Source organism: Cyprinodon tularosa, unplaced genomic scaffold, assembly GCF_016077235.1.
Source record: "Cyprinodon tularosa strain WSP-4 unplaced genomic scaffold, ASM1607723v1 ctg12, whole genome shotgun sequence".
Classification (NCBI taxonomy): domain Eukaryota; kingdom Metazoa; phylum Chordata; class Actinopteri; order Cyprinodontiformes; family Cyprinodontidae; genus Cyprinodon; species Cyprinodon tularosa.
This window is the reverse complement of record NW_024038003.1, coordinates 519,943-654,730: the sequence shown is the minus strand read 5'-3', so window position 1 is coordinate 654,730 and position 134,788 is coordinate 519,943. Positions and strand designations below refer to the sequence as shown.

The following is a 134,788-nucleotide window of genomic DNA, read 5'->3' as shown; positions in this document are numbered from 1 at the left end:
ATATATATATATATATATATATATATATATATATATATATATATATATATATATATATATATATATATATATATATATAATAGAAAATTTGCTGCAGATTTTCTTTGATAAAGGTGGTATTTTTGAATCCACCAGAATACATAACCATTTATGAATCAAACCAGTACGCCCAGCTGGAAGAAATATACGTAATGAAATGGAAAACCAATAATCAATATTTTAACAGTGTTTTATCAGCCAATTAATAAATCAAATGCTGTTGATTCTTCTCCATTTCACATTGTTTTGAGTTTGCTACTCACCTTGTAAGTAGAATGAAACTAGAGCAATTGATAATCACCATCAGAGTTTTATGATAGCAGCCTTCATAACTTGTGGTGGTTTGTGGGTAAATAGCATCTGCACATATCCAGTAATAGCTATGTTTTCACAAATAGAATAAATATCTAATTAATGCCCAAGAATCATTTTAAATTGTTTCTGGGCATTGTAGAACAACCTTCCCCAGGTTTAAATAATATAAGGTCTTTCTTTAGATGTTGAAGGGGAGTTGGTCAAGGAAATTCATACTCCCTGAACAATACCAAAGAAGCACTTAGAGCGACACTTGAAGCTGCAAATCTAACTATAAAATAATTAGCTGCTTGCAATGTTTTTCCATTAATGTTGTTTTACAAAGCTTACTTTACAGGGAGGCCCTTGGCCCCATAGACTATTTCATGTCATCTGTTCTGGGACAGACTATGCTTTGTCTTCAATTATTGATATGTCCATAATGCCATGCCAGCCTGGGCGGAAAGCCATATTTCCTATTAATAAACTGCCACTGTCGAAAAATCAGCAGTAAAGTTGTTTGTAAAAAGACATTTTAATAATTGCAGATCTTGTTCTGTGGCCTTAATGACAACCTCCAGGGTCAGGTTAGTTAGACTCATTTTAGTTTGATCGATGGTCATAACCATGTATATCTTTGAAATGAAAAAGAGATATAAACAGATGATAGTAAAAATTAAGAATGTGGTAGAAAATCAATTAAATTATATGTGAGATAATCTCAAATATAATCTCCTGTGATTTATAACATGATATTTGTGGTGAGCTTTTGCCAAAAAGGAAAACTAACCCGTTGCCTTTCTGTTTTTACTAATAGTTAGTTTTTCTTTTTCATCCCAATAACACATAACCTCACATGTATAACAATCATCCACTGGCATCCGAAGCTCTTTAGCTAGCTAATGATACTAGATACAAATGTTTGCATCCTCCCAACATCTCCTAGATTTCTGTTTTTTTGCAGCCGACTCACAAACATCTGCACATCTGCACTTGACATGATGAGTCTCTTCATTTTGAATATTTACCTGCAGGCTGGCAGTTGCTCCTCATGCTGCTAACTGGCAGTTTTTCTTCCACGCAGACCAATGCAACCTTTTGGCCCAGCACTGACATTTTCCTACAAATAGAAAAAAAAACAATAAAGAAAACAGCCGTTAATAAACCACACCTTCTCGAGAAGAGTATAAACTGATTATTTGCGGAAAATAGATTCATGTATTTGAGTTGACCTTGACACAATGGCAGTCTGTTAAACATGTTTTATATTTGTATCCATTTCTCATTACTTTTTTATGTCATTGTAAGCCTATATAGGAATTCTTCTATCATGGATAAAATACATCTTGTTGGACTACAATTCAATAAAAATGAAAGCTTCTATAAAGAAAGATAGTGACCTAAAGAATATTTTTACTAGTCAGCATAATAAAATGTATGACAGCATATGACTCTGATGAACACATATCCCATTAGCATAACATAACCAAACCTCACCAATTTCTATTTACTCTGCCTGACATCAAAACCATAGATCCACATGCAACAAAAAAAATCCCAGATCTGAGCACTCTTGTTCAACAGTGCACATCAAATATTGTCAGTCATGGTCTAAATGGAGCATGCTGGGACTTCAGGGATATTCAGTCATCACTGCGGCTTGCCAATTCTACCCTAAGAATAGATCAAACCCTGCAGCCGATGTCATATTTAGTTATTATTGCGCAGGCGAGTGCAAACATCATTTAATCACAATGAAACAAATTTGGGCAGATTTACCATGTGAACCCTTAGCTGAAAGCTTGTTAACAAAAACAGGTGAGTAAAACCTAATTTTCTTGTAAGAATCTATGTATACAAGGCAGGCTATAGCATGGCTTTGTGGTATCAGAGTCCCAAATGTGTTTTATACATTTTTTTAATGAGTGGATGTTAGGTAATTGTTTTTTATGTTGGATAGCTGACCAACAACTATTTGGGGAATAATGACGCCGCAGCTCCGCCTCTGACCTAATTCTCAATCCAAAGCACGCTAAATGTAACAAAAGAAAGCCATGAGCACATGCAAAACACACCATCTTTATATCTGGTGTGTTTTAGTGCCTGATTTAAAAAAAAAACACACAGGGCGTCCTGGCATAATTACTGGTAAATACTGTGTTTTTTTTTTACACACATGAAGATATCTTTAGATATGTTATAATGCTTATATAAACACAAATATTAGTGCAAAAAAAGGTAATTTTTATCCAGAAGTTGATGTTAACAGTCAAATTCATTTCTCTCTAGTCCAAGGACCCAAACCTTCTTAAACACAGCCCTGATGCTCTATGAACAGGATATATTTCTGGAAAAGATGATCATTTCATTACAATCCAAACCAGGATCTACTGAGCTTCATCCAGCACCTGCTGTTCTTACACCGGCATCCAGTGAGGAGTCATAGTTATTTTACTTAAAGCCAGAAGCATCAGTTATTATGCTTCTCCAATGTCTGTACAAATACAACCAGTAGTATTACTGTTGTCTCTGTGGTTATTAAAACAGATACTTGAGGTAGAGATGATCAGTACATAATTTAAACCATATTTTCAATATTTATATTTGCATAATCAGAACCCTAAAGATAAATGTTGTAGAGAAACCTTTAAGAATTCGAGGTATGACTTGGAATGGCTTATGTTCTATTTAACGTGGTAGATGGAATGTATATGGAATGTATATATGGGAAGAATATCTAACCCATCTTAGAGATGAGTCAGGCCTGAAGAGACACGTAAGATCTGCTCAGAGAGATGCTTGGTGATTAGCATTACAGTCTCATGCCACTGGAGTTTCAAGTATCGTAGCACTTCTTTAGAAAATGAGCTATTCACTATATAGAAAATGTTATTTTCCAACCTTTATTTAAGAGGTAGCCATATTATATTAAGGAAAATAGGTTGTTGGAAAGAAACACTTTTATAATTTGGACCTCTAGCCACCTATTAGTTATATCTTATTTTGTTTGTTTGATTACAAAACACACAAAACTAAAGCATTCCAAGTACTGGGACTTCTTAAACATGTCAAGTAGAGATAATAGTAACTAAACTGTCTATATACTGAGATAACCAATGTATCTGTGGCACATGTGGGTTTCCCTTAGGCTGGGTGATTACTCAGTGGGTCATAATGCATAAAGGGCATCTTGAAGGGACCCACATCACTTGACTAAGCCTTACTCCATACATCAGATTACCTGGACAGCCTTTAGCTCCAGAACATGATTAGGCATCAGACGCATATGGATGATGCTTGTGAAATTGGGACTAAAGCCTTCCATAAAAGAACTACAACATACATGGTCGCCCAAACGTAGGAAACGGCTGAAGGCCTATATTCTAAAGCATACTTTTTCCTTTACCTCCTTCCTTACTACCGGAACTATTCGGATAGCACTAAGCATGGTCACACATGTTTGTTTTCACAGAAATGCAATATGTGGATATCAACCGTTCTCCTCGTTCGGATAGTTTGACTAAACCAAACTGACATTATGGAGTTAACTCCCTCATTGTTTATCTTCTTTCTCTTTCTCTTATAATGCACAAACATGCTGGCATCATCACTGTAGAAATAACTGAACATCTTGGAGAGGAAATATGAGATTTAACTGACCCTAATTATTCAAAATAAAGGCCTAAGATTTAAACAGGAATATGACTTAAGACTATAAATACAACTGAACCACTTGCCTTTGCTTCCACCTCAAAAGAGTGACCAAACACTAGGCTTACTCCAAAATTTCAACTACTGGATGAGAATTTTGGGCCTAATGTAAGATCTGAAGTCCAAGATTGTAGCAAGGTTGTGCATGATCAGTTCTACAGTTTGCATGCAATCTGCATTAGGCAGGTAAGTAAATCCACAGACAGTCCCACCTGAGCACCATTGTGTTTTAATGTCCTATGTGCCATAGATCTGAAATACTGCTAAAGGGTTAAGAATAGATACCAATGTTTTAAGTCTATATGCAATTGCAGTCCAACATGTATCCACAGCACCCATCAAAGAGAGCGCGTGTCTGATTCTGCTGCCAACACAATCACGTGAGTTCTAGATCGACCAATCACATCGTCCCCTTTAACTATTTCTGTTGCACACCCCAATATATCACCGGTATAACACCCATATAGTTATGAGAACTACAGACAGTCAGCTTTATGGTTGTTTCCAAGGTGCAATTCAACCTTATTTCCCAAAGTTGGTCAGATTGGATGGATGCAAACAGGCCGATGCATCGACTCATTCACGCACTCATCGCCCACGCGCGCAGGTAGCTCCATTTCAGGTTTTTTTTTTTTTTTTTTATGCAAAGAGGATGTTTAAAATCATCCCGGTGGTGGTTAGATCCCAGCTCCTTCCATCACTCCTCCTTCTCCTCCGTTCAGCACCGCTCCTGCTGCTTCCTCCTGGCTGCTGTCCGCCCCAGCATCCTCCTCCTCCTGTATCCTCCTTCATGTCGAGCGGAGAGGACCGTCAGCTTCGAAGTCATCGGCGTCAGCTCGTACTTTCGGTTCTCTAGCTTTATGAAATTAAAACTCATACAGCTAGATAACCAAAGACACAATCTGACCCGCTGTCTCTTAAAGGGGCCGCCCAGCATCAGAGAGAGAGGGGGAGAGCCGAGGTTCTTCTGCACAGAGAGCCCCCTCTCTGTCTCTCTCTCTTTCACACACAGAGGGAGCGAGATTCCCATCAGAATCATATATATATTTATACAGATATATATGTAGCCTATATAAATACTGATTCATGCTTTATAGATATTAAGGCCAAACAAAGAGTTTAGTTTGAGAAAAAATAAAAACACTTCATGAAGACTTCCACTCGCAGATCAACTCTATAAATAATAAGCCTTAAAAGTCTTCCCAACATGAAACTTCTGCTCAGACCTGCAGATCTGTGTTGCCTAAAGGTCTGAGAACCGAGCATAAACATGACAGGCTCTGCAGTAACATTTAGGTTTCTTTCCATATTCTTTAGCATCAAATCTGACCTGAATCAGCCGGTTTTATAAATGCTATAACTCAGCTTTGCATGTCTGGAAACACACAAAAAGACACAATCCAAGATAAAATAATGTGTTACACATATAAAATAGTTCTCTTAAAACAAGAATAAGAAGTATCCATATCAGTTCCACTTTATAAAAGCTTACTTACTTGCTCAATCACAACTCCCTTTATTTATGTTGTCCAGGAATCCCAGTTCCTCCTTTGGAAACCTGATCTAAATAACCTCTAGTTCTCTATTACATCCAGTGAAGTAATGACTAATAATGCAGCTTAAAGGGTGTTCTGTAATATTCTGCGGAGAAAGTAGCAACATCCTGCTCCTCACTCTGCCAGTGTGCTGAGTGAGGGCGCACAGGGAGAGCTGAGGGGATAAACTCCGCCTCGAATGGAGAGAGAGAGAGAGGGGTGGGGGGTGCAGCGAGAGGCGGGAAGCACAGATTATCAAAGCCAATTTGAAAATGAATGCAGGTGTCTGTCAATCAGGGAGCTGATTCTCCCAATTATCCTCATTATGGGTGCTCTAAGTACAGGGACACCGTGGATTATCACCAAAGTTAGTACTGCCCATGAGCAAATCAGACTGTGAAATCAGAAATGTGATAAAGTCATGCTTTTCTTTTTCATTTTGGGGGCTTACATTGCCAGACAAAATCTAACAGAAAACACTGGACCATAAACCTTTAATCTGTAACGATTCAGGTCAAACTGTAACTATAGGTACTCCAAAATATATCTTAAAATCAAGATATCTACACTAAACTGGACGCTGGAAATGTTTTCACAAGTTGTTTGCATTACATTTTTACAAAAGTAATCATTGATAACAAAAAGGAATTGTGTCAAACAGCATAAGGCTTCACTGCAGGAACCATCTAGAATTGAGTAAAAAAATTAAATTGAGTGTATTTACCCTTAATTTTAGCAGATAAATAAGATGATTTGTCAATGGAATTAGTATTTTTACTCCTAAAACAAGATAACATGCACTTGAAATAAGACAAAGCAATTTTTCTCTTATCATTGGCAAAGTATCTCAATTACCTCCTCAATTCAAGAAAAATGCACTTAATTTAGAAAATGACTCATTCAGATTTCCATTTTTTGCAGTTTTTATATGTAATTGCAGCCCTATTGGTTAGAGCAGCTTAAGTTTAAATATAAGTCATTACTGTTCTCATGCAACACGAAATATATTGTGATCTCTGTTGATATGGATTATTCCCTCGATCCTTTAACTTTTAAATAATTACTTTTCTAATAAATAAACGCATTTAGTTGCTGAAGTAAGGTCTTGCAGCGTTTACTGCCTTACATCCTACTATGATATGTAGGCTTATGATACCTGCAGCTGAAAAGAAAAAGATGTTGGGCGATGATTACAGTGATGGCCTTTGAGCCTCTGTATCTGTCAGGCAAGTGTTTGAAATGTTAAAAGAGGGGAAAATGTGCGCATGTGCGGAACACCAAAGGATCAGGGTTACAGTTTGAATGGTTCAAACAGATAGACGCTCTATGTCTGATGATTAGATCGCTGTATTCCCTCAGACGTGATCTGCTGCTGTCATCCTGCAGATCTTTCTTATGCGTCTTGCGCAGACGCACGCGGGGAGGGGGCAATGAACCCAACTGCACTTATTTTCCTTAAAAAAAAAAATAAAATGTGTAAATTGCACTGTCAGCATTGGTCATAGGCGACCGAAACGTGGGCATGCACTGGTGTGTGTATTTCCTTGAAATCTCTTAACATGATGGTTCATAATTAACTGTAAAAGTAAAAGATTTGGAAAACAATATATGTTTTCACCTGGAGCAATACAGTACATTACTAGTGTGATCTTATTCTACAAATGTGAAAAATGCCAATAAATCCAATGTATTTGTAGGATTTTTTTTTTAAAGTAATAATTTTCGATTTTAAAAGGATTAAAACAATCTAAAATGAATTGATGGAGTTCATTGAATCAACTTTAGATTTGAAAACATTTAACCTGAAGTGCGCAAGTATGATAAAATATTAGGTATGTGTGTGAGAGGGCCGGTGGGGGTGGGGGATAAGTTATGTGTGCGAGATGAATTTTCCCACAAATAAGTGACAGGGAAATGCCCCCCCCCCCCCCCCCCCCCCCCCCCCCCTGAAAAAAAAAAAAAACCTTTCAGTGAGGGGTAAAAGAGCGAGAGAGACAGAGAGAAGAAAGAAGTCAACATCAAGTTCAACAACGCACCCAGAAGAAATTAACATGACAATCAGGTCTGGGATTCTCCAAGATCACCCCCCCTCCCTCCCTCAGCTCAACAGAGTCTGGCGTCAGCCCCGCTACACTTTCCCAGGCTTACAACAATATCTCCCCGCTGAACTCTGCACTGCAGCGCTGCCTGGGGCCTCCTCTTCATCCTCCTCCTCCCTGTCTAATACCGAATCAGCATGGCAGAAAAGGCCCTCATTATACATTAAACAGTTGGTTCAAAACTAATCGGCAGCTGAAAACACACATTATGTACCCCCCTCCACTATATATATATATATATATATATATATATATATATATATATATATATATATATATATATATATATATATATATATATATATATATATATATATATATATATAAATCTACGCGTTGAGTTTTCTTGAATTGAAAAACTCGAATAAATTTTACTACCAAATTTCTCTTATCAACAAAAGATATACCTTTGTTTTGCTGGTGAATTTTACACAGAGGCACAGAGACAACCATACACACGCAAGGAGAATGGCTCCAATTATCCTAACAGTGATTGGTCTGTGGGAGGAAGCCAGAGTACCCAGAGAGAACCCACGGGGAGAACAAGCAAACTCCGTGCAGAAAGACCCTGCAGGAACCCAGGACCGTCTCACTGCAAGGCAACAGTACAAACTGGCAACATTGCAGCCAACAAATAAACAATATGGTATTTTGGACCTAAACATGGTCAAGCAAAGAAAAAGACACAATTACTCCTATAACCAAGGACATATTACTGCATCTGTTAAGTTGGGAACTTATTTGAATTGTTTTGTTAATACTGTCTTTTGATGGATATAGATTTGCAAATGAATTCTAAGTTACACATTAAATAAAATGTGTCATTTTGAGGCAAGGGCACTTACATGGCATTTTGGAGTAAATTTTAAAATGCAAAACCGAGGTAATATTTACAAGACAGAAAAGTCTCTCTTTTCAGTGTAGTTATTTCATAGCTCTAAACCAACCCATTAGAAATGGGAGCCCACCACCTTTGGACCGAACCTTGGTCTTCATAATGCCTATAGGTCCTCGGATGATTAGTAAATATTTCGAAGAAATCTACTTAGATCGCCTTAAGAGATGCTCCTATATACTGTAATACTTCAAAAATAGTACATCGAGAATGATCAGTTTAGGTTTGCTTTGAGACATTTGTGTTTCCCAAAAAATTAAACCTACAAAAATTTGGGAATTAATATTTCTGCGTGTATTTTATTAATTGAAATTGCCAAAGAACCCCGATAATCATGGAGTTTTTGCTGGTTTTACACCTGAGCATATAAGATTAAACAAGCAGAGCTCTTTTCTATCAAAAAAAAGTCCTCAGACCTCTTCAGTTCCTGCCCTTTTCGACAGATCCCTACCATCAAAGATTATATTTGCTCTGAATGGAGAAAAAATACATTTTCTTACCAAATGTAGCGGGTCAGAGAGGAGCTGCGGATGCAGGCAGCATGCGAGAGAGATAGCTGAGAAGAAGCAGGGGAGGATGATGATGATGAGGATGATGATGAGGATGAGGGAAGGAGGAGGGAATACAGACGGCTTATGGCCTATCACATTTGTCAAAGAGGGCCTCGATAATTTTAAGGACAAGAGAGATGCAAAGCGCGCTAAAGTAGGCCTACACATTTTATGGATTTCATCTTGAAATAAAGCGATGAAATGAGGAGAATCTCATATGATCATATGCTGAACTAGGCAGACTATGATATAATACAGAGACTTCTGGCAAAAATAAATAAAATACCACCTTAAAGTTAAAGCATCGCTGTGTTTATAACAAAAAATAATCTTTCATTGACCCTTTACGCAATATAGCAGACTTACTAAACTGAATGGACTTACATTCAGTTCATATGATTGAAAGGAAGAAATTATGAATTTACTCTAATTTAGTATATTGAGCTTCGTACTCTGCAGTCAGGAATAACATTACAATTCTCTAAAACACTGAATAGAAATGTGCAAACAACAATGTTTAAGAAGAAATCGCATTATCAAGGGAAGGACATTCATTTTATATGGGCCTATAGTAAGATATGAGCCTTATAGTAAGAAAACAAACAAAAAAAGTGTAAAAAAAAAAAAAAGTGTAAAAAAAAAAAAAAAAAAAAAAAAGCAACATGTTATTTTCTGGTTAAAGTGTTTGGGAAAAAGCCACATAAAAAAAGTGAATTTAAGAAATCATCATTTTCTGGTTTGGGCGCCACAGGATCCCTCCAATATGGCTTCAATTAATATAATTCATTATGAGCATATTAGAGATTTATTTTAAGCCGATTCATATAAGCACTGCTAAATAATTGTTAAAAGCTCGGTGCCTTAACACACGCAGAGCAGCAACGCTCAGTAAAATGCTGCAAACCACAGAGGGTGAAATAGCGCCACACTTTGGTGAGGAGATGACTGTTTTTGGGACGATGATCAACCAAGAGAGACTAAAAAAAAAACCCACAAAAAACATAACAAACAAACAACAACAACAACAAAAAACAAAACAAAAAACAAAACAAAAAAACAACAAACTTATTAGAGGCACTAACCCAATGTAACCATGGCGACGTCAGATATAGGCTTACATATATTCATATCACTATGTTCAACACAAAACACCTGGCCAAAAAGCAAAAGTAAAAAACAAAAACAAACATCAAAAAGCAAATATAAAAAATTATCTATGGCATAACTTCTAAGGATTGTTTAAATGTGATTTTTTTTTATTTTAACATTACTTAGTCCTTTGCACCGGTTGAGCCTGGGGAGTAAAGATCAAAATGGTTTGTTTTAATAGTACAAATAATAATAATTATTATAATCAATTCTATTACTTGGGATAGAGTTGGTAAATTGCATCTCTCATTATTTACATGAAAATTATGTTTTCTTTATTCAGTATTTAGTCTTATCCACTGTTTGTTCAAATCACTTTGCCTTTAGCAACTTATAGAGTAATTTATGTTTTTCATTAAAAAGCAACACCTTCTGTAATTGCTAATATCAACTCTGTTTTTTTATTGAGCCTCTTCTTTAGTTTTGATTCTTCTGTCATTTTATTCTAGTCTTTATTAAGGAAGCTTGTTTTAGTAAATGCATTTTAAACAAAATCATTTTGTATTAACAGAGCTTGATTATATCACAACTACCGGTAATATCAAATTAATGAGAATTTTTTAAAACAAAAATTTGAGAAGGAGCCCTGATTCTATATTCACTGTGAATTTCATAATTGTCTATGAAAAAATTATTTAAACTTTTTCACTTTTTGTCTGTTTTCCTTCATTTCTAAAGGTTTGTTTGTAAATCGCTGAAATTTCCTTGCACTATTGCAATGATAGTGATGAGAGAACAAATTTTAGTGATGACTGGAATGTTCCCTTTCACACTAAATTGTTAAAAAAGAAAACCATTATGTGTTGTGAGGCACAAGCTTTAATCATATCAGGAAGAGATAGCAACAAACAAAGATGCCTGCATGTGTATTTCTTCATCCTTTTGGAATAGGGTAGATACTTTATTAATTTTAAATTAAAGTATAATCACCAGTGAAGAAATGCAGAGGTGTATCATCTGTTTCTGCTTCCATTTTGGTCTAAAACAAACGTATAAAGCAGATTCATGCAGAGCTTGATGTTATCTTAGCACCCCTGACAGTTGTGTAGGCAGTTTTGCAGAATATAAAAAAACAAAACAAAAACAAAAAACAAACAAGTCAAATCAGAGCATAAAGATAAACAGTTCTAATTTAATTAATTAAATTGCAAGTTTTAATTATCCTTTCTTCTCTGCAGTCTTTTTTTTTAACAATTGTATGGGTGTAAACACACTGAACGATTTAGATAGTAAATCCTAGGTATAATTTCAAAATAAAATATTGTATTAAAACTCAATAGAATGTGCTCTAATATACATCAGCAATCCAGCAGACAGCATGACAAAATGTCACAATCCAAACATAAGGGAACAGAAGAATAATGTTACCTTAAATGAAGTGCAAACAAGTAATTAAAATATCTTTTAGAAATGAAAAAGGTTTATTTTGTATTTTAAAATCAGAAGTGAGAACATAAACGCTGTCAATCTTTAAAATCTAATTAATTATCTAATCAATTATTTTTAAAGAATTTAAGATTTGAACTAGATTTAGAGTAGTTTTCCCTTTAAACAACTGTAAAAAGAAGAATACTTGTGAAGTTTATTGTTTGTAAAGAAATTAATTGCGGAGCTGTGTGTGTGTGTGTATGTGTGTGTGTGTGTGTGTGTAAAAGTTGTGAATAATAAAGCTCTTACCGCATCAGACCTGTTAATTCCTCCTCTGCCTGGTGTGAAAGGGGAGAGCGAGCTCCAGTCCTCGTGCCCTAATTTAAAGCGGGCTGGGTTTTATGCTAATCACGGTTGACACCAGCCCGCGCGCCCTGAATGGAGGGGGGGGTCACCCTTTCGCAGACGTTCCCACGAGCCGCATTCCTCCGGTCAAGTTCAAGCTCAAAGCGCGAGGCGTGCCGCGTGGCTAATTCCGAAAAGGCGCGCACTCCCCGCCGTGGGATAGTTCGCCACCTTGTATTGAGAGGCAGACAGACACACACAGGCCCAGTGTGGGGCTGTCAGGAGCTCCCCGAGCTGACAAATAGAGAAAAGAGGCTTCTGTTGGGCTTCAGCTTTCACTTAACAGTAAATAAATAAATAGAACAAATGATTTAATAACTTTATTTGTTGCAAAAACAACAAATATTTTTTTTCCATTGCTAAAATTCACAAAGAGCATTTTCTTTACAGCTGTATCAATTCAATCACATGAATATCTGCACTTGACAAAATTGGATGATGGAGAAGGAAAATCCTAACTGAGAAATTTACTCCACCTGTTTATTTTCCCCATGTGGTTTTTATCAGGTTTAATGAAGCAGATGTGCAAACTAATGTAGCTTTTGCATGCATGTTAAAGATAATGCAAAAGATCTGTAAACATTACAAAGCATGGTAGGCTACGGAATTACAGACCACACAAGAATTTTAACATTGCAATATTTAATTTATAACAAGAATGTATAACATTGCAATATTTCACTTATAAAGAAGAAATAATACAAACAATCTCTGTTTAAGACAATGTAATACATTTACCATTAAACAATGATTTATAAATATAGGGTAATCCTTATTTTATCTTTGCATTCTATTATTGTCTCAGATGTAATTTATTTATATTTTTCTATCTGACTGATAAAAGCGATATTCAAGACTTTTCCATAAATCATAAACAGTGAGATTCTTTTTTGATACCACAGCTTAGAGTGATCTTACCACACTAAAATCACATTAGTGTATTTATACATTAATAACAAATGACAAATGCCCTGCATGTTTCCATGACCTAATGCAACCTCAGCTAAATCAGCTGTAGCATTCTACCCAACAAACATCCCATTAGATCCTTATTTAAACATTATGTTGCAAATAATATGCACCCATGTATGCCTATGTGCCAGCCATTCTAAAATCTGTAATCAACTAATTAGTGTGTTTTTTATTTTTTTGTATACTTTAGTTAATTTGAGTTACTCTCACTATTATTGACCAAGAAGATAAATTCAAAAGAAAATTGAAAAAGAAAACCCGCTAAATCCTTTTAGTGACTGCTCCTTCAAAGTAAGGATTGGCAAGTTGTTTGTAAAGCACCATTCATACACAAGCAATTCAAAGAGCTTTGTAGCTCAATAAAGACTTACAGGCAGAGATAATTGTCTGTTTATAAAGACAGGCAATACAGCAGAGGAATCACAGACAAACCTTACAATACAAAAAAGAAAAAAGAAAAAAAAGAAAGTAATGGTAAGATGTTTAAAAGCAGCAAAATAAGTAGAAATAAGGTATATTATACAGTGTGCTTTGTTAGAAATGAGAGAAAATCGCTGCACCAGTGTTTATTTCTCCTGGCTAACCGCCAAAAAAACACAATAGTATTAAAATGTTTGGATTTCGCAGGGCTTCTGATGTAAAAAAGTTTTCCCCAGACTTTTTGACTGTGTTTTTAATACACTGAAATATATACCAGAGGACAGCGGCTGGATGTGTGCCGAATCTCAGAATGCTCTGAATCCCCCTTAGACAGCGGGTGCTGAAAGGGTTCCTTAGGGGACTGGTGGCCAGTGATCACAGAAGATCGCCCTTCTTAAATAAAGAAAAAGAACAATTTGCTCTTATATATTTCAAACCAATAATGAAGGATAGTCCTTAAATATAAATATATTAAACCTACAACTGAAATGAAAGAGTTACTTTACAAGTTTATAAAAATTCCCTGAATGGGTTGGGATTTTTATTGTTTTCTTCATTTTACCAGAAAAGCTTAATCGAGATCAAAGCATATCAGATTCAAACAACATAACAGAATTAAACAGACTAGGAAAGAAATACACGAGAAATTCTACAATTACTAAATCAAGCAAAACATCTACAGACAGATCTACCCATATCCGGGTTATCCAACATGTTCTTAAAATGCTGAGTGAAAAAAAGTCATGAAGCTTCAGGTCTTTCTGCAGCTGGTTCCAGGCAAAGAGATGTGTATATGTAAAGCTCTTCCAATTCCACTTCTTCTCCTCAGGACCAAAAATGATAAAAAAGAAAAAAAAAACACCCAAAAATTAACAAACAAAAAAAAAAAAAAAGAAAAAAAAAGAAGAAGAATAAAAACAGCAAAGAGTGTGTAAACTGAAAGTCTTCAGTTGGAGAAGAGCTGAAAGGTGGGAAATAAACCTATGACAGCTTTGTAACTATAGTTCTTAGTGTCTCAGCCTTAAGTGATGACCAACCCACATGTTTATACAACAAAGGATCAGTTAGTGATCAGGAAATTGTGATGAACCTCAATGCACCATGATACACAGCATCCGGAGCATAAAGATTCTGAGAAAGGCATGCATGCACAGGAGGACTTCTCCATAATCTAAAACTAACATGAAGGTGGAAAAAGGGTTGTTTTTTTTTAAAGATGGAATACATTATTTAGTCCTAAAATAAAAACCTGCACCTCAGCTTCGGTCGTTTTACCTGCTGAATATGCAGAGTTAAAAGAGAGATGTAGCATTACAGTGTGAAAATACTGCAAAGCAATGATTGGTCGGCAGGTGCTGTGATTTCAATCGGTTGTTTAGAAAAATGGAACTTTGGTTTTATTGCATTCAGCATGAGTTTTAGACCATAAAACAATTTTTTTTCTGAACAAAGTAAAAAAAAAGTTTATGGATTGGGGTGGCGGCTGTACAGTACCTCACAAAGTCATTGGCATATAAATGAAATGTTGCTTTAGTCACTTTTTGGTGGAAGTTTTTGATAAAAAAGAAGAGGCACTAACTCTGACCCCTGAGACACTCTTTTTATGATATGGAGACGGTCGGATTGGACACACTATGTTTTGTCTGCTAGATAGCCGAGAGTATCAGGAAACAGACCTTTTTTAGTTTGGCTAACAGTGATTGATTCACTTGGTGGAAAGCTTACAAATATCAAAGAAAAATGTTGAACAGTTTAGCTGTTATCAAAAGAATGAATAAAATAATGAAATTGTGGGTGCTTATAAATATGGTGCCAACAACAGTCAATGAATGAAGGCCTATGGCTTCCTAAAGTTGGGAACTGATAATATAATCAGTGATAGTTTTCTTTATAGACTCCTGCTACCTATTGGTTACACAACAAGGAGTGCTCTCAACATGTTATTACAGTTTACACAGTTACCCTTTATTACAGGAAGTTAATGATAATGGAGTTGGTCTGTTTTGTTGATCAGTTCTAAATGCAAGCTCTTACTCTCTTTTCCTTATGCTCTAGCTACATTTCTTCAAATTTAGGTTTGTTTGTGATAAAAAGTCAGCAACAATATGAAAAATAACAATAAAGAGCGAAGAAAGCAACGCAGGTGGGTGAAATAATCAGGAGGAAGCTGAGAAAATTTAAGGTAACAAGCTGAGGAAGAGAGAATACAAAGCAGAGCGGAATTCAGGGAAAAGATCTAACATAATGTAAAACAAAATAAGCGTTAGAAAGAACCTAAACCTGGTCAATAAATGACCAAAAAATTTACAAAAGAGGAACATAAACAACAGGAAACTAAAAAAACTAAATAATTACTTGTTTCTGTAATGGTTCCCTTACTCAGTGTTTTGGAAAGCACTGATGTTTTAATCAATCATTTTCAGTTTTATTAATTGATTGACTTTCATATAACATTCTTAAACCCAATTTCATGAAAAACAAAAACAGAACAGGTTAAATGATAAAAAACAAGTTAATTCATAAAAACAAACACATATTATTAAAACAGTAAAACAAGTACATAGAATTAAAACAACATAAAAAGGTTATTGATTGATTTTGTCAGTGATCTTATAAATTTGTAATATTTAAATGCTGATGAAGCTAATAGCAATAATTGCAATTCTTATAAAGTGCTATATGTTAATTAAGTTTAAATAAAATAAAAATATTGCTCTCTTGTCTCTTTTCCATTTGGACCTGATTTCTTCATTATTGTCATCTTTAGTTGATTACAGGGGATTCCCACATGTAAGTATAAGTGTGTCTAGCCATAGTATAATTGGCTGGCTCTGTCCCAGACAGCCTCTGTCCCACCTCCCCACCGTCCTGCATATGAGGTCCCATAACTGGCTGTCTCGCTGATCCCCTCCAGGGAATAAACTGTTCACCAGCCATTTAGATTCTTCACTTGTGTCTGTGAAGACCATGGTATTTTGCATAGCAAGCATTATATTCTTTCTTTTTGCGTGTGGGAATTTCCAATAGTGCATTTAGCATTTATTTAAAGATGCATCTGCAGTTCACCTCTGTAGATAAGACTCCTATAACTCAGCTGCATGATATACCTTTATTTTGTAGCTGGTTTACAAGGATGTGGCCTTTCAATGGCCTCCTTTAAACAGGCATGGAATGTTAGGTTTGGACAACCTCATAAAGGCATTTTATGTTACCTCCTGAAAGGAACCAATTGATCAGTGTGAAGGGAAACATCTTATTACAGGGGGCAGGGCAGGTCAAAGGTGAACACCATCTTTTGACCCCTGTCCATGCGTTGGAGTGTGCTGCTGACCACTGGGGTGTTGATGAACTCGTAAACGAGTAGACACTGCATTCCCTGACCTTTGAAGTCAGTGGTCCAACAGATAGACGTGTCTTTAGCTTATTAAGGATTAGATGCCCTGTCAAGACAGGGAAAAAGATCAGGATTTTATTTCACAGAATTGTTAAATATAATAGAAAAAAAACGGTCTAATGTGGACATTAACAGCAGCGGAGGGTCTCTCTCATTTAAACAGGAGCTTAACAACAGATTTTCCCCCCCAGAAAATTACAGAAACACGATGCTATTTACTGAATTGATAAAAGAATATTCTTCATTGCTAGACTATGTTTTTGAAGGACACCCTTTAAACTTTCCATTTCTCATCACTTTATAGCCAGAAATGTTTTTGCCAATGCAGTTTTAAATGCAAATAGTTAAACTTGTTGGTTTACCTATTGTTCGGCTCCCTTTACTCTGTTAACAATAGATAAAAAAAAAAACACATTAAAGACAACATTAGTAAAGCAGCAATTGATCAGGGGTAAAGCTAAGTAGAGTTTTAAAGCAGAATTAGGATATGAAAGGGATCCCACACTTTGTTTAGTTTACAGAGCACTGTTCATTCAATCATCTGATATTGGACACATTTAGATATGCAGCCAAAGGACAATGGTATCTCTGGAGGAGATGCAGCTATTCCCCGCTCATTGGAAGAGCCCTTTTGACTAAACAGTCAAGACTACACTTTAGGTTAACCATCCAGCAGGACAAAACATATACACCATAGCTACCTGTAGGGGTCTAGATACAAGCATATGGGTTGGAATGGTCAAGTCAAAGGCCAAATGAAAACCTGCACCAACTCTTAACAATTTTCTTTTTGCTCGACGAGAAGCTTGAGCTATTTAAAAAAAAAAAAACGAACGGACACCTTATTTTTCCAGGCTTTAATTTGTGAATTAGGAAATAAAAAAGAAAACTATTTCTTCTACTCTAAAATTTCTGTTGGTTTATCATACAAAACCCAAATGAAACATAACTGTTGGGAGCTGGAGAAATTCCACCTTTCTCCAGCAGAGTCCGCCGTGGATCCTCTGAGGGAGCCTCCTGCACAGCTGCAGCTCGTCAAGATCATCAGAGGATCCACTACTTAAGCTGTCTTCAGACCTTGCCTCAACGCCGCAGTGTTGTTCCAGTTGGTCAGCGCTTAAGCCTAGATCCTCTGAGTAATTCGATGACTTTTGAATCCAGCTAGGATTCTAACCCCTGTGTCTGTTTTCCAGGAAACCTGTGCCTCCTCTGTGAAAGCTCTGGAAGAGCTAACCTGCCGAGCCGACCCTCTGAGCCAAACCTGAAGATTCACAGAGAACCTCCAAGCAGCTCTGGACTAGAGCTGGGAAACCCAAGGCCAAGGTCTGTTCTAATTAGACGTGAGACGCTGAAGCAGCTAACGGACTCTGCTGATGAACTCTTCTCTAGAACCAACAGTGACTCTCCCAAAGCTAACCTCAAGAACCCTCAAGGTACAATCAGTGAACTTCTGGAAATCAAACCTCTGTTGGCAACGCTAACTGAACTGTCTCTCACGCAGACTCCGGTTAACCAGAATCCAGGCCCCGAACCAGAACCCGTATATTCAGTGTGCTTGTGCATTAATAAAACTGTTAAACTTTCATCCTTGTGTCCGTCAGTGGTGTTCTGCATTCTTGGGTCGCTTTCAGTGAACCCATCATGACAGAACACTGCGGCCAAACTCAAGGCCCAGCAGAACATCTCCGTCAACTATTGGAGGAGGGGGATGCCCAAATCCACAGACAAGTTCAAGCTCTGAGTGAGTTAAACTCCCGCATAGATTTCCAAGATCATGTTGTCCGAAACTTCACCAGTCGTTTGAACAATGCTAACGCTACACCAGTACCACAACCATTTCCGGGTCCAGTTCCACCTCCGAGGTCACCAGCAGTGACGTCATCTGAGTTCCGCCCTAGCCTTCCAGAAAGATTTTCTGGTAACATGAAAGATTGCAAAGGATTTTTATTTCAGTGTCGTTTGATTTTTATGAACTCCCCTGGCAGCTTTCCCACTGACTACAAGAAGATAACCTTTATTCTTTCTCAGCTAACAGGAAGAGCCTGGGAGTGGGCTCAGGCAAGATTTGCCACCGACGATAGCTTAAACTGCTATTACTCTGACTTCATCTCTGAATTTAACCAGGTATTCAACCAAGAAACTGACCAAACTATTGATTCCAGAGCTCTTTTCTACCTAAAACAGGGAGACTCTTCGGTGGCTGAATTTTCCATTAACTTCCGGGTTAAAGCGGCAGCTTCCGGATGGAACCAAAGCGCCCTAAAGGGAGCCTTTTTCATGGCATTAAATGAGCACATAAAAGATGAGCTAGCAACCCTCGACGAACCTGCTACCCTCGAAGATCTTATTCGCCTTTCCATTAGATTGGATAATAGAATTCGTGCCAGAAACAGTTCAAAGAAACAGGTTACACTTTCTTCTGCCTCACATAACGTGACTGTTTGTTCTTCCTCTACAGAGCAGCAGCCCATTCAGAGACCTAAGTCCCAGTCTCTATCGTTGCCTACTCAGGCCTCTCTTTCGGGCAAAAGGGATGTTGAACCCATGCAGGTGGGACACACTAGGCTCACTCCAGAGGAGAGGCAAAGGCGACTTCTAAGCAAACTATGTATCTACTGTGGTGAGAGTGGACACTTCATTGCTTCCTGCCCGGCTAAATCAAAAGCCTGGGCCCGCCAGAGGATCTGAGGAGTCTGGCGGGCCAAATAAACTCTAAGAAATCTCCTCGACTGTTGCTGCCTGCCACACTTTTCTGTGCTAACCAGAGCCTCTCCTTCTCAGCTTTTATCGACTCAGGTTGTGAATGTAACCTTATCGATTCAAACCCCGTCCAGCAACTCCAAATTGAAACCATTCCCCTGACTCAGCCTCTCAGTGTATCCGCTATTGACGGAAGAAGACTCCATCAAGTTACCCACCAAACTCAGCCCCTCGAGCTACTTCTGTCAGGTAACCACCGAGAGACTATAACATTTTTTGTTTTTCCCTCTGCATGTTCCCCGCTGGTGCTCGGTTTTGAATGGTTGGAGAAGCATAATCCTCACATTAACTGGACTAAACGTCACCTGGAATCATGGTCCATCTCATGCCACGAGACATGCCTTCGTTCTGCTGCCCCCTTGGTGGGGTCTCCTAGAGGTGGGGGGGAGATGGACTCTCCTGACCTTTCTTCAGTTCCCTCTGAGTACCATGATCTAGCCCCAGTCTTCAGTAAGGTCAGTGCGACGTCCCTACCTCCACACAGACCATACGATTGCGCCATTGAACTTTTACCTGGTGCTCCTTTACCTAGCAGTAGATTGTATAAAATTTCTAAGCCCGAGAGAGAAACAATGGAAAAATACATCAACGAATCATTAGCTGCTGGAATAATTCGCCCTTCATCTTCTCCATTGGGCCCCGGGTTCTTCTTCGTGGGAAAGAAGGATGGTTCCCTGAGACCTTGTATTGACTACCGAGGTTTGAACCAGATCACTATTAAAAACAAATACCCACTGCCTCTTCTTGCCTCTGCTTTTGAGCCCGTACAGGGAGCTACTGTATTTTCTAAACTGGATTTAAGAAACGCTTATCATCTCCTTAGGATCCGTGAAGGCGACGAATGGAAAACTGCCTTCAAAACACCCTTGGGCCAATTCGAATATCTTGTTATGCCCTTTGGTCTAACCAACGCTCCAGCCTGCTTCCAGGCCCTCGTTAACGATGTTCTAAGAGACTTTCTCAACGTATTTGTTTTCGTGTACATTGATGACATTCTCATTTACTCCAAGGACCTCGAAGAACATAAGAAACATGTCCGTCTTGTTTTACAGAGACTGCTGGAGAACAAACTGTTCGTGAAAGCCGAGAAGTGTGAATTTCATCAACCTTCAGTCACCTTTTTGGGGTTTGTGCTCGAGGGCGGCCAGGTTAAACCATCCGAGGACAAGATTAAGGCAGTTTTAGACTGGCCAGTTCCAGAGAACCGCAAACAACTACAAAGGTTTTTGGGTTTTGCTAACTTCTATCGTCGATTTATCAGAAACTACAGCCAGACCGCCCTTCCATTAACTTCTCTGACCTCTGTCAAACGCAGTTTTCAGTGGACTCCCGAGGCTCAAGCAGCATTTGAAAAATTAAAGTCATTATTTTCCAGAGCACCAGTCCTCATGCAACCTGATCCAGTGAAGCATTTATCCTAGAGGTGGATGCTTCAGATTCCGGTGTTGGAGCAGTCCTAACCCAGAGACTAGACTCAGATCAGAAGATACACCCCTGTGCTTTCTTTTCCCGTAGGCTTTCTTCCTTTGAGCAAAATTATGATGTGGGTGACCGAGAACTTCTGGCCATCAAACTGGCGTTGGAGGAATGGAGGCATTGGCTGGAAGGAGCTGAGCACCCGGTTCTTGTATGGACAGACCACAAGAACCTGGCTTACATCCAGTCAACCAAACAAGCTAATCCCCGCCAATCCAGGTGGTCAATCTTCTTTTCTCGGTTTAACCTAATCATCTCCTACAGACCCGGATCCAAGAACGTGAAGCCCGATTCTCTCTCTCGTCTCTACTCCGTCGATCATCCCGAGACACCTGAACCTGTTCTTCCGGCTATCTGTACAGTGGGAGTAGTCAACTGGGAAATAACTGACCTCATCAACTCAGCCCTGGCCACTGAACCCGATCCAGGTAACGGTCCCCCTAACCGTACCTATGTTCCATCTTCCGTCAGGTCCTGTCTCATCCAGTGGATGCATGCCGCCAAATTCTCTGCTCATCCAGGAGTCAGTAGAACAGTAGCTCTCATCTCCAGACGCTTCTGGTGGCCAACTCTCCACAGGGACGTAAAGGAGTATGTGTTGGCTTGCCCCACATGTGCCCGTAACAAAGCCTCACACCAACCTCCTTCTGGCCTGCTTCAACCACTTCCTGTTCCCTCGCGTCCCTGGTCCCATATCGCCATCGATTTAGTCACCGGTCTCCCTGTCTCTCGAGGTATGTCCACCATATTCACTATTGTTGACCGTTTCTCGAAGTCCTGCCATCTTATTCCCCTCAGAAAACTTCCCACGGCCTTCCAGACAGCCCAGCTTCTCATCAAGCATGTTTTCCGGCTACACGGCATTCCCCAAGAGATCCTCTCGGACAGAGGCCCGCAGTTCATCTCCCAGGTCTGGAAGGCTTTCTGTTCTGCTCTCGGCTGCAAACCCTCTCTCACCTCTGGTTACCATCCCCAATCGAATGGTCAGACTGAGCGTATGAATCAGCAATTGGAATCCACCCTTCGCTGCCTCACGTCGAACAACCCCGTGGACTGGAGCCAATTTCTTCCATGGATAGAATACGCCCATAACTCCCTCAGATCTGCATCCACTGGACAATCCCCTTTTCAGGTCAGTCTCGGCTATCAACCACCTCTTTTTCCCGCAGACGAGAGAGAGATTTCGGTGCAGTCCGTCAACCATCACATCCGCCGTTGCCAAAGGATCTGGAGGGAGACCATCGCCACTCTCAACCAGTCTACAGAATCCACTAAGCGCTTCGCTGACGCCAGGAGACGCCCAGCCCCCGAGTACTCCGAAGGCCAGGAGGTATGGCTGTCCACTCGAGACATCCCCCTCAAGGGGATGTCTCGAAAACTCTCCCCTAGATTCATCGGACCCTACAGGATCACCCGAGTCATCAATCCTTCAGCCGTCCGTCTCCAATTACCTCAGTCCCTCCGGATCCACCCCACCTTCCACGTGTCTCAGATCAAGCCTGTCTCCTCGAGCCCTCTGTGATACGTCCGACTCCCCACCACCCGCCCTGGAGGTTGATGGACATCCGGCCTTCACGGTTCGTCGCATCGTGGACTCCCGTCGACGAGGTCGCGGATGGCAGTACCTCGTCGACTGGGAGGGCTACGGACCGGAGGATCGCCAGTGGGTTCCAGGCTCGTACATCCTCGATCCGGCCCTTATCGAGGAGTACGAGCGTTCTTGCCCATCAACCTCTTCCGGACCGCCAAGGAGCGGTCGTTGAGGGGGGGGTACTGTTGGGAGCTGGAGAAATTCCACCTTTCTCCAGCAGAGTCCGCCGTGGATCCTCTGAGGGAGCCTCCTGCACAGCTGCAGCTCGTCAAGATCATCAGAGGATCCACTACTTAAGCTGTCTTCAGACCTTGCCTCAACGCCGCAGTGTTGTTCCAGTTGGTCAGCGCTTAAGCCTAGATCCTCTGAGTAATTCGATGACTTTTGAATCCAGCTAGGATTCTAACCCCTGTGTCTGTTTTCCAGGAAACCTGTGCCTCCCCTGTGAAAGCTCTGGAAGAGCTAACCTGCCGAGCCGACCCTCTGAGTAGGGTGGCCAGATGTCCGGCTTTAGGGCGGACAGTCCGGATTTTCATTGCACTGTCCGGCGTCCGGCGCTGCACCCAGCCGGACGTGTATTTGTCCTCCTTTACTCCCAGATTCCACATACTCCGTCAGCGCTCCGCCCCGCTCACGTACGGAGTACTTGTCTGTCATGTAAATCAATGAGAGCTGTTCCACATCCTCCGCTCGTCACCGCCCACGTACGTCTTCTCCTTCACCGTCAAAATACGGAGCTGAGCTATTTTTTGCTCCCCTCCGGTCCGTCCAGATCAAGACCCGCTATTCCAAACAGAAAAAAGAATGTAGAGAAGACCCGGTTTGTCAAATTAAATTATAGTAAAAACAGATCGGTATCTAGAAATTAGAGCATAGTTTGTATATATTCCCAAAAACTAAGAGCAATTAATTAAATAATCAGACCAGGAAGAAGTTGTGAGATTCTAGAGTGAATCTCACAATTTTAAAAGAAAATTCTTATTGCAGGAATGGATGAAGAGATGATGAGTTTGGAAGCAGAGAATAAACAGAGTTCATACAAACTATGTATGATCCTAGTTATCCCTGTTACAAAAATCCACAACAGAAAGAAAATATTTGGGCAGAAACTGAACATCTGCTGGATGATGATGGGGATTTTTTTAATATGTCAGATTAAATTAAGCGTTCACAGGTTTTATACAGGAATGAGGAACTCTAATTTAATGCTCTTTTAATGCTATTAGAAATAATTTTAATGCCATCAACAAGTATCATGTACACAAGTTATTAGTTTACATGAAATAAGGAGCTGTAAGCACAGTTCCATGACTCAAGTTTATATATATATATATATATATATATATATATATATATATATATATATATATATATGGATAGATAGAGAACATGGTGAAATCATCTTTACTCTCGACAGGCTGCGGCCATGTCATGAATTCCTCTTTTCCAGCCACTTTTTGCAGTTTGCATCGTCCTATTCTCTAGCTCTTTCTGGAGCTTCTTTTCCAAACAACTGCTTTATGATCAATTGCAGGAGTTCTGTGCAAATTAATCGTGTTAAAAAATTGTCACTTTTTAAACACCACAATGTATTAAATAAATACAAATGCTGGGAACCAATTCTTTTTTACATTTCTTTAATATTTTGTTCTATTCAGCTACACAAGCATCCTCTTTTAGTAATTTATTGATATGCCGCACAATGTCCTCCTTTTTGGTGCTATAGAAATGGCCACCCTACCTCTGAGCCAAACCTGAAGATTCACAGAGAACCTCCAAGCAGCTCTGGACTAGAGCTGGGAAACCCAAGGCCAAGGTCTGTTCTAATTAGACGTGAGACGCTGAAGCAGCTAACGGACTCTGCTGATGAACTCTTCTCTAGAACCAACAGTGACTCTCCCAAAGCTAACCTCAAGAACCCTCAAGGTACAATCAGTGAACTTCTGGAAATCAAACCTCTGTTGGCAACGCTAACTGAACTCTCTCTCACGCAGACTCCGGTGAACCAGAATCCAGGCCCCGAACCAGAACCCGTATATTCAGTGTGCTTGTGCATTAATAAAACTGTTAAACTTTCATCCTTGTGTCCGTCAGTGGTGTTCTGCATTCTTGGGTCGCTTTCAGTGAACCCATCATGACAATAACAAGACATCAAGATATAAGTGATGAGTGTTCTAAAGCATAATAACTGTAAGTTCAGGTAAACATTTTCAGACGTACATGTTTACCAAGGTCTGGTAGTGTTAGTGCTTGGGAAGATGAGATACTATTTGATAGTCAGCCAGCCGTGTCAGTCAGACAGTGCATGGACAAGCTGTCCCACTCACATCTCACTCTACATGCTAAACACACTGCGGTGACCTCAAAGCATGTATTGCATTTTGCAGAAGAGATTTAAGCTTAGTGCAAAGGCGATAGAAAAAAAAGTAAAAAAAAAAGTTATTTTAGAGTAGACAGTTGTCCAGACAGCTCCCATACCGAGATCTTCCAATGAATACACACACAAAACACACACACACCAGAGGGCAGTCATTTTTTACTCAGCCCTATGGACCTCTGACAGGTCTGGGAGAGGGTCTGCCTCCCTGTAAGGGAGACTGGCAGCACTGACACCTCCATATAGCCATGTTAATTATGGGCATCTGTTTGGATGTTCCAGTCTGGGGGCCTTGCAGGGTCCTTGGCTGTTGCCATAGGGACAGCACAGAACCGTTGGAGGTTTGGAGAGCAGACAGAGACCCTGTTATTCTCCAGAGAGGTGGCCAGACATGACCCCCTTACGATTCACCCTTTTGGATTTGGGTGGGAAACAGAGAGGAGCCAGCCAGGAGAGAGACAAATTGTTTCAGGTTCATCTAGCAAATTTTGAGTTTGGGGAAAAAAAAAAAATAAATATATATATATATATATGTCTTTTTTGCTTTTTAGTGTGTGTGTGTATATATATATATATATATATATATATATATATATATATATATATATATATATATATATATACACACACACACACACACACTAAAAAGCAAAAAAGACATTCAAGTTTTTCAAGTTTTTTTTCAGAATCAAATCTCAGTGACTGAGTGAGATGCCTTATTTAGATTAATTTTAATATATAGATTAATGTTTTCAAGGCATTGTTTCTACTAATGATGATTTCCCACTTACAGTTAATGAAAAAAACGTTTAATAATAGAATATTGTAGACAAGTAAAGGAACATTTTCTATGTAGTCTTAATAAAAAATATGTTTAATACCTGCATATCAACTATGACCAACTATGACTATAACTAAAATGGCTAATACGTTTAATTTAAGCCATCTAGCCATTTCACATGTTTTTTTGAAATGTTTAGATAGATAGATAGATAGATAGATAGATAGATAGATAGATAGATAGATAGATAGATAGATAGATAGATAGATAGATAGATAGATAATAGATAGATAGATAGATATATTATGTTGTTTGGTCCCCCCCTCCCTTACGTATTAGTATAATCAGACTGATTAATGGGAGGAGGACTGCAAACTCATTTGAGACATCTGGGACTCGGGATGTCTCACAGTGCAAGAAGACAACGCGAAGGAGTCTGACCCCTAGCGGACACAATTGGTAGGGCAGTCATCATTCTAAGGCTGAGGTTGGGGAGCAGCTGCCCTGCTGAGTGACTTTTGGCAGATGGTAAAGCTTATCTTATGTGGTAAGAAATGTATATTGAATTAGCATGGGAGCAACACAAACAGTTAATGATATATAAAGGGACACATGAAAATAAGTGGATCATAAGTATGTATATCATATGTATGTATACGTATATATATATATATATATATGTATGTATACGTATATATATATATATATATGTATGTATACGTATATATATATATATATATATATATATATATATATATATATATATTTATATATATATATATATATATATTTATATATATATATATATATATATATACACTATATTGCCAAAAGTATTTGCTCACCCATCCAAATTATTGGAATCAGGTGTTCCAATCACTTCCATGGCCACAGGTGTATAAATTCAAGCACCTAGGCATGCAGACTGTTTTTACAAACATTTGTGAAAGAATGGGTCGCTCTCAGGAGCTCAGTGAATTCCAGCGTGGAACTGTGATAGGATGCCACCTGTGCAACAAATCCAGTCGTGAAATTTCCTCGCTCCTAAATATTCCACAGTCAACTGTCAGCTGTATTATAAGAAAATGGAAGTGTTTGGGAACGACAGCAACTCAGCCACGAAGTGGTAGGCCACGTAAACTGACGGAGCGGGGTCAGCGGATGCTGACGCGCATAGTGCGAAGAGGTCGCCAACTTTCTGCAGAGTCAATCACTACAGACCTCCAAACTTCATGTAGCTCAAGAACAGTGCGCAGAGAGCTTCATGGAATGGGTTTCCATGGGCGAGCAGCTGCATCCAAGCCATACATCACCAAGTGCAATGCAAAGCGTCGGATGCGGTGGTGTAAAGCACGCCGCCACTGGACTCTAGAGCAGTGGAGACGCGTTCTCTGGAGTGACGAATCGCGCTTCTCCATCTGGCAATCTGATGGACGGGTCTGGGTTTGGCGGTTGCCAGGAGAACGGTACTTGTCTGACTGCATTGTGCCAAGTGTAAAGTTTGGTGGAGGGGGGATTATGGTGTGGGGTTGTTTTTCAGGAGCTGGGCTTGGCCCCTTAGTTCCAGTGAAAGGAACTCTGAATGCTTCAGCATACCAAGACATTTTGGACAATTCCATGCTCCCAACTTTGTGGGAACAGTTTGGAGCTGGCCCCTTCCTCTTCCAACATGACTGTGCACCAGTGCACAAAGCAAGGTCCATAAAGACATGGATGACAGAGTCTGGTGTGGATGAACTTGACTGGCCTGCACAGAGTCCTGACCTCAACCTGATAGAACACCTTTGGGATGAATTAGAGCGGAGACTGAGAGCCAGGCCTTCTCGTCCAACATCAGTGTGCGACCTCACAAATGCGCTTCTGGAAGAATGGTCAAAAATTCCCATAAACACACTCCTAAACCTTGTGGACAGCCTTCCCAGAAGAGTTGAAGCTGTTCTAGCTGCAAAGGGTGGACCGACGTCATATTGAACCCTATGGATTAGGAACGGGATGTCACTTAAGCTCATATGTGAGTCAAGGCAGGTGAGCAAATACTTTTGGCAATATAGTGTATATATATAGGCTAGTTGTCACACCTAATTCACTGATATGGAATCGAAACATCATATATCAAAAAAATATGTAGTAGTTTCAGGTATATATTTTGTATTCATGTCAGGTTCCTATCTTGTGTCAGTACAGAGATGTAAGCAATCAATTCGACATCGTCACCATGTGACAACTTGCCCCACCAGAGGGTAAGTTGTCACGCTATGTGGGGTAAGATTCACACTGGATTTTGCAACCAGTAAAATAAGGACAAACTGTTGTTCTTATTTAAAGTGGATAAATTACAATAGTTTACTCTTATTATATTTGGAATATGAAATATCATGAAATATTATGCAACGAGCATTACAGAAAAAAATAACTGGTCCTGGAACAAAAGGAGATCCCACTAGTCAGACTCTCCATATCAGTTGAGTTTTAGCATACGTAGACCAAATTGCTAGGGGTGCATTCTTAATGTGCACAGCCTTTGCATATCATCCACTGCAACCATGGTTCCCCTGCATGGCTGCTTCCAAATGGTTCGATAAGGACCAACACGGGGACTAAAAAAGGGTGATCTGAGCAAATTCTGTCTCCAAGAACACTTCCCTGTTGTAAGGCTGAATCCCTGTTGCACGAAAGCCACTCTGAATGTTATGTGGGATTGCAGTGATTGGATAAGTACTTGCCATAAATGCTGAGTGCTTTCCCGGGGTTGTTCTTTTATAACTCCTGACCATCTTTTAATTTTCTCCTTTCTTTTAAACCACACCTTTTTCTATAAACACTAAGTAAAATCTTCATTAGGGTGTGCTTATATAAATTATTATTTGAAAATTATCCTTTTGGGGTAGTGGTCACATGTGACAACTTACCCCAAAATGACTGTGACAAGTTGCCCAACAAATGACCATGTTTGCTAATTCTAGCTCTAACTTAACATTAACTTAAATCAGAACATTGACTGATGTATGACAGAATGTCTTAATATCTATTTTAACAAGTCCACATGTATAACACCTAGGATTTTTATCTGAATTAAACTTGTAATAAAAAATATTGTCAATATTTGTTACTTTTGCTAGTGGAAAATGTTCAATTAGTGGTCATCTAAACCAACTATGTGTTGTCTTCTTCTCACTCAGTCCATAGGACCTGACCATGCAAAGGAAGAAGACTAATATTCTAGTTTTTAGTTGCACCCTCTGGTGGAGAAGATAATTGCAATGTGTCAACTTACCCCTGTGACTTGTCATTGTCTCCTTTCTATCGCTTCTTTCTTTCTTCTTTTCTCTTTTTTTCTTTTTTCCTTTTCTTCTTCTGTTTTTCTGCACTATTTACATTGCAGTGTCCATATAAACTGTAAAACTCCCTGCATAATTATAATAAAGCAATTTATATGCATGAAACAAGTGGAGCAATATGGCAATTGCTATACTGCTACACTTGTGAAAGTAAAATCTGTTGGGCTCTATTTGGCATCAAGACAATCATTTTTATTGCCACATTGCCAGACAGGGCACTGTAAAAAAAACCAAAAAAAAAAAACCTTACCCCTTCGACAACACACACACATATATATATATATATATATATATATATATATATATATATATATATATATATATATATATATATATATATATATATATATATATATATATATATATATATATATATATATATATATATATATATATATATATATATATATATATAAAAATCAACAGAGAGCTAAAGTGCTTTTACCGTTTTTTGGGAGTGTATTCTAGATTAGTCGAGCTGCTTCTCTATATTTGGTTCCAAGTATGCAAAGTAGATTAGAGACAAATGACTTGAGATTTCTGGGTAGCTGTAGCAATGACAGTAAGTCTGTAATATATGTTGTGGCTTTGCTGTTTAATGATTTATGGACTGTTAATCTTGTCTCTCAGAGAGCAGTAGCAAGTGTAAAAACTTTAGTCTTTTTTGGGTGATGTGCTCCACTATCTTAGTTTTGGTGAGTACTCAGGAAAAAGACTTCAACTTCAGCTGTCTGATCGACTTTTCAGGCAGAAATTTAAAGACACCATTACACTAGTCAATTATACATAAGATTATTAATTTATTTGTTATGAGGCATTAGTTCTTAGACGATAGAAGGCTGACATTGATACTGTCTTTATGAACCTCTGAAGGTTCAGGAGTTAAACTCTACATCCTTACACCCAGATTTTTGCATCCGATTGGTTGTTTCTAGTTGTATTAACTAAAGCTGTGTACTTACTGTTGCACTTTTCTTTTGGTCCAAAAATACATTTAATCTTGAATCAGCTGTGCTTGAATGAGTTCTTAGTCACCTGGTCACATCGTAATGTACAGCTCTGTGTCGTCTACGTAATCATGATTATATTTTATTTATGAACATCTGAATGAGGGGGAGCATGTAGATGTCATATAAAAGTGGCCCTAGGATGGAACCTTGGGGGAACACATGTGATTTTGTTTGATTTTGATACTGATGCAAAAAATGACCTGGCCTACACGTTGGATTTAACCCAGTCCTGTCCTGTACCAGAAAGAGCAAACCAGTTTCCCAAGCACTCCAATTAAGTGGTCAACAGTGTAGAATGCTGCGCTAACATCCAATACTAAATAAAAGTGACCCTACTAAAGTTAGCTGTATATGTCACATATTTTGGAAGCTATTGTGAACTAAAAGAGTAAAGCTGCACCTTAAAGATTTTCTCTATGCTACAGTAAAACAAACAAAAAAAACTTCTTAAAAGAAACCCAGTAAAAGGTTGTAGGTTAAATAAAAATTATAAAAACATTTTTATTTGGAAATCATAACCTATAAATAAAAGATTATATGCATATTTTTTCATTTCTTCTTCAGTCATGTCTTGCAGCTCAGCCAATATCCTTTCAGAGGTGGTGTTTTTCTTGATTTTTGTTATATTCTGAATGTGATATTATCTGGCCCATTGTTGTTTACCGCCATTCTTTCGGTTCATAACTGTGAAGCTTCTAAGTCATCCAGGTCATGGTCAAGCTTGAAAAGTTCAGTTTAGTTTCCAGAAAACTTCACGTCCGGTCACCTAAATGGATACATACATATATACAGTCCTATGTTTATATGTATTACTGCTTATTACCTTTTATAACTGCTGCACTTTAAAAGATGAAAAAGTCCTGAGAGCTGTACTGAATGAAATTTCTTTTTGTCTACACTCTGTGTGTACAAAATGACAATAAATTCTGTCTAAGTCTAAGGATCTTTTGAAGCTTTTAAAGCTTCTTTTATCTGATATATCTTTTATAGAAAAACCATTTGAAGCCTTTTCCCTAAACAGTCTAATGCTTTGACATTGCTTTACACAGTTTATTGAAATGCACATTACTTTCATGTGTGTCAGACCACACAGGATTTTGAAATTCAGATTATCCCTGTAAATATACGCTTCATCTTTTTCAGCAAATAGTAAACGTTTATTTCTAGCTTATACATTAATTTTTGTGTTTGAAAATCCATCAGATCAGAGAATTTCAGTGAGCAGGAATGAATGAATAATGTTTTGGTCATGATAGCCAGCTTTAGGAACTATCCTGGTGTCACTTTTCTGCGGCATGCTTGTTGTTGAGTAATCAGTTTATAATTTCAAAAGCATTCAGTACATGTATTAGATTGTTTTGTGGAAAAACACAGGGAATAACACAAAAAATATTATGATGATTAGAATAAGAGAGTACACATTTAATATCTTTGATTTTTACATTTCTCCCTTCTGTGACTTTGATACCTATTATGTCCACCAGGTGGCCCTAAAGCACCACTGTTATTGAACCATGAGTCATGATGTTCCTGAGCCTTCCCTTTCTCCTTCTTGAGTAAATTTCATTAAATAGACAAACCTATTTTTTGCTATCAAGGTTTACTGGCAAAAGTAATCTCTTTTTTCTATTTTACTTTCAGTCTCACTGGTGTTTCAGAGAGCACGTCCAGCATAAAAATGTTCCCATGAAGCCCATTCTCTTCTGTCCTTCAGCATTATAAAACGGAGAATGTGATGTGAATCAGAGGAGCTCCATCACCGTGGACAAACAGTGTCCTTCAGGAATGTTAGCTCTAATATTTGTAAGTACATAAGTGACAGCATGGGGGCGAAAAGTGGCAGAAGTTGCCACATAGGTGACTCAGTGCTGCTAATAGGGGGGAGGCGGTGGGCAACCAGGAAGGCCCAAGGTCCAATTTAGATTCCCTATGCCTCCAAGATTTAAATGAAATCATCCTTTTCATCCACAGTTGTCATTGTTTTTAACTCCTTAAGCCCAGCTGGCCTGGTTCAGGGCCCAACTGACACCTGCTCATGTTTATCTATTTACAGTCACACAGTGTTTCATCCACACTCCTTTCAAATGGGGCTATAAAACTTATAAAACATGTTTCAAATGTATCTTTTCACAAGTACTTTTTGTTTTATAGCTGTGTTAACAACTAAAATGAGATTCAAAATTCCACTTGACATGTGTGATCCGGCGGGAGTAATGCAAGGTATTCATTTTTAGCCACACCCCCAATAGCCTCAAGTTTCATTGGGAACTAAAGGCTCAGACCTTTCCAAGTCAGGGTCAGAGGTACATAAGCTTACTCTGTTATTCTTATTTTCTATTCAGTTTGATGATAATATTGGTAAATTTTAATGAAACAACAGCTAATTCTTATGAGGAAATGCTTTTTTCTTATGCAGAAGATCTCTAATAATGTGAATCAGCATATTTGTCTGGCCAGATTCCCTTTTATTAATGGAACAACACATTTTTGCACTTTTGGTATTGTGCTAAAATCCCATTTCCACCTAGCACACTGCCGACTAAAACCTTTGTGGAACAAACATGCTTCAACTTATTCAGTCCAAATTTGCTTGACTTATAGTCAAGAGGTGGATCTATTAAATCTGGGGGCTCATCCAAAGTTTCATTTGGGGTAACATGGTGTTTTGCAGTGTTTTATTTTGAAAAAAATTTGCCGAGGCTAAATATTTTTCATTTTTTCTTTGTTTAATCACCTATAAATCAGACTTGGTGACATTTAAAATAGTAGTTCCACCTGAAAAGTATTCCTCAATGCCTTTCTGTCATACAAATACAAACAATTCCATTTCCAATTTACAGTTTTAGAGCTGTACTTGCTTTAATTCACAAAATGAAATATCAGGGTGGAATTTGCTCCTAAGACCCTCAGGGCTTAGGCTTTAATGATTTATTATGATTTTGATTCAATTTATGAATATTATTTATCGAACTTGACATTGATTTTTACATTAACATTAAAGACAGCATTATTGAAAAGGTAGCATGAAGTTTTACAATGTTAGCAAGTTTGCCAACACTGTCAGTGAAACATCTGAAAAATGTTGTTTCTTCCAAAAATGTCCAGAGAACATGAATACAGTAAATCGTTTGCTTGAATAGTATCTGTTTATGGCCATAATGAAAGAGCAAAATTAAATTCAATACAAGCTTGGTTTATACTGATCCATTTTAAGTGAAAGAGAGGAAACAACATGACACAATCTCTCTTAATGAAAGGTTTTACTATCTGATATCTCTAGATTGATAAAACTAGTTATGCTAAGAGAAGGCAAATGCATTTTTCTCAAGCCTTGTAGGAAAAAAAGACAAATGATGACCAGAAACTTGACTCCAAATAGGACGCCAATGTTTGTATGAATTAGTTTGCTCACACATATCTCCATTGGTGATCATTAGTCAGTCTTGTTTTCACAGTTTGTTCCTGCTGCCAAGTGAAAGTGGACCAACATACAAAGAAGTTACATCTATTCAGCTGATGTTTTAATCTGTAATCCTAGTGTTGACTTTCATTCTAACAAACACACACCTTCCCCATCACTAGAGTCTCCTGTGGAGTTTTGTACTCTCAGAAAAATATGGTTATATGGTTCCTGCTGAGTTAATGTTCTGACAAGCCAAATGGGGTGCAATTAGGAGAAACCAACAGATGGGCATTTTCATTTGAGGTGGTAAATGTGGGAGTCTGTGAAAAGGAGTGAGAGTTACAGCCATGTTAAGAAAAAAACTAGAGGCAATCAAAATGTTTGACTTTATCAACATATTAGAAAAAGAAAACTTTAACCATTTGTCTTTGTGACAGTTTCTACAGAAAAAATAGGAGTAATTGAGTTCAAACAGAAAACAAAGTTTCAAATCATTTATTCAACCAAAGTATGATTAGATATGTTATGCAAAGAGCCACTTTTGGGATTTTGTTCTGCTTATTTCTACAAAATTCTAGTAAGATTAATGTAAGTATGGTGATACTGAAGTCAACCTCATTTACACTGAAAAAAAAATGCAAAAGTTTTTTTTTGCATTTACTTAATCATATGTAGTTACTTTAACAGAATAGTTTCCTGTTTGCAGGGTAGGAATTAAAACAACTTTCCTTAAAATTCAAAAAATATCCACTGGACTTGAAGAGGTTTCGCCACCTCTCCAGGAAGCTTTCTCGTCTAGACGTTTAACGTCTTCAAATCTTGAAAACCAAGTCCAGTGGATATTTTTTGAATTTTTACGGAATGACGATGACCTGGATGACTGAGAACCTTCATCAGCAATTAAAACAACTGTGTTAAGTGACTAAATATGATTAAGTAAAAACAGAGAACATCTGAGGTCCTTCCTTGGTTCCCAACGAGACGTGACGCCTCATTCTGATTAAAGAGTCAAAAATTCGTTGCGTCACTTGGAGTTAATTCCTCCAACCTTTTCTTCTGTAAACTTTTTTGAGTTTCCAATTAGTAAAGAAAAACTTGACTTTATATTTCAGAATACCAGAGAAAAAGAATTGTATTAAGTCATCCACCGTCTACGTCCGTTTGTACAAAGGCTGTGTGGTAGTCATTGGTTAAAACACAGGACAACCATGCAGGAAATAATGTAACAATCATGTTGAATTTTTAAAGGAAACCAAAGAAACTTAACAGAAGCCAGGATTTCACAAGCAGAAAATTCTAATTTAACAAACGAAGATCTAAGGGCAGAATTTGCAAGGAAACAGTTCTGCCAACTACACTGACTTGTTTATAAAGTAAACATTTTAACAGCTAATGATTCTCTAAAAATTCTACTAAATTTTCCTTATGATTTTTACTTACCGGTAGGTTATATATATATATATATATATATATATATATATATATATATATATATATATATATATATATATATATATATATATATATATATATATATATATATATATATATATATATATATATATATATATATATATAGTTTTTTTTTTTTAAGATTTTGTTATTTCAAGGATTCTTAACTTGATTAATCATCCTATTACTGTAATTAGAGAGGGTGTAATCATTGATTTTGGAAGTGATCCATTCAAATAATTTAGATTAATTTAAAGGTTCAAAATGCTGGTATTAGATTTATATTTAAAGCTACAGTGTGTAATTTTCAGCGACATCTAGCGGTCAGACTGCAGACTGCAGCAACATGAACGTCTCCCCCCCACCGCTTCTCCCCCCCACAGTACGGCGAGCGTTACGGGACAAAATGTCTTCCACGACGTCTGCATCACCTACCTTCTCAAGTGATGAGGTTTGTTTACATAGATAATTTTACAGATAGTATTTCATTAGTCTGTGTAGGGTATAGATTTCATGTAGACTTAAGATAATAAATATACCCGTTATTTTTTCTACGTCGTTGTGACGTTTTGGTGAGCTGCTTTGCATGGTGATATAAACAGACGAAGTAATTGTAGTCATTAGTTTAACAGCGAGATTGTGTTCGCTGGAAGAATATATATTCCCCGTTTACAGAGTCCAAGTCTTGTTTGTGGCACGGGGGTTACAAGGCAAGGAAGAGGGAAAGGAAGAGGGCAGAGAGGCCGGGGTGAGCGTGCAGCTGGGGCCAGGCGAGAGAGGGGAGCCAGCGGGGTGAGAGCAGAGGAGGAAAGGCTTGAAGATCTCCAAAGGAGCCGGAGAGAAGTAACCGAGGTATATATCCAGAAAATTATTTTACAGAAAATTACTGAATCATTACCTGTGAAACGTCAGGGACGTTGCTGAATAAGTATACTGGAGAGTAACAGCATCATCACGCAGCATGTTATTGTTTTAGACAGGTCTGAGCATCCTGTACTCCAAAAACTGCAGTGATATTAGACAATTGTGTGTATAGGATTAATTACCTGTCCAAGAGAAAACTGGCAACTTGAGCGTCACTTTGAAAACCTTTTTCCTCCATCAGTGACTTCCATCGTGTAAATGCCGTGCCAATGTTGATCCGTGTTTTTTGTCGTTCCTTGTCACTCTTGCGTTTATTCTCGTCGTGTTTCCGCTTCTTAGATGACGGGGGTTCGGTGTCCGCCGCTTTTCGTTGTGATACAGAGTAGGCATGATCCTCCATTCGTCTGATGTTTGGCCACACAGTGCCAAACAGTTTGCAAAGTCACTCACGCCTGCCGCCTTGTTCACCTTTCTTGTTACCGAGGCGCAGTATACCTGCTTCTTCTTCTTCTTTGGTTTCAGGCAGACTAAACGCTTCTCAGGCATAATACTGCCATCTACTGTTCAGTACCGTCTCAGTTCATCTCTCTCAACTTGCCGTAGTTATTTTCGAGCGTAATGGGCGATCTCGCAATCGCTAGTTTGTTGCCTCTGCGCTGCCGTAGCGCAAAGATGTCAGCCTCCATGGCTGCGAGACCCGCTCCTATGTAATTATAAATAACGAATTCTAAGGCAACGCAAATGTTATGGTTAAAAGGCTGAGCTCATAGGTGATGATAAATAACATAGTTATGTATAATATATTAAATTTCTGAATTTATATGCCTGTAATTATTACACACTGTAGCTTTAAAATGCCCTCCTTTCATTTTTGTTTTCATGAAGCACAAACTAGGGCTCTCTGTTAGGCCTGTCGGTACTGTACTTGTCATTTCGATAACTATAAGACTGCAATGGGAATAGATGTAACAGATTAACATACAGGTTAAATATGAGTATAAACTCCCACAAGTTAACAGTTTATCACTTTTCTGGTATCCAGCTTAAATTGTTCAAATCCCAAATGGACTCATAGTTCCTTCTGTGAATCATTAATCCCACTGGGACACCCACTGAAAACCTACAAGAGAAAGTACCTAGGAGGCTTTTTTTTTTATCAAAAAGCCCCCACAGACAGAACCCAGGGTGAGGGAGTGGAAGCCAGTAAGCCCTCCAACCTAGAGAACAAGATGTGAGGGACGGACCCTTGCAGGAGATAAACAGACTGACAGTAGCTGACACAGATCAGCTGGATTTAATCCAAAGTGAGGACAACTATTGGGAGTTTAACTGGAAGGTTGTGGGTTCAAATATTCGGATGTGTTCAAATGTACACCCTAAACGCCATTTAAAGCACTATATAGGTGGCACGCCATTTTGCAGGAGTGTCCGAGTCTCTATTGGATGAAAAAGAAGTGCACTCAAAGTTTCCCCACAATGCACCCACAATGATAACTAAATGAGCAGATTTATCCCAGAATGCTTTGTACTGTAAGAGCTCTCCTCGATAAGCATCATGGGATTTATTTTGGGGCTTAGAGAGAACAATGATGGCACGCGTGAGGAACCATAGTTATGTGAATAACGGGGAGCAAAAAACAGTGGTCCTCCGTTTGAACGTTAAGTTAAATGAGTCCACTTTATAGTTCCAGCCCTACATAGTGATTGAAGGGTTAGGGCGCACATTCAGTCATAGCCTTCATCATGATGTGCCCTTGGAAAAGTAAGCTATTGTGTATGATTGATTGGGTAAATGTGGTTGTAGTGTGAAGCGCTTCAAGTGGTCAGTGTAGAAAATCATTATAAATTAGGTCCTTTCCAAGAAGCTCTTGTTTCCAGTTCTAGACCTGGTGGTTTTGGTGCTGAACACGAATTAATAAAAGGCGCTCTGAGACTTTCAGTTCCACCTCCCTTTTCCCTACAAATAAACATCTGCCATCAAAATTCGTTCTTTAATTCTGAACCTTGTTTCTTTTAATAGGCTAAGAAAATCGTGATAAATTTCATACTTTAATGATTCTTAATTTGAATTATTTTTTCAACTATCTGATGCCTATACCTCAATTTTAGCCTTTTGTTTGTAGTTTTTATTATAAAGGCCTGCATATTTTCAGTTTCCATTCTGTGATTTAATGCAGGATTTTTTTAAATGTTTTTGTTACCTTTGATAAGAATAAGTTGGTGTGGTTAAAAAAATGTTTCTCATAACAGTTGCATTTTATTAAGACTTTTACTGTGCCAGCTTGTAACCTAGAGAGATATCTATCATTAGAAATCCTCCTCTAGGGCTTGTTTTAACAGAGATCAGTCAGTGGGTTGGTAGAAAATGAATCTTTCAGACTGACTGCTAAAAGATTAGGAACCATGAGACTGTATTATTTATGTTACCGGTACTTAAAATGGTTTGATGTAGCTCATCAGAACTAATCTCTCTATATTTTTAGACTCTGTAATGCAATTTACTATATTTTAATTCCTAGAGAGATTAAAATGCATTTTTCTGCAAAGACTCATGTTTTGATACAGTAAATGGTCAATGTCCGTCTTCTTCTTCTTTTTTTTTTTAACGTCAGAAGAAAGGGGGTTGATAACAGACAGGCAGGCATGATAAAAGCCTTCCTGAGAGCTGTTTACTCTCTTATGAAATACAGCCCTTGAACACGATGAGAGATGTTCAGAGAAAGAGAAGAGAAAATGGAGCATGTTTCCTGTCAAAAAAAGGAATAAATAAAAACAGGAGATCAGTGTAAAGAAACTGGCTTTAGGCTTCAGTAAGAGATGGAGCTGTTTGAAAATAAAACATAAACACACTATAGTGTCAGAGATGGGGGTCAGCAGAAAGAGACGAGGTCCAGTTAGATTCATCATCTCATTATTCTATCATCAGGTTTTGGTTATATTGTATGCAGTACATGGGTTTAGATAAGAAAGTAAATGTAAAGGAGAAGAAAAACTTTGAAGAGGTTTTAAAAAAAGATTTCTTTTGATTTACATCAGTCTTCTCATCCCAGAATCTGATAAACCTCATATGAAACACTCCAATACATAAGTGGTAACGCTGTCAGAATGGAGGTCCTTTGGATTAAACCACATCTGATCAGCATCCAAAATGTGAATGCTATGTCCTCACTGTTTGGGTCAAATTTTGTCTTCTTTTTGGTACAAAAGCTTTCTTGAACCCATGGAGTTTGGAGGCTAACATACAGTAAGGACTAAATATTGTCGCTGGAGATACTGGTTTCATAAGCTTTAATTTAAAAATAAACCTGGAAAAAAGCCAAGAATTGTTTTATTTTCTCCAATAATTTTTTGTTTTAATTATTTTAATTACGGTATTTAAAATGGCAGAACTTGCACATGACTTTACATTTTTCTCTGTCTTTATTATATTATTTTAAATATCAGATGTGATGATGAGTTACTCTACTTACTTACTACTTGCTTGAGTATTTTCTTGGATGGCTATTTTTACTCTTACTTAGATAAAAGCATGATCAAGTAGTTTACTCTTACATATTTGAGTAAAATTTTTGGATTCTGATCCAGTTCTAAGGGCTCAGATACCGATATCAACATAGGAAATATTGTTCAGTGGATAAAATGAATATGCAAGCACGCTTGTAAGTTGTTGTAAAACAACAGTTAAGAGATTTAGAAAAAGAAATCACTTCAACTAAGTTTTTTTTAGCTTTACTTTGTGATGGAAGTGATAGATACTTGGTCCAAAAACAAAGGATGTTCCAGAATTATTATCATCTTATATTTTGTCCTTACTACCGATTCAAGAGATTTAACCCTTTAGAAAGTTAGCCCTTTCTAACTCCTAGGCAATAACCTCTCAAAAAACAATGCCATGTACAGAGCGTTCAGATAATTATATGGAAATATCGAATCAGTGCTATTTGGCTTATATCTGTTATATGATTGTGTCCAATTTATTCCTTCACCAAAGCTAAGATGTTCTTGCTTTAACCCATAGATATTTTGTTAATGGATGTTTTTCTGCTGTTCTGTCAGACTTTTCTAAAGATACATCATGCTCAACCCAGTACAGCCACAACCTGTTCATCAACTTGCAGCTTGCTCTTGAGAGGAGGTTTGCAGAATGCTAAGCTAACACTAGCAATGGTTACTCTCTATTTTGATATGACTTGATGATTTATCTCATAAGATTTCACAGAGACTGAAGTAAATCATGGAGCTAACTGACAAAAAGGCCTGTACTCCTGCTTGAATAAATTAGTTTCTGCTAATTGAAGCTCCCAATGAAGCCTTTCACCATCGATTTCATAATAAATGTCAGATATATTTAAATTGTTCAGGAATAGTCTGGATCCTCAGCGAAAAAAAATAAAAAATCACAGCCATTAACACGAACTGTTTTCAAACTGTGCCAGAAAATGTTTGGCTTTTACCACACAGCTGCACAGATTTCAGATGCATTTGTGACTGGAGGCCAGACTAGCTCTAAATCACACATTGCAATGTTATTTATTGATTATTTCTCTTTGCACAGCCTCTCTAATTTATGTGTCATCCTGATTCCTGTCTTCCTAAGCTCTGTTATCTAAAGCTCAGAGAATACATTTCCAAAATATGTCGCTTTGAGGACTAAGAAGGCCTTTGAAGAAGGCTAATTTTATATATATATAAAGTGACCCATTTCTTCTTCATATGTAATGAACGATCAGCCTGAAATAAAAAAGTAATGCACGTTACTATATATTCCAACAATTATGAGGGAGTGTGTTAGAAAAATAGTCCCAGAGCATCATAGATCCGCCACCCTGCTCAGCATGGGCATGAGGTGATTTTCAACTTATATATTCTTTCACACCAAATCCACCTGCACATCTTGTTGGAAAAACATTAATGCATAAAGCAAACTTGACATGTTTATTTTGGGATAAACATGATGAGATAAAAAACAAAAAAAAAATTTGTAATAAAATATAAAAAAAATGGTTATGAAGACATAGTTAACTTAAGACTCCATTCATTGCTACAGTATATATGTATGTATTATGATTGTCAGCATGATTCAGACACATTTGTATTTTGTTTGTAGCTATTTCTCTGTTTCTCAAGGTCAGAACAACTCTTTCTTTTCTAAAGAAGTAAATCTTCCTTCTGTTGTCTCCCCTGCTTTGAGGAGTAAGAAAAATCGATTTTCACATCATATTCACACCATAGAGAAACAGGGAGCCATGGGTTATTGATTAAGAATTTATACAAATTTGGATAACTTCAAAAGAGTCAACCAAAAATTGTAAATGTTTTAATTATATTTACATTACAGGAATTATTTGAGGTTACATTAAGGTGGAAATTTTTAAGATAAATTTCTGTCTGTGAGATGTTTGATTTTTCAAAGATTTTCAGAGTGAGATTGTGCCACTGCCATACATTTACTGTGAAGAATTTATGTGGAGACCAGTGCAACGTCAGCCGCCTTTCACTTATAGTTTTAGATTTCATGAAACACAATATAACTCTAATGAATATATCCTAGTTTATAGCAATACAAATTAGAAAGCTGGCATAACAGATTGGTTTTGTTAAGATCTGTATAAAAAAACAATCAATAATATAGTAGACCAAGCGAGAGAGAGAGCGGAAAACTGAGTTTAAAAGAAAGCCCCTGTGGAGGACAAGGACTCAAAGCAGAGCAGAGCTAAGTTCCTCTGAGATTCATAGATTTTCCTTGGGAAAAAAGAATAAAATATATAAAAAAAAGATGTACAAAAAGATGTAGAAATTTGTTGTATCAACAGCAAATTAAATGACAGTAATATGACAAATCTACCAAGAGCTGTGAGTAGGTTGTTATGGTGTTCCTCTCTGCTCCTGCCTGCAGGCTTTGACCGGCATGTGCAGCTCCCACAGCTGTGGCTCAGTAAAGCTCATCAGGAACAGCTTAAAGAGGAGCCAGCTCCCAGAGACACTCGCCAGATTGTTTTTCTCACATTACTGGTAATAAGACTCGTACTTCTTTGTGTTCCCTGCTTCCAGAGGTTCTGATTTGAACCTCTTGTCTTCTGTCACAGAAATCTGCATTCTAGTCACCTGGTTCCTGATTTCTAGTTTGTGTGGCAGTTTCCTCTCTTTACCTCCGTTTTCAGGCGTTCTGCTAGCTGCTCTCTGAGTCCTAATCTCTTCCTACAATTTACTTACTGTACCTGCCTGTCTACACTCTATCTCATCCACGCAAACAGCTCCAACCGGGAAGAAAATAGGGATGAAACATCACTGGACCAACAGCTCTCAAGTTCAGCACCATGGATAGACTCATCCTCACCTGTAATGATACGCTCAAACTGGGCGCGGTGGACGGATTTCAGGGAGTTTACAGCTCTGCATTTCAGATGCACAGTGTTTACACCCTGGACCGCATCATCAAATGGGGGGCAGCTTAAGCTGCATGAAGCTGAGGTGAAGAAAACTCAAGGATTAAGGGATGAAGGGGAGGGAAGACTAAATGGTTATTGCTTGTTTTGTGCAGGTTTATGCGTTTAAAATGGTCATTTGTAAAAAAAAAAAAAAAAAAAAAACTTACTTTTGTTTAAGAGATATTAAATATTTCTTAGGTCACCCAGTGGCCTATTAAGCTCCGAATTGAATCAAAATCATCTAGTCTACTTTTTAGGCTACTGTATTTGTGCTGGTCAAACTGTCGTTTGTGCTGATTTGGTTTTTAAGATTATTTTTAATAACGGCCGATGACATCACCATCCCAGCAGACGTTTGTGACGTTTGTTACTGCATAACATCACATATCATTTTGGTGCTGTTAATGAATACAACATTGGGGGTGTTAACCTTATTTAGTGGCTGGAATGATTGTTTAATATTTAGTAAGTCATCATCATCCAGACCCTTTACTTTGGACTTGTCGTTACCCCTGGCAACCCTGTGTCATTTCCTGTCAAGGTCTCGCTGTCAGCAATTCACAATAAAAGCACAGGTGAAACTTAACATCACAGACTGCTGCTAGATTTTTCTCTATGCACAACTTTTTAATCACCTTGGGAAGACCATCATATTTTTTAAAAGCCCCAAAAGCTCTGAAAAAAGAGTCCACTTTGGTTCATCCAGACGCAGCTCTGATTCGGTCAGATTCTTAGACTTAGACAAACTTTGTCGTCATTTTGTATACACAGAGTTTATACAAAACAAAATTTTGTTACATACAGCTCTCTGACAGGGAATGAGCAGCAGCTTGGCAGTGAAAATGAAAATTTACATTTATAAATTGCTGCAGTGGTCAAAATATAAACAGTATAGGAGACTTGTAGAACATATCAACACGATAAGGATGCTAAAGATCTGCTTTTTTTTTGTTTTCCACATAATAATAGCACCATTTAATTCACTTCTACTTCTAGAAATAGGATAAAGACAAACAGAGGAACACTATTTACATTGATTCTATTTTTCTAGATTTCCACACGGTCCATAAGTAAATTAGTGCAAATATTAATGTCTGGTAAATAATGCTTGAATCTGGCTGTTGATTTTGGATACTATTACATTACAGATAAGATAGTGTAATATTGTCTTTTATAATTGTTAATTATAATTTTTTATTATGATTTATAATTGTTTTTTTAAATGTTCAGTGTCAGTTCCTCTTATAGTTTCAGTGCACATGTAAATACAATACATTTATTTGCCGTCCCTTGACTGTATTATTTTGCATGATACACAGAGAGCATGTTGTTGGGATCTGGAGCTGTACCACCTCTCTCCAGCAGAGTGCGCCGTGGATCCTCCTGAGCTGAGCCTCCAACACACCTGAGGCGCATCTCATCATCAGAGGATCCTCCAGTATATAACCTGCCTTCAGACCTTGCCTCAACGCCGCAGTGTTGATCCTGTTTGGTTAGCACCTGAGCCTAGCTATCACCTGAGAATCTAGTTATCTCTGTTGAGATAAGATTCTAACACCTCCTTGTCTCTGCTTTCAGGAATCCTGTTTCCCTTGGATGCTCTGGATGAGCTTAACCTGCCGAGCCTGCCCTCTGAGCCTAACCTGAAGACTCTTTTCTGGATTCCCCTGCAGCTCTTGGCTAAGAGCTGGAAACCCAAACCAAGGTCTGCCCTCAAGTCAGAAGTAAGACGCTGAAGCGGTTATTGGACTCTGCTGAACTAAACAGTCTCTGGACCCAACAGTTCCTCTCTCAAAGTAAAAACCCAGACTCTTCAAGGTATCCTTCTGAAACTCTCAAACTCAAACTCGTCTGTTCCAGAGCTAACTGAACTGTCATCCTCACAGACTCCAGTGAACCTGTCCCCCGGCCTGAACCAGTTCCAGTGTAATCTTACATGTGCTTGTGCTTCAATAAACTGTTAAACTTTTCATCAGTCTCCGTTGTGTTCTGCATATTGGGCTTTTCTGAACCCATCATGACACATATTAGATAAAAAAAAATAATAGTGGGGTTTAGCTCTGTTTACTTCTGCACAATTCTATATCTTCAAAATAAAACACAGGATAAATCCACATATAACAGACATATTTAGACTGTATTTAGTTAAATAGGCACTGTCTTAGTCGCTGGTAAGTTTGAATGCAAACCTTTTCAGTGGTAAAATAGTCCTGATTCCACATTCAGTCAGAGTATCTACTGTGTGTAGTGCTTATAAGATTTGTATTAATGTAGCAAGAAAAGCTGCTGTTCTCTTTAAACAACATGTGCCCTGATGCTTCCATTAAGCTTCAATAAATGTTTGCATAGGACCAATGACATCAGACCAATGAAACTGAAGACCAATAGTGTCCCTACCAAAGTTGAAATCAAACCTGTGCCCTTGCAGAAAAGTTCAGCTTTTTCAACCTCAGCGATGACCTCTCTGCTCTCTCCATATGGTGCTGCTGTTTGACAGCACCTCAGCTCTATCTAGTAGCACGAGGTGAGGGCAGAGCAGTGAACGCTCTCCCACGTGGAGTTCACCGCTCTCAGCTTCACCGCCCTTCCCCATGCGGTTTGTATTGGAATTCTATGTGGATCTAGAAATCACTACCAGTCTTAATGCACCATAACTTCTTCTCTGCATCAGTGAGTTCCACTAATTAATATCATTTTAACAAACGTCCCACCCATAAACAAGATCTAAAGTCACCTTCCTCTCCTCCAAATGTCATTCTGTAACCTGGTCCTGAAACCTGCAAAATCCTACTCACATCCTTACAATAAAAACCTTTGTGAACATTTGTCAATACTAGCAGACACGCCTTGACATGAGTCTTGCTAAAAATCATAACCCAAAGTAGGAAAAATATCCAAGTAAAAACGTTCTTTTTATGAAAGTACAGAAGATGACAAATGATAAAAGGTGAAATAAAGATAAACGATGAAACACAGAGGAAAGGGTATATCTGTGTGTGTTTGTATGCATCTAAAAGCTATGACAGCCAAGGTTTCTTTATAAGCCTTTTTTTTCTCCCCGTATGCAGTAATGAAGGATGGATGGAAGAAAGCAGAGGACGAGGTGCAGGAGGAAGGCTGACTGTGACACGGATCACAGATGCTGCACGGCAGATCTCTTTAGAGACACACACACACTCATATATACACACCAATATCATGCATGAGAAAGGGCTCATGTGTGAACGCACACACACACATGTTCCCTCACACATGACCTGAATTTTAAAGGCCGAGATAGAAAAATGCCTAATTTAGCATGTTTATAAATATATATATATATTTTTTTTACCTGAATGTGTGCACATTGATTGGAGTGTCACAGAAGATTGGAAGATTTTAAAGCTTCTGTTTGAACTGGTTTTTAAAACATACACAAATTAATTTTTTTAAACAACTGAAAATAAAACTTAACAAAACACTTCCAAGATTTGTTCAAAGAAAAAAAAACACAAACAAAAAAAACTTTAAAAAAAGAAAAGGAAAACTGAAAATAGTATCAGTGTGTCTCGGAATGTGGAGCTCAAGCCTGTGTTATCACTGTGAGACGAATCTATTTCTGATTTGGGAATTCATTGCGCCTTTTGTTCTCTCCTCCTCCTTATCTCTGCTCTCTTGTTTTCTCCTCGTCTGTTTGTGATGTTTTTTCTTTGTTTTCTCATTTCTTTCCCAGATAGTCAAGACCTCCACTTACAATCTGTCTTTGTGAATAATTTATTCTAAGCTAAAAAGAGACATATGTGGAGTTATGGCCTCTATTGTCCTTACTTTCAGTCCCATTTTTAGTATACTTTTATGATTTTATTTTGTATTGAATATCTTTTTGCAAGTGTAGACACCACCTTCACACTCTTGCTCAAATAATATTTTATATTGGCAACAATGTGCAAACTCCTTTGACAGAAACATATCCCGGGCGTGTTGTTCTCATTATTCATAATCACTGAAAGAATTTATTACTGCCTTAGATGAAAACTTCCTCTTTGATCTGAATGCCTCTCTTCACCTTCCCCCAGCTGTCCACCAACTTAGGTCAGCACCAGTTATGACAGCTGAACCATCTCCATGACAACTGGACAGACTGTCTGCTAATGAAGACAGAAATACTACATTCAACATTAATACTTAGAAAGTCTGATAAAGTTACCAAATATAATTTTTTTATTGATACAGATAAGAGGAGAAACTGAAGAAATGTGAGATCTGTGGGTGAATTGAAAGACTTTCTTTAGGAGTCACCATCTTACAAGCCGCTGCTGCTACAGGGATTCTGTGACTGAAATACAAGAGCAGCTAAAGGTTAAGCTGGATTTTGTCCAACAATTCTGGAAAGATAGATCTTTTAACTCAAGGACATAGAAATTGAGGTATATGTCCCGTCTTTCAGACGGAATAATGACCAGAGGTAGCAGCAGAAAAAACATGAGGTCAGGCAACAGAATTACATTTCAAAACCAACACAGCTCACATGTCAATAGAAAGCTCTGATGCTTTTTTATTGCAGTGAGCAGGAACACCAGCAGTAGGGATGGGAATCGAAAACCGGTTCCTGTTCAGAACCGGTTCCGTATTTTCCGATTCCATGGCATCGTTTGGCAGCTCGCTGAACGATTCTTTTTTCGATTCCCGCAGCACCAGAGCCTAGAGCGCCGGCTCTGGGGAGCATGACTTACGTCACGTTTTTTACGTACGTTACGTAAGTTACGCAAGTTACGCAAGTTACGCAATTTGGAAATAACTATTCGAGGAGGAAGACAGCGAGCTGCGGTCACTTTTTGAATCAAAGCCCCGTCTTTCCTTAGCCCAGAGGGTAGATCAGGAAATCCAGCTCTATAAAAGCTTGCCCTCCATCCCCTGCAGGGATAGCGCCACACTGTGGTGGTGGAACAAGCAAGATACGCTGCCCTTGCTATCTGGACTGGCTGAAAACTACCTCTGTGTGCAGGCTTCCTGCACCCCATCTGAGAGGGTGTGCTCCACGGCTGGAGACACCATAAGCCCTGAAAGATCCTGTATCCTTCCAGAAAAAGCAGATATGCTCATCTTTCTGCAAAAGAACTGTTAATTTTCCCTACTAATTTTTTATAATTAGTATTTTTTGTTATTTAAAATAGGTTATTATCCCATCATTTGTTATTAGACATTGTTGGTTATTAAGTTTGTTCTTGTATTCATTTTTCATTTAAACACAGATGTTACTCCAGTTTCACATTTCCTGTGGACATCTTGATCTTGTTGAGTTTGTAAGATTGTGCAATAGTTAAGTAAACAAAGTTGATTCTGATAATCAAACTGTTTGTTCTCCTTTTTCCCCCAAATTGGAATCGAAAAAAGAATCGATAAAGAATCGAATCGTTTAATAGAATCGAAAAGGGAATCGGAATCGTGAAAATCTTTTCAATTCCCAACCCTAACCAGCAGGCTACATTGCGTCATCTTTCATCTGGTGTTGCTGAAGCCTGGTTGCACAGATGAAGCGCCACATTTAGTCACATTAGACCTGCAAGCGTTTTTGCTCTTCGTTAGGATTTTCTATGGTAATCCAACACAAAGCTCGTCATAAATGTGTCTTCAAAACCTCCATGACCAAAATCTAAAATCGTGCCTCTTTGCCTTGGTATACTTAGTGCAATCAGTTTTTTTTTTAGACAACATTAATGAGTGAGCAGCATCATAAAGACCAAGTAACACTAGAAACTGACCGAGACATAAAAAGTCAGGCAAAGAGAGCATTATTTTAAAGAAGCAGTCAAAAGGAAACTTTGACTGAGTGGCAGAGTTTTACAAATCATTGAGCGAAGTGGCAGCATCTTGCTTTGTTTTGCAGGAACACATAAATATGTCTGTGTTAATATGAGCTCAATACAGGGAAATACATGCAACACACTGCAGAAACCTTGAGTTTGACAAAGGTTCACCATCTGGCCTAATAATAACCTTAAACATACAGCCAGAAGAACACTGGAATTGTTTAGATAAAAACATGTTAATATACTTTAATGGACTTATTAAAGTCTGAACCTAAAACTTAACAGAGAATCTTTAAAGCCATAAAACTAAAGTTAACATACAGTAGGCTCTTATTCAGATGTGTATTTGTAAAAAAAAACAGAAAATTCTAGTTTAGAATTAAACGCTTTCATAAAATACGGTATATTGACGTTTGTGGTTAAAACGTGACAAGAATTCTGGAAAAGTTTAAGTGTTGTGCTTTTGCAAGACACTTTAAACCTTTAAGCAGATTTACTGTGTGGGAACAAAGAACCAAACTGATTGACAGGGAGAAGCAAAATAAGCTTATTAACTTAATCAGAAATGGATGCATCCGAACGACAGCCTTAATCCCTAAAAGTGCCGCCACAAATTAAGTCGAAAGCAAACAGAATCTAGTGAATATGCGGCATGACTCTATAAAGACGTATAAATATAGATTGTTACGGTGCCAAGTGCGTCTCTGTGACTTCCTCCGTGGCGGTGCTGCTGCCACACAGATGGGGCTGAGCTTGGCTCGGAAATATTTCAAGCACAGCGTGGTGGCTGACACTAAATCTGCCCCATCAGCAGACATAATAGCAGACTTTATAAAATCCAGTTCATTGGACCTCTCTGCACCCGGAGATATCCTGTTTCCCCTCTTTTTATGTGGCTCTTTTGATCTTTCTGCATTAACAGCATGCTTGGTAAATAACAAGTCAGCTCAGGCGCTTGAACACACCACATCAACCAGCATGAAAAAATCTGCAGAGAGCCTCATTATGCTCCCCTAATTTCTTTAGAGGGTTGCACGTGTTCCAGGGAACAACCACTTCACTCGCTGTGAGAACCTGGAAGAGCTTCCCAGATGAAGCTCTTGTGTCATCATCTTGATCTCACCCACAGTGAGAGCTCTGTGTTAATGACATTTCCCAAAGTCACAGCTCAGGCTCACGTCGAGGCAGAGTGAAACCACCTCACACGCATTGTCCGTGTGTTACAGTATTAATCTCTGTGATCCAATATTTAATCTCATAGATTGAAATGTGATAGTGTGAGTAATGTCAGTTTGAGGAATTCTCCTTCAAAAGTATATAATGTGCTGCAGCTGAGGGTAAAAAAGCAAACAGGAAGCAGCACAGTGCAAACATTTCAAACATTTCAATCCCTCAGTGTTTGTTCCCCTGTGCTGATGACGGCGGGGTGTTTTTACGTCTTCATTGCTTCAGGGAGCCGTTCCCTAAAGTCTTTGCCATTAAACTTTTAGAGCAGAGTTTAGTGCTCCTGTTTATCTTCCTCCTTCTGCTTCAGTCTATTTTGAGGCAATCTGAGATTCAGCAGGAGGTTTAGGTCTCTTTCCACCCCCTCCTGTCTTTTATGCAGAAACTTTCAGAGCACTGCTAAGCCATGTCCACAAGAACCCGTCTGTGTAGATTTTACCCTTTGAATTGGTGTTAATTTGAATTGTGTAAAAACATTCCAATGACTATCAACTTTCAACATATTTCACCTCAATATGATCAGTAACTTGAATTCATATTATTTGGATCCAATGTGATAGACAAACACCAACTAAGGAGCAATTTTCCAGTGGATACAGATCCAAAAAGTATTGTGTTCATTTCTTTCAACTCCCGTAACTCAATACTTTTAGCAAAGTAACTTTGCTGCATAAAAGCTGCCAGATTTGGGAGTAATCTAGAAGCTGAGATTTTAGGCCATTTTCGTTTACAATATATCCTAAGCTCATCCAGATTGGAGTGGTCTGTGAAAATTAATTTTCTGATCCCACTGTATCTTTAGGATTGATCTGTTGCTGGAAGGTGGGCACCCTCCATTTGCTGATTATCTCTGTTTTCCTGCCCCTGCCTTATATTGGTGTCTTAGACCGATTCTCCCTCCTGAGCAGCAGATCTCTGCAGCTCCTCCTGATTTACTTTGTGCCTCTTGGTTGCTTTTCTTAATACTTTTCTCTTTGCCTCTCTCGTCAGTTAAAGCATGTGTGTTTTTGCACTAAAATGTTTTAGTGACAGATCAAGCTCCCCCCTATGATGCTTTAAATGACTATTTTCTCCCTGACCTGTCTAATGAGGCTGTTAACAGTTATTTCCATGCAGAGCATAAAGTACTTATAGGCAGATTGTTTATTTATCCCTTATGCCTGAAGAGAACTGCTTGGACTGTATTTTATTTAATAATATCATCATCAAAAGCTCACACAATTCTGGCTTATATTTGTAGCACAGTTATAAAACATTGCAAGCTGATAAATTTGTGAGGAACTTCAAGCTGCATGAAGGGACTATACCCATGTTGTGTATGGAGAAAACAGTTTAATGCCATAAAAGGCTTATTTTTCCAGACCTTATTATTTTTCTTTCTTATTCTAAGATCCACCAGACAATGCATCATAGTGATTTGTGGGAGAGCTGCTTTTGGCCTAGAGCAAAATACTTGTTAAATGATTCAAGCTAAGCCAAAAAACAACAACGAAAAAATCTAAACTAGCCAAAAAATGTAGTCTTAATTTATTTTAAATTTCTGTATTGTGGAGCCTTTATATTTTAGTCAGTTATCATCAACTAAAGAATAACAGAAATGAGGTGTTTCCATGCTGTGAGGTCTTTAAAACTAGATGCAGTGCCCTTTTTGCTGTGTGATTTCTATTACACATTTACTCAGCCAACACAAAGCCAACCAAATGGGCATTTATCCACATCATTGTGATCTTTTGTCTTCTAATATAAGCCAATTAAGACGCTGCTTATATCATTTTACAATAGAGGACACCAGACTGTAAGGCTACACTCTTTGATAAGAGAAATCAATACTTGTTATATGAAACTCCTACAGGTTCCAGACGCTGCGAGCAGAAGACCTATTCTGGGTTTCAGTTCCACAAGATCAATTTTCCATCTGAACTGTAAAAACTGTTTCCCTTCTAACCTGTTCATTCACAAACTTAATGGAAAAAAGAAATAATATTTTCATATTCATGTCGTGTGTTTTCCTTTTCTTGGTTACACATCCCAACATATTAAGAGTACTTTAACTTACTGTAATTTGATGTTAAAAACCAACATAATAGCACATTACTGTTAAGCAAAAGGACATTGCAAGGTGGAAGGTGCTTTGCTGTAATGGTACGAAAATGAAACTTTTAGGCCAGCATGCTTTGATGTTTGATGGTGAACTGACATCGTTCATCCTGCTGAAAACATCCCAACTATGTTTATTTCTTGATCTTAGAGACAACAGAAGTCTCCAGCTCACATTAACCTTCCAGCAGCAAATGTATTCCAAACATACAGTCAAAAATACTGTGCACAGAGTTACATAGGCCCAGTTTTGCTTAAATCCATTGAAAAAATGTGCAGCAGGATTGGAGAGGTGCTGACTACAGACACGATCCATTCACTCTGAAGGAGCTTGAGTTTGTTTGGCAGTGATGAAAAAATGTCAGTCTACATGTGCAGAGCTGGTAAACACATATCCCGTGATGACTTGCATCTGTAATTGCTGTATAAGAGCGCTTTTCTGCTAACTCTTCTCTGTAAAGTCTGTTTGTTTGTGAACCACATCTAAATTATTTAAACCATCTTCCAGTTTACACTCTTGTGAAGCTGTTAATCTTTCTCAGTTGTCTCAAACTGCCTTGATTTCCTTGTTTGATTTTGTTTCTTTTAAAGCTTATTAGGATCTAACGAGGGGTAAAGTAGGCGTTCCGTAAGCCAACAGAACAGTAAACTTTATAAAAAGTGATTAAAGCACTTTAAGGGATGAATTTTCTGATCTTGGAGCTCAGTTTTGGAAAAATGGTAGCATAGAGATGAAAACATTTAATTAATCATTTCTTGTTAAATATTGAGCTTCACTATATGTTTTACTTATAGGACCAAATAAATATTTACTTTTTGAATGAAGATCAGAAAAGTTCTATTTTTATTCTTGTCATCTGCTTTCTGTTTTTACAATAAAAGTAATTTTTAAAGGCTATAATTTTGAAGTTTGGTACATAATCATTCTGCTTCTGCAGGTTGCTGTTTTTGCTTTTTTATTGACCTAACAAACCCAGACTGAAAGCCGGTTACAATGATGAGATGCCTGATTCCTGCTTCCAATTAAACTTTAATAAACTCTCTGTTTGGAAGCAATCAGTCCTGTTAGAAAAAAATCACCAAGCACATGAATAAATTGGTAGTGGTTATCTATCCATCTTCCATCCATCTTCTTCTGCTTAGTCCTTGTCAGGAGCGCAGTAGTGTTTGTGCCTATCTCCGGCAGTCTATGTGCAAGGAGTGCGGTACAGAGCAACAAGGAGACAAACAACCATTCACACATACTCACACCTGACTGGGAGGAAGTCGGAGTGCCCAGAGAGAACCCACCCATGCACAGGGAGATCATGCATACTCCATGCAAAAAGACCCCAGGCCAGGAATCAAACCCAGAAACTTCTTACTGCAAGGCAACAGTGCTACCCAACGCACCACCGTGCAATAGGGTATATTGTCTTTAAATTTTATCATAATGTTATGTGTTGCAGTTATTGTGATACTCATTGAGGTAGCAATACAATTTATTTCCAAATGTACTTATAGTGCATCCATTTTGAAACAGGCAGAGCAACAAGAATAAGTACGGTATCCTTGTTATCTTGCTACACATCACACAGTAATTGCATCATGCACCAATAATTCAACTAGTGGTGTTTTGTTTTTGCTTTAATTTCAAAGCAGAAATCTCAGCTGTGTTCTGAGTTTTAAGTGGTTGACAAACCTCAACAATTAAAGAGTATTATTATTACAACCATTAGGAAATCTCACTTTGAAACAAGGTAAAAGGAGAATCATGATGTGGGAAAGCTTTTTCTTCAATAGTGAGGCTGTTTAGAGACGCATAGCGGTTGTGCAGAACTGAATATAGGGCAATTCTGGAAGAAAACCAAACTAAGACTGCAAAAAAGGAAAATTTATATTTAAGTGTGAATGCAAATATATAGTTATGCATGTTAAAAAATAATTTACATTAGAGATTTGAATTCCAGCAATAGTAATGCTCTGCAGTCATTTTGCAATTGAGTTTGCAATTCTATTTTTTGCAAGACTTCATTACAAAACACACAACCCAAGCTGTAATGCATCCCTTTAGAATCTATATAGGCATTTCTCCTCACAACCACTGAGATATATCTAAACCTTGAGATTCATTTGGCATTTACCTGGTAATGTTTTACTTTATATGCATTTCTCATTGCTCTCACGAAATGGGAAAGGTAGCTTGTACAATTATCAAGAGGAGAGAACCAGTGTCATTTCTGCCTCACTGTTCAATCAAACTGAGCAGCACAAGGTCAGGAGAGTCAAAAAGCCTTTTTTTTCTTAGTTAACATTAACAATTGAATCCCTCCCTTCTACACTGAAAAAACGATCTAGAAATCAGTAAACATCTCTTAACGTAAGTGTTTTTGTCCTTAATTGGAGTTGGGAAATAAGATAAAAATGTCTCTTTTACCTCCTCAATCCAAGAACAAATGCACTTATTTTGAGAAAAAAATGCTTATCTAGATTTGGATTTTTTTCCAGTCTAAAAAATAAAAACATGTTTAAAAAGTCAATGTTTTTCTCCCTTGTCATAACTGATCATGAGTCTGTTAAAATTCCTAAACCAACTCATATCTCAGTCTCACAGGTGAAAGATACATTATTCAAAACCATCTGAGAAACTGCAGAGCTGATGAATAACAAAGAGAAGCGTTCAGCACTTCTCCTCACTTTATCACTGACAGAAATCAGTGTTGGTAGCCTAACCTGTAGTCAGACAGCCTCACAGTTTTATCCTTAAGATGAATGATGCTGCTGGTTTGCCATGAGCACAGCTGCGGCTCTGAGATTTGGGGAGATTTGGAGATGAATCTGTGACAGCTGTGTTACACTTAAATCTGCTCAGCCTTATCCAAATGTTTCTTATACACACATTATCTAAAAAGAAAAAAGAAATGCAAATGGTGCTTACTTTATGAAATTAACCAAGCAAAGGCGTGTTTCTTGGTGGATATGTGTGAAATAGATAAAAAAGACACATCATTGTCAGAGAGGGGGTTCAGATGATGGTCACTGTAATCTCATGGGGTAAATTCTACTTTTTTGTGTGCAGAAACCAGATCAGCGTTTGGGGTTTATGTAGGAATCGGATTATGGTCTCATAAAGTCCACCCCCCACTCTCCCTCTCCATCACCTATTTGAAAGGGGGCGCTGCGTCTGTCTGCCCCCGCTTGCCTCTTTGTTCGGCCCGATGCTGTCTCTCTCCCTGCCGGTGCGGAGGGGGACGGACGGAGCATCTCTCTCTCTCTCCATCTCTCTGTGTCCATCTCTGTGCGCGTGCGTCTGCTCTGATCTAGAGATATCGGAGTCTGCTGGGATAACCGGTGAATATCGGCTAAGGAAGGGAAAGATGATGATGATGAAAGAGTAAAAAGTGGGAGGGAAAAAAAACCTGGAGCGCTTGTGAACGCACTCAGCACGGTTTTTCCTGCAGCTGCAAAGTGCGCTTTCCAGCCTGATTCGTCGGTTTGTGCAGCCGCCTGGAGGGTTTGGTTAGAGCACCTGCTCTGAGGCGCAAAGCTCTCTCCTTACATTCCTGAGGACTGAACAGTAACGCGCATCATCTCTCATATACGGTAAGAAAAGAGCGATAAATCATCAGCCGCGTGCTTTAAAAAGTATTTTTTTTCAATTATTGGTCAGTGTGTCAGTATTCAAGCCTTCAAATCACCAGAGTCTCCTGTCGCTCAACATCTGCTTTCAGAGCAATGCAAGAAATGTGGAATTCTTACAGATAAAAACAACAGATAATTAAATAAAAATAGGAAAAAAGCAATTAACTAAATAGCTCTAATTTAGTAGCTTTAATATAAAAAAAAATCACTCAAAATAAGTACTGTATCTGTCATTTGGACAAATCATGGCACGATCACGCGATGAGTTTTCCACACGCCCACAAATCGCACCGTTTGGGGTTTCTTTTAATTATTTAGAGCGCAAAGCCTTTAATATTTGGCTATATTTATGACCTGTGTAGTTCCATGCATTAATCATCAACCAGGCAAGTAACCTTGTTAGTGTGTCTTTTCTTGGCTTTCTCTCAAGAGAGATGCCAAGGCATATTGTGAGTTTTGGATGATGGAGTTAAAAAGGGAACACCAAAGTGCGTGATGATGTGGTGAGAGCGGATCTGAAGGTTTGAACAGGTATTTATTCAGAAAGTTTAATAAGAAACCAGATAGTTGTTAATAACAATCATTTTTTATTTTTTTCTTGCGGGGCATTTGGGCAGTCTCCCAGGGCTGCATTTGTAAGAGGAGCATGCAAGCAGCAGGTTAAAAAAAAATCTCATTTATGTATCTCAGTTGCGCACCAAATACTAAAATAAAATAGCATAAATAAATATATAAACATGCACAGTTGAGAGGTAACACCACCTGTGCCGCAATATACGTTTTTCATTTTATTTACAAAGTGGGGAGCAGTGGACAGACTTGTTCAGGGCTATTTGTGCAATAATTTAAGGGATTCATTTACTCCTTGAATTGCCTTCTTAGTATGCTATAAGGTTGTGCAGGAATCCTCTTTAATTATCCCAGCTTTAATCCATTTATTAGTTGGACCAGGGAAACAACTTAAATGAGCAGAACACCAGCTCTTGGTGGATGGCCACCCCTGATATAAAGAATAAAAAACAAAGAAAGACTAATGCATTCAGCACAGCACTGAATAACCACATTAAATGGCTTTGTGAAACCAGATTTTATATAAAACATTTATGCTCTACAAAGCTCTGAAAATGATTACTTACATATGACCCAAAAATATAGTTATAATGTAGTAGTAGCGATTAGGCACTCCTCAATCCCCCTTTGTAACACCACTTAGTTTTCCAAATCGGTTGTACAACTTAAACCCTTTGGTGAACTGACAACAACTCACCAACATCAGATGTCCTTTAGGGAACTGGGCAACTTGGGATGAGCATAGAGACACCACAGAAAGGGAGAAATTGATGGGTGAAAAGATAGATTCTAAGATGCTGAGAAAGGGACACGCTCTTCATTAATGAGAGCCCCTCAGTAAACAAACCCTGGCATGTACAAATCACTGGTGAGAGGAAGAACACATCAGGTCACCTTGACAAATGAGCTGTTTTGTCTAGACCCCCTGTTGGCCAATAAAGGCTAATTCTGTTTCCATTTACCACTTCAGTCTAGAAATTCTTAGTGTTTTCTTCTATCTGACACCCCTGTTAGCACTCCCACCACATGCTGCGTGTCAGAGACACAAAGCAGGACAAGGTTAACTACACGATAGGAGAGCTGGAGCTCAGGAAATATGTATGCATGTGAGGGGTGATACAGGGACAGGGAGGTGGAGCCTATGGGATGAGAGGATTTCCAGGAATAATGAAGAGAAATACTGGAGGAAAGTTTCCCAAATGCCTCTCCTCTCTCAACACATGTGTATGAGAATGTGAAACAATTAGAGAGGATTTTTTTTTTTGATGCTAGCTTGTATGCAGCAGTTTGCATGTGTGGTAATGTAAGTTTGCAGATGAGTGCATAGGAGCAGGAGCATCAGAGAGCACAGTTGAAAGAAAGACAAGGCTCAGATTCCAAAATAGAGTACCCATTTATTTTAGCTGTGCAGCATGTTTCTGCTCTCTTTGCAGCCTTTCACCTTCAGTTCTTCACATCATTTCTGAACACTGCCTGGAGTCAGAATGCAACTACATAAGAAACGTTTTTGCAGATCCTTTGAGATGGTTCAGAGCTGTTTATTGAAAGCAGTAATAATTAATCTAATACATTTTTGATAGTTAATTATTGAAATAATATTCAACTAATTTAATAATCAAACTGTTGTTTATTGCATTTCACCGATTTTAAAGTATGCCACTTAATGAAAGAATAACCCACTCAGAACAACGATTAAACCAAAACTGTACCAGAAATATTTATTTTGGATTTAAGAAGGAAAACCTTCTTTGTCAGTAAATATACTCAACCAAGAGCTTCTTAACTTCAACCAGTTCAGATTCTGTGAAAATATTTCCATAACGAGTCTTCTGCAATCCGATTATTAATCAAAAAAATTGTCAACAGGTTCATTAACAACATAATAGTTTATTAATCATATAGATTCATTATTTCTTGGTGAAAGAAAAGAAAAAGACTATTCTAGTTAAAAAATGTACCTTAACATCAGCTGACACTTATTTTAGGAATAAATTCAACATGAATTGCTTTTAATTTGAAGAATCATTGGAAATTTGGTCATGACATTGTTGACATATGTTTATAATTGTGCTCTTCCTGGGACAGTTTTAGATCCTTTCAATCTTCTTACACTGAGTTGGAAGATTTGGAGGATAATTCTAACATTTTGTACATGATCTTCAATTAAAAGTGTTGGTAAATAAAACAGCACTTGATTCATGATATCTGATAAATTTGCAGTATAAAAGAGTGAGCTGTGATGGAGTGAGTGAATTAAAGAGAATTTTAAATGTCTAAATAAATGTAAAAAACGTCCTTTTGTTTAGAAGAAAGTATTGTGTTCCTAATGACACCTATAATACAATTTAGTAGAAGAATCAGAATTCATTAATAAGGGTAATGCTTGGACGGAATCTGGAGACATGATAATTCAGCTAACACAATAAGTAAAGAGATTGAAAGGTTTAAAAGGTAAACTGAAGGTTCTGATGCTAGATCCCACTGGATTCAGATCACTGATTGACTGATCAAATTTTGCCCCGGCTAGATGAGGCTAAGGTTAGTGAAGGAGTCCTTGTCAGAGGTCATGCATAGAGGGCAGAGGTTTTCAGAAAGGATAGATGAGAGAATAATCCAGAATTCACGTGAATGAATCGGTAACAGGAGCCACACTAACTGGACAGAACTTTCTATAGAGACAGAGTCAGGAGGAACAATCAAGGCTTGATTCATACAGGATTCATAACACAAGCTAAGCAGGATCAGAGGCTAACAGTTAACTGGCTAACTACGTTGTGAGGGAAGTAACTAGGTCAATGTGTAAAGAACAGAAGCCAATATGAGTGTCCAGTAGGAGTAAGGAAGGCAGGAGAAAAACAGATGAACAGTCAGAAAGTTATTGAAAGGATTGTTGGTTGGTCAAACAAATGTTTGCACTCTAAAGAATGGCTTTCAAGAATCTGGCTTTTACCTACTGGGATAGCCAGGAATTTATAGAGCTCACCCAAGGTGTGGCATTTTCCGGTAATTGGTAAAGTAAAGTTTCTTTAGATTTTTTAAAATCTTCAAATGGCTTCAAGCCATTTAATACAAGCAGGACTACACAAACATAATGTTAGAAATTAAACATACCCCCTATTTCTACTCAACTTTAGGGGGCTCTGTCACTACCCAAAGTGTCTACGCATGCACAACCAAAAATACATTTGCCATTGAATGCACTTTAGAAAACAATTCCAATAATAAATATTTCTGTCCTTAATTACAAAACCCTACTTGGCTTAAATTAACAGCAAATTGACAGCTAACCACATATATGGTAAAGTTTAAGAAAATACAGAAATATTATGGAAAGTTATCTTATAACACTATATGCACTCTAAACATTGGCAACTTATGGTCAAATATTTAGGGCATTGATTCTTAAAGACTTAAGTTTTGAAGAAAAACAAAATTAAATTCATATTTGGCCACTAGAGGACAACAAAGAAATATTCTGACTCACCTGCAGATCTCCTGGAGCTTAGGGGTATCTTTAACAGAGGTTTTGTTTCTGTTTTTTTTATTTATTTCATGATCGCAGCCATGGGCTGGACAGAGGTCACCACCAGTTAAGTAGCCCTGGTTCACTCACCGTAAAATAAGGAGACACTATTAACTCTGTTTAATGGCGTGTACACTGAAGAAATAATATGACACCCAGTCAATGCATAAACTAAGGATACCAAGTGAAGACAGCATTGCCAATGTCTATAGAGAATACGTCCAATCCCAGTCTAATGGGTCTTTCTGACAGGATGTGGTTTGAGCTCTGTTGTCGTGGAGTTTGGCTGTGCTGACTGGTCTCTGCTGCACTTGCTGGATGGGCTGCTATTTGTTTGTCGTTGGGTGCCTCAAGGACCTGAATTCTACCATTTTATAAATAAAAAAGCATGCAAACCATACAAGGTGGAGCAACCGAGAGATGGCCTGAGCAATGAAAGCCAAATTTACAGTCTTCTTGGCCACAGACTCTCATTTTCATAATGTATTTAATATTTATCTCATGATGTGTTGTCTATTTTTATATTGTTGCATCATTTTTTTTAAATCAATATCAATCACAGATTTACAGCCCTGTCTCCCATTGATGTACATTTGATGACAGTATACATACAAAGAAATTAAATTCTGCTTTCCTGACAATTATTTGCAGCAGTCATTTGGCTAACTCCTTTGAAGCCTAAGTGAAAGCTAAAATGTTAGCTCACTGCATTAAGTGTAACTGAAAAACAATAGAGTTCAACATCTAATAATATCACTGTTTATAAGTAACATTTATATGGACTACAGCAAACAGAGCTCATCTCTTTTTTGCTAATTTCTAAATAAATAAAAAAATTCTGATTATATAAGTTAGCTTGTAAATTATTAGATTTTCCCAGCTGGCTTACCTAAATCTACATTAAGAACTGTTTTGAAGTTGTGAGTAACACTCAGCTGAAGTTTGATATTCTCCTTTGTAGGTGCTCTATGAAGGTGCTCACTCTAATATGTCACTTATGTGATTATGGCTTCAATTCCAACCCTAATACAGTGGTAATAGCTAATAGAATAAGGCTATATAAATGCAAATGAGCAGCAGCTCTCACTTGTAGAGGCCAACTTCTGCTCAAAATAAGCTTCACCATTGAGTGTGCTCTACGCTTGACACATTATAAACACGGCACCTTTAAGAAGAATTTATTTTGCTCGGTTCACAAACATACTGTGGTGCTGTGCCGAAGTTTTCACTGAAGATCCAACTGTAAATCAGACTGAACTGAACCAGGAATTTTATGATCTGTTTGGTCTCTTTTTTTATTTATTGTAAACATCGGAACATGCAATGCCTTTGCAGTTACTGGAGCAAAACTGATCCGTATTTCAGCACTGGACAGCTACCAAATATAATATTCCTGTAATTATGCTGCCAAACTTTGTTAAAAATGAAAATAATTGAAGGGTTAGTGTATTATAGCTGCTGAAAAGGGGCTTAATCTCAAATTCTGCCTCTCTCTCGTGTGAATGCTATATTCAGACTTAGAGCCCTCATGCTAAAACCCAAGGGGGATTGGACACACCAATCCATCAGTCAACTTCAGCCTTAAGATTGGGAGGGGCTAAAGCAGGCCAGCAGGCCAATCATTAGAAGCATAGATGAGGCCACATCTGAACTCATAAAGATCAAAGTCCCCCCCATCCTCCCCTTTGTCTTCTGCCTGCCTGGGGCTTTCCCCTTAAAGGTCTGGTGGAAGAAAAATGTTCGGTTTCACAGTTGGATAAGAAAAGTGTTTCTTAAAGCTGCACCAAATCAGCCCCGGCAATATGAGGATTAGGAAAATCAATTACCTACATGTCAGCAGTCTTTGCCTTGATTTTTTTTAGATGTCATCCTAATAGAGGGTACTGCTTGTAGCACGTATTAGCTGTCCTTATTTGATGCTGATATATGGATAAACAGATTTTCCAGATTATGGTGTGAAACACTTGAAGGGCAGAGCTCTTTTTTCTCCTTTGCATTTGTGATTTGCCCTCCAGCAGAGTTAGACCATCATTAAGGATTTGAAATAATTGGACGATGTCCCACACTCCTGTCTACATTGGTCTCACTCATTCTGGTTTATTTCCTCAATGCTTAGTTTTCTGCCTGTTTCCTTTTAGACTGAAATGCAAACACTTTGCCATCTTCTCAGTTCAATAAGACGGATTTTATAGATGCACAGATTTAAAATATTCAGTGAAAGATATGCTTCTTGCAACTGATCCCCCTTTAGCATTGTGTCTAAGACCTAACCTCATGATCACAAACTTTGACCTCAATGTTGAATTAGCTACATGAAACACCTCACAACCCAACCACACACACACACACACACACACACACACACACACACACACACACACACACACACACACACACACACACACACACACACACACACACACACACACACACACACACACACACACACACACACACACACACACACACACACACAAAACACACACTTCTGACCCTTAAATTAGCCCAGAAACATTTAATTTTAAAAGCAAACAAACAAACAACCATTATATAGCTGTTAATTTCTATTAATTGTTGAATGCACACTGAGGCTTCTTTGGTCTCAGCAGTTATTGAATATTGATGTGGGTGAAGTGAACTCCAATCCATCTTATCTTTGAAGAGACACAGTAGAGGCAAATTTTCTATTCATTTGGGAATTCAGCTCCAATCAACGTGTTTTACTGAAGAAAGAATGTAGAGCAGGGGACAGAAATGTCCTTTTGACCAAACTGTAAAGTGTAAAGTCTAATTAATTAATGATGAGAAAAACAAAAAAAAGTATTTTTTTCTTGCACAAACATTCATGATTTTAATGTATGATTTTATATTTAAACTGTTTGATTAGATGGTTTTAGAAAGAAAAAATAAATATTTTGAAAAAAAAAAGGCTTTCTGTACAGTTGTTTGCACATCTTATTTTCTTTTTCTTTAATTAACTTGGTAACATTTTACAAAAACATCATTAATAAATGTTAGAGATAATTTATGAAAGATTAACAGATAGTTTTTTTTAATGTTCGATATATACATTTATAAACTCAATCTAAACTATTTGTAAAAGGTATTTAGATCATATTACCCTGCCATGTTATTTTACCCCTAATTCTAACATCAGTGGGCTTAAGACCTGAACCTAGGCGTTATTCTTAATTCAACTTTCCCTGTTATGTTGGATTTAATCTTACTCCAAGATTACTGGGCTTAATAAATGATCTATTTACCTTTTATAATTTATAGATAATTATAATAGCTAATTGAAATACACATATGACAAAAACTAGTTTCTATTCTGTCTTTTGTTCATTCATTTAAATAGAAACCACATGGCCAATGTTATAAAGTTAACATTGGTTGGTTAAAATCGGAGGATGCTGCTTAGCTTTCTTCCTGTTTTATCCAGAGAAATAAGCACTGATTAATATGAAGGAGATGAATCTACCAGGCTCACTGAAAGTCATGTGAGATTTTTCTGCTTTCACACGTTTAGATAATGTAACACCCATGTCTAAAAAAGCAGATGTATTCAGATGATTATTTGTTTGTCACAAAGTCTTATACAGCCAAGGTCACACTTTCACTGACATGTTTATGTGTCGGCAAAAGATTGAAAAATATAGAGATGGAGAAAGAAAGTATGAGCATCAGATGTCATATGTTGCCTGTCTGCTGAGTATTGCTCCACAGCAGTTCAAAAGCTGATGGATGGTATCAAACAGATGGATAATGTGAGGACCGTCAGTTTTCCTTGGGTGTTGTTATACACATATTAATCCTATTCTTCTTCTGGGAAGCCTCTTCAAGGTTTTTACTGACTAATTACCAAAAAAGAAAACATCTGAATTACTTTGGTAATTAGATTTAAGGGAGAAAATTAGTGCTGTTTGTCTATTTTCGATAGCTGGTAAATTTAAAACCATTCTGTAAGTCTGCCTTTTATCATCACTGCTTGCTCCTTTTTCATACATTCTTGTATTTTTACATCATCCACACTCAGAAATGGAAATCAAAATATTTTTCTTCTTAAAATAAGTGATTTTTTACTTGAATTGAGTGGGTAACTGAAAAACGTTGCGATCGGAATAACACAATTTACATTTAGAATAGGACAAAACAGTCTCTTCTTTCAAGTGGATGATATCTGATTATCATATTTTAAGGGTAAGATGGCTGCACACATTTGACACTGAGGCAGAGGTTTATATTGCAACAGACCATAACCTTAAGTGCACAACCAGAGCCGGGGTGCAATGGCTTAATTCAAAGCATATTCTTCAAGTCCAGATTTGTGTCTTATTCTACTGAGAAACTGTTGGAAGATTATAACACGTGGCTTTCGTTCCAGTCTGACTAAGGTTAAATTATAGTGCAAATAAAAACTGAGAAAATATTTAGAATCTAGATGTGCAAAGATGAAATTTAGTTCTTTTATTCAACCTTTATCTAACCAAGTTTATAACCATTTTTTATTCTAAACAACCTTTGAAAGCATTATCATATGAAAATGTATTTACACAAAACAATCTCTTAAAGAAATTCAGGAACAGTGTATATCTACGCTGGTAAAGATTCTCAGTCATCCAAGTCATAGCCATTCCAAACAAGTTTAAAAAAACAATCCACTGGACTTTGTTTCCAAATTTGAAGACGTTTTGCTTCCCATCCAGGAAGCTTTTTCAATTCAATTTGTCAAAATTAGCATTGAGTTTGAGACTTTATAGAATGGACCAAAAACAAAGCCTTGTTTTGGCTTAGAAAACATGCAAATTGAACCAGAAGAATGGGTCCACCCTTTAGGAATGGGCAGTCATTTGGGTTCTTTGTTAAGCTTCAATATCCGATACTGGTATATGCCTCTGAAAGGGGGGGGCGTTACGGGGAATTATTGGCCTGGCTGAACAGGCGAGATGTATTGGTCCCCTGTATGGGGTTGGGGGTTGCGATTATAGCGGGAAGGAATCAACTCTATCGCTGCATTGTAAGCTGACCCACCTTGTGAAGGTTGTTTTTCTTTCGTAACATAAATGGCTTCCTTCACACACCTTTCAAACCACCTGTCTTCTTTGTCCAAAATGTGAACATTCCGGTCCTCAAAAGAAAGTCCTTTGTCCATAAGGTGTAGATGTACAGCCTGGTCTTGTCTGTAGTATCTCTTCTGTGTTGGCCCATTCGTCTGTGGAGAGGTTGTTTGGTTTCTCCAATATAAACATCAGAGTTTTCCTTCCTGCATTGAACTGCATACACCACTCCACTTATATTTATTCTTTCTACTAAGCAAAAACAAGGCTTTGTTTTGGTCCTCTCTATAAAGCGTGAAACTCAACACTAATTCTGACATTTTGAATTGAAAAAGCTTCCTGGATGGGAAGCAAAACGTCTTCAAACTTGGAAACAAAGCCCAGTGGATTTGTTTTTTACTTGTATGTATTTACATAAAAAAAAAAACAGACACAATCAGACGCAATAACTTTAGACTGTCACTGAGAGAATACAGTACATGTCTGAAGTTTAGAGTGGGATGAAGGTACAGAATTGTAGCACATGTTGGAGCTTCATCCAATCGTTAGGGGATCAATTTAACATGAGGAATGAGCAAAGGGGGTTTAAGGATTGTTTAAGGGTGTTAGTTGGTCAAGGTAAAACCTAAACATATAAAAGTATAATTTCAGAAAAAAGCTGGTTCCATAAAATATTTCCTTAATTGGGCTGCATACAGATACACAGCAAACTTTTAGGATTGGTATTTCTCTAAAAAAGTGAAGCAATTTTCCTCCTGCCTGACAGTTAACTTTCACCCTCTCTGCCGTGTGAACTCCTCAATAGGGACATTATGGCATCTGGTTATAACATCACAAATGATTTTCTGTGGTGCTATGTGTTCTATACTTTTCTGAAGCTTTTTAAATCTAAATGAAACCTGTAGCTGCACTCAGCATTGAGAGTACATCTTTTACTCAGCAATCTAGAAATTGTCGTCTTTATCTGTTCTCAGACGTATCTGTTCAGAAAGCTTCAAAATGAAGCTAAATATCCCCCCTCTCTGTGTTTTGCTGCACATCCATTTACCCAGGGGTTACCTTGTCCTGAGCTGGAAGGACTTGTATCTTGTCAGAGTCCTCCCTCCATCTGAATCCTGCATGAGTCATTAGCTGCTTGGAGAGTGATTACCCACCATTCTGGCTTAAAGAACACAAAGACTGCTGGGTTCACCTTGATTCTTGGTTTTCCTGTTTTTAAACAATAGATTGTTTTTTTTTTTTTTACAGGATTTTCATCCATCTTTTTGGAATATGTTGATAAAACATGTTTCTGTGAAAGCTTAAAAAATACCATAATTTAAGGCATTATGAATGTATTACCTGACGTCTTTTATCTCAAACAAAAAGAAATTAATAGGACTCAAAGAGCTTGTGCAGCCGGCTTTTCTAAAGAGCTTTCATCATGGCAGTGTTATTATTTTAAAAATGTTGATAAGATGACCTTCCTTTCACTCATCTTTCTTCATCCTTCTCCCCCCACCACTTTGTCTGTCACTTATCTGGAGCTGCTATTCTGCTGCTCACTCTGCTGCTCTCTGGAGGTAATAGTTTTGTGAGATATGATTAAGGAAGAAGGAGAAGGGGGGGATCGCCTTCTCCTGTCAGGTCCCTGTAGGGGGGAAAAAAAGACTCTTCTTGTAATGCTTGTGTCTGATCCTGTTCTTTTGGCATATTTTACCAAAACTTTTAGAACATTTTCTAAAATTAATCATGGTCTTGAGTGTTGTCAACATTTTTTACATAACACGATTAAAAGCTCAAATGTGAAGCAAGGGGATAAAAAGATAAAAATGTTAAAAATAATATTGTGGTATTTTTGAACATGAGATCTAATGAATTCTTAAAATAGGCAGGATCAATAGGTGGATAACTTCTCTCTGAAATCGGTTTCATGCAGTGAATAATGCTTTTAAAGGCTCTTACAAAAATAGCTGTAATTATTCCAATAGGGCAATTGTCTATGTCAATATAAAAGAGTTGATTGTTGTTGTTACATTGTCATGTTTTCAGGTATTCTTACACAGAATCCCACAGTAACTTTTAGTAGGATTATCTCCACGTTTTCTGCAGCAGGGGTCTTTGGAAAAGCAATTTTCTCCAGGAAAATCTGCTTTGGTGTAGAATTTCCTAGCCCCTCTATATTGTTATGCTGTTGGAAATTCTTGCTGTGAGCACAATGTTTTAAAATGAGCAACATGACAGATCTTGGTATTAAGAGAAATGGTTTATGATTTTGACTTTTTAAAGGTGGATCACAAACGTAAGCTGAACTGTGAGATTGGAATGTGTCCCTAAATGTGCTGTTTTATATGTAGTTAGGATATAGACCTAAACTAAATACACACATTTATCACATATTTTTCAGTCACACATTTCAAATTCCTGTCAAAAAAAATCAACATCTCATCCTTAGATAGGGAACTGATATATGTGACATGTGACAATGATATTACAACCGTACTCTTAAAGAGGATAAAACACAATGCTGCATTAAATCTAATTTTCAGATACCTTATTATTTCTTGATGCTCTATTATATATATATATTTTTTTAGATTTCTTTAGTTTAGAAACCGGGAATAGTGATTCAGTGTGATCATCTGCAGTTTCTGCGTCAAGCATCATCTGCGCCAAGGCTGAGGTGTACAGTAATCAACACTCAAAATGCAGTTAAACCCACCATATTCACAGCTCTACAAAATCTGGGTTTAAAATAACCTTTTTTCGTTAACCCAAAAGGCTACTTGTGACCATAATTAATATTAACATTGTGAACTTGACCGAAAGAGTCCAACTTAATGCAAATTGTGGTGAAGAAATAGTTCAAGAGAATAAAGGAGATATAAGCATCAAAGTCAGAGAGGATATGAAGGCTTCTTCTTTTTACTGAGCTTGTTAAATTAGTTTTGTACAAAAAACAGTTTCCAGATCCTCTCACTCTTCCCATTTTAGGTAACTTTTGGGAAAGAAAATGATTCTTGCAATAGAGCATTTAAAATGCTGTGTGAATGGTTGACTAATGTGCTCCTGATCAAAACACTATAACTCAGAGACTACAATAAACCAAATGAAGAAACATGATTGTTCCAATCATACACAGAATAATTAAAGCTGTCCACATGGAACAGACTTTGTTGCAACAAGTGTAGGTATTAATAACGGGTCTGTATGCTTTCTTACTCATAAAAGGATTTAGAAGGAGATAAAGTGATGTTTTGCTTATGTTGGATCCTGTCGATCTCCTAGAACCCCTGAACCTTTAGTTTCTGATCTCAACAATAGGAAATTACATGAGCTTTCAGGCTTGCACCTCATTCAGTTTTATGGAAATTCTCCTTTAAAAGAAAAGACAAAAAAATGAGAATGATCATGGAAAAGTCCAGCTGATCAAACTGGACTAAACTGTTTACAATACAGACAGTGTTTTGGAGGTAGAAGATTGTTCATCACTTGAACAACTTCAACATTTAGGATTTTTTTCAGCAAAAAATATCACAGAATTTTCAAGCTGGTTAAAAATAATTTGATTTATATTAATATTTCTGAAAAAAGCAACAAAGATTTTCATAAATAATGAGCATTTTATTTCACTGGTATTTTGACAGTTTGTCTCTGGTAAGAAGGATTGGTTTTTAAGGTTTCAGATTGAAGTCTGGAATTCGTTGGTAAATTAGAAAACCCTCCTTTAGCCTGACGCCTCACGGGTTTATAAGAGAACATCAGCAAACAAATAGCATCACCAGGAGCAAAGCAGATAGAACAAGATAGAGAACTAGAGACATTTAAGGTTAACTAAGGTTATAAAGCTTTAGCCCGATGTTTTTTCATATGACAGATAATTTTTTAGTTCATGATCTAAAAAAAACCAACACAAAAAAGACATCTCTAGCCTCCTAAAGTGACATGACAGGGAAGGAGAGCATAAATCATAGAAATCAGCCTGATTAGCAGTCAGCCTTAAATCTTTAGTAAATGTTATGTTGCTGTGAATATGTTTCATGTGAGTCATCACTGTGGTATAACAGGATATGTTTCTGACTCCTACTGGTTTTTCTATAAGTTTTCCAACCGACCGCAGCATTACAGGAGATGTGGGTCGAAAACGCCCATGTTGCCTGTGTCGCGGTGACCACAGGGGCCACTTGGTGTCCCGTTTTAGCTACGTAAAAGCCATAATGTAGGCCTGGCAGCCCTGTCTGTTAGCTCTTTTTTACATCTTTGTCACTCTGCTCATTGGCTCGTACAATGGGCTCAGAAATGTCCTTTTCAGACGACATGCCGAAAATGTGTCAGATGGACATTTGTATTGAAGTCCACTGAAGCATTTTAGAAACTTTTGGCTCCGTTTTCTCTACGACACAGCTGTGCCTGAGAAGATGGAAAGGGGAAATTTAGAGGAAGGCGTTCGTGACATCTGATGTCTGGTCTCGAACAAAAGATGCCTCTGGTTTAGTATGCTGCTGGTGTGATTGGATGACCAGTTGACTGTATGTTGTAAATTCCCTCTGGCAAAACCCTGAATGGCTGCTCTCTATGAGCATACAGTGGTGGGTTATCCATTGAGATGTCTGTGAGCTGAGTCTTTAGTAATGTAGGTGTGGATAACTCCTGGTGGGTTCCTGCCAGCCCCCGGCACTCAGATACAATGCTCTCTGTTGGAAAAACCGGGTAAACTCCTTGGTGTCACGACCCTCTCCCTGCTTTTAGAAATCACTTGTCAGCCACCCAACTGGATCTACCAATAGCTCAGGTCTACACAATCCAACGATTCGTCCCCAATCTGTCACAACCCATAAAGAGGTCCTCAGAAGGAGGATGCCTTTAGAGTTTGTGGCAAAGTGGGACTTTACCCACATTCAGAAAGCTGAAATGAAGCCTTACTAAAAACACCTGCACAACAAATTGTTGTTTGATTAAAGTGTAGTTTGGCCGAGGAACCCGCTCCTTTGACTCACACACTTCAGCTCTAAAGAGTGGAAGGTTTTACTAAACTTTCACATGGTCAGGAAAGAGAGCCACCATTATTCTTGCAGTTGCTGAAAGCAGCCGCTGTTGCGTAATCGTCATTCAAAGCATGAGAGATGCTGTTGGCATGTGTTGCTGTTACCTTGGTGAATGCAAAAAGGGTCTTTCTTGGATGAATTATTTAGTTTATGTAACTGAAACTGAGACCTATAGATGGGGATGTGGTTCGGACTCTAAGATCCTTCTTCCAGCCTCCCTGATGTTAGAAAGGTACAGATTTGTCTGAAGATGAGTTAAAAATGTAAATGACTTTTTGTAACCTAACCACACCTTAAAATGAACACAGAGCTGTGTTTTCTCATCTCCATTTCTTATGAGCGCTTTCTCAGGCATCTCTTCATTGAACTGTAAAGCTTCAGGCACTGAGCCAAATCCTCTGGCAAAGTCAGCAGCTCATTTTTGATGTGTGGCAGGATTTTCTGGTGTTATGCAGGAAAAATGCAGCAGAGTCACTGTTTACTGCAGTGATCCATTCCAACAGCTACCTACTAATTATAGAAAGCAAATATACCATTTTAATTGCTATCCGTGATAAACATTTTGTTGGGAGCTGGAGAAATACACCTTTTCTCCAGCAGAGTCCGCCCTGGATCCTCCCTGCTGAGCTGCTCTGCACACCTGCAGCTTATGATCTCATCTGGAGGACCTGGACTACTTAAGCTGCCTTCAGACCTTGCCTCGACGCCGCAGTGTCTTAATCAGTTGGTTAGCACTTAAGCCATAGATCCCTAGTGAACCAAGTCTCCTTTGAGTCCAACCTGGATTCTAACCCTTTTGTCTCTGCTTCCAGGTTTCCTGTTCTTTCTCCTGTGAAGCTCTGGAAGAGCTTAACCTGCCGAGCCAGCCCGCCGAGCCAAACCTGAAGACTCACTCTCTGGATTTCCTAGCAGCTCTGGATACCGAGCTGGAAACACAAGCCAAGGTCAAAACAGCCTTTAGAAGTAAGACGCTGAAACAGCTTAAGGACTCTGCCAACCCAAGCTTTCTCCGGACCCAACCGTTCCGCTCCCAAAGCCTCCTCTACGTTCATCAAGGTACAAACCTGGACACAATCAGTCAAGTCTCAACCAAGCCTTCGCTAACCAAACTGTCTTTCTCACAGATGCCAGTGAACCGGTCCCAGCCCAGAACCATTGCATCAGTCTTTATTATATGTGTGAATTTGCCAATAAACTCTGTTAAACTTTCCATCCGTGTCGTCAGTGTTCTGCCTATTGGGCCTCCCTGATACCCATCATGACAGAACACTGCGGCCAAACACAAGGCCCAGCAGATGATCTCCTCCGCCGATTGCAAGAACCAGATGTCCAAATACAAGGACAAACTCAGACCCTCCGTGAGTTGTACCGTCTGGTTGATATGCATAATCATATGCTTCAAAACTACGCTAATTACGTGGGTAATGCTAATCCCGCTCCAGTAACCCAACCATTTCTGGGTCCAGTTCCTCCGCCGAGGTCACCGACTGTGACGTCATCCGAGTTCCGCCCAAGTCTCCCAGAGAAGTTTTCTGGTAACGTAACTGATTGTAAGGGATTTTTATTTCAATGTCGTCTCATTTTTCAGAACTCTCCTGCCAGTTTTCCCACGGACCACAAGAAAATAACGTTTATCCTTTCCCAGTTAACAGGAAGAGCTCTGGCTTGGGCTCAAGCCAGATTTGCCTCAGATGAAAGCTTAAGCTGTCACTATTCAGATTTCGTTTCTGAATTTTCCCAGGTATTCAACCAAGACACTGACCAAACCCTTGATTCTCGAGCACTGCTTCATTTAAAACAGGGAAATTCTTCTGTGGCCGAATTTTCTATAAATTTCCGGGTTAAAGCAGCTGCTTCCGGATGGAACCAGGGTGCATTAAAGAGTGCTTATTTCGAGGCATTAAACGAAAATATTAAGGATGAGTTGGCTACCCGTGATGAACCGGCTACACTCGAAGAACTAATCCAATTAACTATAAAACTGGACAACCGGATTCGGGCCAGAAACAGCCGCAAACATAAGAGTTTGGCGTTATTTTCCTCTGCCCCCGCCTCTAATAACATGACTGTTGTTTCTGCCCCCACAGAACAGTTATCCAGACCAAAGCCAAAGAGCCAGCCTCTCCCTTTGCCTGTTCAGGCTACTCATCCTGGAGAAACTGAGATGGAGCCGATGCAGGTTGGACACACAAGGTTGTCTCCTGAGGAAAGACAAAGGAGATTTTTGGGCAGACTTTGCATTTATTGTGGTGAGAGTGGACACTTCATTGCTTCCTGTCCAGAAAGATCAAAAGCCGGGGCCCGTCAGAGGTTTTGAGGAGTCTGACGGGCCATGAAGAAAATGAAAAACCTCCTCGTCTTTTGCTTCCTGCCACGTTGTTTTTCCTCGACCAGAGCTTCTCTCTTTCAGCCTTCATTGATTCTGGATGTGAACGTAATTTAATAGACTCTGATCTCGTCCAACAGCTCCAAATTGCTACGGTTCCTTTAACCCAGCCTCTCAGAGTCTCTGCGATAGATGGGAAAAAACTTCATCAAGTCACCCACCAAACTCAACCCCTTGAACTTCTAATCTCAGGTAACCATCGAGAGTCCATAACCTTCTTTGTTTTTTCATCCGCATGTTCCCCACTGGTACTGGGTTATGAATGGCTGGAGAAGCATAATCCCCATATTAATTGGGCCGATCGTCATGTGGAGTCCTGGTCCACATTGTGTCACGAGACCTGCCTCCGTTCTGCAGCTCCCGCTGTGGGGTCCCCTAGAGGTGGGGGGGAGATGGACGTCCCTGACCTTACTCCGGTACCCCCTGATTACCATGATTTGGCTCCTGTTTTCAGTAAGGTCAGTGCTTCGTCCCTTCCACCACACGGACCATACGACTGTGCCATCGAGTTATTACCTGGTGCTCCGTTACCCAGCAGTAGACTTTATAACATTTCCAAACCAGAACGTGAAACAATGGAAAAATACATTAACGAGTCGCTAGCTGCAGGAATTATTCGCCCTTCTTCATCCCCGTTGGGCGCAGGATTTTTCTTTGTTGGAAAAAAGGATGGTTCTTTGAGACCCTGTATAGATTATAGAGGCCTGAACCAAATCACTATCAAAAACAAATATCCTCTTCTCGCCTCAGCCTTTGAGCCTGTACAAGGAGCTACCGTTTTCACAAAGCTCGATTTAAGAAATGCCTATCATCTCCTTAGGATACGTGAAGGAGATGAATGGAAAACGGCATTTAAGACTCCTTTGGGCCAGTTCGAGTATTTGGTCATGCCTTTCGGCTTAACAAATGCCACCGCATGTTTTCAGGCCCTAGTGAACGACGTCCTCAGAGACTTTCTCAATGTGTTTGTATTCGTATACATTGATGATATCCTGATCTACTCCAAGAATCTATCTGAACATAAGAGACATGTCCGCCTGGTTCTTCAGAGACTTCTAGAGAATAAACTTTTTGTAAAGGCTGAAAAATGTGAGTTTCACCAATCTTCAGTTACCGTTTTGGGGTTTGAGCTCGAGGGCGGGCAGGTTAAGCCTTCTGAAGAAAAGATAAAAGCTGTTTTAGAATGGCCCGTTCCAGAAAGCCGTAAGCTGCTACAAAGATTTTTGGGCTTCGCTAATTTCTACCGGGGGTTCATCAGAAATTATAGCCAAACCGCCCTCCCATTAACTGCATTAACTTCTTCCAAGAGAGTTTTTCGATGGTCCCCCGAGGCACAAGCAGCTTTTGACAAACTCAAAACCTTGTTTTCCAGAGCTCCAGTCCTAATCCAACCAGATCCATCTAAGCAATTTATCCTAGAGGTTGATGCTTCTGACTCCGGTGTAGGGGCAGTTTTGTCTCAGAAACTCGACTCTGATCAACGAATCCATCCCTGTGCCTTCTTTTCCCGTAAACTCTCTCCCGCAGAACACAACTACGACGTTGGGGACCGAGAACTTTTGACCATTAAGTTGGCTTTGGAAGAGTGGAGACACTGGCTCGAAGGAGCAGAGCATCCAGTCCTGGTGTGGACTGACCACAAGAATCTCGCCTACATCCAGTCCCCCTACGGCCTTTCAAACCGCCCAGTTGCTGATCAAGCACGTCTTTCGCCTCCATGGTATTCCCCAGGACATTCTCTCAGATCGTGGTCCCCAATTTGTCTCACAGGTTTGGAAGGCTTTCTGTTCTGCTCTAAATTGTAAAGTGTCACTAACTTCTGGCTATCATCCCCAGTCAAATGGTCAAACTGGGAGGATGAACCAACACCTCGAATCCACCCTCCGCTGTCTCACCTCCAATAATCCCACCGATTGGAGTCAATATCTCACCTGGATAGAATACGCCCATAACTCACTCAAGTCTGCATCTACCGGTCAGTCTCCCTTCCAAGTTAGCCTCGGCTACCAACCACCTCTCTTCCCTGCTGCCGAGAGAGAGATATCGGTGAAGACTGTCAATCACCACATCCGTCGTTGCCAGCGTGTTTGGAGAGAGACCATCCAAGCACTCAACCGTTCCTCTGAGTCCTCTAAGAGGTTCACTGACCCCAAGAGACGTCCAGCCCCCGAGTACAAGGTCGGCCAGGAGGTCTGGCTGTCCACTCCCCCTCAAGGGGATGTCCCGCAAATTATACCCGAGATTCATCGGCCCATACAAGATCACTCGAGTCATCAACCCCTCCGCCGTCCGTCTTCAACTTCCCCCGACACTCAGGATTCACCCTACGTTCCACGTCTCCCAGGTTAAACCAGTCATCTCTAGTCCCATTTGCCCTCCATCCGACTCCCCTCCACCCGCCCTGGAAGTCGATGGACATCCGGCCTTCACCGTTCGCCGGATCGTGGACTCCCGTCGGCGAGGTCGCGGTTGGCAGTACCTCGTCGACTGGGAGGGCTACGGTCCGGAGGACCGACAATGGGTTCCTGGTTCATACATCCTCGACCCTTCTCTCATCGAGGAGTATGAGCGTTCCCTCCCGTCTACCTCTTCCGCACCGCCAAGGGGCGGTCGTTGACGGGGGGGTACTGTTGGGAGCTGGAGAAATACACCTTTTCTCCAGCAGAGTCCGCCCTGGATCCTCCCTGCTGAGCTGCTCTGCACACCTGCAGCTTATGATCTCATCTGGAGGACCTGGACTACTTAAGCTGCCTTCAGACCTTGCCTCGACGCCGCAGTGTCTTAATCAGTTGGTTAGCACTTAAGCCATAGATCCCTAGTGAACCAAGTCTCCTTTGAGTCCAACCTGGATTCTAACCCTTTTGTCTCTGCTTCCAGGTTTCCTGGTCTTTCTCCTGTGAAGCTCTGGAAGAGCTTAACCTGCCGAGCCAGCCCTCCGAGCCAAACCTGAAGACTCACTCTCTGGATTTCCTAGCAGCTCTGGATACCGAGCTGGAAACACAAGCCAAGGTCAAAACAGCCTTTAGAAGTAAGACGCTGAAACAGCTTAAGGACTCTGCCAACCCAAGCTTTCTCCGGACCCAACAGTTCCGCTCCCAAAGCCTCCTCTACGTTCATCAAGGTACAAACCTAGACACAATCAGTCAAGTCTCAACAAAGCCTTCGCTAACCAAACTGTCTTTCTCACAGACGCCAGTGAACCGGTCCCAGCCCAGAACCATTGCATCAGTCTTTATTATATGTGTGAATTTGCCAATAAACTCTGTTAAACTTTCCATCCGTGTCGTCAGTGTTCTGCATATTGGGCCTCCCTGATACCCATCATGACACATTTTATCTGTACCTCTGGCTGAGATGCATTTATTCCCTACTATGACTTATTAGTTAAATGAGATTTATTGCAAAAGAAGGCACATCTAAACTAGATAATGCAAAAAGCAGTTTACAAATAATGATTTATTAAGTTAAAAAGCTGAAGAAACCAACCAGACCCTCATTGGAGATATAGACACTACTTGTAATACTATGAACAACCGTGTATCTTTGCTCTCTTTTAGTAGCCACAACCAGGGCTGACAACTGTCAGACTTTTAAAATCTTCTCCCCTAAATAGAAGCCATCTGTCAACGTGGATTTAAATATAATAAACAGCAATATGTTGTTCTCAATACAGAGGAATCAATGGAGAAAAAGAAAAACAAGGTCAATAACATCTGTCTGTCTAAAGAAGAGCTACAAAGCAAATTCTAAAGCTTTGAGGTCTCCAGGGAAGCACAATCACAGGGACAAAAGTCTTTCAGACACAGCCAGTTATCTAAAATGGTTTTCCTATTGTGCTTAGATGAGAAAATGGGATTTAAACACAAAGTCTGAGTTTCAGATTCACAAATATCAGACAGATTCAGCATAAAAAATGCCATAAATAACAGAAAGTCGAATAGTGTAAATCAAGGATACCATCCTATTTAGTGACGTAGTGAATCACAGCTACCAATGCTGACCCATGAACTACAAGGGTCAGCATTCACCTAAACTTATGCATTACAAACATATTTTTATTGTTTCTTTTTTTCTACTTTTATTTTAGACATTGTCATTTTGAAATCTCTATAAATTATTAAAAAAGGAGAGCAACAGAATAAAATAAAATTTAAAACTTAGCCCACTGTCAAGTTGTTCTACTTATAGAAGACGCTGAGGGCACCCCATTTTGTTCTAGAGGGCCCCTTGGTGCCCGTGTGCACCATGTTGGTGACCCCCTGGTGTAAATAACAGTTTTGATAATTAAACTTAAGTCCTGTCATGTACTGTAGGTCAATTTTTGCTCTTAGGGCCTTTCATTATGGCTCTAACCAAACTGAATAAAACATGATTAAGAGATGGTTTTAACCATCAAGGCAATAGTGATTATCAGGCAATATCTGTATATACTATCTTTAACAGCACCAGTGGCACAAGAGATTTTAAAATTATTGAATGTTTTTTTTTAGCTTTAACTATGTGTGTTATATATTTTAGGCGGGCTGTATCATTATTTGTCTTTCATGTTTATGGTATTTTTTCTTTGTAAAATGTAAAATTATTCAAAAAGTAGAAAATCTTTCAGTATTAATAAAATCTTTATTATGGCTCTTGGCAGGTTTCAGTTTATGGTGGCATTAAAAATGTGGCTGTTTGAATTTAAAAGGTTGCAGACCACTACTCTGGGTGAACAAACCCATCAATTAATTTTCATATTGTTTTTTTCTGCAGAAGGCATGTCACTTCTTCGTAAAACAGAAAAATATGCATTGATGTTTTACTCGGTTTTGTAGAACTACTTAAATGTTTTCTGATTGGGATGATAATGAGTTTATGCAAAGTGAAAACATTTGTAATTTAAGTGTAGCAAAGCTTAGGCCAGTCAGCAAGAACTGAAATATTTGTACTCTGGTATAAAAACTTATTTCTGGGTAGGGCTGAGATCCTATGCTTCAGGATCCTAACAATGGCCCTTGCAATAGGTTTTTAGAACAAACTCCTAGAACTCCAAAACCAGTGGGACCAGAGCAGGATGATGTCATATTGTCCAGCAGCTCTGTAAGAAAACTGGAAAAACCGTAGTTCTTGTGGAGCTTTAAACTTCCCGGAAGAAAAAGCTCATTATACATGTGTGCATAAATTTAATTAGTGCCTCCTTTCAAGTTTCTTTCTTTTTACTTTTTGTCTTTGCTGCAGTACCTGTGATTTAGTTTTGCTCTTCATCCATCTTATGTTTCTTCTCTCTCTCAGCAGGTCCAGGATGGTGTTAAGTCGGGCTGCAGCTGGGCCGCAGATCTTTTTAGCTCTCATGCTGCTACTCTCCTCAGGCTCTGGTGAGTTCTCTGTCTTTCTCCTCCATTTTTTACTTTCTTTTTTGCCTGGTTTGGATGCACACAGCTAAATATATCTTAAGAAAAACACCAGAAGATAAAGAGGCTGGAAGGAATAAAGACAATGTGAGAACTGGATTACAATACAAAACAACACATTCACCATAGAAAATAAAAATGTTACATTTTTTTTTTAATGCTGTGAGAGGTGACATCCAGAGGATGTTGGCGAACAAGCTTGCAGGAATAAAGCTGGACCCCCTCCAAAGCCATTTAGCCCAACATCTGCTCCATCACAATTATGTTTGGAAATTCCTGATTTTGAAACAAAATACAGACAATCTCAGAGCTTCAGGTTGCAGCCGGATTATCACAGGTTTGTTGTACCTCACAGAGCCCGCTGGCTTTCAGATAAGTTCTTGGCTTTAATTACTTTTTCTGCAATTGGCATGCATTGTGCTTCTACAGCCTGGGATTGTTATTGAAACTGCACCTGCATCCCTGATTTGCTAAATTTAATCATTACCCCAACAGATGGTGGTCCTTCTACTCATTCAATCATGTTCTGTTTGTTTCTGTTGAGGAGGAAAGTGCAAGATCCAGATAATTGTTTTATGAAATTAATTAAAACAAGATTTTCAAATGGTACTCAACTCGTAGCATCTACTGATTATGGTTGAATGAATGGAAATGTACCAAGAAGGCACTACGTTCAAATAATATTTTTCAAAAAAAAACAAAAAAACAAATCAAAAGAGAAAGGATTTCATTCAGAATTATATAGGAAATAAAACACAAATATTGGGGCGTCTATAATAATAGCAAGTTGTTGGTACAATTTCAAACCCAAGGGCAGTTGGAACAAATGGCAGAAAGGGTAAATGACTTTAACCAAACAGCTGGAGGAACATGCTGCTGCTAAATGGGTTAATTGGGAACTGGTCAATAGCATGATTGGATGTAAAAAGACCACCTTAAAAGTCCCAGTTCTTCTCAAAGCTCTAAATGGGTTCAGAAATCCTCTCCAACCTGCATTGCCTAGCAACGGACCAAGCATTATTGTTGAGTTATAGCTCAATGTACATTTTTAAACGATATAAAGTCAATGTTTCCCGAACAGTTTATTTTTTGCACAAATAAGGGAGGGGGTGGTAGACACACATAATCATACACCAAGTTACATAGACTAATTTACCTGTTTTTGATCATGGGAGGAATTTAATTTAATAATAATAATAATAATAAAATCCCTACAACCAAGAGATATTATTCTGATTAAAGAGGCATGATAAAGTTTTCTAATGATACTGCAACCTGTGTTCATAACACAAAACTGCAGAACTCTTCTGCTTGTTCTCATAGCTCGCGTTCTTACTTGATGTGAAGTTGCTTTTAGTGTCTGAGTTGAGCTAATGCCGGTCGCTTCTGAGTATCTACAAAATCCATCTTGAATATAACGAATATAATTTGATTGGTTGGATCTATGTAACATGGACGCCTTTTGACATCACATCCGCATAACAGTTCAGGGAATCTCCACCCCAAAGTACATTCAGAGAGGCCTATAGATGCATCAGAGCTGAACTACTAAGTTTGATCATCAAACGATGTTTTAGTCCTAAAGGGTAAAACAAAAAGCCTATAGTAAAGATATATCTCTGTAAAAGCCTGCAAAAATTCTCTTCAAGATCTCTACCAAACATCTCTGGCTATTGTCACATTGGAAAGGTAGATTTGTTCTGCCTGTCCCGGTCTCTGCATCTCTTTTTCTCTACATCTGTCCTGCTTGTTACTCTGCCCTGGTTTGTTATGTTATGATTACATGTGATTTAAGGGGCAGCAACAAGGACTCTTCTGCTGACAGAGTGCCTCCCTGGGAGGTCAGCTTGTGAAACCCGGCAATCTAAATGCAGATTTAAGCATTTCTGTGGGTTTCAGTTTCTACTTCTGTGATTTTCTGCACAAGACTTTGTTTTAAAACCCTTTTTTTCCCATCAGCATTGCTTTTTATAATCCTATTAAACTGCTTTAATTTGGCTCTCTTGAAACAACAAAGTATCATTAAAAATTTACATATTTTTTATATAACAAAAAAATAATAATTAAATGCTTATCTCAAGTTTCTTTTTTGGAGATTGTAAATCTAGATGAGATGGCATGGTTGGATCAGGGAGTAAAAAAGGAGTCGCAGAAAGGAGTCACAGATGTCGAATATGAAAATGTCAACATTAGCAACTCAAGCAATATAAAGAAACAAGAAAAAAAATTATATATTTCAAAAATTAATGTCAAATCTATATTAGAAAGAAAAATGACTAAGTATATAAACAGCATATCACCTCTCAGGTATTGCCTGCTGGGCAACATCCAGCATTTGGAAAAAGGTTTATGCTGTCTAGAACTGAGATATTAGTCTGTTTGCTCCTGACTGTTCATGAGAAAGTGAAAAGCTGAGTGAGCTCTGAAGGGGCTGTATGAGGCGATCAGAAAGAAGATTTTTGCAGCTTATGAGTCTCGTAAAGGATTTTAAATGGCTCACCTGCACAAGCATTAATCACACTGTGGTTTTAAGTGCTTATGATAAAGTTGTTCACTGATATAAGAGGGGTGAAACTGAGTGTCTGAGAGGATTCATGATGCAGTGTGGTTTCAATTCCTCACTGTTAGTTTTCGTTTTCTCCAGAATGAAAGAACGCACGGGTCAGAGTTTGCATAAATGACCCGCACTTTCTCCCGTCAACTTTGTTTTTTTATAGATCACAACCTTTGTTTGGAAAGTGATGCATGCGATGTGCGGGCCCAGGTTTGTGTTTATGCCACTTTTATAAATGAGACCCCAGATGTGGATCTTATTGAGATGCTGTAGGGTGAATTTAAACAGGCTGTGCAGTCTAAAAACCTTCTTACACCTCCAAGCTGGAAGTGAGGAGTAGCAAACTTTACAAAAACAACGTTCTACAATACACTGACATAGTTTACTGAGTAAAACGACACTATTTTTTATTGTTTATTATTAGTTAAATGATGTTCATATTTAAAAAATAAACAAAAAAATCCCAAAACACATAAAAATAGGAACATTTCTTTATAAATTGTTAAATGTTAAATGGTATATCCAAAAAAACAGGTATTACTGTATGAATTATGACTCCTTAATCCACATATGCAACAAGCATTTAAACCATACAAGGGGGTTATATTATTTAATTATCTTCTAATTTAGTAAATATCCTTATTCGATTCATTAAACAATAGCTAATCATTATACATGCTTTAATAAAATAAAGAAAGACAGAGTATGAGCCAAAATGACCCACAAGGGTCAGTTTTGGGTCCAATTTTATTTTCTCTTTATATAAATGACTTGGGTAAGGACCTGATGACAGCAAAAGTGCATCTTTATGCAGATGACACTATTTTGTACACCACAGCTTCATCAGTGAATGCTGCATTTGCACAATTGCAGTCTGCTTTTAATCATTTACAAACATTTCTTATTGAATTAAAGTTGGTACTGAATGCTAAAAAAACTAAAACAATGACATTCACACATTCACGATCCTCACCTAACATTAGTGTTTCAACACAAGATGGCACTAAAATAGAAGGAGTATCATCTTACAAGTATTTAGGCATCTGGTTGGATGATAAGATGTCCTTTGGTGTTCATATTGAGAGCCTCTGTAAGAAACTTAGACCAAAGTTGGGTTTTTTCTTTAGAATGAGGAAGTGCTTTCCCTATCTTGCGAGGAAAAGGCTAGTTCAGAGCACATTCCTGTCAGTGCTTGACTATAGGGATACACTGTATATTCACTCCAGTTTATTCTTACTTAAAAAACTGGATGTACTGTACCACTCTGCCTTACGTTTTATCACAGGTGCATCAGCTAGGACTCACCACTGCACTCTCTATGAAACTGTACAGTGGTCTTCTCTTTACATGAGGAGAAAAATTCATTTACTGACTTTTATTGCTAAAGCCCTTATGGGTAAACTACCTTTATACATTTTTAATTTACTTTCCATTCAAGATAGTACTTACAGGACTAGGTCATCAGAAAAAATACTTTTACATACTCCATTTACAAGAACTGAACTAGGAAAAACAGCATTTTCATCATTTGCACCTAAAGTATGGAATGAACTTCAAGCCACTTTAAATCTTGAAGTACTTCCATCCATAAATTTTTTTTAAAGACCTGTTAAAATCATCAATAACTGACAGATGCAACTGTTTTTGATTGGATGCCTTATTTGCTGTTTGCTTTTTGGTTGTATGTGTATGCCCAATCTTGTTGTGTTGTTTTTAATTTTGCCTAGATGATATGTAGCTGTGGTTGTCTTGTCTCCTGTGGTTTTATGTTAATGTAACTTTTTAAGCCGCCTTCTTGGCCAGGACTCCCTGGAAGAAGAGTTACTTTAACTCAATGGGACTTTCCTGGTTAAATAAAGGTTAAATTAAAAAAAAAAAAAATGATAAATTGTATTAAACAATGATAATTATTTTGCATGCCACTGGCTGAAATAAATATATCTCAAAGCAAATCATTTTAACTAAAAGAAAAAAAAATATTTGAGAAAGTTCAGAACACGTGGGAGGGACTTTTGTCCATTTTGAAGCACATAAACTCTCCAAATACATAAACCCCTTCTAATATGCTCAAAGCTTCAGATTTTCAGCAGGATTGTGGCCTGGAGGATGCTCTGCTTCATCTTTAGCAACTCGTTTGTTGAATTTAGAGAGAGTTTTGTGATAATTACTCATAAGGATCCATCGTCAACAATCTAGCTGTAGTTGGATCCTCCTCCATGTTTCTGTAGTACACGGATGGATCAATTATTCCCTCAGTGCAGTGATGTTGACCTTTTCCACTAAAACTGGGATGCTTGGCTGTTGATGATATTCTGACTCTGTGAACTGGGTTTTATACGTCAGGTGAGACCTAGAGTATGTTATGCTGAATGACTTCAGTCTTCGTGCTCTCTAGGAAATAAAATCTTTGATTTGTTTATATGCTGTTTTTCTGTTAAAAAAATACTCCAGAAAAGTCAGGCTTTTCCTGTCTTGTGAGAAAGCCTACAAAATCAGCAGGGAGTTAAAGACTTATTTTACCGTTTCTATCTTTAGTCAATTACATTTCTTTTATGTAAACATGCTCCATAGAAGTCCTAATTATGTTTCTTACTTCTTTAGGTGCAGCGTCCTCCATAGTTAACATGCGTAGGATTACCCATCCTCCAGTTCAACAAATGCTGGCAGGCAAAGCCGTCCTCCCCTGTGTCTTCACCCTCAGGACCAGCTCCTCCGTCGAGCCTCCACACCTTCTGTGGACTCACACCAGGCCACCACCAGGAGGGCGGGATGCTCCACTGGAGAACATAGTACTCTCAGCTAAAGGTAAATAAAAAAGCTTTTGAATATAATTATTATTAATGCTTTGATAGAAAATATTTGAAGACGTTTAATATAGATGTTTTTTGGGTTTATGTTAATTTCCTAAATACAGCAGATATCATTGTTGGTGTCTTTATGAACCTTTATGCTTAAAATGAATTAAGAAAAAAAGCATTTTTATTACTACTAAGAGATTCCACATTTCATGACAGTTATTTAGTGTTGGTAAATTTTAACTGCTTATAACCACCATTGACCCATAGAAATAGTAAGTCCCATATTAGATTAATTTTTTTAAATACATTTAAATTACATTCATTTTTTAAAATACTATTCTTTACAAAGGTATTGGTATCACAAGACCATTTTTAGAAAAGTCAGTTATATTCAGTTATGCTTTATATTCTGGTTTGTGTTCTTTTGGCTCCTCCCATATTCATGAGTTTCCACGGCAAATCATTATGATCAGCAAAACATTATCATCGGCTAAATTTTACACTAAATTTCCTTCCTTACATTGGCTGGATTTAAACCCCTGTTCCCCTTGTTACCCTTTATGTATGCTGTATAAGATAATTCAAAACAAAGCATTCCATAGCAGTGAATAGAAGTAACATTTTTAGTTTGTTTAATCATTAGAAATGCAGATGTTAAAAGTGTGAGAGAGGTAAAGGAAATTAGTCCTTAGCACAAGCTTGTACAGTATAATCCTTTCAGCGTATAAGTGGTTTATTGAGCATGCTTATTATGTCATTGTTCAGCGTTTGTTTGGACCTGGAGTACACTTACCAGGTCTTTGAAATAAAGTGAGGGTTGTTCCTGTGAGGGTGATTCCTAATAATAAAGATGTGAGAAAGTAAATACAGATGGAAATAGAAAGATTTTGATAAGGGGGGTGCTGCAAAAATATGGGAACAAGTGAGAATATAAATTGGTGTGAAATAGAGATAAGAGTAGTAAGGGGCATCATTAATTTTTAAAACATTTTTGAAAATCCAGAAGTAATGATGTGAAAAAATAAAACATTAACAAAACTGTTTGATTTTTTTTAGCTCCCAATCCCTTCTTTAAAGCTCTCCACAACCCTAATCCGCTCCCTGCCTGCTGTGCACCTTGATCATCATAAAAATCTTTGTTCTCTAATGCCCGCTAGCAATCTTTCCTTCACTGAACAGCTGGACTTATAGTAAGGTTAAATTACACACAGATAAATTCTTTCATGAGCACCAAGATCCAACCAAGATCCAATCAAGATCCAACCTCTCCACTTTAAAAGAAAATGCACATGCACAACCCCTTACCTGCTCCAGAGAGGGAAGGGCTATTAAACGCGTGCAGAGCATAGACGAGCCCATTTCTCATCATGCACTGTTTAAAAGTTGCTGTTTGCATCGCTCAAACTAGCTTACTTTCCAAAAGAAGATTTGCGATTTTTCCACTATGTCAGACTCACCACCGGTAAGTGGAAACGGGGACAAGCACCTAGGACGGCCTTACATAAACATATCACCAGAATGATTGACAATTAGGAGAACCAGTTATTTTGATGATCCACTTGGAAAAAGAGCATCCTCAAATATCTTTAAGGGTAATTGTTTAGTGGTTCCAAATTGCAGTACATTTTGCACAAAGAGATTATAAATATATCACCCCCCCTTCTATAGTTAAACCCTACTTTGTCCTAGTCCATCAAATATAATTCCTATAGAATACATTAAAAATACAATCATTTTCCTTTCACGTGGTAAACAATGTTATATTGGACCCTTAAAATGTTATGTTCTTGGACCCAGGATTTAGAAATTGGTCTAAACGAGGCCTTACAAATCTACACCAACTTCACAAAGATAGGTGCCTTAAATCCTTTGAACAATTAAGAGCAGAATTCATACTCCCCAATACAGATTTTTTTTTAGGTATTTACAACTAAGGGACTTTGTAACAAAACAAAGAACGTGGACTAAACTCCTAGAGCCCACTAAAATTGAAGAATTCTTGATAAAATTGCAAACAGGTAGTGGGAATAAGAAAATTATTAGCCATTTATACAAGTTATTTATAGATATGGATCCTAACAAAACTCTACAGACCAAAGAAAAATGGGAAAGTGAAATGACTATATATACAACAAGACAAATGGAAGGAAATATCTACCACAGTGCATCAAGTTGCTAACTCTAATACATGGCGATAATTTAGGTGGAAGATAATAATACGTTTCTTTAGGACACCAGCGGTTATATCTAAAATGGGGTCCATACACTCAGATAAATGCTGGAGAACTTGTGGGTCACACATCGGCGAACATACTCATATATTTTGGACATGTCCTAAATTGAGAAAAATGTAGGACAAGATATTCGAGGCCCTTAGAAAAAGTATTTCAGAAAACCTTCAACAAAGATCCTGAGATGGTACTTTTTGGATTATTACCAAAAGACATTACTGGAAGAGGAAAAAAATACCCTCTATAAATATTACTGATTGCAGCTCTTAAACACATCACAGTTAAATGGTTGAAGCCTGACTCTCCAACATACAAAATGTGTGTCATAATGAGTTTTGGTTTCTAGCCCATATGCAGAACACAACCGGAGGCAGGGAAAAAGTTCAAAGGGTTATTGTTGAACACAGTCCAGAGAAACCAGGGGGGGGAACCAGGGGGGTCCAGAGGCTGACGGCAGGCTAAGGGCTTGGTGGAGGCTGAGTTTGGTAGAGCTTGTAGATGACCTGGTTTCAGCTTCAGTTTCCCTTCCAGATTCTTCTGGGGGCAAGCTGGCAGATCCTTGACAGGTTTGGTTCTCCAGGGTTCTACTGAGATCAGACAGACCGATTTCCAACAGAGAAACTCTTCAGGGGATTTCTGGTTTCAGGCAGTTTCAACCTGGGAAGCAGAGAAAACAAAATGGATCAGGTTCAGGTTCAGGTTTCGCAGTCAGGAGACTAGACCGGCAGGTTGGCTCAGGGTTTGCTGTACCGTGACTGACTAACACTCTGGCACTGGAGTGTGGTCCTCAGCCCACTTAAATACTGGTCTCCTGATGAGCAGATAAGGAACAGCTGGTGAAGTCATCTCCAGCTTCAGGAGATCCAATACGCCCTCTGGTGGAGAAAAGATAGACAGAACCTCAGATCCCAACAGTAACACAAACCCCTAGGAAGGGATCCCAACAATGTGAACTGAAAAGGTCTGGGAAATCTATCATATGGAACAAATAACTTATTGCCCGAGGCTTCAAAAAGACATATTTGTTAATAGGTGGAAACCGGCCATGATTTTTTCTTCTTCATTTTATTCTATTTCATTTCTATTATACTTTTTTATCTTTACTCAGTATTTTCTATTTCATTTTTGTTATTTCCATTGGTGCTGCTTATTTAATTACTAACTACATTTATATTTGTAAGTTACTTATGTTTAACCATGTGACCTACTCTACTTGTAAGCTATCTTGTTGTATATACTTTTTGTTTTGTTCTTTAAGTATACCGTATAGAGCAGCAGCCTGAATGTGGGCTTGTATGTGTATGTCTGTGTAAGTTGCAAAAATTTACATAAAAACTAAGTGAAAAAAAAAAAAATGTTGTGTTCTGCTTGTGAAACCTACAGAATACTAGTAAACATTAGTAATCTCTTTCTGTGTGCGCCAAAGGTGATGTAATCAAGGTGAATAAGGCTTTCAGTGGACGTGTCAAACTGCCAGGATACGCTGCCAATCCTCTGAATGCTACCATGGAGATCTCCGGTCTCCTTACCAACGACTCAGGAACTTACCACTGTCAGGTTGTGGTGGGCAGCGACTATGAGAGAGACACTGTGCCTCTGCTGGTCTCTGGTAAGTACAGCATCCTCTCTGGGTTTGGGTTCCACAAAGGAAGTTAAGGAAAAACACAGCAGAAACGTTTAACATGATTTCCTAATTAATGTATTGCTAAAGTTTTAATAGGGAGCAAATAATGTGTGATTTTTCATTAAGAGTACAGCAAATTCATTCTAAGTGCTTAACCTACTGTAGCTTGATGCTCCCTTTGCCTATACTGCTCATGTTGTCTTATCTTCCACTGGTATAATGATTTACTTAATTAAAATATTTTGAAGGAGTACATGTAATAATTGTGTTTATTTTCCACTCGTGCACAAATTCTGTTCAATTGATCTGTTTGCAGCCACATTGATGCGCTCACAGACTGATCCCACTTGTTTATTGATTTTAAACCTGAGCTTGTGAATCTGTCAGAAGAGGAGAACTGAAACTGTTTACCACCTGTTTCTGTCTCCGTGTGTAGGAGTGGTGTTTCACTACCAGGCTCCAAACGCTCGTTATGCCCTCTCCTTCAACGAGGCCCAGCGTGCCTGCCAGGAAAACTCGGCTCAGATGGCATCGCCAGCCCAGCTGTGGGCGGCGTACCGTGACGGTTTGGCCAGCTGTCCAGCAGGATGGTTGGCCGATCAGACTGTCCGGTGAGGACATGACCGGGCGCCTGAAAGGCTGCTTCTTAGTTTTAATGCTGTTGAATAATAAACAAATGGTGGCCTTTATTACTGATGCACCTGCAAATGTTTTTATTAAACAGGTAATAATTTTTAGAGCCAAGTTTGTAGTTTTAATCAATGCCAAATATTGTAATTAAAGGAGATTAGAGAGACATGGGTGATCATGCGATTATCGTGCATGCAAATTTGAGAACTAACAGGAGTGACATTAATATAAGTCTAAGGAAAACAAGATGATCACACCAGATGGCTTTGAAAAAGCAAGGCCCTGTTGAAACCAGGGCTAAATAGTTACTGGCAATAGCCATGGCCCTGGGTCAGTTTGCCCCTTCGCCAGTTCATAGCCCCATTTCATATCCACCTGTTCCTGTTTCTTTCCCTTTGTGGTGTTTATCTCTAGTCCTCAAAAAAGGCAATCGAGCTTGATTTACAGTAGATGGGTTTCTGCTGCAAGTCATTTGACTCAACCAAACTTCCTTTTCAGCATGTCAACATGTCCCGGAGAAGCCTGGAAATGTGCCATTAATTTTATTCATATGTGATGTAGCACAGAAACATTAAAATAGGGAAATCTTGCTTCTCTTATAACTGACCTTAAAGGTCCTTAATCCTGATTTTTAGCCCTAATGACATATTTTCTTTTTCTTGGAGCCCAAACAAGGGTTTTTTTTGTGTGTTTTTTTCAAGGGATTATTATTATTTTTTAAACTTTTTTTGGAAAGGTTAACTGTGTTATCCCACTTCACTAGCTGCTCACAAACTTGTACAGTTCAGTGATAAAGAGCCACCAGGAGTACTGTCACACTGCGGTTCTTAAGCTGCTCCCATGAGAACAGGAAACAACTAAACCAGTGGAAAAGTCAATGGGAGACATTGCTGGATAACAGCTATCCTCACTGATGTATATTTTCAACATCTCCTAACCCAGGCCTGTTCTGTTTTCTACTCTTTATCTGTTACAAAGATTGAGGATAAAAACAAACAAAGAAACAAACAAGCAAAAATCTAATGGACTCAAAACTCTTTTTTATCCGAAACAGTGAAGTCCATCACATTTTTTGTTGATCAAATATATATATATATATATATATATATATATATATATATATATATATATATATATATATATATATATATATATATATATATATATATATATATATATATATATATATATATATATTAATAGAGAGAGAGAGAGATTTGTTGTGTAAAGCAATGACAGCTATTTTTTTATTGTTCTACCAAGTGCTCCACAGTGCAGCCTCATTAGCCACTTCTTCTTCGTAATTTTTCCAGAATATAAACAAATGCATTGCCCTTTAAATGTGAACACAGATAAGAAATTATTATCAACTGGCATTTAAAGTCTTAATTTGTTCAAAACAAAAACCTTTGGCATGTAGGCTGAGAAATCCTTTGTGCAGTAAGATGCTTCTGAGTCATTTAAGCTGTTATTTTCCTATTATTAGCTCTAAATAACAAGGTTAACTCCCATTCATGACTCCTACATGCTCCTGTCCACAGATATTCGGTCCAGCTGCCAGAGCTAGGTTGCTATGGACACACGGAGTACTCTGCCGGAGTCAGGAATTATGGGAAGAAAGACCCGAAAGAGATGTTTGATGTGTACTGTTTTGCTGAAGAACTTGATGGTACACACACACACACCTCAACACATGAAATAAATCAAAACCTGTCACAGCCTTTGGCTTTCATACGGATGCTTGCATCAGATTCTGTTGCAATATCAGAGCACTACTGTGGGGATAAATCTTTTTATCAAATCTTTTTTTTACCTTCAATAAATTCAGGAAACAGGCACTAATCAGCACTGACTTGGTTTTGCCTGTTGTTGGTTTTCTTTTGGGCTACGAGTTATTTCCACCAGAGCTGATTTTTTTTTTTGTAAAAGTCATTCGGTAACTAATATATCCTAGGAATATTTGAAAAAATAAATTAATAAATAAACAAATGTACCATGCAGTTTTATCTCTCAAACACCTTAGTTATGCTTTTTCTGTTAAAAGATGAATGCCATTATTTATTTATTGCTTCATCTAAACTAAAATATTTACTCTGAGGAGCTTTGTGATCATTGGTTGACAAGGTTCAAGCAATAGATAAAATTAACAATTCAGGTACAATCAGAATTGCAACATAAACTAACTCTCATTCTTTTAATGCAATTTTGTCTGTCGACATAAAAGAAATACTGTACCTTACTTTTTTTTTTTGGGTGAGTCATGCAGACTTTTTTTTTTTTTGCATTTTTCTTTAGCTTATCTATCTCTGCCTGTGTGCTGCTCTCCCTGCAGACTAGAGCAGCTGGAGGTCTGCCTGCTCTGGCTGTTTTACCATTACTATCCTTTTAGTCAAGACGAACTGCACACATGTAAAAGTTTGCTGCAAATGCTGTAAAATATTTAGCCTGAGGTGACCTGGCTGGGACAGGTTCCTCTGGGTCTAATCTGGTCCTCTCTTTGGGTGCAGCTACTGATTCAACAGCGCTTATACCAACAGTTTGAAAAAGTGAAAAATGACACAATGTTCTGAAAACATATCTTCTCTGCTCTTTTTGTGGGTCTCCTCCCATACAGATCTGCAGGGGTCAACATTCAGGCACAATTAGATGTATGCTTTAATTTATGCTTAGACCTTCTGTTTTTGCACTTAGAGCAGAATGGAACGGCAGGAAATTTCTTGGTATTTACTATCATGATTGTTGTCAAGCACTGTCACAAATATGAGTTCACGTTCTCAGCTTTAAATAAAGAATAATAATATTTATTATTTCAATAATATCAACAATAGTAAAGATAAGTAAAACTGTTAAAAACTGAGTGGCATGAAACAGAAAACAACATCCTCAGACTTTATTGAAATGCTGCAATACTTCTGTCCTATACTTCATAGTTATCGTGAACATTTGCTAAAATAAAATTTCTAAACCTAAGGAATCATTTGCTTGTTTAATGTACCTTTTTCTAATGTCCACCTCCATCAGGCGAAGTGTTTCACACCTCAGTCCCAGGGAGACTCTCGCTGTCTTCAGCCTCAGACCGCTGTGTGTCCCTCGGGGGCCAGCTGGCCACAGTGGGGCAGCTTTATCTGGCGTGGAGAGCTGGTCTGGACAGCTGCGCCCCAGGCTGGCTTTCTGACGGCAGCGTCCGGTTCCCTGTTGCTTGGCCTCGCCCAGAATGTGGAGGGAGTCAGCGGGGAATCCACACCCTCGCACCCAACACCACTGCTGACAACACTACTGCATTATATGATGCCTACTGCTACAGAGGTAACGGTTTATGATATATAAAAATCCACAGGCTGGATTTACCACAAGAACATGAACTTAATATGGGTACTTAGTTAAAGTGTTGCTCCTTGAATAAAATATACAAAACAGAAGGGGGTAAGTATGTGGTTAAAAGGACCATCTCACATTTAAATGAAGCCTTGTCTGCTATTAACACAATAAAGATCACTATAACAGTCATTGCCGATGTGGGTAACTATAGCAACCCTCATTTCTACTCTCAGCTTTGTGTATCCAAGTAAACACTGGATTGACAGTCGCTGCAGGAGAAAGATGCAGAGCAGAGGAAATGTTAAATATCAAGATGTGAAGTTGATCTGCAATGAATGAGCTGCCATTTTTAGCTGAATTCAAATGCACCAAGCTTTCATAAATTTAGAGGACGGATGTGAGCAAATGGCTCTTTAATTCCTTACCCAGGTAAAGTGAAGGATGCAGGCCCCATCTCTGAGATTTATTCCTCCCTGTGGAAGCCCTGGAGCTACCTCACAGGGGATGCTGAGTCTGCAGACCCAGAAAGCTCCAATGTGACTACCCAGCAAACCACCACGCTGACAGGTTTTACATTCATTTACAACTCAATCCTTAAAAAGAGCCGATTACTTAGCCTATCAGAGGAAATGAACTACTAACTAGTAATGAGTAATGTTTTGATTGTACATTTATATAGATTCCTCTGAAAAAGACAGAGTTTCTCCTTCCAATTGGACAGGACTGGTTGACCTGGAAGAAGAGGAGTCCACTAACAAGAGCAGTAAGTCAGCGCTCATACTTTAACTGGTGTTTCCTAAATCCAATTAAATAACTAAAACTTAGATTACATAAATAGAATATATATTCTAAGATTTTAATTGATATAAAGTCAGTTTGATGATTATGGCTTACACCTTATTAAATAGAACAAGTCATTTTCTTAGAAAGATTTTTCTTACACAAAACCAAAACTGAATAAACTTGTAGAGATGTTTTATCACAGTTTTTCCTTCCACTCAACTTTCATCTATATTCTCAGACACCACTTCATGATAGTATTATCTTTAGTGATAAACATGATGACTTTTTTTCATGGTGACTTTTGCTCACCTGACAGCTATTAGGTCAGAGATCTGACCTTGGATATGTTGGCCGTAACAGGACCATGATATAATACCCATGTAACAGAAACACATATTTTTGGTCTTAAAAACACATTACATACATTAATTATTGAATTAATATTTCCAAGTAACAGCTAATGAAAATAGAACATTTAAGATTGAAATTATAACAACAAAACCAAAAAAAAAAAAACATGATACAGAAATTTGGGCTTTTAAAAAGTGGGTTTAATACCTGCTTAAAGATTGTTTTCAAAAGGAACGTTTAATCAGATAAATGAAACTAATCACAAAGTTGACTTTAATTTATTAAATATGTCTGTATTTTATAACAGAGTCCATTCATATCCAGAAATATATCCTGTCATTAAATAGGTCTTATACCATCTAATCACATATATACATTCAAATGTAATTCCAGTTTAATCTTAGGTATGGTACAGCGAAGCTAAGATGGTAGTTAGCAATAGGTTATCTAAAGGCTGGCTGATTGCATCAAAGTCTTTAACTTCACTAAAACTTATTCCATGTTCTGATTTGTCCCACTGTCTGAAATGGGGCCCAGGTGAGTACAGTCAACAACATGAATGGCATCTGGGGTGGAAGCAAGACTAAGAAGACTAGATCAATTGCACAGAAACATGGAAAAAACATGAATACATAACAAAAATAAGTACATATCAGAATAATAAAATGCAAAACAATAAAAAAGAATTAGAAAACTCATTCTAAAGTCATCACACTTCTTTGGGATCATAACATAAAAAAGCAAGTATTTAATTCACAGTTTTCGGGAGCCACCACATCAGCACCTGGCTGTTAGTGAAGCATATTAGGATTGAGTTTTATACTGATGTTTAGTGTACCACAACCTGTCCTACAACAATGTCTGTCTAGATCCTTTATTTTTTCCATTAATTGATAGTAATCATATATATATTATTTATAGCTGTGGATCCCTGGTCTTCAGAGTCATCAGACTCATTTGTGACCCTCCAGCTCATCCCAGGGCAGAGCTCCTTTGACTGGGGGGAGCTGGTGGAGCCTGGGCTCGATTCCGAGGAGTTGCTCCAACCTCCAGTTCACCCAACGCCCGTGGAGAAGAAGGTTGGATTCAATGTTCTTTAAAACCATCTAAAAAAAAAGTGTTAAAGATTAATTAAGTAATATATGTTTACATATTTCTTTAGGCAATTACAAAAATTGTGAAGTCAATTTGGAAACCTTGGAACTATCTGATGGGAACAGATGAAGAGGAAGGAACCAAAGTTCCTGGTGGATATGAAGGAGATGAGGAAATAACAACAAAGCAGACGGAGAAGGAGCCCAAACATTCCAGCCCAGTGTCTCCAGGTAAACACATTTGCCACATTTTATAACCATGAGCTAGTTGTAACCTGTTTACACACCAGTCTGTTTGTCCGCAAATAAAATCAGCTCAAATTTTCCAATACACACCAGGACTACTTGAAATCTGTAAGCAGACTCTGCTGTGTAAAGAATGGATAGGTTTACTTTTCACAGGGGCACCACAGGCTCATCTAATTTCCTAAACTGGGCTCCCTTATGTGCTGTTTGCAACGCCTTTCAGCTTGTAATCTAAAAATGGATCTTATTTAAAAAGATTGTTTAGGTCTTGAAAGCAGCTGGAGGAGTAAAAAGGGAAGAGGTTTTAAATTGAGTCAGCACAAGTGTTTTCTTCAGAGAATTTCTTTTCAGGTCTCAACACATTTTACCACATTGTTTACTGAATTAAAATGTAAATATAGATGCTATGATGAGACACTTAGCAATAACATTATGTAATAGTTTCTAACACCATAATATTACTTGGCATGTTTCCCATTTTATCTCTAAATCATCTTTCCTATAATCACTTCCTAAATCATTATAGAATTCCTGCAGAGAAGGTCTAAAATATGAGCTACATCACCTAAAAAATTTGTATTTGTTTATTTATTTTTAATCGGAGTGTTTTGGAGCCACTATCCTGCATTTCTTAGATCTCTATCTGCTTCAACAGGCTTGATCGTGTCATTAAAAGGCTTCTTCTGAACTTGATGACATGCTGAGAAAGTAATGCAGTCAATTAAATCTTGTGTGATAAAGTGAGAAAACATCGATAACATGCAGGGCAGGTGGTCCCCAGCACCACGATTAGGAAATGACTAGCCCTGTTCAAGTATATGTTAATCGAACTGATTACTATTGTTCAGACAGATACTGTGGATTTTGAGCTGAGAGATGTTAATGATATATGATCTTCTAAACTGATTTATACCCTCTAAACTCACATTAACAAGCTTTATTTTATCGGCGCATAATTTGGAAGTTGAAAGAGAAGCATACAGGGATTCAAAATGAAACCTAAAATACGTTGGATGTAATTATACTAACCTTTCCCTTTAATCAGGACCAGCTAGCGCTGCAGTTACAGCTGCATATCCTTTGTCATATGTCCCTGCAAGATCAATTTCCACATATAGAAATTGATCTTTGCAAACTACCTCTTAGCTCACTCAGATCTAAGAAACAAAATAATAATTCCGGGAACATCAATTTCCCAGCCTTTCCACAAATTCTGAGTAGATAATTCCCACAAAATGGGATTGAATAAGTGACTCTGGGAATGCACCATGTCGCTGGTATACTATGGCATTACTTAGGAAATGCAATACAAGTGGGGCAAGTTAGAGGATTTGCCCTTAAAATGGTTTAAAGTAAAGATGGCTGTTGTAGGTATAGCTCCATAGGAGGTGGACAAATGCAAAAAAAGTGTTGCTTTTCCATATGATTAAGTGATATTTACTCATATCAGTTTTATATGCTTATATGGTCTGAAAATAAGTTTTGAAATTAAATAAATGTAAATTTTGAATGATGCAAATATTTTATAGGAAAATCTGGTAATTTAATAATTAGGCATTACTGTTTTATTCTCTATGTCTCCCAGATGATCCATAATTGATTGTAGCTTTATACTTTAAACGCAACGTCCACTTTTTGAGGCATTTAAAATGTTCTTGCTGCTGGTAGGGTGATTGGAGTAAATCCATATTAGATGGATTAGAATAAATGTTTTCTCTTTATCTTAGCTTTTTGCTGTTTTGTCACATTTGTTTTTACCTTGTTGAACCAAATAAAATGCATTCATTGTGGTTCTCATATGTGTATCAATGAAGTGGAGAGCTGCTCTCAACTATTCCAGACTAGATCTGCTGTGTGTTTAGTGTTGTTAAATCTTCACCCTCCTCTGTAGAAAAGCTTCCCCAAATTAAGATGTTCCCACCATCTTGTTTCACGGTGGCTGAGGATGTATTTTTGTTGAACTGTAGAGTTATTTTCCACTCCACGAAGAGTTTTTCAAGTAGTGCAGATCATTAATTTTTCTCATTGACCAGAGTGCCTTAGCAAACTTTAAAATGTAGTTGTTAAGGATTTAAATTTTACAGTATCTATCCTCTTGCCACAGTTTCACTAAGACCAGATTTGGTAAGTGGAGGACTGATAGTTGCCATGTTGACAGACCCATTCAGAGCTGTGGATCTTTGTTTCTCTTAATGATGGAAGTCCACGTCATGGTTGATATGTGAGGCTTTAGGTGTTGATTTACAACTTAAATTGCTTTGAGATTAAGTTGGTTTTCATGAGGCTGTTTCTTCAATAATGTTCACAGAGAGCAGCTGGATTTAAACTAAAAGACTAAATGACACATTATACTTAGTAATTAGGTAACTTTGAATCCCAGTGGTTTTACTGGATTTCATTTATAGAAATTTGTGCCCTTCTAGTCTTTTAAAAAATGTCAGCATGGATGTCAAAATCTCCCACTATGATGACGCTGTCTTTATTTAATACTAAATCAGATAGGAACTCTGAAAACTCCTCTAAAATTTCAGAGTAGGGACCTGGTGGATGATATATATAAAAAGAGGTTTTCTTGCTTTGCAATCTGGATGAGGGAAAATAAGGATTAAATATTCAAAAGAGTTGTAATTATTAACTGCCTTTGGAGTAATCAGTAAGTCAGACTAAAAGATTGCCCACAATTTCTGGGTATGTGAAAATTGAAATAACTAGAAGGAATTACCTCATTTCTGCTCATATAATCCTCTTGCTGCAACCAAGTTTCTGTAAGGCAACATGAATCAATGTGATTAACACAAATCAAGTCATTAACTAGCAGACTTTTTGAAGAAAGAGATCTTATGTTAACTAAACCACACCTAATCATTTTAACTTTTCCCCCAATTGGAGTTATTTTAATTTTAATTAGATTATCATGATTTACTCCTTTGGGGACATTTCTAATTTATTAGATTTTGGTCGTGGGCAAGACACTGTCTGGATGGAGCAATGAGTGGGTAAGAGCAGAGAAGCTGCAGAGAGGTGCGTTAAAGTACGACTTCCTTCCTGGTCTGCACCCTGGGCTGTCAGGTTTTGGAGGACTAATAAATGAAGGGCTGCACCATCCAAAGTGGGATGGATGCCGTCTCTTCAAATCAGACCAGGCTTTTCCCAAAAGGATTGCCAATTATTAATGTAGCCCACGTTGTTTTCAGGAAAATATAAACACTTTTATTGTGATACAAAAGTAATTAAAGTAAAGTTAATTAATCAGACTGGGCTCTTAAGATTAATCAAAATCCAAACATTTAAAGTACCTAATATAACATTATGTAAAGCCTAAATGCTGTTTAAAGTGAATTATATTTGTCGTCTAAGGTTACAACTATTAGCAGCCTGTAACCTTTTTCCTACTTTGCTGAGGATTACCGGTTCAGATCTCTCACCTTGAGTTGGTATTACACTGCCTAGAGACAGGGTTATTATAATCTTGTCTTCAGGAGAGAGAAAAAAGGCAGTTTTATAAAAATGTACACACGATTAAAATACTGGTGTGGATTTCTGAGAGCTGAGTCAATGATTGAGAGAGAAATGTAGAATGGAGACAGAAACTAATGCACCTCATGTCCATCTGAGCCTAGAAACAAGTCTGATCCATTCATTTTAAATTATGTTTTATTGTTTTAGTTAGTAAAGCATCTTTTAAGTTTCCACAGTTTTTTTTTTATGTTTTCTCCAAATTTGCTTCAAAGAGTCAAGCTGCCAGACATTGAAGAGCTGTGCTTAATGAAAAAAGGCAGTTCCTCTTAAAATAAACAAGATTCTAAGGAGATTGTGGGACATTATGAAGCTCAGAACCAAAGCACAGAGGACATGATTCGTTTTACTCAGGGATGACAAATGACACCCAAGGCTAAGAGTAAGGTGTCTCATCAATTTATCTTAAGTTGCATCCGGGCTTCAGAAGTTGTCCGAAATTCAAGACATTTTCTGGTGAATTCTTAATTTCCTTTATGAAATTTTCCCCCAAGTTAAATCAGATTTAGAAAATTAAACTGACTTTTGATTGAATTAGACTAATGGACTTTTTAAAGCTTATAAACTTATATAATTAAAAATATATAAAGCGCCCCCTTTAATGTGAGCTTAAATAGTGAAACATGTTGCCAACTGCTCATTCATGTCACTGTGGTTTTATTTGTCCTAGTATACTGTACAAGGTAGTTTGAGTTTAAAGTCCAATCATCCATAATTATATTTTCCAACAAGCCTCAATCTCTCTAAAGTGGGAGCCTACTGGCAGATAGTGTGGTCTTGGTGTGAGGGAGGAGGTTTGCAGCTTAATGTAGGTAGGTCTAAAATATATGAAGGATGTGTTTTAGATGTTACATGGATTGTGAGTCAGGGAAAGTGTGAAGCAAGCTTAGTTTGACAAGCTTAACTTCTCTCGGGCATTACTGGTAAGTAAAGCATCAGAGGATTAGAGTGTAAACAGCGTAGGAGGTAGATGTGTAACAAAAACACAAATTGCTGTAGGAGGGAAGTGTGTTGACCAACTGAAATCATTCTGACCTTTCATTGCAGCCCAGTCTGCCATTTCTTTGAAAGTCTTAACAAGCTATGATTGACGGTAAAAGCTGAAGGGTTTTAATTTAGCATGGGTTGTCCTTTCTTAGTCATACAAAAACTGATATGTCCAAGCTTAGTCATCTAATAGATAGACTTAAAACAAAAAGCATGCATTCACTATAAAAAGAAAACACAACAGTTTTTCTTCACTGTCATTCAGTCATAATAATTATTTTACCTAGTTGCACATTATTAACATTTGTGTCCAGCTGCTAAATGCGGACACATAAGAATATGTGCAAAAGGAAAATTGGCAGGTACTATAACTGCAATTTCAGAAAAGGTGCAAAGGTACAAACTACCTTAGCATAACGGAAGTGATCCAGACCACTAGGACCAATCATCAACTCATGAAAGACATGATGAATAAACATATGCTTAGAAATATTAAAGGTATAGTGGAGGGCTTTTGCAAATTTTTGAAAAGACCTGCCCTCTCTGCTTTAAAAAAAAATGCGCATGCACAATCCTGTGCCCGCGTCCGAGACTCTGTTAAAAAGTTGCTGTTTGCATCATTCATACAAACTTACTTTCCAAAAGAAGATTTGCAATTGTCCACTATGTCAGACTCACCACTAGTGAAAATGGGGCCAAGCTCGTAGGACAGCCCCAGTAGAACAGCACCAGTGGCTTTTTTTTTCAACAGTAGGCTGACAGGAAAGGGGGTATGAGAGTGAGGGGGAGAGACATGCAGCAAAGGACCACAGGTGTGATTTGAAATTTGCATGTTTATCACAGGTTATTGTTGCATTGAAAGTTAATTTTCAAAATATAATGCAGCCCTAGTATATATTTCAAAGTCATAAAATGAATAGAAGCCTCTGATTATAGATTTTTTTAACTACTTTTTTAACTGTCTGTACATTTTCATTACTCTTCATAAATTCAGTACTTTCTCTAGTTTTGTCTATTAAAAAACAAAAAACGCGATTCAAGTGCTCAGCACCACCAAATCTGTATTTTACAGCTTTGCTAACATTAATATTGCTACTGTAATCCAGGAAAAACTGATAGAAATATCGATATATGGTCAACGAGTTCAATCAATGGGAAATTGAGGTAAAGTTTAAAGTATTTACTAATTCAATTACATCTCATTAGGAATGGCTGCACAGGTTTATTTAGGGCTATCAAGGTAAAAGAGGGTGAATATCATATGCACTAAGGCTATATTGCTAAAAATACACAATTTTCCTTTCTCTTCTTAATATTGCCAAACATCGTGTTGGCAATGATGGCTCGTATAAAAAGTCTTTACATAGATGAATCGTGACAAAAAAAATGTGAAAAACTCGAGTGATATGAATACTTTTTAAAAGTCAAAGTCCTTGTTTGAGTATTCTCTTTCTGCCTGCATTAATTATTCATTTCTTACCCTCCACAGGTCTATTTTCCTGGAGTACTTCATGGTTTAGCAGCCCCCCTGCAGAGTCTACACCGTCTAGGGAAGATTCTCCCACACAGACGGCCTCCACTCTTACTTCCTCAGGTGACTCTCTGACAACAGAGACCTCCGCAAGCTCAGAGATGTCCACCCTCAGTCCTTCCAGCTCTTCATCTGAATTCGCCATCTCCAGCAAAGAAACCTGGGTCAGTGTTCAAATGGAAACCACCACCAAGCTGGCTGACAAGAAAGAGGAGACTGTGACTTATAAAGCCAGCGGCAGGGGGGGCAGAGGGAGGGGGAAGAAACACAGAGGGGAGGATAGGAACAGAGGAGAAGACAGAAGGAGAGGAGAGGATAGAGGGAAAGCAGAGGAAGAAGGGAGTGGTGAAACCATTGGTGCTGAGGCAAAAGGAGAGATTCAGGTCTCACGGCGACCTGCTGATTCAAGTAAACCAAGAGAGAGATCCAGAGAGAGATCCCGAGAGAGAGGTCATAGAAGAGGACAGTCCACCACTACCACTACTTCCACTACCACCAGCCCTCTGGTGACCACAGAGATCACAACAGCTGGGACTGAGGAGGACCCTTCTACATCCAGAGAGCAGATTACTTTATTAGCAGCAGAAAACTCATCTCTATCAACTCCACAAGAACAAGTTCAAACCCAGTCATTTTCTCCATCACTCTCGCCATCCATGTCATCTTCTCAATCACCAGAATTCCTATTAGAATCTGACCTATCCCCATCCCATGCCTCTGGCTCCTCCATCCCACCTCAAAACACCTCTCCCTTAACGTCCTATACCCAGGTCCCACCTTTATCTCCCTTGCCATCAACACCGGATCATCCCACTACTCAGGCTCAAACCACAGGACTGGCTCCTTCACTTCAGGCAGATATCATAGACAACTCCAATGACTCCCTAACGTCCTCCCACTTGGTCCCAGAGGAGAAGGTGTCTGTCAATGGCTCTCTGGATTATCCACTGTCTCTACTGGGACCCCAGGATGATGAGGAGTCTGCCTGGTCTCATGCTGTGGGCTCAGGGAACCTCTTACCAAGTGTAACAGATGAAGAAAGCACCCAAGGAGGAGTAGGAAGCAACATCAGTACCACAGCTACCAGTTTGTCAGGTAAGAATGAGTCTGATTTTAGATATTATGCTTGATTACAGTTAATAACACCCTTTGATTTTATGAAAAGTCAAAGAAAGTCTTGCAGCAATGTCACCCCTATCAGTTACATCACATGATGGATGCAAACTACGCTCCTTTAGACAAACGTTCTCAATCGAACAATCTTACTTTTTTTTATATGGCCGTAGTTCATAACTCATGATACACTATATTGCCAAAAGTATTTGCTCACCCATCCAAATTATTGGAATCAGGTGTTCCAATCACTTCCATGGCCACAGGTGTATAAATTCAAGCACCTAGGCATGCAGACTGTTTTTACAAACATTTGTGAAAGAATGGGTCGCTCTCAGGAGCTCAGTGAATTCCAGCGTGGAACTGTGATAGGATGCCACCTGTGCAACAAATCCAGTCGTGAAATTTCCTCGCTCCTAAATATTCCACAGTCAACTGTCAGCTGTATTATAAGAAAATGGAAGTGTTTGGGAACGACAGCAACTCAGCCACGAAGTGGTAGGCCACGTAAACTGACGGAGCGGGGTCAGCGGATGCTGACGCGCATAGTGCGAAGAGGTCGCCAACTTTCTGCAGAGTCAATCACTACAGACCTCCAAACTTCATGTGGCCTTCAGATTAGCTCAAGAACAGTGCGCAGAGAGCTTCATGGAATGGGTTTCCATGGTCGAGCAGCTGCATCCAAGCCATACATCACCAAGTGCAATGCAAAGCGTCGGATGCGGTGGTGTAAAGCACGCCGCCACTGGACTCTAGAGCAGTGGAGACGCGTTCTCTGGAGTGACGAATCGCGCTTCTCCATCTGGCAATCTGATGGACGGGTCTGGGTTTGGCGGTTGCCAGGAGAACGGTACTTGTCTGACTGCATTGTGCCAAGTGTAAAGTTTGGTGGAGGGGGGATTATGGTGTGGGGTTGTTTTTCAGGAGCTGGGCTTGGCCCCTTAGTTCCAGTGAAAGGAACTCTGAATGCTTCAGCATACCAAGACATTTTGGACAATTCCATGCTCCCAACTTTGTGGGAACAGTTTGGAGCTGGCCCCTTCCTCTTCCAACATGACTGTGCACCAGTGCACAAAGCAAGGTCCATAAAGACATGGATGACAGAGTCTGGTGTGGATGAACTTGACTGGCCTGCACAGAGTCCTGACCTCAACCCGATAGAACACCTTTGGGATGAATTAGAGCGGAGACTGAGAGCCAGGCCTTCTCGTCCAACATCAGTGTGCGACCTCACAAATGCGCTTCTGGAAGAATGGTCAAAAATTCCCATAAACACACTCCTAAACCTTGTGGACAGCCTTCCCAGAAGAGTTGAAGCTGTTCTAGCTGCAAAGGGTGGACCGACGTCATATTGAACCCTATGGATTAGGAACGGGATGTCACTTAAGCTCATATGTGAGTCAAGGCAGGTGAGCAAATACTTTTGGCAATATAGTGTATGTGATTTGTGATTAAACAAAGTTTCAATAAGCTCCCAATGTTTATTTTCTTTTGGGGATGCATTTTTTAGCTCTGCCTTTGAACTTTCTTTGATTTACACCAGACCTCTGGGACACATTTAATCATCCTGCGGTCTGGTTTCTGAAGCAGATCACACCAATGTGAACACAATGCAGAAATCCTGGAAGTGTAGCAGAAATTGAGCTAATCAAACTGTATTTATTAGAATACAAGAAATCTAAATGTACTTTGTAAAGGAAGAAAATATTCTAACATAGTTAACTTTGGAAAAAGGTTGGCTTTTCATTTTCTTCCCTCTCCAGGTCCACCCGGCGAGCTGCGTTTGGTAATATGAAAATCAGCAAGGCGTGTTGACATCACAGAATTACAGAGTTTAATCCAATATAAGACAATGCATAAACTTAGAAATAAGACAATGCACAAACCTACACCAGAAACTGCAGAACAACAGAGACATACATTCCATTACCTGACATAGGAGGAAAGAAAGCAAAGACGTACAAGACATCTTTGGAGAGTTTGCAAGAGCAAAATCTGATCTTTTTCTGCTATTTAGAAAGCTTTATCCTCTTGTATCTAATCCATTCAAAAAGGGGCTGGCCCTCGGTCCTCCAACCAGGAGCCATCTCTGACACTGCTAGGGCTTCCCCTTATTTACTGCAAACATCTGGGGTCATTTGCTTCTTTGTTTTAACAAGAAAAGGCGGAAAGCTTGTCCTGGCATCTAGAATTCCTAGGGTCATAAAACACAAGATAAGCTCCCACAGACAGCCCGTGGAATGCAGGGGGCCTCACCATCCCTGGTTGTTTATTCTGGAAGACTTTTGACCTTCTGTAAACCAAGCAGAAATCTCTCCTGCAGGCTTAACTGTTATTCACCCCCCAGGAGATACTCATTCTATGGCCTGGTGGTCTAAATACTTACCCATTAGTAGTTTTAAATCATTAACACAGCCTTGTTCAAAATTAAGAAATATGTTCAAGTGAGAGTGTTTACACATGCCATAAGATTAACTGTATTAAAGTCTAAAAAATAATCATTTTTCTTTAACAACTTCTAAGGTACATTTTACTTTATCACCCTGACATCTTGTCCTACATGTTAATATGGGGACATTGTTGCATTGTGATTGGAAACGTACAACATTTCAGACATTATGGAGGAATACAATCAGTCTGGTTTCTATATATTCTATATCTTCTATATATTGGCAGTATATCCTAATCACTTTGTACAAAGCGACAAAAAGGCACCTTTGATTGACTTGTGTGCTTCGAGCCAGGAGAGTAATCGCTTTGAGTTGGGAAAGCACAGACGGTCTTACGACTTCAATGGAGCTGCAGGAACCAATATATATATAAAAATCAGGGGACACCTTCACGCAGTTTTTGGAAAGTCACCAGGCTGAAATGCATTAGTGGAACAGAAAAAAATAAAAGAGTAGTCTCTGATTACGTTTATGTAAATTCATATAACTAATATCTAGGCTTAAGACTTTATCATTATGATTTTTTATACTTATTTATTTCTTCTTTGGCTTAATTTTATTTTCTCTTATACCCTGAGTCTGGATTAGGGGTATGGGGTGTTTGAAGCTTGTTTGAAAAAATGTAATCTATGCTTCGTATGTTTCATACATGCAAAAAAAACTAATTAAATACATTGTTTAAAATTTAGCTATATGATATTTTTTTCACTTGAATATCTTAAATAGTATAATCACATCATACACATGAATTAGAGGTGAATTAACTCAAAATTATGAATTTTTAGGAACTAATAGTGTCAGCTGCTTGAAGTGTTGTCCGTACCAAAGAGGGTTATTTTAACCACTACCTGAAAGAAGTGCAGAGGCATACAGGTAGGGGTAAGGGGAAGGATAACCGTAGGAAATGTCTGACTGCCGGATAGCTATCTCTGTTTACCATCTTATTGTAGTGATGTCAGTGAGGTTGAAAACACGTCATGTGATACATTGTTTTAGAACTTGTTTTGGGTGAAAATGATCATCCCTTGATGTGTGTCTGCATAAATAGAAAACTATTCATTTCTGTCCCCAAAGGAGAATCTTCCTTTAAGTCCATGTTTTTCATTTTCTCTGACCTTGCCATTCTGTGATTTATTCAGCGTACTCCCCCACCCACTCCCTCATCCCATCTCTTCAGCGCAAGCCTTTTATTTCCAATACAAGCCGTTACCGCATGCCTGCCACCGCACAGAATCTGATGATTAAGTCTGCCACTATTTGACGTCTCAGTCGAGCGCTGAACTGCCCACCTGGTTTACTACATATTACTTGCTTGATAACGACAGCGGATCCACAAAACATCCCATCACTGTGTGTTTAATAACCCCCCTTGGGCATCATGCCATCACACATTTCTGTGCAGATGTATTTTCGTTTCCTCTGAAAGCGGCTCATGTCTGCAGCAGGCATTTTGAAACCTTTGCTTGGGGGAGAGAGGAGTCTGCAGATGGAGAACAGCTGTAAACTGTATCGACAGAGGAGCCGAGGGCAACCATCTGGGCTGCTGGTGCTCGGTATGAGGGCTGATTGATTGACTGAGAGGCCCTGAAGCCATAGAGGCCCATAAACACACATACATACTCCAATGCCTTTGCTACACCTGCAGCAGAAATGAATGGATGCAGAGGATTGGACTTGGATAATGACTCCCAGCATTCTGCCTCTCTTTTGTGAACTTTAGCGCTTGTTCTGTCCCTGGTGATTGTGGAGTTTCATGCTGGTGATGGCCGGCATGTGTTCAGCTGAATAGATCAAAGAGGGCTTCATCAGTCAGTTGAATCAAAAAGAGGGAACAGAAAACAGAAACCTCTGGTTGGATTGCAGGACATTCGGTAGCTCCTCAACTCTCACATTACTTTCCACTGATCAGGGTTTCTTTCTGTAACTCTATATCATAGATTATTTAGTTGTTTCCTCCTTTGTTTGTGTTTTTCTGCTGAAACACTGCTCATACTTGTGACTTTACTGGTTATACATAAATTCCTCTCCAAATTCAGTTAATATTTTAATTGGAGTCCCCTCTGACTTATCATCGGGGCTACGCTGCTTTCAACCCATTGTTGACGTCGCTCAGGCTGCTGGTGTGCAGGCCACTCTGTCAGCTTCTCCCAGAGGATATTGATTTTTCTGCACCACTCGCTTTAATGAACGGCCAATCCTGCAAGGTTTACCCAATGCTCACACCAGTTCTTTCATGAATCTCCTTCTGTCATAACAGCTGATATGTTTGTCAGGATGATCAATTGCTGTGACTGATACAGCAGCCTGGACCAACATACAGATAATAAAATGCACGCCTTTTTTTAAGAGCTGTACTTCGGCAGAATTTAAAGAAGAAGTTAAGAGGAGTGGCAGAATGCATTCATTGGAGCGATGAAGGAACTTTAAAAAGCTCTTCAAGAGTTTACATAAGCTCACTGTTGGCATATTAGAAATGTTGTGTTGACTGATCCATTTGAACCAATCTTTTCTCTTGTTTGAAAAATGGCTGAAATGGATTCTGAGAACAAGAATTCATTTTACAAAGTTTAAAGGTATACTATGCAACCGGGGTTGATTTTCCAGCGAGGCTCCCCCCAGAGGGCGAAAGTAAAAGTGCACTGTCGTAAATATGCACAGCTGTTCTCCTGGTTTCTCCGTCAAGCCAGTCGCGGTTGTTTTGAGCTTAGCAGACAGGCGAACGCAACGAATGACTAACACAGTGAAAGTACGAACATGCACACAGAGAGAAACCATTCCAATGTAACTTACAATCGCATCAGCAGAAACGCAAGAAAGACTCTTAACGTAAATTTTGTAGAACCCTGCTCTAGAAAATTATGTCAGCTTGTTTCTGTGTGTTGTTTGTATAGCTCAAGCTCTGTTCTGTCCAGCCATAAATATTCAGTCATTTGGATTAGTCATGAAGGCAGGTGCTGATTTTATTCATGCCAGTTTGAGCCTAGCAGCTTCTGTATTTATTGGCATCCTTTAAGGCATGGGTGAGCAAATCCTGTTCCTTAGTGCTAGAATCCTGCAACTTTTACATGTGTTCTTGGTCCATCAAACCTGAATCAAGTAACTGGATTATTTAGAAAAGAAAAACTGCATACTGAGGAGGTAATTCAAGAATTGAATTCAGGTGTGTTGGACCAGGGGTAAAGCTAAATGTTGAGGTCTGGAGTTGCCCACCGTTGCTTTAAGGCCATACTCATTTAAAAACAATGTGGACGTCACATTACCACTGCCGTTCTAGCATCTATCCAATTTATGATAAGCTCTGTGGTTCCTGGGTTCTTTTCAAAGAAAGGAAAAAACAAAACAGCTTCCACTTGGGAGTGACAGTTTGTGGTGTTTACAGATCAAGCCTGACTTAAATGCAGACCTTACGTCAGGGGGAGGGTGATAGTAAGGGAATGTAACAATTTAGATTAAATTTTAAGTGAAAAGACCTTGAAAACAATAAGCATGCTGATGGAGTTAATATATACTTCTGGTTGTGTTTGGGTTCCTGTGTCTGAAGGCTTTTTTAATTATTTCTCTTGAAGCTTCAGTTTGAATTCACAGCGGTTTGATAATCATAAAAATAAAATGTGATTAAGGTTCAGTTTTGGGGCAAACCAAAGCCGATGTGTTGATTTCTTCTATTTACCTTTTGTCTTGTGCACACCACCTAAATCCAAACAGACAACCCTGCACAGGACAGCACCCCCTCCTGTAAGCAGCCTTCAGCATTAGAGACAGAGCTGGAAGAACAAAGACTCCCACAGCTGAGCTTTTTTTACGGCCAGACTGAACGAGCTGCAGCTTACCAAAGACCTTGAGTGCCGTTAATGAGCGGATCAGGGGGGGAAACACGTGGTGTTGGTCCATTGATATGGAAATCTGTGTTTATGGAACGGGGGGGGGACCACACACACGCAGACATTTAGGGGGTGAATGGAGCACTCAGCGGGAGGTCTGCTGATTTCTGTTGAGGATGGCTAATCTCTGAAGTTCTCACGCTGCCCACTACGGCTGGCGGAGCTGGCCAAGGGCTTTCTTTCCATATTGTAACCATGACAACTGTGGCCGCGAGTGGATGGCGAGGTTAATGCTCTCTGGGTCCTCTTAAGAAAACAGGGAGGGAATATGTTTATTGAGTAATACCTTTGGATAAACAGCACAGATAAATCAGGTTTTTGTTTTAGATTCACAGACTAATTTCACCTCAAAATCCTCCTAATCATGCAGGATCAACATGGAAATTATGTCAGGCTTGGACATCTGAGCATTCATTCGCCAAGTCACTAATTAACGTCCACCTTCTGTCTCATTTAGTTGAGGTGGAGCCCTGCGTGACTAACCCCTGTCTGCACGGAGGAAAATGCCTTCCCCAGGGGACGGGCTACAGCTGCTACTGCCCACAAGGATATGCTGGGGGAAACTGTGAAATCGGTGGGTGATCTGTACACTTTTACACTGACACACACACTCCGCAACTAACACACACTTTGACATAATATACGCTCTGCATATAATACATCAATTCTTGCATTTGAAACAAGGCTCTTGACAGGATGACCATCAGCAGGTCAAAGGTCACACTGTCCCTCTTAAAATGGCCCAGCAGAAAATGATTAGACGATCATTTTGGTCCCTCAAAATGTAGGATTTTATTTGAAGATTTCATTGTTTTTATGCAAACACATTAAAAAAGGCTACTAAAAGGTCCTTCCTATATTATCCAAATGGAGTTCGTTGAAGTTTGCTGTTACCTTCAGAAATATAAGGACAGCATCTCATATATTTAAGCTTAGATTGATCTCTTCTCCCTTAAGAAATTGGAAAAAGCTCATTTAATTATCATGGTTTAAAAATCTTAAATTAATCAATTAAAATTTTTAGAAGTCTTAGATTTGAACTTGCATTTAATACATTGCTAAGCATTTGCTCCACAAACAATGGCATTCTTTGCTGCTATCTTGTTTGTTTAGGTTAACAATACTGCATTTAGTTTTAAAGTTGCTAACTTTGTGAAAAACCTTTGAACTGTTTTCTTTAAGAGTTTATTTAAGACTTTCTGAAGATATTTCAAACTTTGGATCTTTGCAGCTTTTGACTCATTTTCAACTAAACAAAAGATCATCCTTGGAGAAATGTTTTCTGTTGTTGTTCAAGTCACACAACTCTTATCGATGAATCACTCAGACATAAAGGGTTTCTTTGAGAAAAGAATAAACCAGTGTTTGTTTCTAGATATAACAGACAACCACTTTTATTGGATCTCTTAGCGATATATGTCTGGCATCTGGTTACAAAGACTTAAAGATTTCTTTTGTTAAACTGATGTTAACTGATACCGATAACACACAAGAGATACAAAAGTTTGAAAACTTGATGTGTTGTAGATGATCAAGTGAAAAATCTCTCAAGTCAAGCTTTTTTTTCTTTCCTTTCAAAGACATAGTTTTGCTAGAGTGTTAATCTAATGTAGATCTTAGTTTTGATGTTCTTCTTTATTCCTACATTTGCTCACTAGACTCATTATTAAGCCCTGAACAGTGTGCTGCCACAGGACTGAACAGAAATGTGTGAAAAATTTTTAAAAGCATAAAAAAAAAAACTTATAAAGACCCTCAGACAGCCTGGGGACCTACTGATTAAGCACTACTCTAAGGCATTGTAAGAAAACCCGTCTTCTTAGATGCTAAATGTAAAAAAATAAAAAAAATAAAATAAACTCTTTCAGCTAATTGGATATAAACTTGAATCAGATGTGTCAAGACCCAGAAAGGATTTGCGGGGTGGGGGCAGTGAGAATAAGCTGAAAAAGATCAGTAAGAAAAATTTGGTATTTTATAGATGATGTATACAATACAGATGAGGGAAGTTTCTGCCTTTCGAATATACTTGATGATGTTTAATAATGTTGCACAGTGCCTCTTAACTATATAAGTTCATTATGAGGAGAAAAATATGCATGTCCAATTATTTTTATATTAATACTAACATGAACATGCGTTGCATTAAATATTTTTTTTTATCAATCCTCTTCTATTTGTGCATGTTCTAATGATGAGTTTAAATAATTTGAGCACCAATCCAGCAATAACTTGTATTTTTTTCCACACAATCTAGTGAAGTTTTATTTTTTAATTGATATTTCTATATAATCTATATTAGGAACACCCAGACACCCAATTTTTCTTAGCCATTAACACGTTACTGGCATCATTCCAGATGAATATTTCTTGTAGTGTTCTCAGGTTTGGACATCTTTTAATTGTCTAAATCAGGGGTAGTTTGCGTAACATAGGCATACATTTCCCAGCTTATAGATAACATTCGACCAAATTTCTAGAAGTTACTATTTATAGGTTTGTTTTATAAGCTCTTTGCAGCCATGCTTGTTCCTACCTGGTCTAGACCCTTTTCAGGGACGCTGTTTTGTCTCCAACACATGCAGTCTAACCAATTAAATAAACTTGATGAACAAAGAAGTGATTTATAAAACATAGTAACAAGCACTCTGTGCTTAGTGCAATACTGCTTCAAATGATCACCAGCTTTACTCAGTGATGGGACCCCTAGTTTGGATTAGATTAATTTTGCAATTGGCCTTTGTTTCATTGTTGGAGCGTGAAGAATCAATTTATATCCATCACTTTTATGTCAGTCCCACTAATCACCACCTATAAAGAGTTAAAGGTAAATTACGCAAACTAATGGATTCCTAACATTATCCAACCATCTAGTTCTAACTAGGTAAGAGAGACAGAAAATGGATGCTATAAAGTGTCAGAGTCTGTGGAGTTTTGTAAAGGACTCTAATGCAGAGCTTAAGAGCCAGATGAAATTATTGTAAATTTAATGAAGAGATAAACTGTACAGAAGCAATAATCTAGAACCAACAGACAAGAAACTCAGAAACCAAAAACTAGGAGACACTATGGATGAATAAATCTAAGGAATAACCGATGAAGAGAATCCGGCAAACAGAGAAGCAGAGGAGTATACATGTCAAACAGAACAATGAATTAATTAATCAACTGATTGGGAGCAGGTGTGGACAGAAGGATCTAGAAGGTTGCTAGGGCAAAGGAGACTGGCACAAGAGAGCAACAGAGAGTAAAAAAGAAATACAACAGTACTTAAATATAACTAGAAAATTACTCAGATGACACTAAATGGAAATGAAACTAATGACTTAAGGGCTGGTTATCCTCCCGCAGCAGTGTGTCGGAGTGAGCTTATCACAGGTATGATGCAGATATTTTTTGATTTATGCCCAATTTTGAAGTGTGGTCTGCGCTATGTTATTCCACGCAACAACGCAAGAGGGATTATCATGAACTAGCTGTGGGTTTAGATACAGCCAGGGTGTGAGGAAGTGGCAAAACACAAGGGGCAAGTTTGTGCAACAACGGAGGGACATGAGGGTGAAAAAGAGTGGGGATTGAAGTGGAAAATGGGTCCCAGTGTTCTTGCGCACCTCACTCTTCTAGCTGGTCGATTTTCACACATTGTTTTCCACAATGGCGGTCATACAAACAAAACAAGACTGTAAGGTACCGAACAGGAAATATGCATAGTGTAGAGCGGATGTAGATTTGACCAATCAGAGGCCACCACTGTCTGCTGTCACCTGCGGAAGGGGCGGGGGCATATCTGTGTTAACTGTGACACATGCAGAAGATCTGGTTTCTGAGACAGAATGACACAGAATGGCATAAATCAAAGTCTAACTGAAAACCCAAAGTGAAACTTGGAACAGAACCAAAAATCCTAATGAGATCATGACATAAATCTTGTAAAGCATACCCAAAGATAAAGATATAAGGTGAATATGACTGTATTTCAGTGGATTTAGTTTTTGTACAAAAAAAATAACCAAACTGGGAATGTTACAACACTGTGTTTATCGAAAAAAAAAAGTATACTTCTTAATCTGTGAGAATTACGTTTCAACAGAATGTTCTTTTTTGTTTTGTTTTAGTCATAGCTACCTTCTGAAACAGCTGAGAACAAGTTTTGTGGTGATGACATTTTTGTTTTTTTTACTGCCTGATTCATTATTTGGCTTTTAACTGTGTTTGGTGTTCTTAGAAATCATAAATTCTCTGTACTTATGTGTCATTTTATCAAGTCCAAGGACCCTGAAGCATTTACGCTACAGTCAGTTATTTGCCCATTTACACACTTATTTACACGCTGATGGTGGTAAGATACATTGTGGTCAGAGCTGCACTGGGGCACTCTGAAAGAAGCGGGGCTGTTATAAAATAGGCTGGGGTTCTCTGATCACTAATGCCTCAACTATGATCCTTTTTCTAATTTATTTTTCTAGTTTCTAAAAATCTGTTGTTGTTTTTTTAAAGATTAATTAATTGATAATTTGACAGCAAAAGATTCCTTGAAAATTTTACACAGGCTAAACCTATGACACTGTTCTTGATAGAGCTCATTCAAGGACATTTTTTTTTTATCTTAAATGCACAAACTGTTTCTATGTTTAATTAAGAAAACTTAGAGTAATGAACATTAGAAAATTAAGTAAAATTTGGTACCAGGGTTTGGGATTTAAGATAGATATGCATTTTGTACCTGTTTTTACTTTAGAACATATATCTGACCAAACCTATGGGAATATAGAATCCTGTTGTTGCCAGCACTAAGTGTTCCTAATGATGAAATGTGGATGTCTCGTATGGGGCTAAAGGTCAGTCTAGTTTAATCTGTCGAACACATTTAGCTCCTCACAGCCGCTGACCTTCACCAGTTAGCCATTTTTTGCTTCACTCTAAGAAACCATTTCTATGTGAGAAAGTGAATTTGATCCAGTAAATGGCTTTTCTGTTTCACTCCTGCTTTAAATTTAAATATATCCTTCCAGTCATGAAAACTGTGTGCAATTTAAGGTGGACAACCTGTAGTTACTAATATAACAGAAATTCTCTCTTTTCATGCCTTAATTTTCACTAAGAGTGGGCAGCACTGGAACCTTGCGTTTGTAATGCTGCTGGAAACCACCTCAGCAGGGAAGACATCAGCCAGAAAGAGGATGGGCTGAACCTAGACCCTGCAGGGGTCTAACAGCTGAGTCATACAACAAAATCTATGACTTCACTGTAGTTGCATTGGAGTAAGCAGCATATAGAGCCTGCTAATTTGTTCTCATGCAATTATTTGTAAATAGCATGCAAAAGAAGATACTTGAAATGCATTACACAGACAGAATAAGGCTCTGTAAACATTATAATACTTCAAAGGCTCCTAAAGTGCCTTCCTCTACAGTAGAATGAGCATAAACAATGAGAGCCGAAGAGATTAGGCATTTTGTATTCTCCTCACATCCTGTTTGAATTATGATAATGTACTCACCAACATGGACACAATTTAGTATCTAAAGTAGAACTAATCACCAGCTTTTCTTGCCTTAGAATCTGTATTGCAGCTGTTTTTTAAAGCTCTTTGTAAACAACACATGAGCAGAATACATTAAGTTAAATTAAAATCAAATCAAATCTGAATCTGGTCTGTTCCCACTGCCTTTTTCCTGCACTCAGACATCGACGACTGCCAGTCCGAACCTTGTGAAAATGGAGGAACTTGCGTTGACAAGATCGATTCATTCCTCTGCCTCTGCCTTCCGAGCTATGGAGGAGACACGTGTGAGAAAGGTGAGGGAGGAAGTACTGCAGTCATGCACAATAAGAAAAATCTGATGATTTTAAATTTTGGGGGACATTTGTATGTGATGCTTGTTCAAAAGTAATTTTGGTGCTTTAGAAAGTATGGCACTTGCAAATTTTTTGTTTGTAACGGCACTGATGAGTCTTTTAATGATTTCCAGTCATTCTATTGTTGCTTTAAAAGGATTCCAGCTTTCTGTGCAGGAGGAAATAATCCTAATCAATGTGCAGCATCTGTTACTGCTGCGTGTCAATGCGCAGCATCTTAGCTCACCTTTTCGACAGCTGCAGGAAGACTAACAGCGACAAGGTCTCAGAGGTGATCACCCCCTTGTGCTAGAATTGGTTACTATGTGCAAGGTATTCTGTCAGAAGCAACAAAGCAGGTACTGATTTCTGTCTGAAGCTGATTGATTCACAAAGCTTACTGGACCAAACCAAGAAATCACCTCTGTAGTAAAATCCAGCTTTTATCATGTCCGAGAGCTGGCCAAGGTTAAACCTTCTCTTTCACAGCAGCACTTTGAAACAGCAATCTATGCCTTTTGTTACATCTCGGCTAGATTATTGTAATGCATTTTATTTTGGGGTGAGCCACTCCTCCTTAGCACGCCTCCAGTTGGTGCAAAATGTTGCTGCTCGCCTTTTAACCGGAGTCCATGAGAGGGAATGCATTGACTGCCTGTGCATTTCAAAGTTCATTTTAACATTCTTTTATTTGTTTTTATGTATTTAAATTGCTTGACTCCTCCCTACCTCTTTGAGCTTCTCCACCCCTTTGCTCCCACTTGGTGCCCCAGGTCAGCTGACGACTACTTCTGGAGGCACCGAGGTCCAGGCTGAAGCTCAGAAGCAGAGCTCTTTCAGCTGGTGCTCCAAAATTGTGGAATAAGCTCACCTTCTCATTAGACAATCCTCCTTAGTGTCTATTTTTAAAACTCATCTTAAAACCTATTTTTATACTTTGGCTTTCAACACAGCATGAAACTCTCTCTGTTTTTGTGTTTGTAGTTTGTCTTATTGTTTTTATTTGATTTCATAAATTTATTTTATTCTTTTTTTGTTAATTTAATATTTTATGTTGTTTTTTATATAGTTTTAACTTTACTTGGTACTGTAGGCACAGTAATTTATGGCAGCTGTGTTTGTTTTTAGGATTTTATTTAAAAAAATTAAGTTGAGTTGAGATAAAGCCATCAATCCTTTATCCCAAGTTTTCAATTCTGTAAAAATCGGCATTTCATCCCTTCATTGCAGCATAATGATTCTTCTTAAACTACTTTGTACATAATGATCATCACCACTGGAAAACAAAAACAAATTATTATGTTAGAGTTTTGCTGCACATATAATTGACCATTAACTCCTTGCTGTAGAGAATGTTTCTAACCAAGAGCAAAATATCTTCAGTAAGAGAAACAACTTTAACCTTAAACCAAACAATAGTTTGTAGACAACCCAGGAAAAACATGACTTAAAAAAAAGAAAAAAAAAAGAGAGCAAATAAAAGTGCATTTTATCATCAGAATTCTTCCCGCTCTTTAGAAATGTTAAATTTTGACACAATAACCACATACTTGAATGTGCTTTGTGAATAAATATGAAGTGAAGAGAATTTAATAGATACTCCACCAATCAGTTTGGACCAACATTTGCCATCCAATAGTTTTCTTGCTTTTTACAATAAAAAAATATAATGAAGGCATTTGAACTCAAATAAGTAGAAAAATGTAGCCAACAAAACAATTAAAGGACTTTTAACTTCTTTTTCAGATTAGATATTTTCTTTGATCGATGCCTTTCACACTTTTATGACCATCTCAGCCAGTTTAAGAAGGACAGTTTTGAATGAATCCCAGGAGGTAGTGATAACATTTTTGTAAAATAAAAGGAACCTGAAAAATGTGAACTAGGGTGAAAAGTATAACACAGCTGCAAGATGTCGTCTTCCTCTTAAACTGACAGTCACAGCCCAGCTAGTGCTGGTGCATTTGTAAAATTTGATATTTTTGGTTGAAATTGATTAATTGACTTCATTTCGAAAGCATAACTATAAATAACACAAAAACATTAGACACCAGTAGATTTACATGGAGGAAAAGGAATAAGTAATTATAGTACACCTTAAAACTGGTTAAAGCAAAGGTTTGATAATGAAAAAACACCCTTAATGCCACATCTAATTGGAGTGTGTTCTCAACAATGGTGCAGTAATTTGAGTACCGTTGTTACATAAAATTTCAATACAATATTTTTAGGTTTTAGGATGTATAAAGAAGGAAATAATATTTTCACTTTAAACAACAATGATAGAAACAAACTCAAAAGACAAATTCTTACTCCTTACAATAAACTCCAACATTGAAATGGTGACTCTGCACCTCACTGGTTCTAGTCACCTTCAGCTCCAGGTTGGGCCTCTGTGTGTGTCGGTGCCAGTTTAATGAGAATTAATGAATGGCTGAGCTTTGCAGTTATAAATGAATGCACAGGGCTTGGTGTTATTAATGAATACCAATAGTGCATAGAGAGGGCCACGTGTGCTGTGAATGGAAAGTAGGCACATATAATTAGAGTTCAAGTATTTAACTTCTCCAGATGCCACAGTCATATATTTTAGTCTTTATTTGCCAAATGAGACAGAACACTTCGGCTTCCTCATAGCCTCTAAAGGCTTTTCATCTGCAGATTATCTGGCCTTCAGCATTTAACTGCAATTTGAAGAGGAGATTAGTTTCACTTTTCATTTTTCTCTTACTCATTTCAGATGTTGAAGGTTGCGAACATGGCTGGAGAAAGTTTCATGGCCACTGCTACAGGTGTGAATGCACACACCCCATCATGTTAAAAGCTGCATTTATACTAAACATAGAGTGACACAAACTTCCACTGTTTTCCCCAAAGGTACTTTAGCCATAGACATACCTGGGAGGATGCAGAGAAGGACTGCAGGGAGCACAGTTCTCATCTCAGCAGTGTCCTCTCCATTGCTGAACAGGAGTTTATTAATGGTACGTATGGTTGTCTGAAGGTCAGTTGATCTGATTTTATTTGGCTACAATCTATAATGCACAAATCTAAAAGACAGGCAACTGTATGCCTCAGTAAGAACCACAAATTCTTAAAATAAAGCAAAATGCACTTAATTTAAGCAAGACGGATGTAATGCTGATAGTCTGTGTGGTAAACAAAGGCAAAAGCAATTAAACAAAGCAAAATTAAAACAATTTTTTTTTTCTAGAGGTTAACTTTTCTTTACACTGCTGGTTTGTTTTTAGGTCTGGGTCACGACAACGCCTGGATTGGTTTAAATGATCGCACAGTGGAGGAGGACTTTCAGTGGACAGACGGCAATGATCTGGTCAGTCATAAGTCACACTACACGACACAAGCAACTGTTTTTGAAATATATAAGGGAGTGCCAGTTCCTTCTTCTTGGGAATATTAACTCTGAGCTTAAACTTCAATATACTGTATCCATAATTTTTTGTTCTTACAATGTGTGATTTTACAAGTCATAGAGGGATACCAAGGTAACCTAATCTGCTGCAAACAATCTCTATCTATCTATCTATCTATCTATCTATCTATCTATCTATCTATCTATCTATCTATCTATCTATCTATCTATCTATCTATCTATCTATCTATCTATCTATCTATCTATCTATCTATCTATCTATCTATCTATCTATCTATCTATCTATCTATCTATCTATCTATCTATCTATCTATCTATCTATCTTCCTCATATTGATCATATACATACTATCTCACATACTACAGTAAGATGGCCGCAGAAAATTGGTTCAGACAGAATTTGATTCAAGGACCTGAATAAACTAAGACCACAGAAAACCAGCAAGTGGGACCTGGGGACGCCAACACCAGCTTCAGAATAAGCCAGCAAATGGCCTCTTGATGACAGCACATCAGCATTTATTCAGTGAAATTAAATAACCAGCAAATTAAATAAAGAGGCAAAATTGTCTGCAAAAAGATGTTCAATGAGGAAGATTTTTGCACCAAATCCCTCAATAAGGGACAAGCAGATTAAGAAACGTCCGAGTAAGCAGGATATTCTGTGAAATAACCAATTAGAGATGTTCCTCATCAATCATTTAATCTGAAACATGTGTTTGCACATTTCTTTGGAAAGAGATTGCCTTATTTCATTTTTTATCATACCAATTACATTTTAGGCTGTAGTTGGCAGGTAAACACCAGCATCAATCAGCATATCAGCTGTTGTCTAACTACACACATCAACCATCAGAACTTTCACGTAAAACTCGACACAGCATCATTTCGTTGATTGAGTGCTTAAAGAATGTGAAGATGTGGGTATTTTTGCTTTTGACAGATGCAATGAAAGTATTTTGTTAGTTGGACTGTTCTAAAAGCAGATATTTACTGTTTGTTGCTATGCAGGTTTATGAGAACTGGAGGGAAAGCCAGCCAGATAACTTCTTTGCAGGCGGAGAGGACTGTGTGGTGACCATTGCCCATGAGGACGGCAAGTGGAACGACGTGCCCTGCAACTACAACCTGCCCTACATCTGCAAGAAAGGCACAGGTGATACTGATGGAAACAAACTAAAATCAAAAATGCATTTTCTCTCTTTTTATTTTTTACAATATAAAACACGGTTTTAAAAATCCACAGTAAACAAAACAGAGTTTCCTCACTGTGTAAAGTGTATTATTTATTAGGAAAACACCACATGGTGGTTTGTGTGCGACCAGCTGGGATCCTCTTAGTCATCCGTGCTCTTTATCCGCCTGTGTTCTCTGTATTCGCATTGTTCCCTTTTTTGTTCTTTTTTGTCGAAAGTTTTATTAAAATTGTGGAACCGTTAAGAGTTTTTCCTCACTGACTATGTCTTCTCCCCTAAACGTCACCACAGCAAGGACTCCAAAGACAAACACAAACTTGAGTGAAGATTGCTATTCAGCCCAGACCCATATTGATTTTGCAAAATGCAATATCAATCTCAATCTTCCTCCTGTGGCGCGTTTGACCCCATTTATGCTCGCCACAGCAGCAGAAGTGAAGTTGGAGTTTTTGCCAGTTATTACCAGGTTCACAAATATCATCAAAAAGTTGTCAGGGGCATTTTTTGTCAAGTTTTCTTAATACTCACTCAGAGTTTTGGTTGGGGAATGAGCCATCCTCCATCAGATAGAGCATGTAGGATAAAAGGAAATGGAAAGGAGACACCGGTATAACATGAAGTTGGGTTGGAGGTGTCATAGGAGTGAGGACAAAGACAAAAGATGAACAGAGTGTTAGAGATAAGCAGTTAAATACAGTCTGTTATTTGACACCTCTGATGAAAACACAAACAAAGTACAAGTACTTTCTTACCTTACTTAAGTAGAAATTTTGGCTATCTATACTTTACTGGAGTAATTATCTTTTTAGACCTTTTACTTTTACGCCTTGTATTGTTTTGCAATTATCTCTACTTTCAACTCCTTAACTTTCAAAAAAGACCCATTAGTAATGTTTCATTGAAGCTCATTTATGGCCTGTTGGTATTTAAAAGAAAATAAAAACCATAAAAATAATTTCTTTCATGCAGACAAATAATTTCCTTGTGGTTTGACTCAATGCTGCACCAAGTTGTTGTTCACCACATAACAAAATAAATAGTTTTTCAAAATGATGCAAAGTTAAATTTGACACTGTTAGCATTAGTTAAAAAAATTAAGAAGATTAAGTACTGTATAAGGAAGTTGTCATCCAGAATTGTAGGAATATATTCCTTTAATATGCTATTACAGTAAAGCATCTCTCCTTAACATTTTTTCCTGCTTTACTTTTACACTTTAAGTAGTTTTAAAAATTTTACTTTTACAATTTTTCTTGAGTAAAAAGCTTAAGTTGATACTCTAACTTCTACAATCGTGTTTTTAAACAGTAGGATTTATACTTCCACTTGAATAGTAAACACTTTTGACACCTCTGGTTTTCATCACCTATATCCTCTGTCGACATTTCTTTTCAGCTGAGCTTGATGTATTGACAAGGCTGCCATCTAGAGGCAGCACAATGTACCACCTACTATTTTACATAATATATTAATATTAACCTATATTATATCAATCTATATATATCTATATATTTTTTCATAAAATTTCTTTTTCATCTAATTTTACGGTTGGAAATATTTTTGACAGTGTTATGTGGGACCCCACCAGCAGTGGAGAACGCCCATTTGATAGGTCGGCGGAGGTCGCATTATGACATCCATTCAGTGGTGCGCTACCAATGCTCTGAGGGGTTCTACCAACGTCACATCCCAACTTCACGCTGCCGGGCCGACGGCAGCTGGGAGCGTCCCAGGATCATTTGCACAAAGTGTGAGTTTGAAGTCTAAGTCTATGTTCTGTCACGTGTCAGTGTTCTTGGAGGGGTCCATGAACACTATACTATTGTTTCAATGTATCGTTTACTTTTCTAGAATTTTTTAAGTGTTTTATCTTATCGGTGTTTATAAGTGTTTATCTTTTAGGTTAATATCCCTGAAAATGTCCTGCAGCCATCTACATTTCAGAACTTAAGAGTTTGCTTAGCTATTTATTACAGACCGTGCCAGAACATGCCAGGTAATATTTTTCTCCAGGATGCAGTCACAGCCAAACAAGAACAGACTAGATGAAGCTACTATTAGAAAAAGCAGAGAGAACATTATGGATGGAACTTAAGTAAGTTGGCAGAATGGGATAATAGAGATAGAATGAGACAGAATTATGAAAAGTGGTCCCTACGTTTTCCAGCAGCCTAAGCAGCATAACTATAGAGAAAGCTCTAGATAACCTGAGCCACTCAAACTATAAGCTTTATCAAAAAGAAAAGTTTTAAGCCTACCTTTAAAAGTAGACAGCGTGTCTGCATCACGGACAAAACTGGTAGTTGGTTCCACAGGAGAGGAACCTGATAACTAAAAGATCTTTCCTCCCATTCAACGTTTACAACTTCTAGGGACCACTAGTAAACCAGCAGATGGAGGGGGAAGTGCTCTGTTTTGAACATAAGGAACAATCATATCTCTGAAATAAGATGGATCTTGGCCATTTAAGGCTTTATATATGAGAAGGAGGATTTCAAATTCTATTCTGGATTAAACAGCAAACAAATGAAGAGAAGCTAACATAGGAGACATATGATCTCTTTTTAACTTTTAACAGAACTCTGCCTGCAGGATCTTGGATCAGCTGAAGGCTTTTAACTACTGTTTGAAGACTTCCTGAATTACAATAGTCCAGTCTTGAAGTAACAAATGCATGGACTAGTTTTTCAGCATCACCACTGGACAGGATATTTATATTGTTTCACAATATTCTGGAGATGAAAGAAGGAAATTCTAGAAACCTCTTTGATATGGAATTTAAATTAGATATTTGTTACTTTATTATCCAAGATCAATTTAGTCATATCCAAATGATGTGACTGACTAATCAGATTCTATTCAAAGACTCTGGTCCAAAGACTTAAGGTTCTTTTTTGTCTGCATTCAAAAGCAGAAAGTTTAAAGACATCCAGGTTTTTCTGCCATCAATGCATGCTTGTAGTCTATTTAATGGGTTAGTTCAATCTAGATTTATAGACAGATATAGATGAGTATCATCAGCATAACAGTGGAAATTAATCCCATGTTGTTTAATAATTCTACCCATTGGGAGCATATACGTATATAGTAAAGAGAATGGGTCCTAGCACTAATCCCTGTGATACTCCACAAGTATGGAGCGTGTGAAAAATGTATCATTGTTATGAACAAACGTTAATCTGTCGCAAAAATATGATTTAAACCAAACTAGTGCCAATCTCCTAATTCCTACTAAATGTTCCAGCCCTTCTAAAGAGGTCGGAACAATATAAAAAGCTTTTAACTAAAATGGATCACCATTAAGTTTTCTGCCTCTGTCTTTTTTATTTTCTTGTGTTTTATTCTATTGTTTGCTCCTATGTATTCCCATTTGGTTTCCTTGTTGCTTAAAAAAAACGGTTTGCTTTCGGGAGTCATTGCTGTGCAGCAGAGCTCTGATGTCTTGTCAAAACTGCAATGTAAATAATACTGCATTGTCTTTGTTTCCTCAGCTCGCCGTTCGCACCGGTACAGACGTCACCATCACAACCAGCACCACGAACACCGCAGGAACAGGAGGCACGGAGGAGAAGGCCACAAAGCCAGAGATGATGTTCACAGCTACTACTGAACCAAATAATACAGCATCTGCAATGCCTAGGTGCAAACCATGGCTCATACAGACAGAGAGTAGATCCCATATACCTGCTTCCTCCCTTGCTGTCAGCTTAGCTTTTACTACTTTTGATAAGGATATCTCTAACATCAAGCTAACCTCCAATGTCCTTTCTCCGCGTTTGATTGTTTTGATGCTTCTTTTAACTGGGCTGCAACCTTCTTTGCCTAAATAACAATAATCCTCTCCTTATCTGTCAGAGTGACATCACGGTGTAAATATGTGTGAGTGTATGCATGTCAGATGGAAACTTAGAGAAATTTCTTTTTTCTAATTGGATTTCCTTTTCTTCTGCGTTGAAAATAATCGTACCAGTGTTCTGTTCACACAGACGGCTGCGATGCAAGCTAGCGTGCGTTCCTTCGTAACCCTGAGCTGTTTTGTGTGTTTGCTGTTAGCTGTTGCTTTTTTCATTAAAGCTCTTTAATAGGTGCTCTGTTCTTGTTTGTTTTTTCGCACTGAGAGGCTTTTTCTAATAACTGCTTTTTGTGTAATGTTACTATTTATTACGGATGATCTGCTAGTGAAAGCTATTTCTTTTGTACTTACACTCCAGGAAGTCGATGTAACACCATTTTCTTTCTATGCCAGTTAGTAACAAATCCTTTGATTTCTTCTAATCTTTGGTTTGTAAATATGTTCTGTGTTATAAGCTGATCAATTGCTGGACTTTGTCCAAAGCAACCCACTCAGAACAATGAAATGGATTTGGCCCATAGGCTTACAGTGGATTGTGTGGAAGAGAGCCGGAAAAAGCTTCAGATAAAAACTTGATTGTATCAGATTTGTTCAAAAACTTGAATCCTTGGACAGCTGTATTTACCTGATGGGTAGGATGTCACTGTTTTCTCCCTTTGATATTTGATCAGTCATCTACTTTTTTGGTGTTCCTATGACTTTTTGTCTTGCTGTTGTATTTCATTCTTAATAAAGTGAATAAAATGAAAAGACAAACTTCATACATTTTTTTATGTTGGCCAACAGCATATACGAGTTTGACACCCCACCCTTTAAACTTTTTCACATTTCCTCACCTTGTACTCACAAACCTCAGTATACGTAGTTTACATTTCATCTGTAAAACAACATTAAGCTTAATCTATAACTGTGAAGTAAACAGCGCAATAGTTTACCATTCTTTTTACAAACAGAAATAGAAAAAGTTGTTTTGCAAAGGTCTCAGGAGATGACTAACAAACAATATCATGAAGATCAAGCAACACAAGGTCGAGGCTACAGTTGGACATTTCATAGAGCATTGTTTAATCCCTCCTCTGAAAATGAAAAAATAAATTAAACAACTCATATAAGGCATGTGTAACATAAAGCCAACACTTTTGTCTTTAGAGCCACAACAATACTAAAGGAGACCAATACAAGTATGGGAGATTGTAAAAATTGTGCAGAGAAACACATGGTGGGGAATAGAAGAAGAAGACCTTCCTAAAAGGCACTAGTGGGTCCCACGTTTAGCCCTTTTTACATCTCCATCCATCTCACATTTATTGAAACAAGTTGACTCCCCAGGTTAAGTTTAATTTAGCACCAATCTCTAATAATTACACTTTAGCAGGATTAAAATAAAATAAAAACCTTGAGGGCTAATAATTCATGTAATCAGGGATTGTACATTTATTTTTAACCACACTGTACATATAAGCATGTTTTGATTAAGTTACAGTAAAACACAAAATCAAGGAAATTAAAGGCAAATCCATGCCTAAAATGCTAACAGAATGATAAAAAAAAATCAAGCTTTAATGAAAATAGAGAAATACAAATTTAAATTTTCAGAACCACCTCTGAACAAAGGACTGAATGCCTTATTGTGCGTATCAAAATCTGTTCACTGACTCTCATGGACCTCCATGGTCTTCTGGCCTGTATTGTCCTGTTTGTCGAGCCAGCTGAAAGGGAACTCTGTGCATAACAGTATTTATTTCGTCAAACGGACAATATATTAGATAACTTTTGGTCCTGATAGAGACCAAACTGTCCAACAGCAGTCTGGACATACAATTAGGCTGATACTAACAACATGAAAAGAGCAATATGCACAAATATAAGCCAAACATAATTTTAGGGAAACACTGAAACTAACTATTAAATTATTAATGATATATGCCACATAAGCACAATGTAAAGTTGTCAGGTATATACTGTAAATATTGGTCATGTAGACCTCTGTTACTTTATAAAAAATAATTAGTTTTTTTCTCCTTATATTTTACCCATAATTGTAAAAACATGTTTATCGATCAGTCAGAAATGCTCTGGATAAGTCGCAGAAATTATTGAAATTAAGGAAAGGGGAAAGTCTTGGTATAAACAGAGTTTCTTGTTCGACTGCTGTAAAAAGACTCAAAGGCAATAAATATCAAGTAGATTTTACCGACTCTGATTGCTGAAAATGTTCTGGCACCATTTCTCCTTTTGTCTGCCCTCGCAGTGAGGATCCTAAGAGGATCTAATGGTTTAGGGAAAAAGTTCCAATCTGACAAAATAATCATCCACTGTAAATCTTAAATGACCATATTTTTACTTTTTGCTTAACTTGTCAAATACAAAGGGAATGTTTTCTCAGGGTGTCCAGGGTTAGAAATCAAACAGTGGTCTGGAAAATGATTGTAATCCCTTGAAAAATCTATACAATCATCTTTTGAGTTATGTTCATTTAAATATCAGCTGTTATTGAGATAATTAATCATTGCATTATTCATTTTTACTGTACTGTCAAATGTTAAACATATTAAAAATTTGTCTTTAAAACACTTTGGTATACAGGTGCTTGGTAAACAGGTGTTTATAGCTGACTGTTTTTCTTTAAAATGTCTGAGTAAATTTTTTGCTAAGCCCAAATCATCATCATACCTTTTAAAGGCCAAATATCTACTTTGGTTCCATCTGTCAAAAAGAGACTGCGTCAATAGTTTTGTTCAATCAAACAAAACATTGCAAAATTAAACAATATTGTTTTTTTAAATAAAAAAAACACATTGGTTAATTTTTTCCCCAGCATTTTTAGTCCTAAACAATAACATGCTAACTGAAGCCTCTTCAGTCTGAGATGTAACTCCTGGCTTTGTTTCCATTTTTCCAACACAGGAGGAGGTCCTGAGATGTTGAGTCATTGAGTCGCTGCAGGTGTCTTTCTGCTCCAAGCTCAATACAACTATAAACATGAATTCTTTTGGTCATTTAATTAAATACTTTAAATCTAAACCCTGCTCCTTGGGAACCACTGTACTACTTGATTTTCCTTAGCTCCTTGCTGCCACACTCCTGACATTTATGAATGAGCAATAAATTGTGCTGGTGATTATCCAGGTCATAGTCATTCAAAAAAAGTTTTTTTTTTTTAAACAACCTACTGGACCGTGGACTTCTTCAAACTTGAAAACACAGTTCAACTTTTTTTAGAGTCATAAACTGGTTTCTTCACCACTTAATTGCTGCAGAAGAGGTCATCAATCTTTTGGATTGTGCTGAAACAGAGACGCATCTAAAACATGCAACGCAAGGGTCTCTGAGGACCATATTTGGGAACTATCGCTTTCATTTGTGGCACTTGGCTGCTACCTTCCCTCTTTCAACATGTTTGGTGACATGGTGACAGAGGGAAAACAGCTAGTTTTCAAATACTTGGATTTTAAATAATTTAACAACCTAGTAAATATTCTCTCTTCATAATGATATCATGAGCAGTATCTCCTCCTGAGAGATCGCATTGAAGAAAAGGCACTCTGTGGAGGAAATAGAAAACATAATAAATAGCCTCTATTTTAAATGTCATATCAAGCAAAATATAATTAAACCCACCCCCTTAATTATCAAGGTCACTGTTGTCATTTAACTGACCCTCAATCCATCCACAGATCAAAACAGGGAAATTATGGGTGAAATCAAACAAAATGGGGGAAAATTAGACAAAACTAAAAGAGAAAATGTAATATAAAACTATATAAAGAAAGGACAGATAAATTGAGAGATCACTATCAATTTCTTATGTGGTCTTACAGATTATCACCTCTACTGGATCCTTCTTTGCACCCTAAACATTCAAGGAAAATCATATATATACAATTCTCAATGCAATACTACTGCACAACCATATATTTCGAAACCTTTTATGCCTTGCTCTTACTAATAAATTATTTTTTCATTAAAGACGTATATTTGTTACCATGAAACTACTTTGAAAGTAAAAAACAACCCATCTTTTGAGCTTTACAAAGAACTTTACCTTGACACTATTAATGTTGAATGTAGGTAAAATCCTGCCTGCAGTGAAGCCATGAACTTTGACCCGGTTATAGATAAAAACAGAGAATGCTTGGCTCCCAAAACTTAAAATAAATTGCAACCAAACCGTTTCTAATCTAAAATATATACATTTGATTCAAATGGCAAACAGGCCCCAATGTTTTACTTTTATAAAAATGAAATACTTTAAGAAATCATGAATAACTCTTTCCTTAACACATATTTGATTGATTAAATCTTTTTCTTTGAATCTCACATATCTAAGTTATGGTTTTCGTTTCTTATTGAATGAGACATTTTGACTACTGACCAGGGGGATTTGTGTTTGTGTGACGTCTGCATGTGACAGCTCACCTACATCCAGGGTTCACCTCTTATCAGGCTGATAACTGCAGAGTTGCACTCTACACTCTGCTGAATACCATCCCTGCCAGGGACAATATTGAAGAGACAGCAATGTTGAATCTGTTAAAAACCGAACTTATTTTCTGTTTCTAAAACCATTTTTCCAGAAGCAGACACACAAGATAAGACCACACAGGCAGCATACAGATAACAATCTAGTCCAAGTGCAGCCAGTACCCAGCTAGATTTCAAAATATATTTGAAAGCTCATCAGAAAAAAACTCACAACTCAGTGTTACTTTTTCTTTATTGTACAAACTAAACAAACAAACAAAAAAACTGAATCCTAAGATACACCCACAGGTACTGCAGTAAATGGTACATCTGTCATTGAACTGTTCATGTTACTCAGCAAACTGCAGTAAGATCCTTTCTTTGGACTATCTGGACAAGAAAATGAGGAAACATCCTGGTATTTGATGGAACACTAATAAATGTCATATATGTTTACATTTTTTTTTAAAAAATCTAAATATTCAATGAATCTTTAGAAGTTATTTTACTATAATGATCCCTGCCTGGTCATTTCACTTTTCGCCATTAGTCACATTTTTATCCCAGTAAAAAAAAGTTAAAATAAATAAATCTGTGGAGTTTTGGTTTGGTTACACATATATGTGTGTGTAAACTGTGTGATCTGGGTTTGTAATCTAAATTTTGGGACTGGGTTATCTGCTTGAGCCAGCTGAAAGCTGAGCGATCTGATCACAGTCCCTCACCTCCATCAGCAGCACTTCTTATCAGGGTCCAACAGTCCACACAGGGAGTGCCATGTGAGGTGGCCGATTTGAAAAAAGACCCAGAGAGTAAAGTTTCTGGATCTCCTTTGGGATTTAAGATAGGGGGGAGGAGGCTGTTTTTCAGTTTGTTCACACCCCTGAAAGCATTTGCCTTTTCAAAGCATAAAGTATTCCTCCTGTATTCAGTGGCCAGGTGTGTGGTCCTAGTTTTTCTTCTTGTCGTCGTTGGTCTGTCCCTTGGTAACAGGTTTCATGAAATAAGCTGGGTTGGCGCGGCAGCGGAGGGCCAGCAGCCCTGGCACAATGGCAAGCAGCACATTGAGAGCGATAACCAGCCATCTTTTGTCTGCCGGGGCTCGGTACGTGAAGGGAGTGCGGGAGTGCAGAGATGCTCCGATATGGCACCATTGAGTCTGGGTACAGAAGCAGTGGAGGAGGGAGAGGTCATCAGTGACAACTAGAAATACAGACACATGGTTACAGCACCTCTTAAAACAATTCATTTAGAATATTTTTCACTCATTAAAGCAACAGAGTTCAAAATTCTTCATTAGTATTTGCTGACATGGAAAAACTTAAATTGGAGCCTAATGGTGGCGTGGTAATAAAATGATACATGGTTTTTCCGTACAATCATCTGTATTCAGCCTCTCATAGAGACTAATTTCTAGAGCCACCTTTTGCTAAAATCCCAGTTTTTTGGGGGGATCTTTGCCAATGTTGCATATTTTCTTTGCTTTGTTCTTTCCAAAATAGTTCAAGCTCACTAAGAGCACTTGCGGATATAAGTGATACAGTATAAGCGCATACAGTAAGTCCAGATTCTAAGTTGGCTTAAAATCTGGACTTTAACTGGGCAGTTCCAACAGAATGAAGAATTAAGACCCAGCTAAGATGTTTGTACCACTGAGAATTGTCTAGATCATATTTCTCTACCAAATATGTAATTTTGCACGAAGGCCAAAAGGTTCAATGTTGGTGTCATCTGACCAGAAAACCTTCTATATTTACTGTGTTCCCTGATTTTTTGGATGTAATGTATAGATTTGATTTTTAGTTTAAAACTGTGAGTGATTTCCTTTTGGTTGATCACCTAAAAAGTCTCAATAAATACCTTTGCGATGCACATACCTGAGCCATGGCTCCAGCAAAGAAAATGGTCCAGTCCAACATCCAGCTGCATCCTGGTGTGTTTAGACCATAGAGAAGAATGCTCACCAGGGGCACAGCGTAGAAAAAATACACCAGCATCTATAATAAATGAGATCAGATATAGTTTTTGAGCTTGGTGTATGAGTCTGATCACAGTCTGTGAATAACTTAGTCGCTAGACTGACCATAACCCTGGGAAAACCAACTGGGTCTTTGAGGTAGGGCTCATACTGATAAATGTAGGAAAAACAGGCATCCAAAGGACAGTCCAACACCACCTGGAGCAAAGCAGCATGACAGACAAGTATTAAAACAGGTGGTGACACATGCTTGTTAGACTGAAATTAGCAGAAAGAGTTTGGGCCTCTGCTGCTTTACTTACAAATCCTCTGAAAACAAAGAGGGCCATGGCTCCCAGTAAGAGGAGTGTCAGGAGCAGGTCGGCAGGTCGAGAAAGCAGACTTTTCTTCTGCTCTGCAGTAATCTAATCAACAACAGACACCATCAATTAAAGAAGTTTCTGATCATAGCATACCTGTAAAAATCGAATAATGTCCCTGTAAACAATTAACTAAAAAAAACTTAATATATTTAGAGCTCAGAGATGAATTTACCTTGTCTGCTGTCAAAATTGGCATCTCCCTTGGCCTGCTAAAGAGCTGTGACGCTGCCCAGAAAGGCACCAAGAAGAACGGGACATTCCTCCAAAAAGCTGGCCGAATGTTAGACCCATACTTACCTGCACAGATTGAAACACTGAAAAACTGCCTGCAGAGAGATCTGGACCAATGAGAGGGTTAAAGCTTAGGCATTTCTTACCGATAAAAACTCCGGGAACAACAACAATTTGGTTGGCAATGGTGGATCCAGCCCATAACAAACCGATGCTTCGGTAGGACTTCCTGTAAATAACAAAATAAAAGCAAAGTGTCCATAGATCTGTCAACACACACTGGAACAGTTGTGGTGGTTCTGGTGCAGCAACTCACCCTGCAAACATCCGGTGAATGACTGTGAGGAGGAGGATGAGGTGCACAACCTCCCAATAAGACATCATCACAGCATAGGCTGTGGCAAGATGAGGCTCCCCCTAGAGAGACAAAATACCTCACCTTGTTGTTTTCTCTGAGAATCACAGATTAAGTAACAGTTCAGATATTAGAAAAAGAAACTGAGCACAGTCCCCTGACCATTTGTAGGTAGAAATCCATAAAGCCAGAGATGATCTTATCCTGCTCTAAAGCATTGGTCAATCCCACCATGCTGCCAATGGTAAGCTCTGCAAATACTACGAAAAGCAGAGAAAAACAATGAAGTATCAGCTCCAACTTTTCTTTTAGCATTAGCATAAAACACTGTTTCTGTACCGTAGAACAAAGGATCCACTTTCTTTGCATGCTGAACTGTAAGAGTGAGCAGAAGAAGAACAGATCCCAGGACAAACATTCCCATTCCCAGGATAGGAAGATGTCTGTGGTAACAGAGAGAAACAGTTTCCCTCAGCAAGTTCACACATTTCCACGTTGTTCAAATAGTAAGCACTGTCATATAAAAAAAAAAAATCAAAACATTATTCTCAGTTTTCAGTTCTCAGAATGAGCAACCATTGGGGCTTAGATCTTCACAACTAAAGATCTGAAGCCTTTATTTAATTTGTGAATATATATTTGAATAAATATTCGAATCAGAATATAACATAAACTCAATTTAGAAATAATTTCTATTCTAAACAGAGATATCAGGCTTCTGAGAAGTACAGTATGTTCATTTTCTCGGCCCTCAGTACTTTTGATTTTGGGCTTCTTTAACGTAAGATGTTTGTTGCCCATGAGTAGGAGTTGTCTATGCATGTAGGCTTCTGACACACATAGCCTCATTCTGAATGGAGTGTGATTGATGAACCTATAAAGTTATGTTTTCCTCTCATTCAACTGTGTGTGAAAATGTTTGAAACAACCAGTTTCCTTAGATAGGATTTCGTATTTTGCCCTACCTGTGTATCATTCCCTGGATACATCAGTGTAGTGATTCTCAAAGGGATCTACAGGAATAACATTGTATATTTCTGTTGCTTGTAACTTTCTTCCTTCCACTTAACCTTTTATTAATAAGGTCAGCTATAGCACCCTGGGAACCTTTGTGACTTTAGCATTTTTCCATCTGCCTCATTAAAGTGGTTCCTATGACTCCCTATGATTGAGTCTAAAACAAATGAACAAGGTGACACTGAATGCAAAAGAAATGATGGTGAACTTACTCCTGAAGTGCAGGGATGTTATTCATTGTGAATAAAACTCCAGGTCCCAGCAAAGAGAGCAGAAACACGCTAACCTCCACCGGCGGCCTCATCTCTGTAACCGTTTTCCTCAAGCTTCTGAGGTCTTTAGATAAAACAAAACCTGTTCAAATAGTAGAACTTCCTAAAGGTCCTTACTGGCAGTGTAAAGAGTCATGTCAAAGGCCCAGGGTTCACTCCAGAGCGGCAGACAGGAAAGAGAGGCTTTAAAGGAGTGTCACTCCTTACCTTTTGATCTGTGATGAAGCAATGATGGCGCTCCAACACACAGGCTATAAGGTTATAAGTTTCAAAGTTCAGCTGAGGACTACTCTTCCTCTGGAGCCCATCAGAAAGCACACTGCTGCCTCTTGCAGGTTCGGTCAGAGTAATAAAATGGCAGCAATACTTTCTCAGCAAGCAGTTTATTACAGCCTTGGTTCATTAATTAGAATAGATCCCCAGGTTTGTTTATCATCTTTAGATCTAATACAAAGCCCCATTTATATTCAAGTCTCGTCCTCAGTGTGCCACACTCTTCAACATGCCCCACAATTTTCTGTTTAGTCAATAATAAAGCTATTACTTTTGCTGTGTTAAATCATGATTTTTTTTCTTCTTCTAAAAAATCCTATTTAAATATGTTATTTCCCAAAGAACACATTAGCAACTCCATGTAATATAAAGTGTGGAAATGCTGCCCCCTATGGGCGAGCCGCTATTTAACCCTCAGCCTTTTGAAATGATCCATCCATCCTCCATGTTCTGTCATTTATCTTTCAGGGCTACAGTGGGGCTTGTGCCCATTTCCAGCTGCATGGAGGGGAAAGGCATGGTACACCCTGGACAGGTCAGTCAATTGCAGGCCGACACACAGACATACAACCATTTACACACATTCACACCCAAGGCCAATTTAGAGATATCAATTAACATTGCAATAATAGGTTCGGACTGTGAGAGGAAGCTTGAGTACACACTCATGCACATGGAGTACATGCAAGCTCCCTGCAAAAACACTCTAGGGCAGGAATACAACCCAGGACCTTCTTGCTGCAAGTCAACAGGGCTACAAACTGTGTCACCGTGCAGTCTCATTAAATAATCACTGCAGCTCAGTTCAACCAAAATGTATACAGAAATTAGCTAGACTTTCGTTTGTTAAAAGAAGATTTAATAAAAAGTATATATAAAGAAGAAATAAGTGATAATTTTCTAGACATAGCTGATGCATTTTTTTGAATGTCACAAATGGTGCAGGATATATATTTGGTTCTCTTCTTGGCTCCATATGCCCGATGTTCTGTATGTTATATGTTCTGTAACTATAAGAATAAAGTAATTGGTCTACTTTTTATTTGTATAAACATTAAAAAATGTCCAAATGTTAATAAAACTTGAGTTTACATCTCCTTTTCTAGGCTTTCCCAAAGCCAGTGGATGCAAGAAGAAAAATGAAGGAAAAGCTTACCCAGAGGAAACATCATAGTAAGCTTACTAATATGAAAGTAATTACAGCACTACATGATGAATGGTAAATGGCATGTACTTATATAGCGCCTTTTTTCAAATCAGGCAACTTTGACCAAAGCGCTTTACACTACATCATTCACCCAGACACTGATGGTGGCAAGCTACATTGTAGCCACAGCTGCCCTGGGGCTCACTGACAGAAGCAGGGCTGCCGTACACTGGTGCCACCAGGCCCTCTGACCACCATCAGTAGACAATGCAGGTGAAGTGTCTTGCCCAAGGACACAACGACAATGAAAGTCAGAGCCGGGGCTTGAACCGCCAAATCCTTCGATTTCAGGGCAAACTCCTACATCCAACGCCACTGTCACCCTGAATGAGAAAACATATGTTGTTCTAGGTAGACTCTATGAGTACCTCTAACACACACTGTTTACACCAGCCTTGCCTTTTGTGAAGAAAGCAATTATTTTAAACAAAAGGTGTCTTGTTTTTATTTTAATGGATCCAAGGTCGGAAAAGGGCCACTAGGGCAAGTGGGACATTTTTTTTTTTTACAATATGAGATGTGTGTCATGATAGGTTCACTAAAAGCGACCCAAGAATGCAGAACACCACTGACGGACACAAGGATGAAAGTTTAACAGTTTATTTATGGACAAGCACATAGAATATACTGGTTCAGGTTCGGGGCCTGGGTTCTGGTTCACCGGAGTCTGCGTGAGAGACAGTTCAGTTAGTGTTGCCAACAGAGGTTTGATCTCCAGAGGTTTACTGATTGTACCTTGAGGGTTCTTGAGGTTAGCTTTGGGAGAGTCACTGTTGGTTCTGGAGAAGAGTTCATTAGCAGAGTCCGTTTGCTGCTTCAGCGTCTCACGTCTAATTTGAACAGACCTTGGCTTTGGGTTTTCCAGCTCTAGTCCAGAGCTGCTTGGAGGTTCTCTGTGAATCTTCAGGTTTGGCTCTGAGGGTCGGCTCGGCAGGTTAGCTCTTCCTGAGCTTTCACAGAGGAGGCACAGGTTTCCTGGAAAACAGATACAATGGTTAGAATCCAAGCTGGATTCAAGAGTCATGGAATTACTCAGAGGATCTAGGCTTAAGCGCTGACCAACTGGAATAACACTGCGGCGTTGAGGCAAGGTCTGAAGACAGCTTATATAGTGGATCCTCTGATGATCTCTGACGAGCTGCAGCTGTGCAGGAGGCTCCCTCAGAGGATCCACGGCGGACTCTGCTGGAGAAAGATGGGATTTCTCCAGCTCCCAACAGTACCCCCCCCTCAACGACCGCCCCTTGGCGGTCCGGAAGAGGTAGATGGGCAGGAACGCTCGTACTCCTCGATGAGTGCAGGATCGAGGATGTACGAGCCTGGGACCCACTGGCGATCCTCCGGTCCGTAGCCCTCCCAGTCGAGGAGGTACTGCCATCCCCGACCTCCACAATGCGGCGCACTGTGAAGGCCGGATGGCCATCGACCTCCAGGGCGGGTGGTGGGGAGTCGGAAGGTGGGCACAGAGGGCTCGAGGAAACAGGCTTGATCTGGGACACGTGGAAAGTGGGGTGGATCCGGAGGGACTGAGGTAACTGGAGACGGACAGCTGAGGGGTTGATAACTCGAGTGATCCGGTAAGGACCGATGAATCTCGGGGAGAGTTTTCGAGACATCCCCTTGAGGGGGATGTGGAGAGCCATACCTCCTGGCCCTCAGAGTACTCGGGGGCGGGACGTCTCTTGGCGTCGGCGAAACGTTTTACGGATGCTGAAGACTGGTTGAGTGTGGCGATGGTTTCCCTCCAGATCCTCTGACAACGACGGATGTGATGATTGACGGACAGCACCGATATCTCTCTCTCATCTGCGGGGAAAAGAGGCGGTTGATACCCGAGACTGACCTGGAATGGGGATTGTCCAGTGGATGCAGAACGGAGGGAGTTGTGGGCATATTCAATCCATGGAAGAAATTGGCTCCAGTCCACGGGGTTATTTGACGTGAGGCAGCGGAGGGTGGATTCCAACTGTTGGTTCATGCGTTCTGTCTGACCATTAGATTGGGGGTGGTAACCTGAGGTGAGAGAGGGTTTGCAGCCGAGAGCAGAGCAAAAAGCCTTCCATACCTGGGAGATGAATTGAGGACCTCTGTCCGAGAGGATCTCTTGGGGGATGCCATGAAGCCGGAAAACATGTTTAATTAGAAGTTGAGCAGTCTGGAAGGCCGTGGGAAGCTTTCTGAGGGGAACAAGGTGGCAGGACTTCGAGAAGCGGTCAACAATGGTGAGTATAGTGGACATACCTCGGGAGACAGGGAGATCGGTGACAAAATCAATGGCGATATGGGACCATGGACGCGAGGGAACAGGAAGTGGTTGAAGCAGGCCAGAAGGAGGTTGGTGTGAGGCTTTGTTACGGGCACATGTGGGGCAAGCCAACACATACTCCTTTACGTCCCTGTGGAGAGTGGGCCACCAGAAGCATCTGGAGATGAGAGCTATGGTTCTATTGACTCCTGGATGAGCAGAGAATTTGGCGGCATGCATCCACTGGATGAGACGGGACCTGACGGAAGATGGGACATAGGTACGATTAGAGGGACCGTTACCTGGATCGGGTTCAGTGGCCAGAGCTGAGTTGATGAGGTCAGTTATTTCCCAGTTGACCACCCCTACGGTACAGGAAGCCGGAAGAACAGGTTCAGGAGTCTCGGGATGATCGACGGAGTAGAGACGAGAGAGAGAATCGGGCTTCACGTTCTTGGATCCGGGTCTGTAGGAGATGATTAGGTTGAAACGAGAGAAGAAGATTGACCACCTGGATTGGCGAGGATTAGCTTGTTTTGTTGACTGGATGTAAGCCAGGTTCTTATGGTCTGTCCACACAAGAACTGGGTGCTCAGCTCCCTCCAGCCAATGCGTCCATTCTTCCAACGCCAGTTTGATAGCCAGGAGCTCTCGGTCACCCACATCATAGTTTTGTTCAGCGGAAGAGAGCCTACGGGAGAAGAAAGCACAAGGGTGTATTTTCTGGTCTGAGTTGAGCCTCTGGGATAGGACAGCTCCAACACCAGAATCTGAAGCATCCACCTCTAGGATAAACTGCTTCGCAGGATCAGGTTGAATGAGGACAGGTGCTCTGGAAAACAAGGATTTTAATTTCTCAAATGCTGCTTGAGCCTCGGGAGTCCACTGAAAAGTGCGTTTAACAGAAGTCAGGGAGGTTAATGGAAGGGCGGTCTGGCTGTAGTTTCTAATAAACCGACGATAGAAGTTAGCGAACCCTAAAAATCTCTGAAGTTGTTTTCGGTTCTCTGGAACTGGCCAGTCTAAGACTGCTTTGATCTTGTCCTCAGAAGGTTTTACCTGGCCGCCCTCGAGCACAAACCCCAAAAAGGTGACTGAAGGTTGATGAAATTCGCACTTCTCAGCTTTCACAAACAGCTTATTCTCCAGTAGTCTCTGTAAAACAAGACGGACATGTTTCTTGTGTTCATCGAGGTCCTTGGAGTAAATGAGAATGTCATCAATGTACACGAAAACAAACACGTTGAGAAAGTCTCTGAGGACATCATTTACTAAGGCCTGGAAGCAGGCTGGAGCGTTGGTTAGACCAAAGGGCATTACTAGGTATTCGAATTGGCCCAAGGGTGTTTTGAAGGCAGTTTTCCATTCATCGCCCTCACGAATCCTAAGGAGGTGATAAGCGTTTCTTAAATCCAGCTTGGAAAACACTGTTGCACCCTGCACAGGTTCAAAAGCAGAGGCGAGAAGAGGCAGTGGGTATTTGTTTTTAATTGTGATCTGGTTCAAACCTCGATAGTCTATACAGGGTCTCAGGGAACCATCCTTCTTTCCCACGAAGAAGAAACCGGTGCCCAAAGGAGAGGATGAAGGACGAATTATTCCAGCAGCTAATGATTCGTTGATGTATTTTTCCATTGTTTCTCTTTGGGGCTTGGAAATGTTATACAATCTGCTGCTAGGAAGAAGAGCACCAGGTAAAAGTTCAATGGCGCAATCGTATGGTCTGTGTGGAGGTAGGGACGTCGCACTGACCTTACTGAAGACAGGGGCTAAGTCATGGTACTCAGAGGGAACTGAAGAAAGGTCAGGAGAGTCCATCTCCCCCCCACCTCTAGGAGACCCCACCACGGGGGCAGCAGAACGAAGGCATGTTTCGTGGCACGTAGTGGACCATGATTCCAGGTGACGTTTAGTCCAGTTGATGTGAGGATTATGCTTCTCCAACCATTCAAACCCTAGAACCAGCGGGGAACATGCAGAGGGAAAAACAAAGAATGTTATTGT

The 134,788-nt window shown here is 38.7% G+C and overlaps 2 protein-coding genes across 4 annotated transcripts; one reads left to right on the top strand and one right to left on the bottom strand.

Annotated features, from left to right (window-relative positions):
- Positions 1-54,612: 54,612 nt before the first annotated feature.
- On the top strand, positions 54,613-121,141 carry LOC119773155 (neurocan core protein-like). 3 transcript variants are annotated; one of them, XM_038270007.1, is made up of 20 exons: positions 54,614-55,004; positions 76,878-76,957; positions 82,149-82,352; positions 86,003-86,185; positions 86,637-86,811; positions 88,372-88,499; positions 89,852-90,136; positions 90,578-90,715; positions 90,828-90,911; positions 92,204-92,361; positions 92,445-92,607; positions 98,615-99,751; positions 106,558-106,674; positions 111,786-111,899; positions 114,679-114,730; positions 114,816-114,922; positions 115,190-115,272; positions 116,343-116,487; positions 118,095-118,277; positions 120,019-121,141. In XM_038270007.1, the coding sequence occupies exons 2-20, from the start codon at positions 76,885-76,887 to the stop codon at positions 120,135-120,137; spliced, it is 3,648 nt and encodes a 1,215-aa protein (XP_038125935.1). In that variant the 5' UTR covers positions 54,614-55,004; positions 76,878-76,884; the 3' UTR covers positions 120,138-121,141. The 3 variants fall into 3 exon arrangements, with proteins under 3 accessions (XP_038125942.1, XP_038125935.1, XP_038125930.1); XM_038270002.1 differs by having other exon boundaries at positions 76,875-76,957; XM_038270014.1 differs by lacking the exon at positions 106,558-106,674 and having other exon boundaries at positions 54,613-55,004; positions 76,875-76,957.
- A 3,938-nt stretch (positions 121,142-125,079) lies between these two features.
- On the bottom strand, positions 125,080-129,281 carry zgc:85843 (uncharacterized protein LOC405880 homolog). Its single transcript, XM_038269990.1, has 10 exons — positions 129,000-129,281; positions 128,110-128,213; positions 127,933-128,030; positions 127,732-127,832; positions 127,562-127,644; positions 127,357-127,481; positions 127,125-127,226; positions 126,928-127,020; positions 126,722-126,841; positions 125,080-126,003 (listed from the first exon to the last, which is right to left on the bottom strand). Exons 1-10 carry the CDS (start codon positions 129,089-129,091, stop codon positions 125,794-125,796), a joined length of 1,128 nt encoding a protein of 375 aa, XP_038125918.1. The 5' UTR covers positions 129,092-129,281; the 3' UTR covers positions 125,080-125,793.
- Between the last annotated feature and the right edge of the window lie 5,507 nt (positions 129,282-134,788).

Coding starts and splice junctions, on each gene's coding strand:
- LOC119773155 (XM_038270007.1), top strand. CDS start 76,885: ATGGTGTTAAGTCGGGCTGCAGCTGGGCCGCAGATCTTTTTAGCTCTC. Junction 90,716..90,827: donor GCAAACCACCACGCTGACAG/GTTTTACATTCA, acceptor ACATTTATATAG/ATTCCTCTGAAAAAGACAGA. Junction 114,923..115,189: donor TGAACAGGAGTTTATTAATG/GTACGTATGGTT, acceptor GTTTGTTTTTAG/GTCTGGGTCACGACAACGCC.
- zgc:85843 (XM_038269990.1), bottom strand. CDS start 129,091: ATGAGGCCGCCGGTGGAGGTTAGCGTGTTTCTGCTCTCTTTGCTGGGA. Junction 128,031..128,109: donor AGTGGATCCTTTGTTCTACG/GTACAGAAACAG, acceptor TGCTTTTCGTAG/TATTTGCAGAGCTTACCATT. Junction 126,842..126,927: donor TTGGTTTTCCCAGGGTTATG/GTCAGTCTAGCG, acceptor CATTTATTATAG/ATGCTGGTGTATTTTTTCTA.